The 104,976-nt window shown below is 31.6% G+C and overlaps 3 protein-coding genes across 20 annotated transcripts; 2 read left to right on the top strand and 1 right to left on the bottom strand.

Moving 5' to 3' along the window:
• Positions 1-8,486: 8,486 nt before the first annotated feature.
• On the top strand, positions 8,487-21,012 carry LOC143247065 (uncharacterized). Its single transcript, XM_076494462.1, has 6 exons — positions 8,487-8,831; positions 10,082-10,247; positions 15,209-15,354; positions 17,259-17,376; positions 19,832-19,890; positions 20,921-21,012. The coding sequence occupies exons 1-4, from the start codon at positions 8,748-8,750 to the stop codon at positions 17,334-17,336; spliced, it is 474 nt and encodes a 157-aa protein (XP_076350577.1). The 5' UTR covers positions 8,487-8,747; the 3' UTR covers positions 17,337-17,376; positions 19,832-19,890; positions 20,921-21,012.
• Positions 20,921-53,907, top strand: LOC143247064 (serine/threonine-protein kinase TBK1-like). 10 transcript variants are annotated; one of them, XM_076494454.1, is made up of 11 exons: positions 20,921-21,037; positions 21,328-21,440; positions 31,813-31,891; positions 35,235-35,364; positions 41,906-41,996; positions 42,147-42,237; positions 45,909-46,066; positions 47,309-47,419; positions 47,830-48,009; positions 49,216-49,500; positions 52,385-52,981. In XM_076494454.1, the coding sequence occupies exons 2-11, from the start codon at positions 21,382-21,384 to the stop codon at positions 52,488-52,490; spliced, it is 1,290 nt and encodes a 429-aa protein (XP_076350569.1). In that variant the 5' UTR covers positions 20,921-21,037; positions 21,328-21,381; the 3' UTR covers positions 52,491-52,981. The 10 variants fall into 10 exon arrangements, 8 of the variants coding, with proteins under 8 accessions (XP_076350569.1, XP_076350576.1, XP_076350575.1 ...); XM_076494461.1 differs by lacking the exon at positions 21,328-21,440 and having other exon boundaries at positions 20,991-21,037; positions 52,385-52,979; XM_076494460.1 differs by lacking the exons at positions 20,921-21,037; positions 21,328-21,440 and adding an exon at positions 22,401-22,548 and having other exon boundaries at positions 52,385-52,979.
• A 2,938-nt stretch (positions 53,908-56,845) lies between these two features.
• Positions 56,846-96,737, bottom strand: LOC143247066 (anoctamin-7-like). 9 transcript variants are annotated; one of them, XR_013026334.1, is made up of 11 exons: positions 96,685-96,737; positions 93,646-93,741; positions 85,917-86,065; positions 84,619-84,734; positions 81,281-81,336; positions 79,045-79,179; positions 78,432-78,600; positions 74,961-75,043; positions 68,458-68,618; positions 64,077-64,131; positions 59,196-59,334 (listed from the first exon to the last, which is right to left on the bottom strand). XR_013026334.1 is itself a non-coding variant. In XM_076494463.1 (6 exons), exons 2-6 carry the CDS (start codon positions 93,664-93,666, stop codon positions 79,054-79,056), a joined length of 468 nt encoding a protein of 155 aa, XP_076350578.1. In that variant the 5' UTR covers positions 93,667-93,741; positions 96,685-96,737; the 3' UTR covers positions 79,034-79,053. The 9 variants fall into 9 exon arrangements, 2 of the variants coding, with proteins under 2 accessions (XP_076350579.1, XP_076350578.1); XR_013026336.1 differs by having other exon boundaries at positions 68,482-68,618; XR_013026332.1 differs by lacking the exon at positions 59,196-59,334 and adding an exon at positions 59,557-59,654.
• Positions 96,738-104,976: the final 8,239 nt, after the last annotated feature.

Here is a 104,976-nt window from a genome sequence, read left to right as displayed (position 1 = left end):
CACAAGAACTGCAAGTAAATTAAACTATTTTGGCCCACAAAGAGCACTTCAAACTTCTGTGGTTTTCATATTCCCTCTACGGTATCCTTTTTTTCTTGCTGATGTTTTATTCAAAAAAGTTTGCAATGCAATTTACTTGGCAATAAATACCATTCAATAGTCCTTTATTATGCATAAAAAAAACCACCGTATGTTTTAAATCTGTGCATTAAATGTCATAACCAGATTCAAAGAAGTGACCCTCGTTTTTTTGGTGAGGAAACACAGGACTAGCCAAGGTAATCCTTGTTGTTTAGTAAAATGACACACAATAGATGATACACTACCGAATAGAGGGAAAGCAGCCATTCGGTAAAACCTTATCACCTGCTCTAACGGATTGGCAATCACTCTTATACTGCACCTCTGCTTAAAATATGTGGAATATTCTATTGTTTCTCACGGATACGAAACCGGTTTGCCAGATCTGAAGTCCAGAGTTGTATCACAGGAACAACCGTTTGAGTTTGTGCATCTATTTTATTATTTTAGTTATACACTTAATTGGACTTTAAAATATGTTATACAGTACTGTGTAAAAATTTTTGGGACAAAGTAAAAAAAGTAGATTTCAGGCTGCTTTCAAAGAACGGTGGAAGATATATCAGAGGTGAAACATCAAGATTTTATTATTATTCATATTTAATACAACATAAACTCAGTGGAAGTGTTTGAATTCAGCAGAAATTAATATTCTGTGTGCCTCCCATTTTGCTTTAATAACTGCAGACAGTCTCGCATTGTTGCAACATATTTAATCAAAGTGCCTTTTGGGATTTTACTCAAAATGTCTCTAATAAACTCCCATAAAGTTTCGTTGGATGTAACTTTTGATTTGGCAGCGAAGACCATTGCATTACTTGAATGATTCCAGCAGGTTCTTTCTTAGCTATGTAATTTATGCTTGGGTTAAATAAGTGTTTGAGATCATTATCTTCTTGGTAGTAGAATCCTTTACCTATAATGCGCAAACCACTGAGTATACTATGACGGATCGGTATTTGATGATACTTATAACATGCCTTTGATACAAATATATGGGAATTTTAAAGAATGATAAGTTTTTTTACCCTTGCTCATTCATTTGTGAACAAGGATCTGTGAAGCATTACCATAGTGTTGAAATGTACATTCTGTAATATAAAAATTAGCTACATGAAATGAAAAGAATAATAAAATATTCTTTCATCCTAAACTTTGCAAAGCATTGTATTTACTTAAAAAATATTCTGAGGTAACATCAATAATGATGTCTACAGTACCTCATTTGTTCGCGCGTTAGATTGTTCCAAATAGTTTCACGTTAGAACTTGCCGGCTGGATCGAGTCCGCCGCTGTTGGAGGTTCATGTTTCATTACAATTTTTTCTTAATTTCGCGCAAAGCTACAGGAGAGCTATCTGCGCTAGCCGTCCCTAACTTAGCAGTGTAAAACTAGAGGGAAGGCAGCTAGCCATCACCACCCACCGCCAACTCTTGAGCTACTCTTTTGTCAACGAATAGTGAGATTGACCGTCACACTATTACGTTCCCACAGCTAAAAGGACAAGCATGTTTGGGGTGACTGGGATGCAAACCCGCAACCTTCAGATTATGAGTCGCACGCCTTAACCCACTTGGCCATGGCCGGGCCCGTCCATCTTAGGGTCATCAACTTGATGTGATTTACTTGTAACTCAAGCAGTGGCGCCACGTCAATGTCAGGAAAAAAACTGTCGAGTCGTAAAGCACCAACATTCGAAGTCCTTTTGAACACCTCGTTAGGTTCACCACTAGGAGTCATAGATTGTAATGGTTTCTCAGCGGGTTCGCATTCAGGGTTGATAGTGTGATGATTCCTTTACATGATAAAATCGTCCTTTTTTTGGAAAACTGCTGGAGCACCCATTTTTCCGTGACCTGAAATAGTCTAGTCTTAACAATGTTCTTACGTTACAAGATTAATCTAGCTGGTAAAAGCTCGTAAGTAAAGCACTATAAGCAAGCATTTCACCTAGCTCGCGACAATTCATAAATAATCAAACAACACAAATTCGTTCAAGCCTTAAAAGAATCTTTACGATATTAAGTGTTCAGCATGCTCCTGTTAAAACCACCTTGCATAAAGAAAAGATTTTTGTGGTAATTGAGTCTCAGGTGTAGTTACAGTATTTTAAATGTTGGGTGTGCATGACGAATGCGTCATATCAAGTTAATTGTGAATTGTAACTCGAGTGATGTGTTTATATAAAGTTACTGGTGGTACGTAACATGGCGGTTAGTTATGTAAAGCTGCTATGGGAATCTAACATGACGGATGTATAATGTTACTGGGGAAATGTAACTTGACGGATGTGTTGTATAAAGTCACTGGGGAAATGCATACACATATGTCTTATAAAAAGTTACTGGGGAATGTAACTGACGGATGCGTTTTATAATAGTTAACGAGAGATGTAGAGCAAATGTATGACAGGTACATTAAAAAATGTAGCAATACGGGGGGGGGGATGTAGGGTAAATACATGACGGTTGCTTTAGCATTTTGATCATTTAAGTCCAGATGAAAACAACAATCATGGTTTGTAATGAAACAGGCCCTGCATGGCCAGTTGGTTAAGGCACTCGACTCGTAGTTCGAGGGTCGCGGGTTCGAATTCCGTCGTACGAAACATGCTCGCCCTTTTAGCTGTGTTCAAGCCAGATACAACAATTTATTGTTTTACTAATTTGTTTTAATTATTGAAATTAAAAGCAATAAAATTATTAAAATCTTGGTTTACTTCATAAGGATATAATGTTCTGAGTTTCAAAATATAGAAGTTCTCTCGTTGAAGTCTATTGGTGCCTTTAACAATTTCTGATACAGTTATCTTAACAAAGGTAAAAAAAGAGTTAATTCTAAAATATTTTAATTCTATGGAATTCATTAAATTATTTTAACTGGAGATCTATGTAAATATATATACTTATATATGTAACGGGTTTGAAGTTTGACCCACATATTCCATGTTGCATTTAGTAAAAGTTAATAAATAAATTACATTTTTATTTTACAAAATGAATTTGTGTAAGTAATAAGGTGAAAAGTGCTAAGAACAGGGGCCCGGCATGGCCTAGCGCGTAAGGCGTGCGACTCGTAATCCGAGGGTCGTGCCCGCGTCGCGCTAAACATGCTCGCCCTCCCAGCCGTGGGGGTGTATAATGTGACGGTCAATCCCACTATTCGTTGGTAAAGAGTAGCCCAAGAGTTGGCGGTGGGTGGTGATGACTAGCTGCCTTCCCTCTAGTCTTACACTGCTAAATTAGGGACGGCTAGCACAGATAGCCCTCGAGTAGCTTTGTGCGAAATTTCCAAACAAACAAAAAGCTAAGAACAGGACATGGGAAATATCTTTGTTGTTACATTTTATAATGTTTGCAGTAATATAATTAATATAATCAGTTCGCTAATTATAGTTTACGCAATTGTATTGCAAATTTTTATTTTTATGAGAACAGGTTTATCGAAAACTACATAAACTCAGATATGTTTGCTTTAACTTGCATTAGTATAAATAATCCTGAAATAAATGTTATTAACACTATTCATCCGGTAGAAATAGAACTTAAAATAATTGATAAGGATATCAATATAACTATTTTTGATAAAAGAAAATATTTTTCTTTTCCGATATATGGTTTACCTTCTTTAATAAGTAACGTATTTGTTTGTTTTTGAATTTCGCGCAAAATACACGAGAGTTATCTACTCTAGCCGTTCCTAACTTAGCAGTGTAAGACTAGAGGGAAGGCAGCTAGTCATCACTATCCACCGCTAACTCTTGAGCTGCTCTTTAACCAACGGATAGTGGAATTGATTGTAATATTATAACTCTCCCACGGCTGAAAGGGCGAGCAAGTTTCGTGCGACTGGGATTCGAACCCTAACCACCTAGCCATGCCGGGCCGCTAATAGTAATGTACCATATCCTTCTGTTATAAGTATTGTAACTTCACAGCTATTCAGATTTTGTAAAATTTATAATGAATTACAGTATTTTATTACTAATGTTGAAATATTTATACAAAAATTAATATGTAATGGATTTAATAAAGACATTATAAATAATTTATTTATTTTTCTTCTTATTTACTTTGGAAAGCAGTCATCTTCCCACAACTGTCTGCAGGTGGTGAAGGGTGGTATAGATGTGTAACGTTGTTGACCCCAGCACCCACATCTCGCTCTTTTAATCTCTATTTATGTTATTTTAATTTCTATTTCTATTCCTTTATTGTATTTCTTTATGTGAGAAAAGAGAGGTTAAGACTGACAGACCGTATATCCCTACTACAATATGGGTCCTACATTCTCAGTTGCCTCTAAAACTAGGATACATTTTATATCCCACATTATAGCCTCTACACAAATTCAAACTTCTGACTAATGTTAGTTTGTTTCAGCTAGTTGCTTTTTATTACAAACTAACATTAGTCAGAAGTTTGGATTTGATGTTTTTAACACACTCCCTCCTTTTGATTTTACTTAACTCTTCAGTATTAATATTATTTTATATATATTATCTTTTTATGTTTATCTTATTCTTATTTTAACTTGGGAGAGCAGTCACCTTCTCACAACTATCTGTAGGCAATGAAGGGTGATAGAGGTGTGGGACATCGTAGGCTTGAGTACCCACATCTCACTATCCTAATTTCTGAATTTTTAATCTTCTTATGTGAGACTAGCGAATTGGAGGTTAAGATGATTGATAGATGGTGTGTCCCCATCGCAAACTTCATCGTCCTTTCAGTTGTGGGGGCGTTATAATGTGATGATCAATCCCCCCTATTCATTGGTAAAAGAGTAGCCCAATTATTGGTGGTAGGTAGTGGTAACTAGCTGCCTTCTCTCTTGTCTCAATTACGGATGGCTAGTGCAGATAGCCCTCGTGTAGCCTTGCGCGAAATTCAAACACAAACAAACAAGCTAGCAAAAAGTCACATAGAAAAGAAGTGGTTCCTTATGTTACAAATAGAAATAACAGGGATAAAGACAAGCACGTATGTGCGCGCACGCAGACGCAAGAGTGTGTTTGTATATGTGTGACCATCATATCTTCAAGAAAAAAGAACCTAGAAATCTGAAACGTGGTCTCAGAGGGCGTGCACCTGGATATTATTATTTCCTTTATACACATGCGTGCGCGTACTTTTGTTAGACTATATTGATATGGGTCTGCAACCCGTTATTATCACATATGTTATCCATGTGCATCTTTTTATGAGGCAAACTAACAAATATTACATAGAAAAAGTGGTTCCTTGTATAACAACTTCTAATATATATATAAAAAAGCCAGTGCATTTTAATAATAATGCTTTCAACAACGTTTTTTATGCCATGTTAGGTAACAAAAAATGAAATAGGTTATATTTTTATATTAAAATTGGTTTATAATGCACACCCTGGCATAGTAAACTAGAATATTTCAATTTAATTACCTGAGTGAAGCAGGGCACTTTTGCTAATATACAATATAATGATGAATATGTGCAGGCTCAAGTTAATGGACAAAGAACATTTTATGTTTAACAAATGATGCACTGAATTGTTAATGATATAGATGATCTCACGTTCTAAGCAGAATGATTCATTACGTTTGATTCAATCTAATAGTGCATAATAATGAACATTATTTTTTTTGGAAATTAAGCACAAAGCTACAAAGCTCGGCAGATCGAAACCACCACGGGTATCGAAACCCGGTTTTTAGCATTGTAAGTCCGAAGACATACCGCTGAGCCACTGTGGGGCAATGAACATTAAGGCACTAGTAAACGTGTATTGTAAAAGTTTGTTTGCCTTTACGCGTGTGTGTATTATTTATCTTTCCCTACATATACAACACTGTTCAGCTGGTAACAATCTTGTTACCTAAATGACTCCTAAATGATAATCAAGAAAAGTCTTGTGAAATATTAACCCATCTTTATTTTACATATCATGTTGTTTATCCATGTCAGTTAGTTTTTATTTTTGTAGCTTTTGTCGACTAGAAACCTGAAATTTTGCACCTATACTAAGTGATCCTTGAGGGTGTGCACCTGGGTATTATTGCTTCTCTTATTCACGAGCGTGTGCACATATTTTTAATGATGCAAGCTAACGAAAAAAACACATCGAAAAGAAGTGGTTCCTTATATAACAGCTTCTAATACATAGACAAGTTTTTGTCGTATCTTAATTGAAATTGAGGGAACGGATTTCTTTCAGTCAGTATATCAATAAGAAATTATTCCGACCGGACGTGCGCATTTTCTGCTAATCTTTTTTTTGTTTGGTGCTTTTATCCATTCGAGCTTAACTATTTTTTCAAACGACATTACACGAAACCTATGAAGGATTAAATGGGAACATTTGCCATGCACTTGTCAGTGAATATCGCACGTAGATTATTTCCATAAATTTAGTTTTCGGCGTTTATTTTAGCATACACTGATTGCACATGAAATTCTTCCACCATTTTTGTACTTTTTACTATCTATTGTCGATTGTTAAAGTAAGTAGCAATTTGGGAAATGTAAACAAAGGATCGATATTGTTTTTATTAGAGACATGCGTTTTCTTTCACTATTGTAATTGGCGATGGGTGCTAAATTAGTGACGGCTGGCGCAGACAGCCCTTGTGTAGCTATGAGCAAAAATTAAAACCAAACCAAACTACTATCGTAATAGTGAACGCACCATGTGATTGAATAATGGCAGCGCACGTGATGTTTAGTTGTAGCTTTCAATAGCTACGACTTATGTATTAAAACTTGCTCCTTTTACTTCAGTACATTACGTTTTGTGTATGTAGTATTTATAGCTAAAATGGCTCAAGATTCAATTTCATAGCATTATATTTTCAAAACTTTTCTGGGAGGCATGGCTTCAGGCCCTTTAAGAAATAGTATGCTTTTTCATATGGTTAGTGTGCTTTGTGAACATCGGGTATCACATTATTTAGCTGTGGCAATGGTCTAAATACTCCAAAAGTGCTTCCTATGCCAATGCATCCTCATAACTATGATCACTTTGGGAGGGTGAATGTGAAACGCAAACATACTTGCGAATTACAAGGTGGAATTTTCAGATTTTCTTCGTTACAGAAAGCAGAAGTAAATCAAATATTTGAACCAGGTAAACACGAAAGTATTTTACGGTAGATATCGGCGACACCAAGCACCTACTTAGACAAGATGAAGTTTAAGAATTTCTGGTAAAATTTCGAACTCTACAAGAAACACCTTCAAATTTTGGCGGGGAATAACATTGTGATAGAACTCTGGATTTCGAAGCTAGCAAGACGGGTTCAAATCCATGTGATACTACTCTTTTTAAGCTGTAAGAGCATTATAAAAATTGCAGTCAATCCCTTAGCATTTATTATGACTTGTGCTGACTCGCTACCTTTTCACTGGACGGTATTTTAGGATTAAGGAAGGCAGCATATAGTCTTAGAACTTTTACCATAAATGCAAGTACTTTTCAGTTTAAGGAAGAAGTCGGTGATTAATGATCCCAATCGGCTCTTTTATATGTATATTTAATTGGAACTCGAAAGTTTAGTAAATGCAAACATATTTTATAAAATTACAATACATGTAACAATAACATTGAAAACTGTGCTAAATAATAAAGTTTGCTTATAGTAAAAACACATCGGTTTATCTGCTGTATCCATCGAGGGGAATCGAACACTTGATTTTAGCGTTATAAATCCGAAGATTTGCCTCTGTTCCAGCGGAGGACACAATTGAAGACAAAAACCTAGTACTTTCAAAATGCGTAAACCTTACTGATTTTCGATAACAAACATTTTTCATGTACGAAATGCAGAATACGCTATAAGCACTTTCAACAACAGATTAAACAAAAATCTAAAGGATTGTATTCACTCCTTGTTACGGCTCAATGGTATGTTTCTGGGCTTATAACACTAATAATTGGGTTTCGATATCGGCGACTGTCGCACCTCAGATAGCCCTTTTTGTTATTAACAGCAAAACAACTCTTTTTCAATACTGCATGATATTTTATTTACTTCTCGCAAAATTATTTTATTCGTCACTAAGAAAAAAACTTTCTCAATTTTACTTCCAAAGAATTTTATTATTATAAAACTAGACAAATTATCAGAGAAAAAAATTACAAGTTATGATTTACAAGTTGAAAGCTGGTAATGTATTAGAAGGCGATAAATATAAAGTTTGTAATGAAAATTGCGTTAATTGCAAACAGTTTTTTTTTCCCAAACATTCTTCTTAATTTGTCTACTTATGTTTCAAACTTAGTAGCGTGTAAAAATAACAGTTAAAGACCAATAAGATATATTGTTTTTGACAATTAGAGAGCGCTGCTGTTTATCAACCGGCACGTGATATGTAAATTATCAAAACAAGGAAAGAGTGTAATAAAAACATATGTGCTCTGTAAGGAACACATTTTATTTGTAAGAAGCAATGCAATTAAAAATATATAAAATCGAAAAAATGCTAGATTAAGCATTTTTTTTATTAAGTATAAGCGATTATAACAATCGAATATATTTAATGCTGGCTACTACAGTACAAAATAAACTTTTTAGTAACCGTGATTTCAATTTATTTTCATTGTGTTGTTGAAACAAGGCGTTGGTAAGGGTTAAAACTTTGACGTCGATAACACAACATTTAATTAACGTGTTACTCTTAATCTTATCGATGTCCTCTTCTCAAGATATTTCGGAATCGTCAACAGCCCAGGACGCTTTAAGTTTAAGCTGTTCGGCCAGATTTAGTAAAAGGGTAAACCAAATAAATTTAACTTATTTTTATAGTAAAAAACGGCTCGTTTGGGTTAAGAAAATATTTTACATACATATTTCTCTACAAGTGGGTTTTCTCGATATCACTGATTAACTTATTTTTCTTTTTAACTGTATTAAAATTTAGTTATACTGAAATTGAAACAATTTTCATGCACTATAATTAATTGGTATAGATAGTTTTACAAATTACATCTCCACTATTTAATAGTATACGTATAAATATATCTGTATATCCAAATGTCTTCTGTCAGTTGTTGTTTTTTTAATTTTTGTGAGGTGGGTGACGAGAGTTTTTAAGTTTAACCAATTGATCAAAAACATCATATCACCTATGCAAGAAAGCCAGTAATTTCTAGTTAGTTTATTCTTATATATGTATATTTGTATTTCATTCTTAATCCTCATAAATTATAAAAATTCATGTCAAAACATTAACTTGTTTTCTTAATACAAAGGTTATCTCTTTTTTTTTGTGTCATAATTAAACCTAAGTTGATTTATTAGTCTACATTAGACTAAATTCCTACTAAATTAGTAATTTAGAAAATGATGTATTCTAAACTAATTTGTGAAATGGTTGTATGGAAAAGGAAAATATGAGGTAAAAACTTTAGGTCAGATAAAGCTCAATTAAGACCAGTTGTTATTTCTAAGTGTGTATGTATCTTTCTTACATGTAAGTTATGATACTAGGTAATAATAAGCTGAGTCTTGCTTGTTTTTTTATTTTAAGTGACAATTTAAAAGAAATGGTAAAGAAGGTTAGTAGAGTAATTTAAAGAATATCCTCTGATAGATTGTTTAAGCAGAGTATCTGTGAAATGGGGAGCAACTAGCTATTAGAGAAACACTTGAAGAAATGTATTGGAGACTATACAATTTATTTATGCAGCTCAGTTGTAGAGGATGACATTTTGAAGGTCTTTCTTATGAGGCACTTGGCTAACTTTAGTATGAACACACAGATATTCATCAGAATTATGAAGTTTGAAGTATCACAGTCTCTAAAGTGATGGTATTAACTCTTGGAACATATATATGTAGCAATAAGTTTTTGAAATCTTTTAAATGCAGATTTATATTTAAGCAAATTTCAAACAATTCATTCTTCAGTGCTATCCGTTTTTTAAGAAAAATGTCATCACATGAAATATACTGTGATGTAAAATTAGACTACCATTAAGTTAGAAAATGTGTTTAGGTGTTCTAATTACATTTTCCTTTCAGTTTTCCTGTTTTGGAAGGTCATGCTCTGATTGGACCTTACTAGTTGTATCAATGGTGAATGTCTTCATTATAATTGGAATATCTGCTAAAGAGCTCCACTCATCATTACCACAGGGAACTTACGATCCCTGCTTTATCTTCAGTGTTGCAGTTTTGTTTGTAGCAGGTGAGCTACTTTGAAGTGTAATATATAAATATAGTAGTTTCTATATGTGATTGTATATAAACTTGCTATAAAAACTTCTTTTACCTGAAATTTGTTTCAGAGATTAATTTTTTTTTGCATACTAACATTTATCTCAAATGAGTACTTAAATTTTGTCAGGTTTATGACTCTTTCCTTTTTACATAGGACCATACCACACTTTGCTTTTTACTATCCCTTCTTCTTCTGAATCATCGACAACTTTACCATAGCTATGTACAGAAATACCACTTATTGTGTATTTTACACTTTATTTCAAATTATATTAGCAATTCCAATAGTTTTAGCCAACATACTCTATAAAGTGCTTTTCCAAATCTACAAAACATATATATCATGATTGTATTTCAAGTGTATTTCACTAAGTGTTCTCCCAACTTTTTGTGTTACAACAGATGTTTTTGTTTAATAAGTCTTCTTTGTAATTTTACTTTTGATGCATAAAAATTCAAGTTGATGATTCTGTGGTATTTCCATTCTTTGTATTTTATTTCATCTGTAGAGACATTTTGATAGCCTTCATAGATTTTCAGCCAATTTTTCTCTTTTTTTATAGCCCCTTGGCATATGCATTCCTGTACATGGTGAAGGGACCTTCCAGGGAAGGTTTTGTTCTTTCAGTTTACCTCCTTTGGGATCTAAACATCCACCTATTTGTTTGCTATGCATGGTGATCCATGAAGGGGAGGAGAGGATCCTGGTGGTTGAGGGATCCAACCATAACACATCACTTTGGCCTTGAATTCCTGTAGACAGGCAACCCAGGAGTGGCCCCCCTTGGGTCAATTGACTGGTCCACTTGACTTGTATCTAATTCTGGCATTTGGGTATAGTGCTCACAAAACCCTGGCTTTGCTGCAGTGTCCTTGTTTGGAATTTTAGTGCATCCCCTCGTAAGGTTCCATGGTGGGCACTGAAATATTCCCTTTTTTTATGGATCCTCAAAAATAAAAATAAAATAAAATAGTGAAAAACAGTCCATAGGTAAATGACCACGTATTAAAGATTCTGAGCAGCAATCTTCAACATCTGTAACACCTGTTGTACCACATTTCTTCATACTGCATTCTCTTTCAGACAAACCTTTGAAATTATGATTCAGACCAATGTCTTAATTTCCACATTTACATCACCATGTCCACTTGCCATATCAAGCCAGGTTATCTTAATTGCATGGCACAGCCATACATTCAAAACCCTCTTAGATGTTTCCAATGTCAGTGGTTTGGTCATTTGAAAACGTCATGTCGTGGTTCCTTGATGCATGCTCATTGCTGTGGCTGGGACCACAATTCCTATGAGTGTGAAACAGACCCATATCGCATCATTTGCAATGGCTCTCACCTGTCAAACTTTTGTTCTTGTCCTAAATAGTTGGAAGAAAAAGAGGTGCAGCATTTGAAAACAATTCATAACATTACTTACCCTGAGGCTTGAAAGTTGCTGTCCACCACTTTGTCGCAGATGTATGCACTACTATAGTGGGAGTGCAGACAGATCTCTCTGTGCCTGCAAATGAGTCGTTCTCAACCAAATGAAAAGTCTTTTGACTCCATGGTTAAAAAAGTTGATGAATCAACTTCAACACCCATCTCTGTCCCTAACATACATTTCAGCAAATCCCGAGATCCACTTTCTTTGGTTCCGGTACAGGCATTTCTTTGGGTACATCTTCTTCTCCCACCCCAAGATGCAAAATGATCATTTGTTCACGTCTTCAGTCACTGGATTCCTATTCCAACAGCATAGATCTGCCCAATCGATCCATGGAACTTGATGGACTTCCCTCGAATAAAGACAGTAAAAAAAAAGACATGGTTGTAAACAGAAGGGTTTGCCTATACATAAATAAAAATGGCCACCTTGATACAATGGAACTATCGAGGTGTACATTATAACCTGTATGACATCAAAACGCTGATTGTTTCCCACCAATCAATTACAGGAAACACTTCTGAAACCTTCCAATACAGTCACCTCTCAGCAGTTTTCTTTGTACAGAAATGACAGGCTGTGTGATGGATGAATGCATGGAGGAGTGGCACTGTTGGTTGATCAGCAGTGTCCTTGCCACTCAACACACCCTTGGAGGCTGTAGCCATGTGTGTTTCCTTTGGTTGTACCATCACTGTTTGTTCTCTCTACCTGTCACCTGGAGAGACCTATGATCAATCAGACCTTGATGATCTCATTGAACAATTGCTGTCTCCCTTTTTAATCCTGGGGGACTTTAATGGACATCATCCCCTCTGGGGAAGTGCTGATATTGATAAGAGGGGTCACTCTGTAAAGTGTATGCTCTCTGATCACAATCTTTCTCTTTTCAATACTGGTTTTCATACTTATTTTCATGCACCTATTCAGTCCTTTACTGTTATTGATCTCTCAGCTTGCTCCTCTTCACTATTCTCCTATTTTTCATGGAGGGTTGACAATAATCTACGAGGCAGTGATCATTTTCCTATAATTTTTAGAGAGACTGGCCATGGTCGATTCCACCTGACCTGAGTGCCACAATAGAAGCTGGATCAAGCAAACTGACCTTCTTTCACTGCTCTTGCAGAACTTGATCCTGCCATTGTCTGTAAGCCATCAATAGACGATTGTGTGGCAGCAGTAACTGACTGTATTATCCAAGTAGCTGCTCAATGTATTCCTAAAACTTTGACACATTTTCCACTATATTCTCGTTCATGGTGGAATCCTGCCTGGTACATGGCACGGAAGGCTCAAAAATGGGCATAGGATACTTTTTGTAGTATCCCACACTCTCGCACCACATCGCTTTCCAGCAGACCTGTGCATGTGCTCGGTGGGTAAGATATCAAAGCCTAAGGGAATGTTGGATTAAGTTCACAACTAGCATATTTTCTACCACCAGTTCCAAAGTAATATGGGACACGATTTGAAAGGACAGTGAGCAATATAATTCTGTTCTCATCTCAATCTTGCTCTCTGATGGCCAGGAAGTAGCTGATACCTGGAGCATCACTGATACTCTAGGTGAAAGCTTTTGCCAAGTATCTAGCACTTCTGCTTCTTCATCCACCTTCTTAGCCATCAAGACTCGGGCAGGATGATCACCTCTCTCCTTTCGAGCTGATTGTCTCTACAACTATAATCGTCCTTTTACACTGTTGGAACTCAGACTGGTCCTTCATTGGTCTGGCAGAAGATCAGTTGGGTCTGATGATGTACACTGTGCCATCTATCTCCTACTTCTCATGCTATTCTTCTGATTGTTTTTAACCGGATCTGGCAGGAGAATGTTTTTCCTGATGCCTTGTCCTCCCTTTCTCTAAGCCTGGAAAGGATCCCAAGATTCCTTCAAACTACTGTCCAGTTGCTTTGATGTGCTGTCTCTGTAAGGTCTTAGAGAGGATGGTCAATGTTCATCTTGTTTAGTTCCTTGAATCAAACATCCAATGTGGGTTCTGATGACAGTGCTCCACCATGCACTCACTATTATCAGGTTCTTAGTCATGTTTCAATGACTTTTTATATCCTTATAAGTTCTTTTCTTGGTTCCCTGTTACACTTTTCTGTACTTCACTCAGTTCTTTTTACATTTCAGAATTTCAAATTTCATGGGTGGCACAGCATAGATAGCTCATTGTGTATTTTGTCCTTAATACAAACAAACATATTTTCTTTTGACTCTCTTCAGTTGCAAGTTGTGATATGAATATGCACATCCACAAAAGAAACTTAGCTAACAATGTAAAATAATTTGTTAAAATTATTGTATAGTAGTATTAATTAAGCTAACATTAAAAAGTGAAAACAGATTTCACTCCATAGAATACAGATTCTAGAGACCCGCGTAAGTTATGTTTTTAAATAGAAGAAAACATGATTTGTTTGAAATAATTTAATACTGGCATAAATCTAGGATTGTATTTCTCACCAGTGTAAATTAGTTATATCAAACAAATCCACATTCATGGATTGTTTGCACAATGCACATTGAAGAAAATGTACTGTTTCTAATATTGTATAGTTGGATCAAAACAAGATGAGATGAAGAAATGTGTTGTTTGTTTTGTCCACACAGTGGGTGTAATATTGAGAGGCATAATGATGAGCCAGAAATGAAAAGTGTGTACCTTCAGTTTAAAATCCATATTAAATCATTCTTACAGTACCAGTTTTAGATAAATTATCAGATTAAATGTCCAGTCTTGCTTTTACACATATACACATTGATTAGACAAAGATTTGTATGCAGCTTTGAAAATGACCGACACTAGACATTAGTACCATTATGAAATACGTTACTTTAAAAGGGGAAACGGTTGTGATTTTGAATGGAGTTCTGGTAATTGTGGTCGTAAAACAGTTATATATCCATTATTTGTTAAATACATAACTTTTTCTTATGCTTTTAATGCTATTACTTCAACACCCAAGAGCTGAAGAGTATCTGTAGTCCATTCTTGTATTTGTATTCATCTATATGTACACTCTGAATAGAAATCAGTTGAAATATTTTGTATTACACTTGTACTGAAATACAGAATGTTATTTAGTAACTTTCTATGATTTTGTCTTTATCTAAAAAGAAATACAGCAAAATATATATGGAACCACTAATGCACATAGGTAGAAGAGCTTACATTATTTTTAATAGTTATTGCTGTTTTTTTTATAGATCTTACTACCTGTGATTGGTGTTTATAAGAGCATACATATTTTTTTTTCTAACAAATACAAATGGCTGTGTTTATTTTGGTCAACATTTATAAGATATTAAATATTTTTCTTATAGATATCACTTGTCATATGTTTGTTTTGATTGGTTTTTATAAGAGCATACAAGTTTTGTTCTAACAGATACTAGTGATTATGTGTTTATTTTGGTTAGCATTTATAAGATATTAAGTATGTAATCATATCCTAATTTTCATTTCTCAAATTTGAAGGGTTTGGATCTTGCTTCATAATACACGGAGTGTTGTGTCAGCGAGCTCACAGTGTCTACCTACATCTGGCTTCTGTTTTTCTAGCAGTATCTTACAGTATTGTTGATTATTATTTTAACGTAGAACATCGAGATAATTTTAAAATTGTAAGTATGATGTGTACATGTTTAAAACTTTAAAGTAGTAGATAAAGGGAGACAATAAGTATTGGATACATACATCCATTATTACCTGTATAAAAAATTATTTTGTAAATTTATTTCTTTTATATTTTATTTTGTATATTGAGTGAAATTATTCATATAATTAAATATTTAAATAAGGTACCAATTGCTTCTACTTAGTATATAAATGTGTAAAATATTTGCTGTATGATGTTTCAGTGAAGAAAATTAAAATTAATAAAAGTCCATGTGGTAACTGTCCACATTGATTCTTTACTACTAGGGTAATCTTTGGTGAGGTCACACAGAATCTTGTCGGTACTGACCCTTAACTACTAGGGTGGCTGTTAATAGGATCACACAGATGTCAAAGCATTTGTAGAAAAAGTATAATTTGCTAAATAACCAGTGTATTATTACTAAAATGATAATGAGTTATGAATAAATAAAAGCACATGGAGCAGATAGACTTGACCATAGTGGTTAACAGGTTAATGACATTTTCCAAATCCAGATGGTCCCATATAACTGTCATCTCTAACTAATGAAACATCTATAAAATTTATGGTAGAATAAATTAAAAGCATTATGTTAACTCATCATTAATATTCTAACTTGTTGCATATCACTTAGTAATCTTACACTTTTCAATTAGCTTGTGAATAGACTGTTCACACATTTTAAAACATATACATGAATTTCTTCCTGATTTTAAGACTCAGGACTGATATCTATATTTTGTATATATAGCAGTAAGTTTTATATTTCTTAATTAGTTTCATTTTATATATTCCTCTTTATATAAAAATAAGAAATGAAATATTTCTATATAAAATAAAAGCTAAAAGCTAGTTAGAACTACATAGTACATACATAAAAGTACATACTTTTGTGAACCTGACGATGACCGAAGAAGGTCGAAACGTTGTTCGCTCTTCTATGTAAAATATTTTCTCAACCCAAATGAGCCGTTTTTGCATATAAATTTCTCAACAAGTGGGTTTCTTGACATCACTGAAAGTACATACTGTTTATATCAAAGCACTGTTTAAGCTGTTTTCCAGCTTAAACAACATAAAAGTTAATACTGCCATAAAAGAAAGGTAATGTAAATAAAATTGCATACTTAATATAAATGTGAATCCATCTAATAATGTGATTGAAGAATATCTTTGCACATGTGTGGACAAATCAGTCACACCATCAAGTCAGTTCTCGACTGCTAGTATCAAAACTAAGAGGATTTGATGGTAGGAATATTTATAGATATATTGGTTACAAGTCAAAAGATGTAATTATTTTTATACAAATCACTAGTGTGCAATCACCTAAAGAAAGGATATTAAATTACTAGAAAGGACTTTATTTTCAAGCTAGCATAATGAGATGACACAAGCTTAAACATTTGAACTAGGCTCTAGTTGAGACAGTTTTATTTTTCTAACAGAATGATTACTGTATGTAATAAGTTGTTATTAAAAGTAGTTAAGGCTAGCACTGTAAAAACAGTTAAACTAGGAAAGATATGATTACCAAAGGATAAGAAATGGCTTTAAATTATTACATTTTTCTTGGCAATAGGTGTATAGGGATGAACTTGAAGGACAAAATAGTTCCTTGTTCTTCATAGAGCTATAGTATAATGTAATCTGTACTAGCACAGTCATGCTCACGTGAACTCAACAGTGTTGTTAACCCACTAATTTGTGGAGAATCTGGCCATTTGATGTTTTAAGAAATATCGTTATATGACAGATGACTACAGAATCAGAGAATTTTTAGCTGAGATCAAACTACTTGTTTGTTATTGAAAAAAAAGTTTTTGTTTGTCACTTTGCCAGTCAGTTTACCAATATATATATATGTCATTAACTTTTTTATTTCAGGCTAGAATGGTCATTGGTGTGGTTTTAGGAATGGTCAGTCTATATATAGCTATTCTGGTCACCACTAGGAACAGTTAGACAGAATTTGCAATAATTGGAGCTTCAAATGGACTGTTAGGTAAATTTGTTTGTTTTCTGCTTTTTGGATAACTAAGATCTTTAACTTTGTTTTTAACCATCATTAGTGAGTGGTATTTCCAGTATAACTTGTTTACTGTTGTTTGTATTGCTATTCACTCTAGAGTGAGTGATAGTGCTGGGATCAATTGTCTGTGAGTACACAAAATTCATCTTTCTTATGTTGAAACTAATATATAAATAGAGATGTATTTCATTGTAATAACGTGAAACAATGAGAACACTGTGTGAAACAAAACAAGGTTTTTGCAATGGTAGTTATTTGACTTAAGTAATGTACTTAAGTTTAGGTAGTACCTAAACCTATTTTGGAAACTTTTTAATAGAAATGGGAAAACTAGTTATTTTACTGTTTTTTTGTTATTTTTTTAACATTTTACAAAAATAAAAATCATAAACTAGCTCTTTGTGTATTATCCTTTGCAACAACTTACAAATTGGAAGACAATAAACATTTCCTTTTGGTGTTTCATGGTCATAAATGGACCTTTCATTACATTTATTAGATACAAAGAAGAGGATGAATTTTTTTTAAAACTCAATTCTGATTGAGAAGAAAAGTTCTAAAACTACACCCCCCCCCAAAAAAAAGAAGTGGAGATAGGAATTTATATGCAAAAACGGCTCGTTTGGGCTGAGAAAACTTACATAGAAGAGAACTCAGCCCCATATAAATTCTCAAAGTGGGTTTCTCGTCATCACTGAAGTGGAGATAGGGCCAATTATAGTCAACTGTGTTATTCTGTTAATTTTTGTAATTTAGCAAGAAATTTGTTCATCTTTCTGTAATGGTGGTAGTTTTATTCATCTTCTTTATGACATCTTATAGACTGCTAAATCTCTCTGTAGCTCTTGCATGACATCTTCACTTTGAGTCTTTGCACTCTCTTTTTTTTGTTCTTTGGATGATGGGTTCTTCACAGTTCAGAGCACACACTTCTCTGCTTCTACAAGATACAGCACAGGAGGAATTCCTGGTTACAGTGGGGAAGTTATTCTTGTCCCCTCTCATTTCTCCATTTATTTGCTAGAGCATTCCTTCCAACCTCAGTCAAGTCCAGCCTCCCTCCACTTCATTTTCAGGTTTTTGTTAAGCAGTTCATATGTCCTTCATCTCACTTTTCTTGCAGCACAAGATGTTCTAAGTCTTTAGGAATGTAGGCTTTTCTTTAGAAGCTCTCATTCCCATGATTTGGGCTCATATGTTTTCCCTTTGGTGTACACTTCTAGTTACTTGGAACTTTTTTATTGGATCCCTGGCTTGGTGGTTAGATAGAGACTAGAACACAGCAGGAGTGCTGCTTACTCTATCTCATATGGATTAACCTCTGTTCACAGACTCATCTTTAAAAGGTTGAGGTTTTTACCTCATCTTGTGGGAGATTTAAGTTCTCAGGTTGATTAAGGAGTTTTCTCTCCATATTGTGATTCTCAAGCCTTTGACAGTTCATTGAGCTTTGTTCCACTTCCTTCCTCTCCTACAGGAGGGCGAAGCGAGTGATTATGGTACATTCTGACATCTCCAGACAATATCAATTCCAGGTTTGTGTTCTCAAAGCAAACCCATTCACCAAGCTTTCTGCTTGGTTTCTATGTTGTGTGCCTAAACTGGCCCTTACACCTTTGCAATGTGGAATTCTAACTTAGTGTGAAAAGAGGTAAGACTGTATTGGAAGTTAATATATTTCATACACTGAAAATGTATTTCTGATAGGTACTTGCCTCCTTTCACACACTTCCTCCCCATGGCTGGTGTTCTTCCTTTAGAGCCTGCCAATTATCAAAAGTGAGGATTAACTGGGAATTACTAAGGCTGTGCCAATATATATGACATGATAGTATTGGTAGAGAGTAGTCACATGTTCAGAAACAGTGCAAAATTGATAGGGTTTATAAGCTGGTGTGCTGATCAGGAAAATAGTTTAGTAATGCTTAGAAGGTAGAAGAATAGCTTGGTGTGAGAGAAGATAAGCAACTAACAGAAATACAATTTTGGTGTAGGAAAAATGTTAATACCTAATTTTTAAAACTTCTTAATAAGACTTTTTGGCAGCCATTTCTTTATGTATCATATTCTTTTCCATTTTTCTTCCTTAATATCTGTGATGCCTTCTTGAGTCATAATTATTGTCATAAAACTTTGTTTTTTATTCTCTGTGCATAGGTTAATTAAATTTTAAACACTATTTTTGTTTTAAATTTCTCTATAAGACCATCTTGTGATTGGTTCTTCTAGCCCTTTATTATAAGACTTTTTATATTGATTCTTCAAACTGTGAAGTCTTCCTTTGTTTAGTTCTTCAACTGCTATGATATCTTGCAATTGGTCCATTTTTACTTCTTTGTTGTTTCAGTATTGTATATTTTCTGGTTCTGTTTTCTTTAATTACTTTTGTTTCATTTGATGCAGAAAAGATGTGCTTTTTTTTTTTCAGAAATGTACAAGAAACTGTGTTATTTTCTGATGCTATTAAAACTGGACCTTGAAGCAGGAGTAAGTTGTCACATGGTTAAAAATGAGCAATTAATAGCATACATGATGTAGAAGTTAAATTTTATAATGAGAACAAAAGTCAGTTTAATGAAATTTAAACAAGACCTGTGCATTCTTTGGGAACCAGTGTAATTTTTATACTTAAATGTACTGAATAAGCATATGTGCAGGGACATATTAACTAACAGGTATTCAAGGATTGAGCCTAGAGAGCAATAAATTGAGGGGTGGATCTTAGGGAAAGAAGTTCTTTTTAATTTGGGAAGGAAGAGATGCATTTAAAACTGGGCCTAGAGTGCCAATTAACTTTGTCCCAATATATGTGTAGATTTACTTTTATTAAATAAAATATATTTTATCTTTTCTTGAAACTAGCTCTTCAGATTTGACAAAGTTAATATATTCAGGTCAAATTTACCATCTTAGAAAACAGTAAAGATTTAGGTATTCAGAAATTACATATTACATAATAAATATATTTCCAGTTTTGTCAATTTAAATATATATTCTTATATAAATTGTTATGTGAAATCCCATTAACTCGTAGCAAATGACACTGGAAATACAATCTTACCATTTACTTCTAGGCTCATGGGACAGTGTAATTTCACGTGTATGGTTGTAGTAGTTAAGCTTAACTTTTTGAACTTTTCAGTAAATATGATATTACATTAAATTGTAAAGGTGTATGAATATCTTAGAAATGTGGTGAAATATTGTGTTTTATTTAATAGAGGCCTGTATTGTGGGAGAAGGTGTTATAAAATACAAAGCTCTGTAGTGTGGCAGTTAGAAGTGAAGTATTTAAATCAGTAATTGGTTATAATATGATTGGAAAACTTTATTTCAGGATCAAGAGAATTGTGTAGGTTTTATAATCATTGAAATAGTTACAATTTCCACACTTTTTGAGGTTCTGTAATGTTTGTATAATTGTTGTACATGCCAAATAAACATTTAAACACATCAGTCATTATAGACCATTTTTGAAAGTGTACATTTGGTGATGAAGTGATTTTTATTTGTTTAGATTCTCCTTGGAATTCTCAGTTTGACAAAAGACCTCGAAAATAAATTATATAATATTCTTCTTCTCACTGGGATCTTAGTTTATTCACTGGCCATATGTATCATTGGTAGTATTGCTGTAAGTATATAAATTCCTAAAATGGAACATCTTCTATGTAGGGTTGGTTGAGTATATTATATTAAAATGATTTTGAATATTCAAATTTGTAAGTTGTATGATAACCACAGATGATATAAAGTTACAGTGGAACATATTGTATCAGAACTGTTTCAAACATGTTTGGCATTTCATAAGTAGTATGATGCTACCAACTAATAGTTACATTTGGAAATGATATGTAATAGCTCTTTCAATGTAAAATATTCATACACTCAAATCATAAATATGTATTCATGTCATTGATTTAGAACTTCTAAGATGGGATGTCTGTTATACTTAATGCCAGTAGAAAATAATGAAATATGGATCAACTTGGTACACCAAGGTGGTCTCCAAAGAAACATATTGTTCCCAGGTTGCTGTAAGTAAAGTGTAGCATCTTGTAATAGATAAGAATCCCAAAACTAAAGGTCAGTAATAAAAGCTGTCCACATGCCCCAGGCAACAGTGTGCAACATAATAAATAAGGATCTCTGTATGAAAAAATGGCATAAATAACAAAGTACATTCAAGATTTATTGTTCAGTTGTTGCATATTTCAAGTAGTTGAAGATTTAAATGTATATTCATGCTATTCCATATGAATGCAGCTGGATGCAGCATGTATGGGTTATTGTGATTGGACTGTTGAAACAGATACTGGGAAGCTGTCATATTTGTATACTAGGTGTGTCATGGAAACCATGTAGGAAGGATTAGTGTACTTTGAACATGACAACTTTGTCAGAGTTTTTTGCAATGGAATCTATGCTGTAGGGCTGTTGACCAGGTGTTGTAACATAAAGTAAAGGCTTAGTAAAGCTCTAAAATAATTTTAATATAATGCACTCGGACTTTTCATATATATTATTATGTTACCTCTACATACACACTATTTTATGCTTCTAGGTATTATAGATAATAAAGTGAATAAAATGTATGCTTTAGTAGGTTGATGTTAATCAACAAGCAGGATTCATGGATTCATATATTGGTCTGATTATTGCTTGATAACTCGCAATGCATATCTTTGACAATTCCTGAGGTTATTTCTTACATGTTAAAGTTTCTTTAACTCATTATATGATTATCTTAAATAGTGCAACTACATTGGCTTTTTAATCTACAGCGATAGTAAATGCTTAAATATTTTTGTGCTCCTGACTTGTTATTAGGTGCCATATTTTGCTTACCACAGGTCTGATACAATTTGTGGAAATTGTTTTTCTGGGTAGTTATGATGCCCCAAGTTGATCTCATGTAATGGTTTAACTTGAGTATCTTTAATTTATATACTTGAAACCATTTCATAAAAGACCAAATTTTATAAGCTTAAGCTTGTTTAAAAGTAGTAGTTTACTTTTTATAAAGCACATGTTGTCAAAATTATATGAAAGTTTTTGTATTTGAAAGTTAAGAAGGAGTTAAAGGCTCTAGTTTTCCTGTTTATTGTATTGAGTTTTGTTCTTCCTGTCTGGGTTCCTTTTCAGGTAAGTTATTTTGTTTGTCTCAAAGCACTTACTGAAAATTTTAAACAATGGTTCAGTATTGAGCTCTTAGTCACTAGAGCTTATTTTATTCTGAACGACCTTGTAGCAGTGTTGAAGTTGATTAGTTCTGTTACTTATCCATTTTGATTTGAAGGCTAAACACACTTAAATTTGTGGATAGTTTGATTTTGAGATATTTTTCATTTTATTTCTCATAACCCATAAATGGAAGACTGCCATAAAATGACAGTTTGGATACATCAAAACCTATCTTTTAATTTTATAAATATTCTAAAATATTGTGAAGTTATGAAAGATAACCACTTTTTAACAAAACACTTTTCATACCTTCTATTTCTTTGAAAATAATGATAGTTAGTGGCAATATGTATTTTATCAAATTCTATATAACAGCTACAAAACTATCAACATGACTTTACAATCCTGTATTCTTTGATTTATGACACATTTCCATTTCAAGGTCTAGAAATTAGAATTTGAATGGATTTTTTCATCAACTGTAAATTTAATATGGAATTTTTTAGTCATCATCATTGTCAAAATAGTCAATAAAATTATTAAATTGTTATATACACACATATAAATAAAACGTAGCTGGTGTGGAGAATGTCATTTAACAAAATAATGTTATACTGTCTTTCCTTAATTTTCATATTGATTTTTAAAGGATGTAGCATAAATTATTTTTCCATTATGGATTTCTAAGAAAGAGATATAATAATTATAGTTATAAACACAGAAACTGAGAAAAATTTATCTTAAGATATAAAATAATGTCTTGAGTTTCTAAATAAATATGAAGGATTGAAATCAACACAAAAGTTTCTTCTGTTTAAGACTTGTATCAAAAAAATGAAAGAACACTAAATTATTATTGTAATGTGCTACAGAATCTTCTGCATAATGATGACATATAAAAGTAGACAAATATATAAAGAGAAGTTTTAGTTTTCTCAGAAGAGAATTGCATAATTTAATATTGTGGTTGGATTTTTGTCACTGTAAATATATAGAAACAATAATTAATAAGGAATGTTAACATTTTCTTATCCTGAAAATTATATTTCCAGTGACTACTTACTTCCTTTCACTCCAAGGATATTTCATTCTTGATTTGTCCTCTAAGCATTGCTAAAACTTTTTTTTTGCCCATTATACCCCATTAATTTAACACATGATTACCAGCTACCAATTCTACTGTGACATATACTCTAGCATAATTCTTGCTATTAAATTTAATAGCACTTACTGAAAAGGAACTTTTCACTGGGATAAATGAGGATAATCAGGAATTATCGTGTAAAAACCAAAAACATTGGCAAATCAGTAGGGAGGAAAGATGGGAAGAGGGTGACAAGGAAGTACCTACTGAAAGTAAATTTTGAGTATCAAAAAGTGTTAACTTCTGGAATGGTCTTACCTCCAGATACCTTTTCACACCAAAGCTAGGATCCCTTATTGCAAAGGTGCAGGGGTCAGTGAAAGTGCAACAAAACAAAATCAAGTAGAAAGTGACAGCACTGAAATAACAGTTGTGCAAAAATATGAATTGAATGCACAATTGTATGTTTTTTGCCCTGTAAAAAATATGCACGAGCAGTAACACAAAAAGGGTAGAATGGAATAGACTGGCATCTGTTTGTACTCAGGAAAGAGCCATACAGCTCTGAATCAGTATAGAGGTGCTGGAGAACATGATCTGAAGCATTACAACCTTCAAAAACATGAAAAATTTAGTGTGGAAGTAATAGGAACTTGAAGAAGTAAGTGCCAAAGATGTGGGGACATGTTGGATGATGACAGGTGCAGTCCATCCAGTGAAAACACCTTGTAAAAGATATTGTGATCAAAAACTGCAGTCCATCCAGGCAAAACCATACAATGGAAACACCTTGTATAAAATACTTTGATCAATAAGTGCGGTCCAAGTGTCTTGGATGTATATATGATTTGGCCAAGTGCAGACTGTCCAGGCAAAGACAATCTGGGGGTCCAAAGATTATATTATATGTGGTCCATCCAGGCAAAAAACATTCAGTGGAAGTGCCTTGCATAAGAATTTTGTGATCAACAAGTGTGGTCAGCCCAGGCAAAAACAGCTGGGAAAAGTGTCCTGAATGATGACTAGTATGTTATAGTGTCATCACTGTTTGATACCTCAGTGAGTATAAGAGTGGTAGCCTTTTTCTTGCCAAGTGGGTAAATATGATCTATAAATTTTATTTCTGTTTATTGTACAAAACCCACTCAGGAGGGAATATCTGCAGTCCACAACTCCAGCAACGAGATGGGGGGGATACATGTTGTGAAGTCCAGAGGAATGACACACCAGAAGACAGTTCAGTGGTTGTCTGTGATTCTCTATTTAAAAACAAAGTCTCGTTTGTAAGAATTTCAGATCAGTAGACATAGGCAAAAATTCCTATCTGCTTCAGACATGAAATCCACGAGTGATGGTATGGTATATATAAGACAGTGAAAAAAACCTTTAGAAATATATGCACACACACCACCAGAAAAGTGTCTGAATGGTGAGCATTATATAAAGTTAGTGCAAGCATAATATTAATCATACCTGACCAAGCAACACCTGCCACTAGGTGAGATCATGAAATATGATGTGCATCAACTAAAGAAAATAAGGAATCAAAAATATGTCAACTTGCCAGTCAAAGGTGAACAAATATGTGTAGAATTACCTTACGAGGAGGACAATACCCAACAAAGAAATATGCAGCTAGGCCGTACAAATAATATGCAACAAATACATTGAGAATCATCCACATAATAGCCTGAATGATCTCATCCAAATGTTGGCAGCTTCAAGCAGCAAAAAAACATAGTTAGATGATGAACTTGGTTCGAAGAAACATCATGCAGACAACAACACTCCTTCAACAAGTTGTACGAGTTGATGAACCAGCAGTGAGGATAACAGGCAACAGATCACAGGAAACAGAGGAATTCTAGGGAACAAATAAATGGAAACAAGAACCACGAGCCACCTAGGGAAAAAGAAACCAATCCAGATCCAAATGGCAGCAAAAGAGGGAATGTGAGGTAAGGAAATAGTAGAAAAGGCTAAAAGAAAACCCAGGGATGCAGAAGTCTTGGGAAGGAAAGCCTCACATAGAGAGAAGATAACATACGAGGAATGGTGAAGGATGTGGAAAACACAAATGGCAGAAGTATTGAAACAATGGTGACCATATGCCAGGAGAAAAAAGAAATAGGTGTAAAGAGAAAGATGATACAAAGAAAAGGTTGTAATGGGTACAAAAGAAGAAAAGAACAGATCTCAATCTGGGAGAAGAAAGGAATGTGGCAGACAGATCAACCAAAAGAAGCAGAAAGAAAGTGGAAAACCAGGGTGAGAAGGCTTACCAGAAATTGAAGAAATGGAAAGTATTTGACAGGAAAGGTCTATAACGATCAACAGTTAGCATGGACAAAAGGACAACAAGGTGGAGAACTGGGATAAATGAGGAACAGAAAGATTTGATGGGTGGAAGCCACAGCAGTTGGACCAAAACCTTTGAAACTGGGACAGTGATGGTCACGTGGTATGAGAAGAGAAAGATACTACATGAGGGATGAACCTCTAAGCTTAGGTTAGGAATTTGACAGGAAATACCATGTGTGAAATTGGACTTAGGTGACATTAGAAGGAACAAGGCCCAATCAAGGTGATTGGAAGAGAGACTCGCTGCAGGAAGAGCTAAAACGGAGGGAACCTTTTCTTAGCTGGTCAAAACAGAGCAACAAGCAAGATACAACAAGGAATAGTCTGAATAAAGGAAAAACTACTGGAGAGTAGTAGAGGGTACATATGTAAGGAAAGACTCTTCCAAGCCAGAATAAATGTACCTACTCTCAGAACAGAAGGGTGTGGAACCAAAGACTTAAAGGAAGGAGTTTTGACATTCCAATGAGCAGCAAACACATGTATATGGGATGTTCCAGTTGAGAACACTCCCACCAAAATATTTGTGGAAGAAGTGGCCTCTTCAGGGGAAGAATCTGGTTGGTTTGAGATTCACAGTCAACCACCAGATACATAACACTGGAAACATGGTGCACCAAGATTGTCATGTATTGTTTGTAGGTCCAATAAAGATAAAAAAGATCCAGAGTCTGAAAACACACAGTTGTTTGGTGATACAACTGACAACAGTGGGATAGACACAAAAATTTATAACTACTCACCCTCTCAAAAGAGGGATGAAATGATAAAGAGCATGACAACTGCCAAAAGTTTCAGGATATCTAAATAGAGAATAGCCTCTCTGACTGACCATCTATCAGAAATCACTCAGTAATTGAGAAAAACTCCATAACCTAACAAGAAAGTATCAGTAAACAAGTGAGACACCAGAGAAGTTGGAGGAAAGAAAATCCCCAACTATTTTAGAGAAGCATCCATTGAAGGGAACTTGTGAACTCAAATCAAGGGAATGGGAACTTCCAAAGAAAAGAAGGTATGGCTGTTGGAACTACTTGCTCTATATTCCCAAGCCAAAGTGGAGAAATCTGGAACTGACAAAGATGGGGAAGAAAAAATCCCAGTAGAATAAGATATTGAATAGGGTTAAGAATGAACCTCTACAACTAGATCAGAAAACCCCACTTGATAAGCTTCTTGAAGAATTAAGCAGGCATGATTAACTTACTGGACATGAAAAGAGGGCAACAGGAGCCAGTCATTCAAAGAAAGGAAAATCCAAAGATCCAATGAGTGAAAATGACAGACAAAAGAGTATATCACTCAACAAAACACATGGAGCTAGTAAAGACCAAGCAGGAGCACCCAGAACTGAAAGACTGTGGATGAATCAAAGTAACTGATGTGACTCTCAAGCAGTTGGAATATGAAGATAGCCATCCATCATGAGGATGTAGTTATCCATAGTCCCAATGACAGACTGAAATGAGAGGTAGGACTCTATGGTAAAATGAGGTAGCTCAGATATGAGTTCAACTGAGAATTTAAGATGGGAGTTGAGTGGAACCACTTGATGAACAACCCCTTTGTGTTATAGGTCTTGAACAGACCAGCAAGATGATTGGAAGAGGTACAATATACCAAGGAAGAGAAAAAGAGATATGGAAAGTGAATGTGAGGGGCAGAACTAAAGGCAAAAAATCCTCAGTTAGAACTCGTAGAACCCCTGAAACTGCCCTGAAGTGTGGCCAAAAAAGAAATCACAAACTAAACATATGTAGAGAAATCAATTATTACAAATGAACAACAAAATTTTGAAATTAGTAGAGTTTAGAAAGAACATAAAAATAATAAACCTGTGAAATTGTGAAACTGAACCTAAAACATAAAACAAGAAACAACACCTAAAGTACAAAACCACTAAAAGAACTTAGAAGATAAAAGACATAAATTTTGAACTTGGAAGTCCACTTGAACTAAGAAGTGGACATGAAAAAGAAAAGACAACCAGTTAACAGTAATGATATTTTTTTTATGTTAAATCTAATCATAAATTAGATGGGACTAGCAATAAAAAAAGGAACTTACAAACTTTAAATGTAAATTGAAACTAAGTAACTGAGATGGTAAAAGAAGTATAAAAAAACTAACTTGTCAAATACTGAACAGAGAAGACATGAAAGACTGAAATTATAGCATGAGGAAATTAGGTCAATCCACATATACTAACATAAATTTACTCAACGTGGGTACACTTACTAGGATTGAAGAACAGACATTGAAAAACTTACCATGGATCTCCTAGGAAGAAGAGCAAAACCTAACCCAGATCACATGGAAGCACAAAAACTGGAAGAAGGTACTGTAGATAGAAATTTCCACTCAGTAGTTTTCTAACTTCTTCCTCACAATAAAATTGTAAAGTGTAAGGAAGAAACCATCATTCAAAGATGAAAGGAGGTAAGGCTGTTTTAGAATAAGACAACTTTATGTTAAATCTTTAAAAAATATATTAAATGGCTTGCTTAGAAAGAAGAGAATGTATTATTAGAATATTTATTAATGGCCAAGGAAAAGTTATGCATAACAAAAAGAAAATATTATCTAGAGGATTAATATTTTCAATGTCATCATAATTATTATTGTTTATGTTTAGGAAAACTTATAAGGAAGTGTAAGGATAGTCCTATTTATGGAAGAAAGAGATAAAAATCTTTATACCATTGCAACAGAAGTGCCAGGGTGGTCATAATTTATCTATATTTAAATATAAATAAAGAAATAACCATTTAATTTATAGTTAAACCAGACATAGGAAATATTATAGTTATTTTGATAGTGAACAGTATGTAAGAAAAATATTCATAGTAATATCTGGAAAAACTATTTTGACTGCACAAAATTTATTATGAATTACAAATATACTTGTAATTGCTAAAGTTAGTAAAAGATAATTTCGCTTGTGATAAACATATATAGACAATATAATGGTTGATATTTACTGTAGTATTTTGTATAGTTACATTAAGTCAGTCGTTTCAAATATAGATACAGATAACTAGGAATTGGCAAGTACTTTCATTTTTGTCATAAAACATATGATTAAAATAACAGAAGAAAGTAGCAGATTTAGGATTTGATGAGCAAGTTTGTTGTGTAAGTTTTGATATTGAGCCCTTGTAAAATAACACTTCTTTACAAGAGAAATTTAATTAACAACATATTCTTACAACAAAGTCCAATAAGATTAATTTTTATTGACCTGTTAAATTTTTCCACCAAAAATTTCCATTTATTTGTGATAAAAGAGATGCTGTTATTGTCTCAAAATTAGTACTTAGTCTAGCAAATGTTTCTTGTGTTACCAAAAATAGTGGTTGAGTGATTGCCCAGAGAACTTTAAAACTATTAGATGCCATGTGATACTTTACTTGTTCTTTTCTTTAATATTAGAAATTTTATTTTTAGAGTATCTACATAATCAACATCCTTGTATTGAGTTTACAACTGAAGGAGAAAATGACTCATATTTGTCTTCTTTTTTTTAAGATACAGCTGTTAACAACTTTGAAAATATTTTAGAAATGGGAAAATGTCATAAATCAACATATACAAGGTTGTAAAGTTAGGTTGACAGTTTTATACCTGTTTAGTATTAATACAATTTGTTAAATATTTTACACAGCTCATCATATTGCTAGTGACTTTCCTTATTTTCATAAAGAAATAGAAAGTGTTAAAAATGGTTTTTATCTTTCATTACTTGACAAGCCTGGTGGTGCGGGAGCTCAACTCACAATCTGAGGGTGTCACAAGTTTGAATCCACACCACCAAACATGCTTCCTGTTTTAGCTATAGAGATGTTATAAAGTGATGGTCAATCCCACTATACATTGGCACAAGAGTTGATGATACATTGGCACAGATACCTTTTGAGTAGCTTTGTGCAAAACTTACAACAAACAATCATTACTTGACAAGAGTTTAGGATATTTTTTAAAGGGAAGTGCACACCTGTTTTAAAGTGAATTATGAGGTGCTCAAACTGTCATTTTATGTCAGTCTTCCATTATTGGGTAAAATCAGTTATGTACTGAGAGACAATAAATTTGAGTGTTATAGTTTGAAAATCAGAATTGAGGACATAAAATAATTAATGTTCAGTGCTCTTATATTAATACATTTGTTCTTGATGTAACCAAAATTATGTGTGGTCAACCACCCACAGTATTTAACAAGTGTATAAAAGAACACCTGAAGCCTAAGCTGGTAATTATGTAAATAATAATTAATAATGTAAATTCTAACGTCTAAGCCAAGAATGTTATGGAACTGCTGATAAAAGAACTTTGCACTAGTATGTAGTTCTCACAATAAACAGAATCTCAGACTAAAATAATGGTAGTTCAGAAACTTAAACCACTATATATTGTCAGCAGTAGAGATTCTTCTAAGGATGTAATCATATGTATTTTTTGAGAGAGTTTAACATTTACATTTCAAAATACACTTTCACTGAACTGAGTTACCAATTCATTAACAAACAATTGGAACAAAATGTATCAATACATGTAAATGATATTCTAAGAAAAATACCAAAGATTTATAATATTATTCATAAAATTAATTTAAAATCAACTGTAAAAATGAATATTAAAACTGGTAAATACAGATTTTTATTTCATCACTTAGCTATGAATCATATTAGAAACTAATACTTGTGTAACCTTTAAAATATATTTCAAATATCTAGACAACTGTTGTGGAAAGCAAACAACTTCTTGGTTTTAAATTTCATTAAAATTCAAGGTTAAATTCTTATAGAAATTTGGTTTTAATATCTACAGTTGGTACAACACAGGTAGCCCATTGTAGTTTTGCTTTAAAACTTTTACATGTCGAAATTTGTGTTATAAAATTTTTATAAGGGAATTTTTAGTTTGTAAGCAGACACTTATATATTTTGTTTTAAATTGATTAGGTATTTCTATGTTGTGTATGTGCTTATATTTAAGATAATGTATCTGTTGTACTTAATTTTCAAACTAGAAGAGAACATAGAGAAATCTAGTGTAAACTTAGAATGTGTGTAATGTGTTTTTAAGTCTTATAAGTTATTAGTTGTAGTATACCATTAAAAATTAAAGTGGGCTCATTAGTATATCTTTTACAAAAGTACAACAAAATGTGTGATGTCTCACTTCTATAAATAACTGTAAAGTACCAAATTTGATTTTTGGGAGATGGGGCTTAACACCTCATAAACAGGTAAATATTAATGAAATGCATGGGGCCTACAACGATCAGCACTGGCTATGGCAAGTATAGCAACTATATATAAAGACAGTAGTTGAGTTGGTCCTTAGGCAGGTACAAGTGGCCAACATGTAGGAAAATTTCATTCTCAGGTGACTAGGCAAAGACATAAAGTCTTATCATCTTGTATTTAAAAAATATCAATCTGTAAAAAGTTCCTGTTCAGTAAATAAATGTTTCCTAAAGATAAACTTAAAACAATATTTTATCTTTTTAATATTGAGAAGTGGTTTATGTGCATATGTGCAGTAGTGTTCTACCTCTAATCCTCTTTCCCTGGAAAGTACCCTGAAATACATGTTTGATACTTCATAATCAGTATTTTTACATTTTTCGAGTAAAAGCAAGTATTTCTGTTTTCCTGCATAGTGAAAATATCCTACAGAGTTTATATGCATCTGGCACTTCATTGGTTTTCCAGAGAGAACACTATGTATTCCTCTCCTGTTCTTTTGATAAATATATTTTCTCATTTTTCTTTAAGGTTATGTATTTTGAATGCCCACTTCAGGACAGTTGCTCTTACGAAGGTAGTGTTTTGGGTTACACGAGACTTGGAGCTGGTGAGTATAAGGAACAAGCTGTAAAGTTGCTTGTTATGTTTTCTGTAATTGTTTTTGTTTGTTGTTTTTAGTGGAATTCCCCTAAAGACTGTAAAGTGAAATATTGAATATGCAGCTAAATAAAATTAAGAAAAATTTGGTGTATAATTATTTCTTGAGCCCAATACTTATTATTAAATGTGAGTTCTCCATTTATGACTTACTAATTTGTTATTGTATTTACAATATTGTATTGTTATTACAAGAATCACAATTCACAAAATGGCATTTCTGTTACTCATGAACATATATCACTGACAGATAGGCATGGATTTCAAAAACATGAAGATTTGGAAGGAGCTTCTATTGTAACAAATTTGTTGATATCCCAGAAAATAAAGAAGATTGGAGGTTCTTATTTTATATTCTAACCTGTTAGCATTTATAGTTTGTGTATCTAATTGGTGGATACTCTGAAACCCATATATGGGAATAAAAAGTCATAAGGAGAAATCACAATGTAGAAGGTTACATGACATAGGGAAAAGAAGAGAAAGAATTTATTTAGATATTCCATATTGAAATTAAAATTTAGCTGATATCATAATTTGGATTATAGACTACAGTCTGATATCAAGTTTATTGAATACATTGCTGTTTAAAGTAGTTTTGAATGTAAATCTGTAAAAAGATTGTGATATATACTTTTAACAATTTCCACCTCTATCTAGAGTATTAAATCTCATTGAATTTTTTCAACTGTAATGTTATTTTGCATTTCTGTACTTCTTTTTGAAAGCTATATAATTATTTGATCTATTACTTACATGTTTTATATCAAAGTCAGAGTTATTTTATATTTCATACTGAAAGTCATAGTAAAACTGAATTTTGGTTAATTTATGTTCAAAGCCATATTAGTAATTTGGTTATACTAGTTGTATTTTGTAACTGTATCATTTACATTTAGTTTTATTTTATAACTGAATAAGCTGAATGTTCATCATGTTATGGTAAATAATGACTATTTTTTCCTCCCAAAATCATATTTAAGTAAATGTTTTATAAAAATTAACTATAATCTAGTAACAATATATGTATTGAAAATGACTATCTTATTTCTAATATTTAATGAAAACAACGTTTTTTACAGGTATTCAGTTATCTCAATTAAGTATAAAAAATGTTTTCATTAAATATTAGAAATAAGATAGTAACAATATATGTATTGAAATTGACAATCTTATTTCTAATATTTAATGAAAACAACGATTTTTATAGGTATTTAGTTATCTCAATTAAGTATTACTTTATTAGCATTTTGACTTCTGTATATTTTTATGTTCAAATGTTCTTCTTGATAAAGTTTTATAGGTTGATAAATGCAAAAAAAAAAGTTCTCAAAGACATTCCTACTTAGTTAACTGTGTAAACCTGCATGTGATTAATTGTAATGGTAAAGGCAATGAATTTTATTTTGAATTTTGGGGTCCTTTATTTGGACTGTTTTCCCAGTTTAGGCTTTGTTAGCCTGCTGAGCCAAAGAAGTGCACTTTAATTTCAGCATTTTTAAAATTGAAATGTATTGGGGGTAAATATGCAGGTTGTTATAGAATTGTAGCTGAGGGTTCTGACTGGACAAAATCTGATGATACTGCATCATTGTGTTTCTTTGCCAACCAAACAAATGTAATGGGAAATTCCAGCCAATGATTATGATTTTTGTGCACAAGCAATACCAGATGTGGAGCATGCTCATATCTGATTCCATTTTATTATTTATTATGATTTCTACCAACATAGTATCACATCTAATTATATGCCAAAAGTAGAGCATTGTTGGTTTTCTGCACATGTGACTGTAAGAAGTTTAAAAAGACAAACTTGCTTGTCCTAGAAGAAACTTCTTTTATTTTGTGCAAGTTCTGAGATGTTTCAATCAATAACTCAGCACCTGAGATATCAGCTTGACAAACATCTTTTCATCTTTATATAGTAGATGTTTCAGATTGAAATAGTAACAAATCATCTGAAATAGTTGTAAAGCTGAATGTTTCAGGTTGAAAGTTGCAGTAATGTGTTATATACACTAGTTGAATGGTTCAGGTTGATGGTCATAGTAACAAATCATCTACATGAGCTGTGTTTTATAAGTAAATGATTCAGGATGATTGTGACAGTAACATATCATCTATACCATTTGTATTTTATAACAATGTTTCAAGTCAGTGAGATATCCTCTGCACTAGTTTTATTTTCTAACAATATTTCTGATTGAAAGTAATAGATCTATAATATAATATATCTACATTAATTGTATTATATTAGGATGTCCAGAAATACATGTCGGAATTCTCACAGTGATATTTAGAAGCTGAATATTAAATAAATTATTGTTGGTTGGTTTAATCCAGCATTTATTACTTACAAGGTGTCTTAACTGTCCACTGTTTCAACTCTACTCAGAGTAAGTTTTGCAACCTTGCATGGACAAGGACTTTCGTATGAATTTTTTTATCTACAACTTCAAACTTGGATGACAAGCTACCACATCTATATGGAACATCAATCAGGCATTCAGCCATGGATCTGTTACTGAATGTACAGTTCACTGTTGGTTCCAAAGGTTTCAATATGGATATGAAAGTCTTGAAGACCATGAAGGTCATGGAAGGAAGCCATCCTTAGATGAAAACACATTGAGGGAAGCAGTTGAGACAGACCCTCACGCAACAGTATATGGGCTTGCAGAAAAGCTAGGCACAAGGAAATCAAGCACTGCCAACCACCTGAGTATAAATGGAAAGGCGAAAAAGTTGGATAAATGGGTCTCACATGAGCTGAATGAAGATCAATAAAATCGACATCATGAAACCTGTCAAGGATGATGTTCCAAAAATTGAATTAATTGGGAATTGAGGTTTTACCTCATCTGCCTAATTCCTTTCTTTTACAGATTTTCATTTTTTCAAGCACTTTGACAACTTTTTGAACAAGAAAGCTTTCAAAACCAGGCAGCTGCAGAAGAAGCTTTCAGGAAGTTCATTGACCATACAAACTCTGATTTCTACAGCAGGGGCATAAACAGCATCATTATATGTTTTTAACGGCATGTTGAAGCAAATGTTTTATACTGTTCCAAACTTCGCAGTTCAAAAATGACATATAACTGCACTTTTCAGGTTTGAATGTTACAGTACCATATCATTTACATTAGTTTAATTTTGTAACTGAACATTTCAGGTTGAAAGTCATAATAAACATATTGTATACATTAGTTGAATTATATAACTGTATGTTTCAGTTTGATAGTTACAGTAACATGTCATCTATATTAGTTGTATTTTGTAACTGAATGTTGCAGGTTGAAAGCCACAGTAAGATTCTGGTGATGGAACTGTGTACTGGTGGAAGTTTGTTTAATATTTTGGATGATCCTGCCAATAGTTATGGTCTAGAAGAAGAAGATTTTCTCCTTGTTCTCAACCATGCTAGTGAGTCTATTCATCAAAGCATATGTTGCATATTAAGTATTAACTGGTTGAATACCCATATGATGCTTGCTTCCTTTCAGAAGATTAGCTATTCTAATTCAGTGCTGCTCTCTATCTGCAAAAGTTTTCTTTATGCATGCCACAAGCCTTACAGTCCTTAATGACTCTTGTGCAACTCATCATGCATCACCTTTTAATAATAAAAGCATGACATACTTGTGTGATGCATGTGGCTCCTTCTACACTACCAATCAATCACTTCTTGTTTGGCAGTGTTTGTATTTGGATATGCTCTCTTGTTACTTTATTTCTGCATGTTTGATTTTGGTTTCCTCCCATAGTGGTAATTTTCAACTTGATTTATTCAGCTCAATTATTATATTCATTTTTATCAGTTCATTCAAGTCACTTTTTTACTGTTTGGTGTAAACTTCTTGTTCTATGAATTTGGAAGTTCATGTTACTACTTTGGGTTTATAGGTGATCTGATGATGGGTTTGTTTACTATATGCATCAGGAGATCAAGCATTATATGGTTTATCCTTTACCCCCAGCCATTTCCATGGCTCTCACTAACACTTCTGAGCCTTTTCTGTTTGATGAATAGTTTGTCCATCTTGTTCTGTTTCCAGAATTTGCTGATCAGTATCATACCTGTCTCATGGTATTTCTGAGATGACTAATTTAATCCTCAAGGAATTATATCTCAGACTTGTCATGTTTTTCTGTATCATTTAATTATTATTCACTTAATTCTTATTTTTTATTATCAGTTTTTCCTTCCTCTTCTGCCCCTGATATTTGGGTTCATACTGATCATTGAGTCATGCTGTTACTTGGGGTATTAAATGCTGTGCTCCCAGAAGAGTTTGACTTATTTTACCCTTTCCTTCCATTGGGCCATCTATCAATTTTTATACTGATATTTCTTATGTCTCTTGTAACCTGTATGAGGGTGGTGGCTTCTGTATTATGTGTCTTAATTTTACACACATGGTTGTTGGGTCATCAGAAGTTGTGATGGTATTTTGGCTTAGGTCTGTTAACTCTCAATTTTCTTAGGAATTTAAGTTGGGACCTCTTTCTAGTGTTTTTGTGTTTGATGCAGCCCCAGGAATTATTGGACCTTGAGTGTTGGTCCACCTACTTTCCACCCTTACCCATCTCTCCCTCTCTTCATTACTTTGCTATGCAATTAAAGCATTATCAGAACCCTATTAAGTGTAGTTCTTACATTCACGTATTCAACATATAAGTTAATGAGAGCTTAAACAAACAGTATAATTTACATAATCAGGTTTATTTCTCTAACTAACAAATAATTTTGGTGAAGAGCAAATATACACTTCGGTTTTGAAGAAAAAAGTTCACCTCCTGTGGTTCCTTATTTCCTCCCCTCTTTTTAAAGCTCCTGTGACTGACCAGCATTTGTCATAAGTGGTTCAGTTGTTGCCCTTGTATCAGGTGATCAAACCTGTTCCTCATCATTCCTGGGGTTTTTGTTCCCAAGACAACTGGGGATTGGCTGCCAGTAATTAATTGTTTTTGCTTCATACTCTTCATATCAATATCCAAGTTCCCCTTGAAGTTATATTTTCCTAGAGATAGGTGTTTTCTCTTGGGTTATGGATATTACCTATGAATGTCTCCTATACTTGCCTTATATGATGATACCATCTCTTTCTTGCCCTTTCTTTGGTTTTGCTTCAGCACCTCAGGTGTTTGGTTGAATGGTTCAGGCTTTTGCATGTCATTTTTGTACTCAGGGTCAGCAATGTTATTATTGGCTTGCTGGTTTCTTCTGAACTGTAATCAGTCACTTTTACTCGGCAGCTACTTTCTGTGGCAGCTCAGATGGGCTAGTTGGTCAACATGCAGTAGTCCTTCCTCTGACTCACTCACTACCTTGTCCAGTTGGGGGTCTTTTTTGACTCAAATATCTATCAAGTTTTGCCTTCTCCCTCATGACTTAGTTTGATGAAATTTTAGTTTACCATGCCCTCTTAGCTTTTTCACTTACTGCTCATGAGGTTCTGTTGCTATTGGAGATTTGGCCCTCAATGGCATGCCTTCAGGGGGCATTTCACAAATGACAGAACCTCTTTCTGCTTCCATTTCCTTTCCTCTTTCCATACCAGACAACCTGAATTGGCAGGTGTGTTGCCTCCTTTCCTGTTTCTCTATCTATGTGTTTTTATGGATACTTTCCTTCAGGCATGGGGAGTATAGTTCAATCACAACTATGTTTTGGACCAGTGGTCTGTGGATTTCAGTGCTTTGCATATTGCTGTTCTTGAACTTCTATTCATACACTGAGCATTCCGTAATTTTCTTGTTCTTGCCTGACATTGTCTGGGGATGATTCCTTCAGCTGTTTTTACAGTGATGGCACATTTAATCCATATTTTGATCATTAGATTTTACTGAGACCACACACATTATAGTTGTACATGTCCCATGCAGGGTGCTTTACATCTGGGTGTTAACGCCCTTAATTTTCAAGCTTCTTTGCCATCAGTGGGGCTTCTGCACATGGATGTCTTTGCTATAGGCCCTTAAACCAATTTCCCTCTATTTTGGTAATGGTAATTATCTAATGGCTCTAGCATTTGATACCATTAGCCTGAATTAATCACTCAGGTATCTTTATGTGTCTTATTCATATGGTTCCTTCATTGGGTGATTTCTTGTCCACTCCTATCTTTGTTGAGTCCTTATGATTGCTCCTTATTGATAAGATCATCCTTGGTTTCCAAGGTTATGTCAATTGCTTCTTTCTGAGTCTTCCTTCCTTATTTATCAGCCTTGATTGCATGTTCTATGTCCCAACCTTAATATTCTGTGTCTTCACATGTACCTTCTGTCAGGCCCTTTGTGATACTATTTGGTTTCACACATTGAGTTGCTTTCTTGTTAGCTAGCTTCATCCAACAGTTTTGCATCGTAGTGTAAACAGCAAGGGTCTTTTTCTGCTGATTGGCCTACCCTGGCTCATGTGTAAGAAATTCTCACTTAGCTCTTTGACTGTGGGTATTCTTTCTTGCATTCCAGATATCAGGTGATCTTTATCCCAATGCTTTAGTGTTTTTTACTTTCCCTGTTCTTTCCATGCTAATGGTTCCTTGCTAGTTCAGTGGTAAGTCTATGGGTTTACAATGCTAAAAGCAGGGTTTGATTTCCTGCAGTGGACTCAGCAGATAGCTTGATGTGGATTTGCTATAACAAAACACACACACACACACACACTCCATGCTAATGTGTCCAGCCTTTCCAGATTGGGTCATCCATGTTGTAAATCATTCCTTTACTTTACCCCCATTTGAACCACTTCCTAGTATTAAATGTTACTTTTTCCTGAACTTCATAATTCCTTTTCTTAGCTTGTGGACTTTGATGGTCAGATTTGTTTCCTATTACTATTTCACTTACCCTTCTCACAGTACCTGTCTTTTTATTTTTATCTGGTTCATTCCTACTCCCACATACCTCCTTTTCACCTATTTTTCTTTCTTCTATTTCCCATCTTTACCCTTCATTGGAGATTGGCTTAAGTGTCCAGTCAGAGATCTTTCTTCTTCTAAAGCCTGTTTTGCTATTTTCTGAGATACATGATCCTGACTCTTTTTCCCCTGGCAGTAATCATCTCTTTTTGATTTCACTCTCTTCCTTTACCAGTTAGGTCCAAATGACATACTCTTCCATATCATTCTTCCTCCTAGACATGTTCCACTTGTCCTTCTATCAAGTCCTACACCTTACTCTTTGTCATCCATTGCAGGAGATTCTGCATTGTGATATGTAGACTATTTCCTGTACATCTATCTCTTGCTGTCTACATTATGTCATGATTTCCTCCTTGTTGTGATTTCTTCTATTACCTGTGGATATTCTCCAGGCTTCAGCACAACTTTACTTTGTAAAGTTATTTCATCCTTCTTTTCCTTTCAGGGCCCTTATTTCACTGTGTTCACATGGTATATTTCACGTGGTAAATAGTGCCTGACCATGTAGTCTTTAAATCTGCATTGTAGGACATGTTAACTCGCTTCCTCCCATCCATAGCTCTGCATTTTCACTATTGAGATGGGGTGTTACACAAAATTGCTTCATAAACATGCTTATTCTAGGCCATAACATCCATGAACTTCATGGGCATAGGGGAAGAGGACATCTACCAATCCTTTCCATGTCTTGAGTGAATTACTCAGTATGGTTTACTTTTAAAAGTAATGTTTTGTGGTCACCTATAGCACTTTCAAATTATTGCATTCCTCCAGATTCTTATGCATTGTTACCCTCTTCCTTCAAGTGGAGTATAGCTTGTATTGCAAGCTCTCATCCTACCTTTGAGTGGAAGTAATTTCCCATTTTTGAGGTTTTGGATTAGAGTGAATTAATCACCATAAATCCTCACATGAGTTTGGGTTTTCTATCTTCCTCTCCCAATTGCTGCATCTATCTATGTCTTGGGTCATAGTGGTGGTGACATGGAATTGTTCCAGTTCTGTTCTTGACTATTTTTTGTTATCTTAATAAGGGAATGTTATTGCCTCTGGATGGTGCTGACCTATGGTTGGGGGAATTTATTTCAAGCTATGAACATTCTTTCAATATCGATGACAATTCCTAGATCGATAAGTTGGTGATGATCCTTGTGACATATGCAGAAATTGTTGCAGATCTTAAAGGTAAAGATGATATGATATGATCCTCATTCTATCTGCATGAGGTTTTTAATGTAGTTGACTTGCTGACTACAGTCTGCCTTCTCGACACTCTACACCTTACAATTTCCACTCTTATGTATTACACCCTTTATGCACAGGCAAAGGGCATATCTGGGTCAGATGTGGTGTGGTTCCCCTCCTTTAAAATTCAAATCTATTTCTTTCATTGTAAGGGGTATTATTCAGATGCTTGTGGAGATATTTCTGTTGTTCCCTCACACCAGTCCCTCTTCCTCCTCAATGTAGGATCATGCTAATCTTGTGAGAGGAGGTAAGTTGTATTGAAGTTATAATTATCTTATACTGAAAATGTATTTCTCACCCCTATTTTCCTGCATTTTTGTGGTGCTGACATCTTTCAAACTTCAAAGTAATATTTTAGTAGAGGGAGCCATATGCATCACATAAGCATGCCATGCTCCTGTTGGTTCAGAGATGGATGATGATTTGCATAAGCAGGGGAAAGCAGAGTGCTTGTAGCATGAGTAAAGATAAAGTACATCTATAGATGGAAGAACTGAAGGGTAATAGCTAATATTGTGAAAGGAGAAATGTACCTATTCGAAATACATTTTTAGTATAGGAAAATTAAAACTTTTTAAACATTAATTTGTGCAGATGATTATGACAGTCTTCTTTACCATGGTGTGAAACTTCCATGGCAGTAAAATTGTATATGGATTAAAGAGGTTATTTAGATATGTTGGTGCTTTGGTTGGTTAATTGGGTATGTTAGAAGCAACCACAATGAGCTGAATGGTCCATTGTATTTTTGCTCTTCTTGTTTTTATTTTTCTTTAATGTATTTTACTGGATTTTGCCATTGTTTTAAAGTGATCTTTTGGGTGAATTAACATAATGGAATATCTCATAACTTTATCGGTGTGAAGTAGCAGTTAGTTCGACATCATAAGCATATTTATGTGTGAAAGATATTTTTTCATAACACTGCCTTTCCTAGAAAAACTAATATTACACTAACTTTCATAGCAAGATGAATTGATACACTACTCTTCATTGTTAAACTGACCATTTCAATAACTACATAGTTAAATTTACAAAAATAATTGAAAGGTAAAGTATAAAAACTTAAAGGAAAAAATCAAGTTAAAATGGAATTATAAGTCATGAAAATTGTAATTGTTCAGGCTGATTTCCACAACGTGTCAGTTATCCACTATAAAATAAAACTATCAATTAACCATTTGTATTACTCTTTCAGTATTGAAATAAACTGTATTTTCTGTATCTGATAGTAATATTCATTGAAAACCATACTGGGAAGTAAAAAATAATGATTTAAACAAAAAATTGAGGAAAATTATATGTGTTTTCAGTAAGTATAAGCAAAACTAAGTGAATAAGAGACCAAAATCATAACAAAAAAATAAAACAAATTATTTAGATAACAGTATCCAAGATATGAAGAAGATATCTTTTCATAAATTATCTAAGTGCAATGTTGGCAATTTTGTAATGAGGCATATAAACATCCAGATGTGGTAGCATGCACAAGGGTTCGGAAGTTGTTTCAAGTACAGGTGGATATTCTTGCATGTTGCAGTAGAAATTGGTTTTAGTACCCTTGGGGTAAATCCAAATTTTTCAGTCAGTGGGCATTAAATGTTTATTTGGTTATATCTGAGATATGCAGCAAAATGGTTAAAGTACCTAAAGCCCTGTTGTTTCAAGCAAATACATTAATCAGTAAGCTAGGAAGTGCATGTCTATTTAAAGTGTTTCAGACTGTTTATTTGTGTATAATAATGTTTTATTTTTAATATTTCTTAAAATTAGTTTCGATTGTTCTATAGCTGCTGGAATGAAACACTTGCGAGACAACAATATAATACATCGTGACCTAAAGCCAGGTAACATAATGAAGTTCATAGCTGAGGATGGCAGGTGAGGTTAACATCTTTTATTATGTAACTTTCACTAAAAACCAGATAAGGTAGAGTTTGTAACACTGTTGAATACAATCAAAAATTGTATAATGGAATCTCACTTTCTTAATATTGTGGTAATAAGAATCCACAGTCACTATTTTTACAGATCCATCTATAAACTGACAGATTTTGGAGCTGCAAGAGAGTTGGATGATGACCAACAATTTATGTCTCTATATGGTACTGAAGAGTACTTAGTAAGTTTGATCTTTATTTTTGTATATTGTATCTATAAACTAGAACTAGCATATAAGTAGTGTAGAGGAAAGGCTGTAGTATTTTTCTAAATGATCATTGTTTAGTTATGTTACGTGTCAGTATTGTACTGAAGAGCATTTAGTAAGTTGGATTTTTATTTTTGTGTATATGCATCAGTATTGTTGAGAAAAACTGTAACATTTTCCTAAAAGACCACTTCATTTTTTTTTTAGGTTCTAAATTTTAAAAGCTGAGTTGTAATTTGTATAGTAATAAGAATCAGTTGTGAGGAGGACTGTCAACCTCTCTTGTCAAAATAAACAGTGGTTTTCAGAACATGTTTAAGATCTGAAATAAGCTTAAAAATATGTAGCATATTAATATATTTTCAAAGAAAGATTTTAAATTTAAAGTTAGCATTTTTGAAATTAAAAACAGAAAACTAATATCTGGCTTAATGGGTTTAATTAGGTTTAGTATTGCAAGCTGAATACTTAGCTTAGTACATAAACCAAGAGTATTCAAACTGAATGTCTAGCTTAGTCCACGAATGAAGGTTTTAGTTAGGGCTAGCATTTCACACTTAGTAGATGAATAGGATTACCAAACGTCTCATTGAAAATTGATTAACCCGAGTTTATAGTCTTATTTTTTTGGTCCCAATCAGAAACTGTAAAACCATTGAATAGTTTCAGTTTTTATGTAGCACACTGTGAGGATTACATAAACAATTTATCATTCTATACAACCACTTTAAATTTTATTTGAAGAATAAACTGACAAAGACTACACCTTTCTGTGTTCTCTCCCTCTGTGGTATGGTTTCTTAATCTAATCTGTCATTGGGCAGCTACAGAAATTGGAATTTGAAGACCTGTCTAGCTGCAATAAAAAAAACGAGAAAAGCAGTGTCTTTCTTTAGAGTAGATTTGAGACACCTGTGACCTGATTTTTATTATATTCATTAATTCTTTTAACTAGATAAGCTCTTAACAAATTTGGTTTGTCTATAATGTTAAAAGACAATACAATCAAAGTTAGATAATTTATCAAATGGTATAAATTGTGTTATTATCATTTAAACTGTTTCAGTATAACTTCATACTGAAAAAAAAGTCTCAGTTTTTTGCACTGTAAATCTTGCAAATTTATCAGGAGGTATAGTTAGGCTTAGTGTTTCAAACTGAATAACAAACTTAGTAAATGCACTAAAAGGTTAGATTAATATTAATATTTTAAATAGATACGTAGCTCAGCATATGCACAAAAGGCTGATTAAGCGTAACTTTGAAATTGAATGTCCTGTTAAGTATTTTTACTAGGCAGTATACATAAAATTAGTCTTTCAGTTCTAATACAATAGGGTTTTTCTTAAGCTTATTGATTCAGTTTAAAAGTCTTAATTTATGCACAGGCTGTTATTAGAATTATAAATTTTGTTTCTTCCCTGGCTTTTGGCATTTATAATCTTAATGTTAAATGATAGTAATTACATACTAGAGGACATGATTTAGTGTTTTGTCTGAATATGTAGTTCAGTAAATGTTGTACCAGATGACATACATATGTGTAATGTTTCACCTGAATACCTAGTTCAATATATGTACCTAAAGACATAGATATGTTTAGTCTTTCATCTGAATATTTAGTTCAGTGTTGGACCAGAAAACACAGATGTGTTTAGTGTTTCAAATGAATATCTAGTTTAGTACATTTACCAGGATAAATAATTATGTTTAGTATTTCCTTTGAATATCTAATTAAGTACTTGTTTTAAGTACTAAACTATGTTTAGTATTTCGTCTGAATATCTAGTATTCATATCTGTTGTATGAGAGGACAAAGATATGTTTAATGTTCAATTTGAATATCTATTTTAGTATGTATAGCAGAGGGGATAGGTAAGCTTAATGTTTCATTTAAATATCTAGTCTGGTAAATGTGATGGAAAGTTTAATTAGATTTTTCTTTTTCTTAGCAAAGGCAAAACAGTTCACAGAAAGGCTCTGAGGTTTTTTTTCTTTCTTTTTTTTCAAGTACAAAGTTTCAGTTCATAGTTCTGTCAACTTTTATCCAGTTTGATATCTATTTACAGTTTTGGACTTCAAAAATCAGTCTATAGATTGAAGTGTTTGACCATGTGTAAGTTCTGATAGATGAATTTACCTTAACCGTGCTGAAGGAATTTTAGTTTATGCATAGATCCTGATGGGTAATAAAATTGAATTGGATATGTGCACACCCCACACTTTCTGTTGCTGGAACAGAGAGATATAGTAATTAAAAAGGGGAAAAAAATGCTTATATAGTAATTTACTCTAACCCTGCATAAAAGAATTTCAGTTTGTGCATATGCTGGAATAGGTCCTGATTGGTAATAAAATTGACTCAGGTATGTGCACACCCTAAACTTTCTATTGCTGGCACAGAAAGATATACTGAATAAAAAGGAAAAAAATGGTCTTCTATAGTAATTTACTGTAATCCAGCTTAAAAGAATTTGAAATGCCATTGCTATTGAGGATTCCTTCTTGTTTTTATTTTGCTATTGCTTTGTACTTATTGTTGATATTAATATTTTATTTTTATTAATGCCCTGTATATTTTCATAAGGTAAGATAGTGGTTTAAATTCAATACTTAGTATAAATATATTTTATAATGTGGCTATAGGAGAAGATGAAAAACAAGAAAAGACAATCCAGAAATACTGTTCACCTCTCACAGGCCACATAGCTAGTATCTTGTGTTAATGTGAAAGTTTCTGTCTATGTACCATGACTTTGAACAACATTCCCACATGTACTGCACGAGTCTATGATTCCATCAGCATTAAACTACAGTCTTCCTAAATAGGAGGGTGACCCATCATCTATATGCAGTCACTCTTTTTCTTAGCACTATGTATTTCTTGTTAAGACTTTTGTGCTTGTTATTTTCTGGAAGTGTTATATTCCTCATCTTAATTTTCGTGATTTTGATGAACAAATAAAGAAAGTATAGATTTTTACATTCATTTCAGTTTCTCATTGTGGGAACATGTGTGGATGATAGACAGTTCATGTTTATTCCATGTACCTCTTCAGTGTTCTTCCCTACAGATTCGTCCCTCCCTTTGTTTTTGACTCATTTGAGAATGAGCTTCTGGTATGCACAAAATACTCTATATGATTAATGTGCACCAAAGATGTGTTGCCTTCTTGTTGGTGGAGGGCTAGAGTTTAATGCTGATTGCATCATAGATTGGCACAGTACCTTTTATTACCTGTAGGTAATGGTGGAAATTTCATTTGCTTGGTACATGCACCAAACCATTTTTGGTGGTGGTACATGAAATTGCCTATCTCTCTGTGGAGAGGTTGGTACTTTTATGAAATACATTTTCAGGTAAGGAAAATGTTAACTTTACAGTTATAATGTTCTCTCACTCATATGTTGTACCTCTGTAAACATTTTTTTTCTTATTTTTAATTTTCACACATAGGTAGTTTATAAGGTTATTTTTTTCATTTTCCTGAGGGGTTAATTTTGTAAAAGCTTGGTAAATTGTATTTATTAAGTTAAAGAAACAACCTTAACTTACTTGTTTGAAATATTTAGTGAAAAAAATATTTGTTAGCAATTTCTGTCTGTAAACTTTTTGAAATAAATGAACACCTTTTTACTTACAGCATCCTGATATGTATGAAAGAGCTGTTTTAAGAAAACCAGCTGGTAAGTCATTCAGAGCTACTGTTGACCTGTGGAGTATAGGAGTTACTCTCTACCATGTAGCTACAGGCTCGTTACCTTTCAGGCCATACGGAGGACGAAAGAACAAAGAAACAATGTAAAAGTTATTACTTAAAAACTGGAGTACCTGTTTATACATACTAATTATAATTATAACTGATTTAGGAGAAAAACTCATAAAATTGTAATAACATAAATAATATTTATGCTCCAAACTGGGAACTGGAATTGTAATTCAAGTTACTTTCCTTGTAATATAATTCAGTTTATCCTGTTGTACTAAAGCTGCTTTGTATGTATGTTAAAACTTCATAATTTGGTTGGTAACATTCAAGGTTAGCCTTGATTTCATATATAGAAACTGTAAAATTAAACTTTGCATCACTACCAGGTTGTTTTAAACATTTGGCAATTATATGTGTGAAGTGTAGGATTAAACTTGGTATAGATGATTGTGGGAAGAAGGATCAGGCCCATATCATGCAAGTAAGTACATGCATTTGTGAGAATCAAGAATAGACCACTGGCAAATGCATGCATTTGTAGGAATGAAACATACACCACTGGTAAATATGTGCCTTTGTAGGAATGAAACATACACCACTGGTAAATACGTGTATTTGTAGGAATGAAACATACACTACTTTTAAATACATGCATTTGTAGGAAGTAAACATATGTTACTGGAAAATGATTATTATTAAATGTGGAATTAATCATGTCTCATAAAAATACTTGTTTGAGTAGTGGAAATGAAACCTAAATAAGTAGTAAATACCTAAAATGTGACATATTTTGGTTTCTTCTTATAACACTATTTTAATGTAGTTGGGGGATGGCTTGTCATCAAGTGTCATTTCATTCTTCATTATTATGTATCATGTTACTTTTAAAGCTGTAGTATATTATTTCTCCACCTATCTTTTGGTCTTTGTTCTTTTCCTGTTGATCAATCACTGTATTGCTGTCTTCTGTCTGCATCTATTTTCCTCTTGTCTAGCAGTGTGGTTTATTCATCTCCAACATTTTTCCTGTCACAAGCTTCTATTCTCTATGTTTTCTAGTCATCTGTTTTTATTTACGGTCTTCTATTTCCTATAATATTTATTTCCATGCCTCTTAAACCTGTTTGTTATTTTGTCTTCATTCTTTTTTGTCAGTCTCTTAAGTTTCACTCCCATGTGTCATTGCATTAGTTCAGCATAGACACATTGCCATTTTTTTATCACCTAGGATATAGTGTTATGAAATGTTAAATGAAACCTGTGTCACTTCAGCAGTAGAAATCAAACCTAACTCAGTAAGAAGTATTTAATGATCTTTGAAATGTTTTGTGTAGGTACTACATTACTTCTGAAAAAGCTTCAGGTGTCATTTCAGGGGCTCAGCACTCTGAAAATGGACCAATTGAATGGAATAGAGATCTTCCAAAATCCTGTCTCTTGAGTCAGTAAGTCTTTTAAAAATTGTCCAGTGTATGCTAAAATCAATTTATTGGAAAGTTTAATGTCTTTGATAATAGTGAACTGGAATGTGACTGTTAGAAGGTGGCATGAAAGAGATGCATGGTGTTGAGTAAATAACTTCTTTGTTTTGTAAATTAAAGGAACATGGATTTGGAAAAAAAAATATTTTTGTGTCTATATCAAAAGTTGATTATAATTTTGGAAGTTCAGGCACTTAGAAGTACTCTTATCAAGTACTACTACTAACTTTGTTTTTCTATTGCTTTAAGTGAATGTTAATTATATGAAAATTATGAAATGTAATGATATAAACATGTATTTTACTAATAAGCAAGATAACAATTTATATCAAAATGTATTTTATTTGAATGATACAATATATTTAACCATTCAGAGGTTTATGTGAACTGATCACACTGCTTCTAGCTGGATTATTGGAATGTGATTCAGAAAAGATCTGGACTTTTGACAGATTCTTTAGTGAAGTCACCAAGATCTTGTCCAAAAAAGTGTTTCACATTTTTTATGTCAATGAAGGGAAGGAATTTTCTGTATACATGGATGGTAATAAAAGGTTAGTAATAAGTTCAGTCTTAACATTTCACAAATATACAGAGATTAAATATTTCTCAATATGTCTCTATTAAACAGAACTTTTTAAAAAATGCATACACACATATCATCTCTACTAACTTATCTGTAGATAGACGTACCAACTTTAAATGGTTACATTTGTTTGTTGATGAACATTCCTGTAACTGTGTTTGCCCGAATATAATGCACATCCAATTTTTTTACACATCAGTTGTATGATATGTATTGAATAGTTTCTAAATACAGTAAACAACTAGTGATGTATTAAATGTTTTTGGAAATCTTTCATTGAAACTTTTTTGTGTCAACTTTACAAAGTGTATTGAAAAGTTTATGCATGGTAATACACTGTGCTAATCATTTATCTTCATCAAGCTCTCAGTTGTTGCCAGAATTATCACTACCATCAGATTCACTTCATTGAATGTTTCCTTCATCTTCTTCTGATTCCTTCAGCATATCATCATCCATCCTATTCATTTTATCAGATATGCATAATTTTGTGAAACCTTTAATGATACTAATGATTTGCAGTAGTAGTTTCTAATAAAATACCTAACAATATTAAATGTGCACGAATATAATGCATACTCAAATTGTTTGGTGGTATATGGAGGAAAAAAGCATGCAGTGTGTTCAGGCAAATGCAGTATAATCATTTGTTGTGTACATATTGGTAGACATATCTGTTGTAATGACTGTTATGTGTACATTAGCAAATCTATAAAGTAACAAATAAATACAAGTATTTATTGTAGGTATCCAAGTGTAAATAATGGTTGTGTGTGTAATGTGGATAAAACATTTTTACACCAGATATGTTGGTCGGCAGTAGTGCTTCTCAAGAGTTGTTAGAGATAAGTCCTAATCTGGCTGTTCTGAAGCTTATGTTGAGTTTCCAGAGTTGTAGCTGTTTCCAATAAGCTGAGCATTTGTATTAGTATCAGTCCTACAGTTTAATATCTATCAAAACGTGTTCTTAGATACATGTATTGAACAACTGTAGGCCTATTGTACTGGCTGATATTTGTAAAAGTATATTTTGATGTCTTTACCTTTTACACAAATTTTGCCTTTTGAGGGCCAAAAGTTATTTTACATTTCAGTTTGCTTGATCTAAAGAGAAAATTGGCATACAGACAAGCATTCAACCTAAAAGTCAACTTCTTCTTTACCAAAACGACAGACTGGAGAAGCATGTGGACATTGATGTCCAACTGTCTGAATATCCTCAAACAACCTCCAGAAATCCCTTGCGCTTACTGCATCGTGACATTACGGAAGTTACAGCACAGACTGGTTTGGGGCAGCTGACAGCTCGTTTCCCAACCTTTCCAACGGCTTCTGTCAACCTAGAGCATGACGCTTCTTTGGCAAAGATCTGTTGTAGTGTTGCTCAGGCTGTACAAAGACTGGTAGAAAGATCAGATCGATGTTACACTTTTCTAACAAAATTTCCAAACATCTTAACGTAAGTTGATTTATTTAAAACCTTACACATTGTAATATAAGTTGGTTGTGCTTGAAATGATTTTTATTTTTAGCTAAAAACAACCACAGTGTTATGTGAAAATGTGCACATTAATTTATTAAACTGACAACTGGCTTGTTGGAAAACTTTACATAATTCTGTGAGGTTAAAAACAGAGCCTGTAAACGTTGTAATATGTTATTGTGCACCTTTTAACATTGTGGTATTTTTTGTAAATTTAACTTAAATACAAGTACTGTTTTTTATCATATTTATGACAGAAGTTATTGATATATATAAATTGTTTTATTTTCATGTGAATTTGTGTCTTTTTTAGTTTTACAGCTTTCTTTTATTTTTACAACAAACTCTTTACGAAAACGGTTTTTAATCAAGAAAAGTCGTAAAGACCCTCTTTTCTAAATGCTTTTTAGAGGAATAAGAAGAGTCTGAATATGATATACTTTTTGTGACAAAACAATTTTGACAACAGTAACAAAAAGTTCCAATATTCTATAACCTGAGCACTTTTGAAAGATAGATCATTCTTTATGTTTGCCCCTGAAGAAGAAAGGTTTACCTTTTGAAAGTAGTAAAGTTATAGGGTATCTTTTTTTATTTTAGTGTTCATTTGGTTGAACCAGCATGTTTTTCAGCAAATAGTTGTTACTCTGTTCAGACCTACTCCATGTGGTTATAATCCTTTTTTACTCTTTTGTATGGAACTCATTATCAGTTGCCCTTTGTGTTTCTGAGCTTTAAATGAATGAAAGATATTCAGGTTTGCTGTATTAGTTTCAACATTTTACTTGGCATACCAGTTTATTAAATAAGTAAATGTTAATATTTATGTTCAATAATCACTAGATTTTAGAACTTGAATAAGCAAACTTTTGACTACAATAATTTTCATCATCATACTCGAGTACATGTTTGATTTAAGACTACACTCTATAATTTGTATTAAAAAGTGTATTGGTTTAATGTTAAGGTTTTGTTGATATTTGTTTGATATATTCAGAGAAAGGGATGAGGTGAGTTAGACAAAGAATTGAGGGAGGCTACACTTTATTTTGTGGGCATACATACTGTTGTACTTAGGGAAATGAACTAACTTTACCAGTAAGCATTGTACATTGGGTTTAGGGGCAACAAGGGAGGCTGAAGCACATTTTTGGGTGGCTTCAGCCCCATCTTATCATCTCACCAAAAAGCCCCCTGCTAATGTAGCAGTAAGTCTACGGATTTACAATACTAAAATGAGGGGTTCAATTCCCCTCGGTGGGTTAAGCAGATAGCCCGATGTGGCTTTGCTATAATAAAAAAACACACACACACTCATCAAAGGATATGTTTATACAAAGTTTATGAGTTTAAAAGTTAAGAACATATATCTTAAATTTATATTGCCTTTCTAATCTAATACTAACCTTGTACATAAATCTATTTTATATTTTATTTGTCAGTGTATTTTTGTCTTTTCAGAAGGAACAACGTTTGAAAAAAAGATTAAATAATTAATTATTTTCTTCATAATTATGCTGACACTTTCTAGGTGAAACTAGTATAAAAGCAGTAGAATGGATTTGGGTGTTGATTGTACAACTTATGTACAAGAGAGATTTATGTGATGTAATATACTTAAATCTTTTAAAGTATTGTCTGCATATATTGTACTCATTCCTGTTGTGATTCTGTGTGTCACAGATGTTTTAGACAGAGGTTAATTATTCTGATTTTGAAGTTCTTATGACATGCTATTGTGCAAGGGACAGCTGGAGATGTGAGACTGGGCATCCTTTCTCCACAATCAACACAATAATATTGATGAGGTTGCACACAATCTTGAATAGATAAAAAAAAAACACCACAAACTAGAGTTCTCAGGCTGGACATCCTTTCTTCACAAACAACACAATCATATTGATTAGGTCACAGGTACAGAGTTTTCAAAAACAGCAGAATTTCATTACTGACTCAATATAATTAGCACAGTGACTTAAACAACTTTCACTTACATAAACACACACCAGTCATATGAAGTCAACAAACACTTCAAATTACCGTATTTTCCGGTTAATAAGCCGAATCGCTGAATAAGCCGAGGCCAATTTTCATCTCTGAAAATGAGGGTTTTTGCTTATTACCGCCCAATAAGCCGAAGCCATTTTTAAGAAGTGACAAGTTTCTTCAAAATGATTTCTTAGCCTCGTTTCAGCGTCAGCATGCATGTTGTGTGTGATCATTGGCATTCTGTAGAAAAGCAGAACGTGTCGTATTGAGACAGAAATGGAATCAATATGTCATTCGTTATTGGCTCCACTCACTGTAATTAGGTAACCAATGAAATTCCAGAAACAACGTTTCACTGTAGTCTTAACGTGCTTTGCTGATGGGACAAAATTACCGCCTATGGTAATTTTCAAAAGAAAAACATTTCCTAAGAAGAAGAAATTTCCGAAAGGAGTGATCGGCCAATAAGCCGACCCCCCAAAAATCAGGTCGAAAATTTAGGGCCAGAAATTCGGCTTATTAGGCGGAAAATACGGTAATACTGTCAGGAAACCTAAAAGTTTAAATTAATTACAAGTGATGATGAAAAGTTTGATGAAACTTCTTTACATGCCCGTGTAACTGCTCACAGTATTGTAAGTAGTGACACTGTTTTTTAGACAATTTTCATTTACATTTAAAATATTCTGAATAATAATCAGATATTTAAGAGTAATTAAAATGAATAATTAAACTACACTCAATGGGGTGAATTTGTGAAATTAGTGTAATTTAAACATCTTAAAGCTGTTAAAATGATGTACATGAAGTCAACAACTTTAGTTTCTAGGATTATTAATGAAAATGAAACAACATGTTTCTCTTATTTTAGAACTTTAATCAGTGAAGAAGCAAAACTGCTAGCAACAACACTTTCTCAAGTAGAAGAAACTGCTAATAATTTAGCTGTCATTTTTGCTGTCATTTTAGCACAATAAAAAAGTAATTTACAATTATTTCAAAATTTTTTATGGTGGTTATGAGGACGTTTAGATTGGCTGATCATTTAAAAGTTACAGCTTGTAAAATAACAGACAAAATAAACTTTTTACTGACAGCAAACATCATCTGATATTTATGAAGGAAGTTTAAAGAACTACATAAGTGAAATTTGAAAATTGTTTAAATGAAGTATTTTTAATCTTAACATGAAAAATCACTTTGCAATCATAACAGTCAACACTGACAACATATAATTAAAATATTTGTATGATTACTGTCAAATTTGTCATGACACAACTAGTACCTTCACAATCACAATTGGTATACTGCCATGGTTAAAAGTTCATGTCAAATACACAAGTCCATTGTGATAAAATTAATTACTAAGGTAAAAGTACACATTACCTCTAAAGTGTCAAAACTAGTCAAATCCCAGAGGTGGGTAATTTTTTCTGAATACCTTTTCCACAATTCAAGAAATATTACAGCTGAAAGTAAATAAAAACAAAGTGATAAAGTTTATCATCACTAAAGACAGAAATTGCAACAGAATGCAAATTACTCTTGAAACTGATATGGCTTATGATAATTTATTCAACTATTTTTGTTCACCAAAGTGTTAGTAATAACAAACTTTGTAAAGTGTTTTCTTTTTACCTTGAAAAGTCCCAAATTACAGACAAGATATCTCAAAGTAATAACTTGCTTTTGGAATTAATTTGAAGTGTTTGATGTGAAACTTCAGTTACAGAAGTTGAGCTATTGCAAAGTTGAGTCCTTTGTTAAGCACCTAGGAACAAACCAACCATAGAAATCAAAACATGTTTAGAAGACCTAGCCAGGAGACTTGTGATACTTTCTACAGAGAAGAAAAACAAGGAAACAACCAACAGAAAGAAGACAACTTAGATAATTTTATTGACATCCAACAGCCAAACTTCCCAGGTAAAATTACAAATTTATATTTTCCAGAAACACCTAAAAACAACATCTTAAATGATTTTTTCAAAGAATTTTCTATCAAAACCATCAACATAATTTCACAAAACAGAAAACTAAAAAACAACCTTACAAAAAGAGACATTAATTCCATTAAAAACCTAAAACAAGACAAAAAAATAAAAATTCTAAAAGCAGATAAAGGCAATGCTATAGTCATAATGAACACGAATGAATACATCCAAAAAATGAATAACATCCTATCAGACACGAACAAATTTAAACCAATACACACAAATCCATCAAAGACACACGAGACGCAACTGAACAAATTACTACTACAAATGAAAAAAGCCAACACAATTTCACAAACACTTTATTCCTACCTACGTAAAACCGACTCACGCACACCGCAAATATACGGCATCCCCAAACCTCATAAACCAGATTGTCCATTACGACCAATAATGTCCACATATGAATCGTTTAATTACAATCTTGGTAAATACATAGCATGGGCATTCTCCAAATATGTAACATCAGCCAGCTCATTCATCAAAGACTCTTTTAATTTCAAGTCTAATCTAAATCAACTTAATCATAAAGCCTTAATGGCCAGTTTCGATGTTATATCCCTCTTTACAGAAGTTCCAACCACTGAAGCCTGCAAGATAGCCTTAGAACTCTATATCCGAGACCCTAACCCAACTACAGAAATTCCCAGTAACCAGTTAGCAACCCTCATAGAATTCACCACCATAAAGACAAACTTCATGTTCAAGAACCAAAACTATATGCAAACAAATGGCCTAAGCATGGGCAAACCAGTGTGACCAGTTCTAGCCAATATTTTTATGACACAAGTTGAAACACAAGCAATTAACACAGCATTACATCCACCACTATACTGGTACAGATATGTAGATGACACGGTTGCGGGATTCAAATCTACAGAACACATACTTAATTTTTTCAATCACATTAACTCTATACATCCCAACATACACTTCACATGTGAACAGGAAGAAAGCAATCAAATATCATTTCTTAACCTCAAAATTACAAGAATTGACACACAATTCAAAGCAGAAATCCAACGAAAAATCACCCATACTGGACTATACATTCCTTGGGACTCGGGCACATGAAACAAAACAAAAACTCAACATACTAAGAAACCAAATAAACACAGCCATAAAACTATGCTCACCAGATAAAATTAATGATGAATTAGACAAAATAAAACAATACTTCATCAACATCAATAAGTTTCCTCCAGAAACCGTAGAAAACATTATACGCACACACCTAGACAGAAAGCAAAATCAACCAACTAAAGTAAATATATCTCATGAATCAAAAAACCACGAAACCATATACTGCTGTATACCATATATTCCTGACATCAGCAAACAATAACCAACATTTGGCAAAAATTAGTAACAAAATATGACATTCCAGTTAATACCAAATTTATTCAAAAACCAGGCACAAAACTGAGGTCTATACTATGTAAAAACTACACTGACAAACACCACACCAACATTATTTATAAAATACAATGTGATAACTGGCACGACTTCTATATAGGAGAAACAAGTAGAAAAATGGAAACCAGATTCAAAGAACATAAAAAAGTCACCTTCACACGTTTTCGAACACTGCAAGTCAAGTAAACACAACATAACCATAGAAAACACTCAAATACTAAATAAAGAAACAAACATAAACAAATGCAAAATTAAAGAAGCCTTACTTATACAACAACTTAAACCCAAAATAAACCAATATAAAGGAACGCCTTTATACCTATATTAATATAATAAAATAAATAAACTTATATATTCAAACATCTAATACCGCCTCTACTTTTGACACTCAGTTACACAACCCCTTTGAAACATGTGGTCAGCTTCCAGTCAGTTACCTCTTTCTTGTGAACCTGATGATGACCAAGAAGGTCGAAACATTGTTCGCTCTTCTATGTAAAATATTTTCTCAACCCAAACGAGCCGTTTTCCATATAAATTTGTCAACAAGTGGGTTTTCGACATCACTGAATGTTGGACGTTTTTATGTTGAAGTAACCCTTTTGCTATAGGCATCCATTACCACACATATCATGAGGATTTTCTTAGTGAGTTACTTTCCCAAAATTCAGGTCCTTTGTAAGGTCAGTTTTATGTTACTGGATATGGTAGCATGAGCTTACATACACCCTGTCATTGTAACTTCTACACTGTTATCCAGACACAGTTGAAAGATCAATATAATAAAAATAATAAATTTATATATGTACATGGTGTGGAAAAGAAAAGTGGCCCCCTTGAAAATGCTGTTAATTTGTTATATATTTTATTAGATAATAGAAAAATGTGTAAAATGCACTTCACAAGATCTGTTCCAATATGATATCAAATAAATTAACATTTTCAAGGGAGAGGCACTTTTTTGTCCTCCCCTTGTATATAAATGTATAATGTTATCAAATTTAAGCTATTTTATATGAGTTATAGTTTGTAGTTATTCTAGAATGAAAAAAGGCATTATTTATATTAATTTCCTAATTGTTTATAGTGGTCAAATCTATCAAGCCCATACAGAGTTTCATTAGTAAAAATAACAGACAAATCATTAAGTTTTTTTGTACAAAAATGTTTGATAATTATCTGGAGGTTATAAAAATTTTATATGTGAAATGTGAACATTTTCTGATGCATACAAGTATTTTTAATCTTAAAATCAAAATTACTATGCATGTTAGATAGTCAACATGCTAAAAGAAAATAGGCACAAGAAAAGCATTACTTAAAAAAGTCTTAAAACTAAATAACAAAAAATTTGATATTTTGTGTATGAAAGCTCTAACAGAGTCTGAAGAAGAGAATATTATTTATATAACTTTAACATGTAAATCTATATAATACTTACCCCAGAGTGACATAAAAACAGCAACAAATACAGCAGCATCATTGTCAAAAAGATGTGTAATTCTGACAAAAGTGCATGTCTGTCCTAGTTGTTCAGTTCCTATTTACATTCTTTTATGTCACACCGAGGACATAAAATTGTGTCTTTGTAGGACTCACAAACGTCCTTACTGTAAAAAAAAAATGCAATTTTGTTTTAAGTTTGTAAACACAGTACAGCTGAATATTTAAATCAATCACAATGCCACATAAAATAACTGATTAACTGAAATTATGTTTAAATCAATTTGTCACAAAAATTATTAAAAATATTTTAAGGTACATTAATGGTTCAAAACATATCAACCAATAAAAAATTAATGGTTCCAATTATTACTCTTTGCAATTATTCCAGCTACAAATGTCTTGTGTGAAAATAATTAATTAGTTAAACACTGATTAATTACTCCAGTGATTAAGCACTTACCACATTTCATCAATTACATATCTCTAAGTAACTGATTTATCTGAGGTATAATTTAGAAAATGATCAAACATGAGTTATAAAAATAATAAACTGTTTAATAACTCTTTTAACTTTTTTCTCCCTTTATTCATACCTGTGAGCATCACCCATTAAGGTGAAGAACCCATAGAGGAAACACAGCACTCCTACTGCTGAAGCTGGGATCAGCATGCAGGTATAAAATCCCAGCCAAGCAAAGTAGAGGCCTATTTTCACTCCAAAATATTCCCTGAAAAAAATTGAAAGGAACAAACAATGAAGTGATTCTTATCAAACAAAATATAGTGGATACAATAACTAATGAGGAACTCCAAAAAATCCATCCATAAGAACCTATTATTTTTATAAAGATTTGTCTCAATTTTAAACTCTGACTAGTATGAGAGCAAAGTGATTTTCATGCTAAAATTAATAAAATGTATATGTATTTAATATTACAGTTTCCAAATTTCATTTGCATAGTTTCTAGAATCTTCTAATTGAATATCAAGTTATTTTTGGTAAATATTTATATGTTATGCATTATTGTCTCTACCCTTACATTACATGAGCTTGGGCCATTTGTTTAACCTTGTAACCACACCAAAAAAAATATGAAAAATTTTTCCTTTCTAAAATCCCTGCAGAGCACAATAAAAGCTTATCATTATTTATCCTGACTATCATCAGGCTTGCATCAGTTAAATATGACAATTTCCTATATACTAAGCCTATGTAACAACCCAGGAATCGCCTTGTATACACTTAGTTCAAATCACAGCATAAAATTATGTAATACACACGATCTTCAAAAGTATATACATATATTGCAAATAAATTAATCTATTTCTTCATTCATATATTCTAATGTTACCTAATAAGTATTTTTTTTACTATTATAACAAACAAAATATGTGCATAAAAAATAACAAAAATCTAGTACTTAATTGTGAATGCTGTAATTTCTTTTGTTGTCAAAGACTTAAAGTATTGATAGATGCTAACCCAAATTTTCCATGGGGCTGTTTTTCATTTTTTTTCCCAAATTATTTATTAATTTCAAACACACAATTTAGAGCACAAACAATAATAAACACAAAGCATTCAATGTCTTATAATTATTACAATTTAACTGGTTTTCTAACTAAACATTGTGCATCAAAACAATTTCTTTAGCTGGTTAAACTAAACATAGTGAAAGCAGATTTGAATCTATGTTCAGAAAAACTTAAAAGCCATCCTGTGAACGAGATGACATTATACATAAAACAGAATATTAAATATTTATTTTCTAATGGTTATCAGTAATGTAACAGCAAATGTCAAAGACAGAAAGAGAGAGAATTATTTACATTTTTGAAAGACTGTATGTAAGAGAACAGAGCTTTATGGGATGGCTTGGTAACTATAACTTTATGTTATGTACAAGGAAAATCTGCAAGTCTGAAAGCTGTATTCAATTTCAGTCAATCAAATACAAGTGAAAAGATGTCTAAGTTTAGCAATTTTGAACAAACAAGTGCCATCACGTGATACAAAAAATGTAAACACTAAGACGTTACAAATTAAAATATTTTACTTTTGAAATTCAGAAATTAAAACTATATTATATAACAGAAACATCTGATTAACTACATGCTAATGCTATTAGATCTACATCTCTTTTGGTTATTACCACATCTTTATTGAATTTTATAGCTCAATAAAAATAATACAATAGCAATACAAGAGAATTCTCTCCCTCCTATCATGACTGAGTCTCCTTATATATAATTATTGTATTTAGAATGATCTCTTTCAAAACACAACTAGTATGAATAAAACTCCAACTAAACATGTCATACACATAGATGTTTTTTTGGTAATTTCAATCTTTAGGTAAAACTCAAAACTTTTACCAAGTGATTTTTTATATTAAATAAATAAATAAAAAGCATTATAACCCTTCAGGCTCAGCAATAAACACAATTCATATCCATTTCTACATCATCAAAAACATTCTAAATGCTGCTCCAACTACGTTTTTCACATACATTATCATCATATCACACATTTCATCTTTACTGTTAATTATACATTAAATATCTAAAAGTATTTTAAACTATGTTGGAGGAACTTAAAATAATATATCATTCATTTCCATAGTAGTCAGTTACTCAGTTAACTAGAATTAGAATAACTTGACTTTAAGGCTCTTGAATGATGTACAAACTACAAGGTCATTGTTAAAGATTTAACATTTTTCACAGACATGGAAAAAGTACCATTTTAACCTGTTCAAGAATATATGTATCTATTAATGTAATTATTTTCACATCATTATTTTAAACTTAAGCCTTACCCATTTCAAGATATTCACTAAAAAGACCCAATTCTTCTTGGTTTATTAAGTTGTAGTCACTCTCCCACTGAGTGGGTGCATGGTTTTCATGAGCACACTGACCCTTTTTATGCACTGACCACTTCTTGTAAACCCGTAACAGCCATCTAGATAAATACAAAAACATTTTTATCTAGTTTTAAAATAAAAACAGTTTTTGTTGTTGACATGAATGTATAAATAGTTTAATTTTACATACAATCTGACTTACTACATGTTTGACTGAACATTAATAAACTACAAATCTTGAACATACCAAAATCCCTTTTTGAAAAATGTTCTTACATGAAATTATTACAATAAATGTCTATTTTAACTAAAAAACTTACGGAACACCCATTTCCACCACGGCATTAATGAACTGCTTCCCTGCCACAATTATAGCTAACTGCAAAGAGAGTTCAAACAAACACCCTCCTGTTCCACACTAGAAAGAAATGTAGAAAAACAGTTTCAAAATTACTGTAGCAATACCACTTTAAAAAATATCTCAGAAAGGACACAAGACTGAAAAGTACAATAAGATATAAGTCAGTGAGTGAGAGCACTAATAACTTGCCCAGGATAAAATGGTCCAAAAAATGTTTCAAACCTCAAAATTTAAATAATGTGTGTGACTAACATGAAAAACTTTGCAGAGATTGATTCTTCATAGTTTAAGTTTCTCATGACAGGCTTAATCCCAGGAACTGACCTAACAATTATTCTATGCTTGTTATAGTATTACAGTGTATTCACATCGTTTGGCAGGCTTTAAGTAAACATAAATAGTTTTTTTGCACACCAAAGATTATATTTTTTATGGAGTATTTTTACTATAAATGTATCTGTGAATACTTACATATGTATAGATAAATAAATAGAGAATTTCTGTATACTAGTCTGAATGTTGATTTCCATGTTTAGATCAAAAATACTTTTCTTCGTCTCAAAAATTTCAAACGTTTTTGTGTAATATCTAAACCTAAATCCTTGTTACTGTTGTAACCCCTGAAGCAGTAATGAAGCAGCTACTCATGAACATTTTTTAAAATATTATTATTAGTTGTAGTTTTTTGTTTGTTTGTGTTTGTTTTTTTTTAATTTTGTGCAAAGCTACACAAGGGCTATCTGCACTAGCTGTCCCTAATTTAGCAGTGCAAGACTAGGGGGAAGGCAGCTCGTCATCACCATCCACAGCCAACTCTTTCACCAACAAATAGTGGGATTGACTGTATCCATTATAACGACCCCACGGCTGAAAGGGCGAGCATGTTTGGTGTGAAGGGGATTCAAACTCGCCACCCTCAATTTACGAGTCGAGTGCCTTAACCACCTGGCCATGCCAGGCCTATTATTATTAGTAGTAACAGTAGTACTTATTTTACTCAATCTAACCTAACTGATCTAAAGAGATTTCTATTTTTAAACAATAATTTCCCATGGCAATCAAGGTTAAATTGAAAGCAAAATATGGAATTTCATTTACAGGAAACATTGCAATATGATAAATCACTTGACAGATGAAAACCACGGCTTTCTATTGGTTTTTTAAGTAATACTGTACTGAGTGGCTTAAACACTTATTGGTAATTTCTAATAAAGAGGACATCACAAGTGGGTGTGGCAAGATAGATTTGATTTCATGTCTCTGGAACCAAGTAATATCAAACGCTATGAAAATTATAGTATGCCTTAGCCAAATTATATAATAATAAGTGATTTACATTAAATTTCATTTTCTACTTCTTGGAGGGGTGGTAAATAAATTAGAGAAGAAAAGGCCTAGAGAGAAAATGTTACAATTCTTACACTAGAAAATTCTAGTTTTTCTATTTTAAATATTGCCTTCTGAAAGTAAAATCTTTAAACTTGTATACTATTAAAATATGGATTATGAGCTATGTTTTCAGGGTTTATTTATCAGTATATCATAAAAAGAAAATACTTTCATCAATTTTTTGAATGTAACTCACTAAAACCTTGAGGCATGCACAGAAAAAGATGTCTGCAGAGAAAGGGTTAATAATGCTATTTTTCCCAGCCAACAGGAAGTGTACTTTGAATAAAAATCAAGATTTCATGTTTTTCTACCATGAATTTATGACTTCAGGTCCCAAATACCAGTGCAAATACAGGACTTCTTATAGTTATTTGGTTGATTGCTATTATGTTATTGAGCAAAACATTGTCTAACCAGGTTTCAGATTGAGCATATACAGATTGATAAGGTAGGTTATAGATTAATGTTGTCTGTGTAAAGTAGATTACCTCAAACAGTGCTGGTTAGTAAGGTCATATATTAAAATGCCATTCAAATGTAGTTTGTTAGAACAAGAAAGAAGTAATTTAGGTATGTTACTTTCTAATCTAAATTACATTTGTCTGTGTATAAATGAGTAATTATTACTGACCTTGGATCTTATCTAAGCCTAGATCTATACTACTGTTAGTAGCAATAAAACAATGCAGGTGTCCTAATGATACTCAGGCCTAAACACAGGTCTTAGCAACACTGAATGAGATGTGCAAATTGGAGATAGTTTTACAATGCTTTATGTTTAGTGTCATTTCTACAACATAGTTACAATGCTGGATACTTATAATTTCTTGGGATAAAATTTCAAAAAACCAAAAATTCTTTTGAATATGTCTAAGAGACAACTTAAAAAAAGAACATTGGAAAAGAAAATCACAAAAGTCCTTAATTATAGAACATATTTAGTTTTATTGATACAGTATAAAATCAAATCCTATTTGCAAATTTCAACTTAAACTAAGAACAAACAACGCAATTATTAGTAAAATATTCCCTTCAATGTTTCAGTTAGTTTTTTAACTTATTATTTAAATTCTTAAATCATAATATCCTTACGTATTTAGAAGTTAAGTTAATGGCCATTTTGGCCAACTGACCACCATTTTGCATACAATCTTCACATGACTATATCAACTTTAAAGACACTTTACAACATTCATGTTTCGATATTACCAGGAGATATAAATGAAAGTCTGAAAATGACAAATTGCCTTAATTATTTTGGTAGTGCAAAAGTAAATAAAAAGGTTGGATTTTATGAATAATAAACTGCAAACAACAACATCATGTTATTTATTATGACTTAAAGAACAGGAAAGTAGCAATTACATTCCAGATTTAGTTTCTTAAAAATTACAAGATTACTGGGAAATTAAAAGCCTCTAGAGGACTTATTTTCTAAAGTTATCTAAAAATAAAAGTTAACATTTTACTTAAACTGAAAATTGTTTCCAATAATATCCACCAACACTATAGCTAGAATCTCACATTGATAAAAGTGTAGGGGGCAGCGCAGGCATGATCCACACACAAAGCATTTGTATAGAACAGGAATGTACCAAGAGAAAAAATGGTACAAAAGTGTGGAAATTACACCCTACCTCTATAACAGATATACTCTTCACTTGGAGCTTTGTTCCTATATCAAAGGCAGAACAGAATATGAATAATCATGAGGTAGGCCACCCTTGACCAGACAGCCAAGATTCTACGACTCAGGGTTGAAATTAAGGGGTTGTAGTACCTATATCTCATATTGCTGGCTCAGACCACAATGTTATATATATATACTTTAGATACCAACCTGTAACCACAGAATGTTGCATTTGGCACCATCAAAATAACAACAAGAAAGTAAGCAACACTTAACAAGTCCAAAAGGTAACACTCGAGGCTAGGAATAATGGGATCCCATATGTCATACCCAACAAATGAACAGAACTTATCTGGTATGGAATTACGAACATTTGTTCTCAGTCTCTAACCAAGTGGATAAGGTGTATTCTACTTAACCCTGGAATTATGTGGAACCTGCACTCAACCAAGGACTTACAATGGAATTGCTTTGGTTTCAAAATTATGAATGATAACCAAAACTGGCACTGATCAAAGAGAAGGGTTTTGCGCTCCCCAACTAGATAACTGTATGCAAAATATGAACCAAATTTATGAGTAGGTTCCCAGGAAGGCTGGAGCCCTAGAAGGAGGACCCCTAACTTTGCCCTCTTCTCCAAGAGTGATTGAACACACTCAAAAACTTTGGTGGAAAAGCCTCTTGTCTGCCACAGATTCTCAAGCTCCACTAATACAGCCTGGGGTGCTAAAATGCACTGGGGAGTACTGAAAAACAGAGCTCTGGAAACTGTGCAATAGATGAATCAAGTTCCCTACATTTTTTTCAAAGCAAACCAATCACAATTTATTCAATATGAAGATTAGCAAAATCCTTTTTAGCTGTATTCATGAATGTCCATGAGTGGCAATCCATAACAAGATAATATCATCTGGTAGGTGCCTAAATGATCTTACAGGGCACCTCATTTTGACAGAACCTGTTGCATAATGGTGGTAGTAATTATAGTAAAAGTAGTTGCTAGTTTGAAGTCGAAAAGAGAAAGCATACTTGCCGCAGAAGCACTAGCCCCAGAATGGGATACCATGAAAATAAAGGGACCCTGAAAATAAAAAAAGAGTATATGATTGAGGAAAATACTCATTTCTGGTAAAAGCCTAGCAGATGTGGTAAAAAAAATATACAGGAAGTACTGGGACACCATCAGAAGAGGAATCGGCCAGATCATGTAAACAACAAGGTAGGAGAGTAATAGAAGTATTCCACATACCAGCCGACACAATGTCTTCAAAGAAAAACTGGACCGAGCAGCTAATGACACTGGATATTGAGAAATAGCTACAATGTCAACAGATGTTAAGTATGTTTTGGAATTATTATACAGTACTATGAATAAACTGTGCACAAAAAATTTTTTTAAATAACAGTTTAACAGCTGAACTTTTATATAACAAAAAAACTGACAATGTTATACATACTTCCTCTTGTCGATATCCAAACAATGAATTGTAATGTCCTGGATACCCAACAAACCTGTTGCATCAAAAGATAAATTTTAACATAAACAGCTTTCTTCACATGTAACATAAAGATAAAAATAAAATCTAAAAAAGTCAATTCTGTATTGATGAACTATTGACACTTTCTCCATTGTCCTTTTTCATTTTTAAGTCTCCTAAAATCTCAAAGGTAAAACCACAAGTTTGTGGGTAATTCAGCACAAAGCTACACAATGGGTTATCTGTACTCTGCCCACCACCAGTATCAAAACCTAGTTTCTACCAATGTAAGTTTGCAGACATACTGCTGTGTCATTGGGGTAAGAAGTATAAGTTTAGGACATTTTTAAAAAATAAAGAATTCTATGCCATTTCAACAAGTTATTATTAAAATTTCCATGACCATTTAATTCACTGTAAACACAATCAATGTAAAAAACATTTTAGCTTGTTATATTTAGACTTGTACATCAATAAATTATATTATTCAGCTAAAACATTAATTTTATCTGCAATACTTATAAATAAAGAGCCCTCATAATGCTAAGTTTATTTATAAATGAACAAAAAATAATGTGCTTCAATATTTGATTAGTTACCTATAATCTGAATTTGAAAGGGAATACCCTTTTTTATGGTGTTACAAGTTTGTTTTTATTGCTTAAGACATTTTTCTTACATATGAATTGTAATAATATCTTTGTATTAAAAACTAAAACAACAAAAGTAGAAAAAAATGAACACATAAAGGTAAAAACAACAGTTTAGCACATTGCTTCAACAACTTAAACATCTACTTCAACCTACACATACAGATATTAAAATGTTTCAAAAATCATGTTATATGTGATTTTTAAACACTTCTATGAACAGTAATAAGTTAGTCAACAAAACAACTTATGCAATGTAAAAAACTGATGAATAATAGTTGACAAACTTCAACAGGTACATCTTCAAAGCCAAACTATTTTCATAATCACTTTGAGTGCGATGTATTTCTATATACAATATTTCAGAACAGTATTAACTATTTTACAAAAAGAATATTAACATACAGAAAAAGGTTGACATAAATAAAAAATGTTTGATAAACTACCTTAACACTAATGACAACTAATTGATAATACTATTAAACTCATCATTTAACACATTTCATGTCAGAGGTTTTTAGAGCTCTTAGGTGAAACATTAAGTTCTATTCTTCAAATCAAATCTTTAGAGTATAAATATCTTTATGTCTGAAAGTGAATTATTTCTTTCTTATATATTTACAAAATTCATTATTTTCCATAGTTATAAATATCATTCTATGTCTGGCTCAGGTCCAGCTTTTAGGTTACTCTGCTGCTGTCACACGGAGCAAAGATATTTCTGCAACGTAGTTTTGAACAATTAGAAATACTATGGTCAAATATTTTTGTACTGAGGGAGAGGAAGTCATAATAAAATACAAATCATAGGAATTTAAGACAAATTTTCCATATTCTTCTTAATTTGTCCATGATCTAAATAAATGTTAAGCCTTATCTTAGCCTCCATCATTTTTTTGTTGTTGTTGTCAGAAGTAGGATACAAATGACTGTTCATCAAGACACTTGTGGTTTAGATACACTAGTTTCCATGAATTAGCAAACATTAACCACTTCTCAAGCCAAATCATTAGGAAACACAAGTTAATTTTAAATCAAAACGATTAACTTCATTCCATATTGTAACAGAAAAAAAGAGCTTTACATTCTAGTTTTACAGTGGAAATATTTTTATGGTAGTTTTTATACACATTTTTAGTAATCTTTGACAATTTTTAAATTTATAACATGCAGTACTCAAGCCAATTTATGTAATATCTTTACATAAGCTGGCTGCATTAACAAGAGATGTTTTATTATTTATTGTAACATGATTTTATCTCAAAATAAAATTCCATATTTTAAAATTTATTTTATTAGTCTTGAAGTTATAAAAAATTATGTTAAAACACACATATATCCTTAACATAAACTGCATGGGGTCAGTTTATTGGATGAATGCCATATTACAGATGGAATGTTCACTATATTTCTGAATTTATTATGCATATCTATACAAGATGTTGCAAGTTGTTAGTAGAATGTACAAGTCTGTTGTATGCTAAATATCAAATACACTGGAAAAGTATTTCTAATCAAGAAAGGATGACAATCTGAGTTACATATTAACATGTTAATGTTTATGTAAAGACTAAAAATACTATATCCATGGCACTGTTTGCATATTGTGCTTGAATTGCCTTTAGAGCCTCTAAAATGTATATTTACAAGTTTTACTTTTCAGTATCCCTGTACACTGTATATGATATTTACTGTTCTTCACCATGAACTGTCATTAAATCAAATACATAATACCAAATTAAAAGTTACAAATAATCATCTAACCTTAAAATTATCATAAATATATTTATATAAATACTATACAATGTTTCATGTATTTCTGCATATATATGTTAGCAATGTGAACAGTTTTCACTACTTTGATCACAAAACTATATGGTATTACAACTAAATATACTTTACTGTGTTTCGCACTGATCCACTAGTTTATTTAACAAAACACTCAGACTTGATCAATAATAAAACTAAGACTGGTAAAGTGTGCTGTTAGTGACGTTCAATATACTTATACATAATTACTTTCTAATGCTATTTAATTACATTCTGTACAAACAGAAAAGTTAATTAAAAATTTAGATAACATGCATAATGTGGCATAAATTAATTTTTACAGAAATAAGTTCTATTTTGAAAAGTGTGTATAATTTGGATTTATTCACCAATAAAATGTATATGTTTTTTCAAGATGTATAAATTATTCTGATAAACTTTGTATGACTGTTACAGTATTTATCTGGCACTAAAATAAATATGGATAAGGACTTTTGCAGTCAGATTCTGGTTAAATTTTGTTATTCAAAATGATGAACAAAACATACAAAATAACCTATGTTCATTTGGAATTGCCAAAATTAGAAACAAGTAAAAGTTACCCAATTCAGTAAGGAAGGTGGCTATTCTTCTATAAATCTAGAAAAGGTTAATAGTTAGTCAGTTGTTTCAGAAAGAACATCTACACTAGCCATCCCTAACTCCAAACTGATAAGGCTATGAAATGACCCCTATTGCCAATTTATTGGTTATTCTAATCAAATAACAGGATTTGACAATCACTTTTACAACATTCACATAATCCCAAGGTTGAAGGGCATTTTTGCTGCAACAGGATTAGAACCATAAACCCCCAGGTTCAGAGTTCAGCACACTGACCACTAGGCCTAGCATACAAATAATGAAACAATACAAAAATATTTCAGATATCAGTGTGATATGAATATGGTAATTTTATCCCTGGTTCAGTGCCATTCTCTTTTGATTTAATTTACTCTGGCTTGTAAGTTTTGGTGTTCAAATCAAGTTTTTCTAATCCAAATTTATACATGCCCAGCCCAAGGGTAAATGAACAAATACATAATCAACATACACTAATTCCTGTGCCTCGTATTTGACCACTCAAAGATGATGGGTGTGTTTATAAAAAAATTGAAAAATTATTTGGTTTGGTTTGTTTTGAGGTTTGCACAAAGTTACACAAAGGCTATCTGCACTTGAAGTCCTTAATTTAGCAGCGTAAGACTAGAGGGAAGGCAGTTAGTCATCACCATCACAGCCACACCTGAGGCTACTCTTTTACCAATGAATAGTGGGGATTGACTGTCATATTATAATGCCCCCATGGCTGAAATGGCCAAAACTGAAAAGTACTACTGAAGATCTTACAAAACAAATATATAGTAGTGTTACTTGCATCTGAACTTAAATACTGAGGTTTTGTCATTATTTTAATAATTTCTCTGGCACGCAAAATATAAAGATTTTCTTATGGTTATTTTGGTGCATTCATAAAAAAATTCCAAGCTACATTAATTTCATTCTTGAAAATACAAACATGAAAAAAACCATTACATTATTTACAGCTGAACAGAAAACAAGAAACAACCTTAAAAATTTACAAGTAATTACATATAACATTTCCTTTTAGTCATTAAGAAATCAAAGTAAAAAATAAATAAACAACAAAACTAATATGCTTACATGCCACTATAAACAGGTACTTGACACATATATATATATACACACACATACACTTATATACACTATAAACACGTATTTGATATATATGTATTCACACACATACACTTATATACACATATCACTATAAGCAGATATTTGATCCACATCATCTTGAATAAAGCCATAAAAAGTACATTTTACACAACTAGAAATAGGTGAATTTCATATCCCTAACTTTTCTTATTTAAGTGATCTACCAGGTTAAAGGTCATGATGCATACAAGGTTCAACAGTGCAGCTGTCACAGAGATACCATGCTGGTAAGTGTCCGATTGTCACTCAATGTGAAGTACAGAACAGTTTGAATGGATATTCTGTAAAAAATCACACCAACCACAGCAGCAATAGCAACTGTTACCTAAAGAACAAAACATAATTTGTTAAGTCTATAAAGAATCACTGCATAACACAGAATATATATGTAAATTTAAAATAGTTTTAGGGAACTTAAAAAAAAACACACTTTGCTGTAACAAACTATAACTGGAGTCTGGCAGTTAAAGTCCAGATTTCTTCACACAGTTGGAGGTTGTTTGTCCTTTTACGGAGTGGTTCACTAAGTCTTTACCTAGATTTTCTAGGCAGCAAATTGTTTTGTGGGATATGATAAAACAAAAACCATGAAACCTGCAACTGATCAAACAACTCTAAAGTTATGCTTTTCTGTGGCATCTTAACCCATTTTATAATTACTAAAAATGGGCAATTTCACAATTTTTTGTTTGTCAATGTTTGGGACCTGTACAAAAATATCTTTTTACCAGATACCATGTAAAGTGGTCAAAATATGGCTGAGTAAATGATCAACAAATACCTCTAAATTATGCTTTTTTCATATCTCTTCCTGTCCCCACCCCAAAAAAAAGAATTAAATTTGGGCAAATCTAGCTATTTTTGTTTGTCATTGTATTGAGCTCATGAATATTTACATTTGTGCCAGTTGTCTTCCAGACTTCTGTAAATATAACCACACAAGAGCCCAAAATATATATTTTTGGGTTGTTTGGCATATGACCCCTTAAAAAAGCCTAAATAAAAAAAAAAACAAAAAACTTACTGGACATACTGGACCAAAGTATGACCCTACCAAGTTTCAAGATAATCTGTCAAGATATGTAGGTATAGCAATCGACTGAAAAGGGTTTGGAAGAAGGTGAAACAACAGAAAAACTATATCTCTCTCATGATGATGAGGAACCCACGTGAAGTAAAAATGTATCTCAAGATGGCTAGCATGGCTATTAAAACTGTTTTTCTTAACCTGAAGGCCTGAGAGACCTAAGAAGGTGAAACATTGTTTTCTAATTTATTTTAATAAAAGTTTTAATACCCATACCAGCCATCTTGAAATACAGTACACTGTCACTGAAATAACTGTCTTGTATACTATACTGCAAAAAATTGGAAACTGGATTCACTGAAAATAATAAAAAATCCTCCCAAGTTTACAAAGTGCATCTTTTAAAAACAATTTTTCTTTAAACATAGAACCAAAAATCAATGACCATGAAGTTATAAAAGTCATCTTAATTTAAGAATACAGCCTTACTCTAAAACAGTACCACCTGTGGTACTAGGATATCTCTATTAAGCCTTTGAGAAATCTCTGATCATTTGGGAAAAAAAAAACCTTTAAAAGTAGACTCATTCTTGAAACACCACTGAAAACCTTTCTTGTAAATAGGCTGGACCACCAAAAGATTGATAATAAGCAAAATACATGATTGTTGAGACAAAGTTAAAATTTCCTTACTTAATCCTGTTATTTTTATTCATGTTATTGTTACACAAAACTACAGGAAAATCGACTGAGCATTTTCAACCACAACATAGACAGATATGCTATATGGAATGCCATGAATGTCCATGACTTACTTAAAAATTAATTATTTTTCAGTGAAAGATGCTTCATATGGTTATAAGTACATAACAGATGCAACGTTGTTCCGAGTGACTGCTTTCATATTGGACTCATGTTAAACAAGTCACAAAACCTTGATAAATAATTACTTCAAAAGACACAAATCTTTATTTAAAGGAATGTTTTAAACACACTTGTTTTATTTGAAAGGGCTGTTTTTCTACTGGAATAATTTTATACGTGCCTATTGGGGGTCGTGTCTCACTCTAAACACATATTTTCTCATTGTTGTGCATTAAAAAAGTCAACATAGCAGATAATTAAAAACTAGGTATTTAAAATTTACAAATAGGGATCACAAAAAAAATGTAAGCAAACAAAACTGTAGATCTATTGCTGACAGCTTAACTCAAGCCACAAATAACCATTTTGATTTCACTATAAAATTATTTCAAATGATATTTATTGTGTTACAGGACTCCACTGAGATTTCTGCAAGAAACTGACAGTACTTTTGAACTTACTTCCCCATCCTTAATTATGTCATGCTGTGAAATTTTCTAAGTCCTTCATTTTTAGCCATCAAAAAATCCAGTGTTTTACTTGTATGTGCATTAGTTGGAAACTACAGCTTGTGCATTTTCTAGTGTTTTTATTGGAAACAGACACAACAAAATTAGGGGATTCTGATGATAGATATTGTTATTCAAGCCACTGTTGTTCATCATTACTCAAATTTATTTCCCTGGCAATATTTCAACAGCTGTTTGACACTGGATGATTACCATAACAGATGTTACTATTCAATATCACATCGGTAATTCTTTCTACTGTTTTTGTACTTAGCAAAAGTCACAAGTACATATTCAGAATTTATTACCACTGCATAGATTACTCTTTCATATAGCTATTGTAGTTTTAAATAGGTAGTGATAGTAAAAGTTATTGATAATTAGCAATTTAGCAAAGTGTGCCACTGAAAGAATTATTTGTGTTGCCTTATTCTAACAAACACTTGTACACAGCAGGCTGTTGAAGAACAAACATATTTGTTATGTAAACCTATCAAAGTAAACATGTGACTGTGTATGTTTATGTTGCACTAACCTTTGTTGTATTATATTAAGAGAAACATTATTCAATTCTGATGAGGTTCCTTTGTTACTGTTCATCTTTTGTTACATAATAGTACAAGCCGATGGAAGCTACTCATTAAATTTGTGATCATACAATCTTTGCCTTCACAATGGTCCTTTGAGAACAATTTTACAGTTTGTATGTTACAGGGGTATACCAGTAAATATGTTTATTTTCTCTTGAACATTTGTCATTTATTTTTAATATGTGGTGGATGAGTGGAACATAAAGCAGAAGCAACAGTAAACTGTCAAAAAATATGTAACATTCAACTGAATTCACATGCACTTGTGAAGTTTAGAATGTATTCTCTATAAATAAATGTTAAAAAAAACATCTTAAGTAACAATATAATTAAAACTCATTCTAGATTGTCAGAGAAATAAAGAAACAACATGAATCAAAATGCAGAGACTGTATTGTCAAGCCTATAGCCAAAGGCTGTAACAAAGTAAATAAATACAGCTGCAAGTAATGTCTGTATTATTTTCTTAAGCTTATTATAAATCCCTCTATTAACTCCACGCCTACAGTACTTATCAATTTTAGTGGGGACAAAATAGTTTGTTTACTTTTTAAGAGTCCCGAGTTGTCAGCTTGAAAATACAATTTTTATATTTTGATTCAACTTTTCTGATGATCCATACACCCCTTCCCAAATTAATAATTTTTAATACACACATATTCCTGTATATAGATAAATTTCTCATTCCCACTGAATACCAAACACCATTACTGAGTCAAATTTACCTACTGAACCTGTTTCTAAACTTCACTGTTCTCAAAATTGGTTCTTCTTTAAATCTGAAATGTTCACATAGCTTTAGTGTACACACCTATATACTTCAAATTAATTCATAAATAAATACTCACAAGTAGTAACACCACAGATCAGGAAAATATGGTGCACGGTACATCTTAAGTAACAATATAATTAAAACTCATTCTAGATTGTCAGAAAAATAAAAAAACAACATGAATCAAAATGCAGAGACTGTATGGTTCGTTTACCTGTTACAGTGTACATCACAGAAGCATTTAGAAAAACACATCAGTAAAAAACTAAGTAATAAATTTTCATAACTCGTAAGAAATAAAGTTCAAACACATGCCCTCAGAAAAAGAACCAGAACTGATGAAAAACTGCTGTAATATTCCTTCTGAAGTTCAATTTACATTATTTTTGAAGGGGATAATAAAACCACAACTTAGGCATTGGAAAATCTAACTTGTTTGTTTGTTTTTTTTAAAAAAAGGGATAAAATAAATGTAATGAGCTTTAAATGATTTGCTTTGTTTTGAATTTCACACAAAGCTACACGAGGGCTATCTGCACTAGTCGTCCCTAATTTAGACTAGTCATCACCACCCACTGCAAACCCTTGGGCTACTCTTTTACGAACAAATAATGGGATTGACCATCACATTATAATTACGAGTCGAGTGCCTTAACCACCTGGCAGCCAGGCAGGGAACTTTAAATGAGAATATTTGAAACAAGCATAAGATCAAGATCTTTTAAACTTTTGTTATTCACATCTATTTTTTATACTCTGCTATCTTTTAAACTACATGTAATGAATTTACACTGAATTATTTTTAGAAAAGTGTTTTATCACCCTTTTAAAATTATACCTTTGAAGACCATTTATTCAAAATAACTGCATTTTTCAAGAAGAATAAGGCATTTTTTTAAGTTTAATAATTTTAAGAAAGAATTCATACAAAAGATACATAGCTTGTTAATTTTGTTTGATAGAGTATATTTAATTACAGTTTTGTTGTAAAACCAATACCAAACACTTTTACTGTCATCATAAAACTTATAATCTGATAATCAACTACAACACTGTAAAATCATCATCAACAGATAGATCTAGACTTGTATAAAAACAAGACAAATTGTGGGAACAACTGGACAAAAAGACAGATGTTTGTTTTGATGTTTATTATAAATTGATAACAGTGCTGTTCTTACCCCTGTAATAAAGTTTACTTTACTTTTCTTTACTGTTGATAATTTAAGCTAAATATTCTGGCCTTGGATGTTCCTGGTGATATAAAAACAAACCACATTATGATCAAGAGTTCAGGTAACACATCATATCTATGTGTTTAGAAATTTACATTTTTAAACATGTATTTTTGAGAAATGTTCTCAAAAGAATACATTTAGGGAACATTCAAACATTATTTTTATACGACAAAGTTTGAAAAGATGTTCAAGGGGAAATACTAGAGAGTAGCTGTAAATATCATACTGGAAACAAACAAACTTGTCCTGTGCACCCAATAGAGGCAGGTGTCACATCAAGAAGATCAAACTGCATATGTCACAACCTTTTACAGAGTTAAATTCAAAATTTTATTAAACTAGTTTATTATCGATGTATACAAGTAAACTTTGCATCACAATGTAATTACTGAATCAAATTTTAATAGTATTTAAATTCTTAGATTCTTCCTTTTTCTATAATTTACTTATCACCTCTCCAAGAATTGAATAATTTTATGTAAATTAGTTATTATAAAGTAGTTATTTTACAGCTTTCTATCTTATTCGTTCATGATGTCATACACTAGGAAATTAGAGTCATTTATCATGCACACCTATCACAGCTTCTCTTTTACAAGCTGCCAATAGTTCTCTCTGATGTTGTATATCCATAGACTTACCGCTACACTAGCAGGGGGCATTTAGTGTGGTAGTGCCATCAGTAAAGAACAAAAAAAAGATGCTGGTAAACAGTACATTTTATGTTTTTCATGAATATTCTTTATTTATTACTACAAAAGTAACTAAAATGAAAAAACAAGAAAGTTGTTAGGTTAGATTAGCTAAAATAATGAATAGTAATAAGAAATATTCTTCATATTGTTTAATGTAATTCTATAGGGTAACATGAGCTGAAGGTTCACCAAGTGATTTAAAACTTGTGAGGAAGGATTAATTGTTTGTTTGTTTTGAATTTCGCACAAAGCTACTCGAGAGCTATCTGTGCTAGCCGTCCTTAATTTAGCAGTGTGAGACAAGAAGGAAGGCAGCTAGTCATCACCACCGACCGCCAACTCTTGGGCTACTCTCTTACCAACGAATAGTGGGATTGACCGTCACATATGACGCCCCCATGGCTGAATGGGGCAAGCATGTTTGACGTGACGGGAATGCAAACCCGCAACCCTCAAAGGAAGGATTAATAGTTACACATGGTTCAAAAGTCAATAAAACTGTAAGATTAAGAAGAAACAGAAGATGTATATTGTCACAATTTGCTGTCATTTTAGCACAATAAAAAAGTAATTTACAATTATTTCAAAATTTTTTATGGTGGTTATGAGGACGTTTAGATTGGCTGATCATTTAAAAGTTACAGCTTGTAAAATAACAGACAAAATAAACTTTTTAATGACAGCAAACATCATCTGATATTTATGAAGGAAGTTTAAAGAACTACATAAGTGAAATTTGAAAATTGTTTAAATGAAGTATTTTTAATCTTAACATGAAAAATTACTTTGCAATCATAACAGTCAACACTGACAACATATAATTAAAATACTTGTATGATTACTGTCAAATTTGTCATGACACAACTAGTACTTTCACAACCACAATTGGTATACTGCCATGGTTAAAAGTTCATGTCAAATACACAAGTCCATTGTGATAAAATTAATTACTAAGGTAAAAGTACACATTACCTCTAAAGTGTCAAAACTAGTCATATCCCAGTGGTGGGTAATTTTTTCTGAATACCTTTTCCACAATTCAAGAAATATAACAGCTGAAAGTAAATAAAAACAAAGTGATAAAGTTTATCATCACGAAAGACAGAAATTGCAACAGAATGCAAATTACTCTTGAAACTGATTTGGCTTATGATAATTTATTCAACTATTTTTGTTCACCAAAGTGTTAGTAATAACAAACTTTGTAAAGTGTTTTCTTTTTACCTTGAAAAGTCCCAAATTACAGACAAGATATCTCCAAGTAATAACTTGCTTTTGGAATTAATTTGAAGTGTTTGATGTGAGACTTCAGTTATAGAAGTTGAGCTATTGCGAAGTTGAGTCCTTTGTTAAGCACCTAGGAACATTCCAACCATAGAAATCAAAACATGTTTAGAAGACCTAGCCAGGAGACTTGTGATACTTTCTACAGAGAAGAAAAAACAAGGAAACAACCAACAGAAAGAAGACAACTTAGATAATTTTATTGACATCCAACAGCCAAACTTCCCAGGTAAAATTACAAATTTATATTTTCCAGAAACACCTAAAAACAACATCTTAAACGATTTTTTCAAAGAATTTTCTCACAAAACCATCAACATAATTTCACAAAACAGAAAACTAAAAAACAACCTTACAAAAAAAGACATTGATTCCATTAAAAAACCTAAAACAAGACAAAAAATAAAAATTCTAAAAGCAGATAAAGGCAATGCTATAGTCATAATAAACACGAATGAATACATCCAAAAAATGAATAACATCCTATCAGACACGAACAAATTTAAACCAATACACACAAATCCAACAAAGACACACGAGACGCAACTGAACAAATTACTACTACAAATGAAAAAAGCCAACACAATTTCACAAACACTTTATTCCTACCTACGTAAAACTGACTCACGCACACCGCAAATATACGACACCCCAAACCTCATAAACCAGATTGTCCATTACGACCAATAATGTCCACATATGAATTGTTTAATTACAATCTTGGTAAATACATAGCATGCGCATTCTCCAAATATGTAACATCAGCCAGCTCATTCATCAAAGACTCTTTTTATTTCAAGTCTAATCTAAATCAACTTAATCATAAAGCCTTAATGGCCAGTTTCGATGTTATATCCCTCTTTACAGAAGTTCCAACCACTGAAGCCTGCAACATAGCCTTAGAACTCTATATCCGAGACCCTAACCCAACTATAGAAATTCCCAGTAACCAGTTAGCAACCCTCATAGAATTCACCATGATAAAGACAAACTTCATGTTCAACAACCAAAACTATATGCAAACAAATGGCCTAAGCATGGGCAACCCAGTGTCACCAGTTCTAGCCAATATTTGTATGACACAAGTTGAAACACAAGCAATTAACACAGCATTACATCCACCACTATACTGGTACAGATATGTAGATGACGTTGTTGTGGGATTCAAATCTACAGAACACATACTTAATTTTTTCAATCACATTAACTCTATACATCCCAACATACACTTCACATGTGAACAGGAAGAAAGCAATCAAATATCATTTCTTAACCTCAAAATTAGAAGAACTGACACACAATTCAAAGCAGAAATCCACCGAAAAATCACCCATACTGGACTATACATTCCTTGGGACTCAGCACATGAAACAAAACAAAAACTCAACATACTAAGAAACCAAATAAACACAGCCATAAAACTATGGTCACCAGATAAAATTAATGATGAAATAGACAAAATAAAACAATACTTCATCAACATCAATAAGTTTCCTCCACAAACCGTAGAAAACATTATACGCACACATCTAGACAGAAAGCAAAATCAACCAACTAATGTAAATATATCTCATGAATCAAAAAACCACGAAACCATATACTGCTGTATACCATATATTCCTGACATCAGCAAACAATAACCAACATTTGGCAAAAATTAGTAACAAAATATGACATTCCAGTTAATACCAAATTTATTCAAAAACCAGGCACAAAACTGAGGTCTATACTATGTAAAAACTACACTGACAAACACCACACCAACATTATTTATAAAATACAATGTGATAACTGGCACGACTTCTATATAGGAGAAACAAGTAGAAAAATGGAAACCAGATTCAAAGAACATAAAAAGTCACCTTCACACGTTTTCGAACACTGCAAGTCAAATAAACACAACATAACCATAGAAAACACTCAAATACTAAATAAAGAAACAAACATAAACAAATGCAAAATTAAAGAAGCCTTAATTATACAACAACTTAAACCCAAAATAAACCAATATAAAGGAATGCCTTTATACCTATATTAATATAATAAAATAAATAAACTTATATATTCAAACATCTAATACCGCCCTCTACATTTCGACACTCAGTTACACAACCCCTTTGAAACATGTGGTCAGCTTCCGGTCAGTTACCTCTTTCTTGTGAACCTGATGATGACCGAAGAAGGTCGAAACGTTGTTCGCTCTTTTATGTAAAATATTTTCTCAACCCAAACGAGCCGTTTTTGCACATAAATTTGTCAACAAGTGGGTTTCTCGACATCACTGAATGCTGGACGTTTTTATGTTGAAGTAACCCTTTTGCTATAGGCATCCATTACCACACATATCATGAGGATTTTCTTAGTGAGTTACTTTCCCAAAATTCAGGTCCTTTGTAAGGTCAGTTTTATGTTACTGGATATGGTAGCATGAGCTTACATACACCCTGTCATTGTAACTTCTACACTGTTATCCAGACACAGTTGAAAGATCAATATAATAAAAATAATAAATTTATATATGTACATGGTGTGGACAAGAAAAGTGGCCCCCTTGAAAATGCTGTTAATTTGTTATATATTTTATTAGATAATAGAAAAATGTGTAAAATGCACTTCACAAGATCTGTTCCAATATGATATCAAATAAATTAACATTTTCAAGGGAGAGGCACTTTTTTGTCTTCCCCTTGTATATAAATGTATATAATGTTATCAAATTTAAGCTATTTTAGATGAGTTATAGTTTGTAGTTATTCTAGAATGAAAAAAGGCATTATTTATATTAATTTCCTAATTGTTTATAGTGGTCAAATCTATCAAGCCCATACAGAGTTTCATTAGTAAAAATAACAGACAAAACATTAAGTTTTTTTTGTACAAAAATGTTTGATAATTATCTGGAGGTTATAAAAATTTTATATGTGAAATGTGAACATTTTCTGATGCATTCAAGTATTTTTAATCTTAAAATCAAAATTACTATGCATGTTAGATAGTCAACATGCTAAAAGAAAATAGGCACAAGAAAAGCATTACTGAAAAAAGTCTTAAAACTAAATAACAAAAAATTTGATATTTTATGTATGAAAGCTCTAACAGAGTCTGAAGAAGAGAATATTATTTATATAACTTTAACATGTAAATCTATATAATACTTACCCCAGAGTGACATAAAAACAGCAAAAAATACAGCAGCACCATTGTCAAAAAGATGTGTAATTCTGACAAAAGTTCATGTCTGTCCTAGTTGTTCAGTTCATATTTACATCCTTTTATGTCACACCGAGGACATAAAATTGTTTCTTTGTAGTACTCACAAACGTCCTTACTGTAAAAAAAAATGCAATTTTGTTTTAAGTTTATAGAATAAACACAGTACAGCTGAACATTTAAATCAATCATAATGCCACATAAAATAACTGATTAACTGAAATCAGTTTAAATCAATGTTTAAATCAATTTGTCACAAAAATTATTAAAAATATTTTAAGGTACATTAATGGTTCAAAAACGTATCAACCAATAAAAATTAATAGTTCCAATTATTACTCTTTGCAATTATTCCAGCTACAAATGTCTTGTGTGAAAATAATTAATTAGTTAAACACTGATTAATTAGTCCAGTGATTAATCACTTACCACATTTCATCAATTACATATCTCTAAGTAACTGATTTATCTAAGGTATAATTTAGAAAATGATCAAACATGAGTTATAAAAATAATAAACTGTTTGATAACTCTTTTAACTTTTTTCTCCCTTTATTCATACCTGTGAGCATCACCCATTAAGGTGAAGAACCCATAGAGGAAACACAGCACTCCTACTGCTGAAGCTGGGATCAGCATGCAGGTATAAAATCCCAGCCAAGCAAAGTAGAGGCCTATTTTCACTCCAAAATATTCCCTGAAAAAATTGAAAGGAACAAACAATGAAGTGATTCTTATCAAACAAAATATAGTGGATACAATAACTAATGAGGAACTCCAAAAAATCCATCCATAAGAACCTATTATTTTTATAAAGATTTGTCTCAATTTTAAACTCTGACTAGTATGAGAGCAAAGTGATTTTCATGCTAAAATTAATAAAATGTATATGTATTTAATATTACAGTTTCCAAATTTCATTTGCATAGCTTCTAGAATCTTCTAATTGAATATCAAGTTATTTTTGGTAAATATTTATATGTTATGCATTATTGTCTCTACCCTTACATTACATGAGCTTGGGCCATTTGTTTAACCTTGTAACCACACCAAAAAAAATATGAGATATTTTTCCTTTCTAAAATCCCTGCAGAGCACAATAAAAGCTTATCATTATTTATCCTGACTATCATCAGGCTTGCATCAGTTAAATATGACAACTTCCTATATACTAAGCCTATGTAACAACCCAGGAATCACCTTGTATACACTTAGTTCAAATCACAGCATAAAATTATGTAATACACATGATCTTCAAACGTATATACATATATTGCAAATAAATTAATCTATTTCTTCATTCATATATTCTAATGTTACCTAATAAGTATTTTTTTTACTATTATAACAAACAAAATATGTGCATAAAAAATAACAAAAATCTAGTACTTAATTGTGAATGCTGTAATTTCTTTTGTTGTCAAAGACTTAAAGTATTGATAGATGCTGACCCAAATTTTCCATGGGACTGTTTTTCATTTTTTTCCCAAATTATTTATTAATTTCAAACACACAATTTAGAGCACAAACAATAATAAACACAAAGCATTCAATGTCTTATAATTATTACAATTTAACTGGTTTTCTAACTAAACATTGTGCATCAAAACAATTTCCTTAGCTGGTTAAACTAAACATAGTGAAAGCAGATTTAAATCTATGTTCAGAAAAACTTAAAAGCCATCCTGTGAACGAGATGACATAATACATAAAACAGAATATTAAATATTTATTTTTTAATGGTTATCAATAATGTAACAGCAAATGTCAAAGACAAAAAGAGAGAGAATTATTTACATTTTTGAAAGACTGTATGTAAGAGAACAGAGCTTTATGGGATGGCTTGGTAACTATAACTTTATGTTATGTACAAGGAAAATCTGCAAGTCTGAAAAGATGTCTAAGTTTAGCAATTTTGAACAAACAAGTGCCATCACGTGATACAGAAATGTAAACACTAAGACGTTACAAATTAAAATATTTTACATTTGAAATTCAGAAATTAAAACTATATTATATAACAGAAACATCTGATTAACTACATACTAATGCTTTTAGATCTACATCTCTTTTGGTTATTACCACATCTTTATTGAATTTTATAGCTCAATAAAAATAATACAATAGCAATACAACAGAATTCTCTCCCTCCTATCATGACTGACTCTCCTTATATATAATTATTGTATTTTGAATGATCTCTTTCAAAACACAACTAGTATGAATAAAACTCCAACTGTGACTCTAAACATGTCATACACATATAAGATGTTTTTTTTGGTAATTTCAATCTTTAGGTAAAACTCAAAACTTTTACCAAGTGATTTTTTATATTAAATAAATAAATTCTGTCCAGAAAATTATTAACACTCACTTGATGCCATCAAGGGGTTGCTTTTTAAATATTGTTGAAAACGAAGCCCAGTTGTTTAATAACCATTTCCTGGGAGCTTTGTCATTCTGAAGAATGACATTCCCCCTAATCAAAATTAATCATCCCATCAAAATAAATTATCAACATAACCATTATTTTACTGATAGAGGAAGTGAAATATCTCCAAGTGTAATGACAACTAATAAAAATATGTTAAAGTGTACTTTACTGGAAAATAATATTAATAACAAACTACAGGAGCAACCCTATCACACAAATTCATCAGGTCATAAACCTGATATAACACACACTGGCTGTAGAAATAACAGTGAACAATACTTTTAACATATGAAAAATTGTACTTTCTCAATATTTTATCAACGTCAAGCACACTTGGAAAGAAGAAACCAATAAGTTAACTGACCTCATGTAAAGGAAAGGCAGCTTCGTAGACATTATCATTGATAAGCTTGGTTATTCCTGAAAAAATAGGAGAAAAACACAGTATAAATACATAAGGCATGAAATATTTAAATATAAAAATATTTAATAAAACAATGTAAACAGTGATTGCAATGACTTTTATTCATCACTATGTATCATATCTTATATTGGAACACACATATCATACGTAACAAACCCAAGCACACACGTCAAGTACTACAGGGTTGCCAGTGACTAAGTCTTTTTTAGTAGTTTAAGAATCCTATAACCATATTATTATTTACCAAATTTTCACTTTCTTATTAAAAATTATTTTTATTCTTTGCTTATTTATTCTCGTATCGTGACAGCTGAATTTACTAAAACATACAATTTGTTTAAGATAATTTTTCATATAATTTTTTTTTATCAACTAATTGGTATATTTTTTTCAACCTGTCTCCAAGTGTCACCTTTACTTTACTTAAATGAATAAGTACAGTTTTAAATACACACATATTCAGCCATTTCTAAAGTAAAATATTCCTAGCACCTTTTTGCATACATTCTCACCACTGGCTATATTATACTGGAAATAAGACGTTTACACAAGAACATAGAGAAATAGACATTTCTTGGAAAAACCACATGACGTTCCTGATGTCACTAAACTACCTTTATTTGTATATCACTCATTTGATTACACCACCATTTCCAATTTGTTACTGAAGAAAGGTCCACCTTTCAAAAGTGCTCAAATTATGGGGTTTTTATTCATTTCTATCAAGACATCTTGAACCAATATGTTTTTACAACATCTTGAATGAGTTGTACAATATATTGTCCAAATTAAAAAGCACACACACCTCCAATACTAATAGTGGGTTACAGTCTAAGAGCAGAATTAACTGACTTCTTTCCAAACTGTTTATTATCAAATGACTCTATGTATATTGTATCACAACACAAAACATCATGTTTTTACCTGTTACAATGCAAACTATACAGGACTGACCTAAACATTAGGGAAAGTTGCTTACTTTCTACATAAAATACAGAGTGGATCACAGCTGAAATTATTTAAATTAACTGTGCATTGGTTTCCACTTCTGTGTGATTGTATCAGGAATACACAGGGTTACAAAGATTTTATTTGTTTCGATTAAGACTTCTTGAACTCACGTTTTTCTAACATCATAATCATACTGTTCTCATAACATCTTTAGTTTTTCACCTATGTTCTGCTATGTCTTTATTCATCAGTTAATCTGTCAATATTACAACTTCCTAAGCTTTAGACAGGAGACAGTGGTTCTATGTACAGGCAGTAAAACCATAAAATTAAAAGAAGAGTATAGGGAGATGCTAAGTTGAAACTTTGAAGAAAATAGAAAACCTAGCATTCAAAGAGGAAAAAACATGTTTGTTTATTATATTTCATATTTTTCAGTTTCTCATTTCACTGCACATTGGTAATTTCATTTCTATTAGTATTACGGTTGAAAAAATAGTAGATAAAATATAAAGTTTTGCCAGAAAAATATCTTTGAAAAGAAGTATTTTTTTTACTTTATCGCATGGAAACTTTCACTCAGACTGATTCATTTTGGGCTTTGGAAATTCACAGACAGATCTTTATGAGAAATATTGATTACTTGTGTACAATACAGTTATGGCTATTAATTTTTATATTTATGAATATTATTCAGCACAATTAATTTTAGGACTAAAACTTAATCTAGTTGAAACTTATGAGATATTATCAAGTGTTAATAACCAAAGGTAGCCAACCAGTCAATCAGTACATTCTAATAATTATAGCTCCTTGTTTTCTGTGTATTAACTTATGAATATTAAACACTTCTTGTCAGTTTGCTATATAAAATTAGATTCATTAACTGTTCACATCATGTGATAAATAACAGAACTTTTAGTACACACTAACAGTCTTATATCAAACTACATTAAAAAATACAAGTCTCTAAATTTAAATTGTAAAGTTTAATATGACATAAAAGTTCAGATGGATATTCCATCTTGAGATTTTATATATACATGAGAAACTAAATCAGCAGCTGGTCAGTACAAGGTCAAAACAAAATATAATGATGATAAGTACAAATCATTATAACCCAAATGGTATTTTAAGACACAGATATTTAAATGTTAGCCCTAAAAATACACACTGTAACTTTTAATTAACAGATTTCTTAACATTATTTCTACTAAATATTTAAGGGCTATCTGTGCTAGATGTCCCTAATTTAGACTAGAAGGAAGGCAGCTAGTCATCACTGCCCACCATTAACTCTTGATCTACTCTTTTACCGATAATAGTGGGATTGACTGTTACACTATAATGCCTCCACAGTGAAAGGCAAGCATGTATGGTGTGACAGAAATTTAAATCTGCAACCCTCGGACTGTGATTCAAGTGCCCTGTCCATCTGACCATGCTGGACTAAATAATTTAAGGATATATCAGTAAATCAAAAAGTAAGCTATGCAAATTTCAGATTCTTACTTGTAATTATGTTTAGTTCATGTTTCTATCTTAATGTAAATTTTAGTAGCTTACTGTTCCTGTTAGTAAATCCTAACATGATATGGAAAAGTTACATCTTACAACGTTTGTTATGTTACTTTTAAAAATTTAGAAGCTAAAACTGATTGGCCAAAAAATAAAAGTGAACTAAAAACTAAATTTATTAACATAGACTCTCCATAAAAGTGTGTGATTCATTTTTGTGTACAACACGGTAGGCGGTTGTAGAACGAGCACTTTGAATCACTCACAGAAGAGGTCGCAGCAAAAGAGTAAACAATTTATGAAAGCTAATTTGTACTCAAAACTGAAATTTGTATCACCACTTGTATATGATGGTACTTTGTGTAAAACTTTTTTAAAAGTAAACATGATGAACTACATTTTAGAATAGTTGAAAGACTTACAGAAATTATTATAAAAGTCAATTTAAAAAGTTTGCTTTGTTTGGAAACTTTTTTTATACTTTTAGCACCTCTCAGAAAAAGCTACCTACATGCATATTAAGTATTATAAACTCATCACTAAATGTTATCATTTTGAAATACAAGGAAAAATATACAAGTATGATACATAAAAGAATTTCATATTTTATAAAAGTAATTGAAAAAATTCAGTTTTCTCTCCCAGATTATCTAATGACTCAGTTCATAATGAAGAAATTTATTTTCAAAAAGTATAAATTTAGCTTATGAATTTTTTTCAGTAATTCTGATGCACAGTAAATTATACAGAAAGGAAACTAAATACATATTATGTTAAAATATATTGTGATTTTTTTTTTTTTCACTTGCCAAATGCATAAGATTCTTCGTTATTAGAGAATCTCTTCCGTTTTAAAATAAATTCCACAATTTGGGAACGTTGGGCTGAATTAAAGAATTCTTCTTTCTTCTCTGGAACATCAAATCTTAAACAAGACCAGTAAAAATAACTTTTACACAAATATGTAAATATGAACAAATTATTTTTGAAATTACAAACCTCTTTCATCTGTTAGAACAACAAGTCACATTTACAAAGTAATTAACTATTAGAGTGCCTTAAGATGTATAACACATTAAATAATAATACGGATGTAGTGACATGACAATACTCTTTTCTTACTGGAAGCCTGTACTGGGCCAGTAAAGGATGTTATGATTTATGTTATTGATCTTATTCTGATGTGACATTACATGCACTATTATATAGATCTTACTTGTTAATCTAAAATGTTTAATATAGAAGCTGATGAACCATACAGGTTTAATAATAAATACAAATCCTTTGTTGAATCTAAAATCCTTTCTAACAAACTTTACAAATAAAAAAAGGATAATTTTGATTTATTTTAATGGTTACAAGATTGGTCATACTGACAAACCTCATACAGTTTGGGTAGAATAATACAAAATACAGTCTAGTTTTACTTACTAAAATGTTTTAAGTTTATTTATGATGTTTAAATTTCAATTTCAGATGATTTAAGTGTTTTTAATCTACATGATAATCACTTTGCACCCACAGGAGTCAATTTTCTGATTCCACATATTCACAGACTCTTGCAGTGAAAAAGACTTCATTATAAATTATGTTTTTCACAACAAATGATTTAATGATTATTCACAGTTGATGAATTTTTATAAAGATACACAAAACGTATTAGAAATTATTGTGGTGAAACTATAAAGATAAATTTGGGGTCACAAATTTGGCAGATTCAACCAAGCCCATAGTGAAAAGAAATGATCGTAATGGTTTGACTCACTATCTGTTGGTTATGGGTTCAAATCCCTGTTGTCCCCAAACATGTTCATACTTTTACCCATTGGGATGTTGTGACATTAAAATCCATTACACTCTTTGTTGATAAAAAGAGTAGTCCAAGAGTGGGTAGTAGGTGATACTAACTAGATGTCTTCCCTTTGGTATGTCACTGGTAAATTAGGGATGGCTAATGCAGTTAGTCCTTAAGTTGCTTTGGCCAAAATACAAAACTAACCACACATTAAAAAATATTAAAACACTCAATGTACAGAATATCACCTGACTAAAAATCACAAAGATTTATAGCAAATAAAATCCAAAAAGCCCAAACATGTGTACTTACAAGTATTCCCTAGCTCTTCTATATTCAGTTGTAAACTGTTGCCTCTTTGATGTTTTGGAGGCAAAGAGGTTTGAAATTGAATGGCAAACACCACTTATACCTCTTTTTAATTTTTTTTCATCACCCCTTGAATACTGAAACTCTGGTACCTGAAAGAAATACAAAAATAACATTTTTAAACTGGTGTATGAGTTTAGAAATGCTGAACTCCTCAAAAATACATGTGAAATGTATAACAAATTTATCACAACATAATTTATAACCAGTGGAAAATCTGTTGAAAAACTGATACTATTCTTCAAAAGAGAGAGAGAGAAAGGAAGGAAAATATAATATCACAATAATTTATGTTTGAAGCAGGATATACCCAGTTTGTCATTGAGAAAATATCTCACTGTCTCTGGCTCTCTAATTAGCTAAATTTATCAATTATCTGTAAGATCATATAGGATGAATCATACTTTAATCAATTATTTGTATCCTAGACTTTCTATTGGTTATAAATTTAATAGGACTTAGCCTCAGAAAAATGTATCAGCAACTTGTAAATTTGAGCAAGTTGAAGGCGGGTGTGGCAAGAAGTTCTTCCATCTTCATTGGTTGCTCTGTAGTTCCATATGATTGAAGGATATAAGATAAATATTTAAAAGATTAATGACATTTCACATAACATTTCATAGTTTAAGGGGGAAAGTTCAAAAGAAGTAATAACTGAAGAACAAATATTCAATTTCTCACACTGGAGTAATTTAAAATTGTTTTTAAATATTTTCTTATACTATTAAGAACTAAAAAGAATTTATAGATTAAAAGCTGCATTATCATCTATGATTTGTTGTCAAGTTTTTTCGTACATCATGGTAGTTAAGTAGTTTAATTATATTTTGAATGTAACTTAATAAAACGTCATGACACGTTAGTTTAACCAGCCCGTGTGCTAAGAGTTCATACATCCCAAGTGTCTTGTTTGGATCGTGAAAGGTATCAACCAATGTACTTATAGTTTTATTTAGACTGTACTCTGTCCTTAAATACAAAATGATTAGCAAGTGTACTGTAAGTGATTCCAGTGCCAGCGGTAAGCCAAAAAACTGCGAGAAAAGCCTTCTCAGTAACAACAAAACTGGAAACCATCAAGAAGTTTGACGAAAGCCAGAGACTTACTAAAAACTCCAAAGCATTTAAGTTCTCACCATCAACTACAGCAACTATCAAGAAAGAGAAAATTATCCAAAATGCTGAGTCTTCCACACCTGCACCTGTTAAGTTACTAAATTGGTATTGCCCGAAGATAATGGATAGCAAAGGCTGACTTGACAGATTAAGAAAAAAAAAGAGCATAATTTACACAGCCTACAGGTGGTAAGTGCTGACAAGGAAGCAACATCAATATGCCCACCAGTTTTAAAAGATATTATTGAACAAAGAAGATATATGACCCATCAGGTTTTCAACATTTGAGAGACTGATCTATATTGGAAGAAGATGCCAGACAGAACAGGTTTAAACAACAAAAACAATTTTTGAGGATTTGTTTACAACTTTTTCTGCCCTGCAGTAGAGAGATGTTTTTCTATGGAAAATGCTTCCCATAAATCACTAGTGGTTGATGACAAATCACAAAATCACCATAACAACCTAATTTACATATCAACAAACATTTCTGTGGAGTTTCTTCCTCCAAACACCACTTCTTTGATCCAACCTATAAATCAATACATCATAGCTTCTTTTAAAGCATATTACTTATGACAAATCTTCAGATAAATGATTAGAGGCAGTGGACAGCAACAGAAACACCTAGATCAGAAGTTTCTGGAAACCATTCAACATCAAGAACGTAAAGAGGTTACAACCTCCAATATGAATGCAGTTTGGAAAAAAAAACTGGCTAAAACGTGTGCACAATTTTCAACCTCTTGTTAAACAAAAATCACATCAGTTTGAATTTTAGTGGAATTGAAGAGCAACTCATCAATGACTTACTGAAATCATACTATAAACAAATGACCAATGAAGAACTGATAAAACACTGACAAAAATTGGCTGCTTATGAATAGAAAGACAACTAAGAACCAGAATAACAACTTGTTTTTAAAACAGAAAAAGCTGCCAAATTGATTTTTACTATTTTATCAAACTGTCAAAATCCAGACCAAAATTGTGATTGAACCCTTAATAATTGAACACAATGTTTAAAATGCCCTAATCTTGTATAAAGAACTTTACAGAGATAAAAAGTGAGCATGCTAGACAAACAGCATTGGCAGCATTCTTCAATCAGTCTACACCACTGCTTCCTAGCCACGATGATGTTGACACTCCCACTAGGTCCAGCATAGCCAGGTTGTTAAGGCACTCCACTCGTAATCGTAATCCGAGGGTCGCGAGTTCAAATCCCCATCATACCAAACATGCTCACTACTTCAGTGGTGGGGGCATTATAATGTGACAGCCAATCCCATTATCTGTTCATAAAAGAGTAGCCCAAGAGTTGGCAGTGGGTGATAACTAGCTGCCTTTCCTCTAGTCTTACACTACTAAACTTGGGACAGCTAGCACAGATAGCCCTCATGCAGCTTTGTTTAAAATTTAAAAAACAACAACATTTGATTATAGTAATAATTATACCATTACACCATTTTCTTTTAATTAAAATTTAAATATATCATTCATAAATAATTTCAATATATTTTACAAACTACAGGAATTAATACTCAATGTTAGATGTTTCTATGATAATATTTTCCATCAAAGTTATCACGGTTTTTAAACAGACAAATTCTTACAAGCTATGTATTTTTACTTAACAAATACAGGAAATAACTAAAGGAATTAATTTCACAAGTTTCAGATTAATATTTCTTCCAACTTCAATATTTTACACAATAAATCTTAGTAAGAAAGACTAAATCTTTGCATATTAGTTGTGTTTGTGAAAGTCATGATCAGAGTTCTAAACACTATCAAACATATCTGCCAGAATTCACTTTGGGAAAAGAAAAAAAAATCAAAGCATATTATTCTATATTAACAAATAACAGTTTGGTTAAACAACATTACAAGATTTCACAGACAGAGCTCATATGCTCACTCTAATGTTTCACAAATGATGTTTCCCCTATCACAAGGCAAACACCATATTTTTTCAACATTGTTAGAAATCCAATAATCTTTTTTGCCACCAATAACACGAGTAACAGTTTCACAAAATAATAAAACTTTTTTAAAATATTTCACACATCATGCAACAGATTTACTGTTATGCATTTGTTATGATGCCTACATTTCTTTCAATTTGATGCTTGTAGTGTATATTGTTGGATGTGTATCATGCAAGTCCCAGCTGTTTTCTAACTTTGTAGAAGATTCTTGAGAGTAAGAATCAACAATATTTGTTTTACAAAAATGATTACACATCTTTAAAAATGGTTTAACATTCAAGAATATCTCGTTAAACCACATAAATCGATGCACCAAAAGGCAGAACAATTTTTTTTATCACTACAATCAGTGTACACAAGCCACAGAAGCTATAATCATGATTAATGCTTATCAATCAGAAAACTATAGAATTTCATCAGGAATGTTTACAGATACTGAACATCACAACCTGTTTAACTTCAGTGAATTAAGTTATGGCATTAGTATATTTACAAGGACATTAAATATCTTTTGTGTGTGTCAATCTTGTTGACAAATGACAAATTTAATACATATCAACATTTAAATTAAAATTTCCAGTTGTTTGAAATTGTAATACATTATGTACGTAACATAATAAGTTGGAGACTGATCTGAGATAAATTACAATACATAACAATCAACAATATAATTTCTCTAAAATTAATTTTAAGGTAATAATAAATCACTGTTATATTGCAGCCACGATTAGCTTTACTTCTCTTTAATATCTTACTATATGATTAAAGCATGTTCTTTGCATGGTGTATTATTACAGTATTAACAGTAATTTTTGTTATAGTAAATGTATTTACCATCAGTGTTACATCTTGTTCTTAGTCATAATAATAATAATGATGTCAGCTTTCCAGCTACTTCTTATAGTTTGACTTTATTCATTACTTCCTGTACTTACACATTACATCAATAAAGATATAATCAAACACACATGTGCAGCCACAGTGAAGTAATGTTCTTGTTATCAGAGTGTTTTTATTTGAAACTATGTTCTGCAATAAAGAAATGGTTCTTGCATAAACTTTAAGTTATTTTTCTAATTTATTGAATCTTGAATGCACAAAGTGGAGAATTGTTTTATGGATTTTTGTGGTACCAGTACTAGTTAGTTTGTTCTATAAATCTATTTTTATTAGCAATAGTTTTGTCATGACATTTTAATCATAAAAATTAATTTATATTGCTAGTTTATTATATGGAATTAAGCCTATCCTAAATCACCTAAGCTAATTATTATCATGAGGTTTTACTGGAATTACAGCCAAGAATATCACTAACAAACAACAATACTCAACTGACAACAACAAAGAGATAACAAGCAAAAATGTAAAACCATATATTTAATGAGCAATATCTATTACTGAGTTAATTTTCATCTGTTTTCTGTGGACAGCTGCCCTGTATCAGATATTCAAATTAATTACATAATGGTCTTGACTTTGTTGTAGCCTTCTGTTAAAATATTGTATCACAACAATAGTTTTTATCACACCAACTCCACATTATACTATTGACATCCTCCTATCATCCCTTCCTTGTAAACAGTGATGATGTAACATTGAATAAGTTCCCACCAGTTGAATGTATTATGTTACACAGCAATTAGGGATGGTACAAGGAGTAACAGTGGTCTTTAGAATAATGTTGACTCTTTTTCTCATTATCATATATATATACCATATGTTTCAGCAAGAAAAAAACATGAAGTCAAGCTTATCATTTGAAACATTACTTTTCACCAAATTAGAGCAGTTTATTGGAAATCAGCTCCCCTCATCAGTAACCCCAGAAAAGGGCAAAGTAGAAAACTATACTCCTTGTAGTAGGGGACTGTAATTTATATGACTGAATTTTCCTTTATTCACCACAATACACCTACATTTGTAAACATATTTAAAGAATATAAGTGGTATTTAGCACTAGTTGCTTCAGAATGAATGAATGTCATTGCAGTAAAAAAAAAAAAAATAATGCTTAAGTGCAAATATAATGAGTTATCTCCTTAATCACACTTTATGAGAAAGATCTGCATGTTAACGCTCTAGTATGATGAGACAGATTTGAGTTACAGCACTGTACGTAAAATGATTAACTTTTACACATTTGGTTTATGGCAAATCAATAGTCCTTTGACAATATTAAATGTCATGAGTATACTTACAGAACAGACTCAAGAATGTTTGTCAAAGCCCTTTATGAAGAAGAATATTGATACGGAATGTTTTTAATGAAACACAGTTTAAATAATTTGGCAGTGCAACACAGCTGTGAAAGGATTTACTGAATATACTCGAGAAATACATCACAGTCCTCTGTGAGAAAAGATGTTTATACAGAATATTTAGAGAAGCAAAACAATTTAAAACCTTTAAAGAGCCATGAAAGAATTTGCAAGAATACATTCAAAAACAGTAACAAGCTTCAAAACCACATCCCAAACAAGTACAGAGCAAACTTAAAAATTTGGCTTAGGAAAATGTACCCTTCTACTCTAAAGATAATAAACAATGATAAGTTTTAAAGTATTCAGCCATACCACAAAATCAATGTCTAATTACATGCAAAAGATGCAGTAATGCTGGAATTAAAGCAATTCCATTCAATAACATATCCATTATGTCCTTTAATTCAGAACCAATAATCACCATAAACTAAGTTTTTGAAAGCCAATGTCCACACCTTCATCTGTTATTAATAAAAGCTTTCTACTTGTCAAAAAATAAATCATATACAAACAAACTTAGCATAGATGCTACATTAAGAGTTTTTATCTCAAATCTATCCATATCTTAAATCATGGCTTTATATTGTTTTACATAACTTAGGTGGCCAGTAGTTGTTGATTCAGCATTATAAAGGTTGTATTAAGTGTTGTAATAACAGTAAAGAAAAAAATGACAACATTTCAATTATTTGAAACACTTCTCAAATATATTAATATAATTATATTTATTTTTATACATTCTTGTTCTAAGGAAGACATTTATAGGCACTGATCTTTAAATTTTGCTTCCAAAATTTACATTAATCTCTAAAATGAAAGGACAGCAAGAAAGAACACTTTTTCTAACTTATGATTCATCAGAATTCACGTATATCAGTATTTTATGCTCTATCTGACGTGTAATATTTCAGTATTGATGTATACAAAATATCAAAGGAATAGTATAACAACACGATCATTTTCAAAATAATACAAGAATGTTATAATTATCATTTTAATCCAAACAAAAAATGCACAAATTTTGCCAAACATTTTGAAAATTATTTCAAACTGTCACTGCTATAGTTGTTATACAATCAGTAGTTAAGTTTTATAGCTGACAACTGTGTGCAAAAAATTGTGGAACAAATAAAACTCGTTAATATTTCATAAAAAGTAATTGATCCTGTTATGTATATGAAAAAAATTAGCAAACTATAATAGCTGTGATATATCTTTCACAATTCATAAGTTAGTACTGTTCCATTGACCTCTTCATTACACCTACATTTAACATTAAGATATCTCAGAAGCAGCAAAGACTGGGAATATAACCACTATGTGGAATTTCATGAAGAAATTTTTCATGTCACATTAAACTGTAAATTTTTCTTAATTAGTTTGTTATAGATTCCAAATTAAAAATATGTAAAAACAGGATTTTAAATCCATCTTTTGTATGTAACATTTCTGTGCCAACACTAACATTTTTTTAACACAAGGATTTATCAACTAGGATGGATGTGATGGTAGACAAAAAAAACCTATCCAAATATGTAATATTTCTTTTCTACAAAATGCAACGTTTAAGACATAACTGATTTCAACTCCCTTGATATGTTGCTTTAAAATTATCTCTTCACAAATGTCTGTAAATGCTCAGAATTTATTTGCATTTTACTTCACTAAATCCAAAAATGAGAAAATCAAAAGCTGTTCTCTTCTTAACACCCTTAGCAGCCTTTCAGTGTAATCACAAAATCAAATTAAAGAACTACTTCCAGTGGTGGATTTACAACATGTAGTGTCACACAGCTGTTGAACATCATTTAAGAAGGAACATCATACTGAGTTTTATGGTCATGCAAAGGAAACAAACTTACTTAACACATTCCACCAGACAAAAAGGGAAATCCATGAATTTACAAAGAAATAATTGTATAACAACTAAATACAGTAATAGTATAATAACTTTAGCTCTGATTAATAATATCAGTGATGCAATGTTTCGTTTGAAGATACTTTTTTATTCACATCATAAATATACTTAACTTGTGTAAATTAATTAATTTATTTAATATTTTTTAGTTCAAATTTGCATATAGTTGAAGACAATTTGAAGTAGAATATACAAAGTTGAAAAAGAATAATTACATAAATATTTGGTTATAATTAATATAGTACAAGTTTTCAACATAATTCTAAATACTGGTAAAACTTCCATCACATTTTTGTCAGTCTCATAAAAAGCTAACATATCTTTACAAATCAATGAGCAAATACTCCTTGTAAACTGTATAACAAGCTATCACTAAATCATCTTACCTCCTTCATCGGCATTTTCATCTTTATTATTTCAGCATATCGGGTTAAAACTTCCCATGGGGCACGAATTTTCACAAAGTTTACCCCAACTGAGTACTATTGAAACATAAAAAATAAGATGTAACCTTACTGAGGTTTTCTTATTATATATTTTCAATTCAAATGGTATTGTGAGTAAAAATATAAATAAATATATGGTTTAAAACATATTTCACACAATTCAAAAAGTTTGAAAATTTTAAGATAATAGTCCAAAAATATGTTTTTCAGTAATATAAATAACTTTTTTTCATATTTTAACACTCTTACCACGAGCTCAGTGAAATCAACTTGGTTTGTGGCCCCAAACTGACCTTTAGTTTTCATATTGTTACTTAATGTTTTATGTATCTTTGAAATTTCACAAGTTTTCAGTAAACATTACCAGATTTTTGTATACAAACACCAGAAAGAAATCAAAGTATTGACTGCTCCAAGTGGTTATTACATAAGACAAAAAATAATTTCCTTCATCTGAAAATTATCAAATTTCATTTGTGTAATCTCCAAAACTTCTTGAATAAATATCAAAAGTTTATCTCAGTAAAACTTCATATTCTATCTTCTATTTTCTCTACCCTAATTCTCTATGCATTTGTTCAGTTTGACACTCCTCATAAACACCATGATAAAAAAAGGAAACAAAATTATCATTATGTTCTTTCCATAATGACTGCAAATTGTAATAGGAAACTATAATTTTATCATAAGTAGCTTAAATATTGTAATAATATAATTTCTACTAAAATATTTTTGTTTTATTGCTCTTTGAACTGTGTCTAACTAATAATCCCACCACAAAAGTTGAAAATCCCATGACAAAGTGTATCATATATTACATGATCAAATAATGTAACTCATGAACTGCTCACAAGCATACCTTGTGAAGCATTTGTAGTACTATTGTTATTTTTCTTTATCTTACCTAATTAAACCTTCTTCAATTTAACAAGTATCTAATTTTTTACATTTTATTTACTTTCATTATAATGAAAAAAAATAGATGTGTAAAACAAAAAATTACAGTACTTCACTGGATCTTCAATTTTTTTGTTTTTGACAAAATTTAAGCCCAGTGTTTTGTATTAGTGGTATAAACAGGCTAAAAATTTTTGATTTGTTTAATTAATGCACTTACATACACAAAATAATAAAACATGGAAAACAAACAATCTCATACAACTATCACAATTTCTCTGGCTTTCCACCAATGAGATAAAATTTCAGCTAAGCTCATCAAAATATTTCACATGGAAATAACGTTTGAACTGGAGGGAAAATAAACAATTCTCTGTAGAAAAAAATGAAGTAATATAATATATAATTTGTTAGATTAAATCTTTGACTTTTTATTGCATATAAATAAATATAGTTTATGACATCAGAAAGAACTACTGGTAATTTGTGAAAGAAAGAATGTGAGAAGCAGGTGTGGTAAGTGGGTCTGATTTTCTTATTTATGGCTCTGTAAATTAATTATATTGAAAGCTTTAAAAATATGCTTTGCTTGAGCAATAACTATGTTACAACAAATAATTTCTACCACATCTTCTACTTTTAGGAGAAGAAAATAAATAAGAGAAGAGACAAGAACTAGATGGTAAATTACACAATTTTCATACTATGGGAGTTTGAGGATTTTTTTTAAAGTATTTACTTATAAAATGAAGAATTTAAAACTTATGTAATATTAATATTTTAATTATTAAACATCCTTTGATGTCATGTTTATTCATATACAATGATATTAAAGTGAGATAGTTACACTTTAAATATAACTGTGAAAATGTGACATAAGCCCTACGACCTATCCTCAGGATGAGGATTAACCAATTTACCACATGCTGTATTAAATTTATTTTTAACTAATTTTGAAACAGCCTATAAAAGGTCTCAAAAGGAGAAAAGTTAAATTCACTATTCACATCATGTAATTACTTTATTATTTAAAGTCAGCTCTGGCTCTATATTTTAATACATTAAAGAATTGATTAAATAAAATATGAATATCATGGTTCATACAGTAAAAGATGTTTCTAGTGTGGTTTCTACATCATTTTTTGTATATATGAGTATAATATTTGTTTGTTTTAGAGCAAAGCAACATTGAGCTATCTGCTGTGTCCACCATAGGGAATTCAACCCTGGATTTTAGTGTTATCACTAAACTTATCACTATCCCACCAGGGGAGCAAAAGCAAGAATGAGCAATATGTGATTTCTTTAATATACTTTTGTCAAATATTATTAAGTTAAAACCCGTTTTGTGGTAAAAATTCATTTCCACAGCAAACAGAGTATATAGAACTTAATATATTAATTTAAGCTAAACCTGTATCTTCTTAGCCCAATAAACCTTATAAAATATTACTAGGATTATAAGTAAAATTATTAATAAAAAACAGGTGTACCTAACTCTTCACATAATCATTGTAAATATTTTTGTGATACAGTATACTGTTTGATAGACCAGTGTATCAAGCTAGTTACATAATTTGTTGATCCATGCACAAAGCTATCTTTTATCTTAAGTAATTACTAAAAACAAATGTTATACTAATAATTATGCCACTAGCTTTAAATATTTCATGTGAATAAACTCTTGAAATGAATACTTTTTTTTCTAAGTACTGGTAGTTTGTTAAATATATAATGAACTATTTAAAGTTAACAACTAAAGAAAAGGAATATTTTTGTAATATAAATAAAAACAAGTCTGAAGAAAGACACATTAAAAACACCACAACAATGAAAGATACAGCAAAATAACAGCTTTGCAAATAAGCAAAAAACTTTGAAGACTTGCATTTATTACTTTAACTACATGATATGAAAATAAATCTTGTAACCAAACACAAAATGTTACTTTAATTAAATTTTAATTTTTTATAATAAATATTATATTTCGTACTTTATTTTCTTATGTAAAACAAACACCTGAACCATCTGTTAACAATTCATCATGAAATAACAGATATGTAATGAAAAAACAACATTTACTTGATGAACATGTTCCAGTTCAAGCCCTTCGTCCTCCAAATTGGCTTAAAAAACTCATCTGATATTCTCATGAGGACCACTGTCCTTCTCTGAAGATGGCTTGTAAACCAACACAAAGTCAGTTTGATGGTGTTCATCATCAAACAGAGAAGGTTCCTAGTTAATACAATTCCAAAATTTTGTAATTCTAATTAGGTTTTTATTTCATCCAAACAAAATCATTATTGGTTTGTCTGAATGTTTTGTTTCTTGTTCATAATGAAAATAATTTAATATATACATATACACTTGATCTTTATTCATCTATCAAAAATGAATCTGTATTTATAAAAAATTATTAATAGGCTTCTAAAGAGTACATAAACATATTTACTGAAATACCCTAGTGCCAGTTTGTAATTTCTGTACATGTAAAGCTCACGAGTTGCATAAATGAATAGGTTTTCTTACCACAGAACATGGGGAAACCTCCCCTAAACTTACTCCCACCCCAAAAAAATTCTTTCAAAATTTAAGGGTTTTATTTCTAAATGATAACTTTTGTAATAAAAAATAAGGGGCCCTTAAAACAGGACCATTTTAAACATACTTCTAAAAAAGATCTTTAGATATAAAACCAGACAATGTTTATAGACATAGTGTGTCTTTAGCACAGGAATCTTTTGCACCACAGAACTCACCAAATACAATTCTTCCCCTTGAAAAAAAGATTTTGAAAGAAAATCTTCTTTAAATGTTACAGAATAATTTATGATTTTGAAAAAAAAAAGCATTTAATTTCAGTGATTGATACAAAAAAATTACATTATGTACATTAAACCTGTAATATCAATTCCCTTGATAAAAAACAAGACATGTTATATACACAAACGGGCACAGTAAATATTTATATTATTAATAAATATACAAAATTTAATCATATCAAAATTACACTAGTGTTCTATATATATATGTATATAAAATGCTGGAAAGAATCAAGCCAACTTAAGGTGTATATAAGACATATTTATTCCACCATTCAATACCTCAATTATTGAACTACTTAATTCACATGATAGTTGTACATTAAAAACTGTTTATAAGATTTGATTTTTTTACATACACCATTAGAACTTTAAAATACAAGAAATTTGAATATTTGTTGATGTTTTTAAGTAAAAAATGTTAACAATGTAACTATTTTGTAATGATAAAACAGGAGAAGTGCTAATAAACATGCATTATGTAATAAATAATAAACAGATTCATAAACTCTTTTTAACTATTGAACAATGTAATGATACCTCTGTGGATTCCTCAATCTGAATATCACTTTCACTTGATGTTGATCTGATATCTTTAGCACTTTCATAAGTGCTTGACTCAGACTCTGAATCTAACAGAAATAATAATAATAAAAACAATTAAAGAATACACAGAAATGGTAATTTTTAATGTTGTTCACTGTTGAAATTAAAAAGTAAATTGTAAGGAAAATCTGGTTTTCTTATGTCCAAATGTTTTTTTACTTTTCAAATATTAACCTTTAAAATAAACAAACAAACACTACCTACACTAACCAGTCTTTTATATCTGCCAGGTTACGTTTTCAATGAGATAATGACAAACTGTAATTAGTGACCAATCAATCATAAAAAATGGCTCTAAATTAACTGTTTGTTGAATATAATCTCGTTAGCTGTAAATCTTTTTTTAGATATTTAAAAAAAATTCAGACTCAAAACAATTATAAATGTCATTTAACTACAGTGTCTCTACAAATATTTGATTTACCATTCGTCACTTGAGTTATACCAGTTTCAGAGAATTTCGCCACGAATGATTTAGCCTCGACAAGGGCAAATTGAGGGGTGAAATTCCCTAAAACTGGTATAATGTTTCAACAAGTGGTAAATGAAACAAGAGATCTTACTTCACATTTATTATTTTAAATCCCTCTGATAAATAATTCACAAGAATAAATTAAGAACATTAAGCATATTTTATGTACATATAAAACATTTTGTAGAATGGGCAAAAGCACATTTTTCTTTAGAAACAGTTGAAATGATGATATTAAATCAAAATTATTTTGATATATATAAAATGGCAAGAAAAACTTGTACCATTACAACACAGAAAACATGTTTCTTTTTCACTATTTATCTTGAAATATTTAATATTCTTATTCTGTACTTACCTGCTAAACTTCTTTGGCCTGTTTCCACATCAGGCTTTTCCCCACTCATTTTCTTAACGTTGAACAGCTAATCTGGATAACCAAATGTGACATTTACAGAAACTTTAAAAGACACTACACTTGCTAAATATAACCATATATCATTCAACCAAATCACATAAAGTTATTTAAGAATTATTAGATGTTTTAAAGACACAAATCTAGCATTGTAGAAGACAAATATTATCCAGATATTGAATCAATATCAACATGTACGTTCACAGACTGCAACAATGATTTGCATTTAACTTGATAAAACCATGTCAACTATCTTTATATAAAAAGCACTTTGATAAGAGACATCACATACATTAATGACACTTGTGTTAAGAGGTTTCATATAGGAATATTTAAAAAAATGTTTTTGATTTATTCTGTTAAAAAAGGTAGAGTAAATTTAACATCATATTTGTACAAATTATTATAATTTCAGAGATTAAAACTTCTTTTGTGTACAAAAGTTGTGCTATTTAAAAACAAACTAAAACTGATTCACTGTTCTTTTGTACCTAAGCTTTATGTAAATAAACTTTATTTTAACCCCAAGTTAATTCCAAAGAAAGTCCTACACCACAGTTATTCTTTTTCCAAAAGACATGAGGAAGCTTACATTACCCCCCAAAAAATACTCAACTCCACCTAAAGTTTTTGAAATTTCAAGGGATTTACATTTTGGAGATAAATTTTGTTTATTGCTAATTCAACTGTAGCATTTTAGACACTTGTAAAAAATAAAATGTTAGGGAGTGCAACAAAAACATGTTTAACAAACAGATTAATATGAATATCTACTTATTTACCACACAGTGATAACAATGATATTCACAACACAAAGAGTGATCACTTAACATTGTATTCAATATTCTAATGTCATAAATTATTATGTTATGCTATTACATTTTTAACTGATAGAATTTATTACATATTATTTGACATAAAATTTCTACTGAGAATTTATACTGATATGTACTGTTATTTGTTTGTTATGATTCATTACATTTTTATATTACATATGGTTTAGTTTATAATGTCGTGCAAAGTCACACAAAGGCTATTGATGCTAGCTTTCTCTAATTTAACAGTGAATGCAGCTAGTCATCACCACCCAAAGCCAACTCTTGTGCTACTCTTTTACCAGTGAATAGTGGGGGTGACTTTTATAACAAAATAACCTTAATTGAAAGGGTGAGCATGCTTGTTGGAATGGGGATTTGAACTCACAACCTTCAGATTGCAAGTGGAGTACCCTACCCATCTGACCATGTCAAACATATTATACATGAATTAGTATATATCACAAAAATTGTGCTATTACTGTTAGGGTATGTGAAACCTATTCTGTATGATTCCTCGAATTCATTAAGAATTCTCTGCTATGAACAAGTAGATCTAGACCTAATACGAACAAAATTTCCTTTCAACTGATGCTGTATGTGTTGTCCACTGTCTGATTTGGTTTAGCAATGTTTGATGTCCAACACAAAGTTTGGCCACATGCTATTTTGGAAATTTTTTAATGCAATCACAGACAAATTTATGCAGTTACTGTCTCTATAACATATTTTTGCCACAACTACTGCAAAAAAAAAAAAGAACTTGTGATATGTGAGAGGGATCTAGTACAATGTCTCTTCCATGGTTACTGACTCTCGCTTGAAAACAAACTAACTTTTGATGTTATATTTCTATCCATAAATAAAATTGCAAAAAAAATTTTGTGTTACTTTGATAAAGCATGAGATGCATACTTTGTGAAAAATTATAAGACTTGAATGAAGTAATCAAATGAAGACAACAACCAAAATTTATCTAATTTTGATAAATATTCTACAAATTGTTTGGACGATGTTTCATTCATGTACAACTGCTCCAAGTTTTTCTTTATATGAATTGAATCATCGTCTTTGTTTTGTTTTCAGACAAAACTTTTTTCCTACATTTTTATTTTCTAATCATCTTTAAAAATTTTTAGTCTCTTGTATTTGGCTGAAAAATGTGTTTGGCAATTGTTTTATTGAAATAGAACCATTTCTTTCTAATTTTGCATCGAAGTGTCAAATTTTTGCAACAGTGTAATTTCTAATCTTGAAAATACAAACTATAATTATCAAATTACATACCTCATTATATTTTTACTTTGAAACATAGTTTTAAGATGTCCTAAAAAGTATTAAAAAATAAATAAAATGGTAGACTATATAAAAATATATTTGGGTAAGATATCATCTGGTGAGACATTTTCCATTACCTTTTTGTAAAACTGCACATCCCATAAGGGCTGTTATAGATGACCTCAATTTTTTATTAGTCTGTGTACTGAAAGAGTAAGATAAAATATCTAAAACGTAAAAACTAGTTTTATTTATTAATTTAGTGTCTGTGTTGATTTAGAAATGTTTTTAATTAATAATTTCCATGATATAACAGCAAAATAGCTCAATTCAGAAACCATTAAGGTTAAAATCTAAACAGATATTTCCACTTCCATGAGACTTTATGCACTTGAGCCAAAGTTAAGTGATTCAATACTATATCATTAATTTAGGCTTAACTGAAAGAAAAAGAATAGTTCATAAAGCTGATTTATAGCAGCATGAAAAATTTTAACAAGATTTTGTTATTTACATTTTTTTAATTACATGATAAAGATTACTAAAACTTTTTCACTTGAAGTTGTAAACAAAAGTGAAGTAAAAATGAGATTTAATGAAATAATGTTACAAGTAGGTTTATTAGATCTGATGGTCAAGTTAGGTTACAAACAACATTAGAGTAAAATAATATTTAGCTACATGTGTTAAAACTATGAACACAAACTATTTAAATTATGCAATAAAGAAAGCTTGTTGAAGGAAAGGTGAGGGCACCTGGAGGCTCTTACAAAACTCAAACTGACCTGCTGTTGATGGATTAGACAAATGAGAAACAATGTGTTTCTAAGTTATGTGATTCCACAACTGTTTGTCACTTTAGGTTTAATTGTAAAAAAAATTTGTGTTTTGGGCTTACTTGTTCCATCACAATAAAGTCTGTTTACAGTTAAGCACAAAGCTGCAGATCAGACTATCTCTGGTCTGCCCAACACTGGTATCAAAACTTGATTTTTAGTGTTGTAAGTACACAGACTGGAAAGCGAATTATAAAAGTATTTATAGCTTATTTGATTTTGAGTTATATACAAATGCAAAGTAAAAATTACCAAAGACTTCAATAAACTCATGCATGTTTTTGTCAGAAACTACAAATATCTTTCCAACCAGACGGATGATGCTATAATACATTTCTACTGACATTTTTCAATTTTGGAAAGATATTTTATTAAAAATTATGCCTTACAGGATTTACCTTTGTCCTTCACATTCTTTGATTTTAGCATCACAATTAATGAATAGCAGGGAGAGACAACTAATCATGGATGGCTATTTATTCTAGAACTAGTTTTTTTGCAGGGTCAAATTATCACAATGCTTTTTAATATTAGATATGAAATGTAAACATTTTTTATGTAGAAAAAAACAGAAAAAATTAAGTTTTATATGATTTTCATAAATTTATACAGAAGTAATTAACTCATTAAACTCTTGCTCATTAAAATATAATATATAAGTAAATCCCAGTTGTCACTTTCACTTTGTGATGCTCATATTATGAGCAAATTTTAATTCAAGTTTCACTATTCTTACAAATTTGTTGAATGTGTACCAGAAAGTTTTATTTTCTCAATGTTTGTTTGTTTTCTTAATACAATAGTGGTGTTGAGTAAACAAGGCTCACAGAAAGAATGGAAGAAGACACTGTTTGTTTTGTTTTACAAAACTCAAACTCATCATAATTTTGACAAGTCAAGTGAAATTAATAAAAATAGAAAGGTTTAAACAAAACTGAACAAAAAACTTCAAAGTCAGAAAATTCCTTTGTGTTTGTAATTTAAAAATATGCTCATCATAACCTTCATAAAAATTGACTAGTTATATTAAAAATGATTGACATTATTACTTTTGATGATGACAAACGTCTATGTCTAATACTGAATACATCTTCTCTTTAATCTTCAGATAATTTTTATTATTTCAGGTCTTTATGTACATCTATCAGATCTGAGTTACATGTATAAACTGATCTTATAGGATGCCCAAACAATTGGGTTTCAGCCTTTAGTGTGATGTGTTAGGCTGATATTTATTTCTGCAAAATTTAAAGCAACACCTGGCACTGAACAAAGTTAACAAATTTTGCTGTTATGATGTACATCCAAATCTAAATCCAGGTTATACATTAGGCCAAAGTACTAACACTAGACATGTTTGGTTCTAATATTTGTCGTATGTCCAATGCACAGAAATGACTTTTTAAGATCTGGCCTATGCATGAGCCTAGAAGACCTATAGCATATAATACATTATGCAAAATTGTGACTTAATACAAATATTGCTATTTCTTTATTATCTTTATGGGCAAATTACGCGTACAGTAACAATTAGTATTAGTTTTATTTGAGAACCAGATAACTTGACGTACTTTTAGGCTTAGTAATCATATTCATAAAAGAAATTTTCCTTTAGTGTTTACCGATCCAGAATACTTCTAATATTTATAATTGAACACTTTGTCTCAACGATGAGTATATATGAATGCAACTTTTAAGCTCCGAATATCCAACAGTTACGGTCACATATACGTGTTTTTTTCTGAAGAATGCGATATCCTTGTTAAAAAGTAGTTTTAAAAATTATCGTGTATTTTCAATTCTGTATCAGACTGCTAAACAAATGCCAACACTAAAACAAACAGTTGAAAATAAAAGCAATAAAGTTAATAAACTTAAGAAACGATTTAATGCGAAAAAATACCTTAAAAATATTCTTTATACAAAATTTCCTTTACTGATTCTTTATTTTTGAATTGTAACGAATGCGCTTAAGGGACAAAGGAAGGCAACTGTGCAGGTTCTGCAGGAAGACATGCGCATTGCATATGACAGAAAATATGTCGTTCGCCTTTTTCTGCTTGTCATTATTAATATTTATTTTACAGCAGTAATATTGTTGTTTATCCGTTAAATAGCCATTAAAATTAAAATTTGCAAATAACAACTGCGTCAAATTCTATTTGTAGATAAAGATTGAAATTTTATCGTGACAACATATAAACTGTGTATGAGTTACCACATAAAATCCTTTAAAAAAATTAAACTTCGATAATTATGCACTGTACTTTTATATATGTTAAAACGGCTCGTTTGGGTTGAGAATTTTTTTATGTAAAGAAGCAAACAACATTTTGACCTTCCTTGGTCATCGTCAGAGTTACAAAGAAAAAAAGAAGTAACTTACATGTGTCAGCTGACCACATGTTTAGAAGCGGTGTTGAATTTCGCGAAAAATCTACTCGAGGGCTGTATGCACTACGAGAAAATGGAGCCGCTGCTAGTTGTTTATTTCCTTTTAAACATTAGTTATAAATCTGTAGTTTTCGTATACGTGTATTACCGACGAGTTGCTCTTGGTAACAACAGACGATAAGCCTAAAAGTACTGCTACCGCAACTCATTGGGTCGGTGATAAACTTACGGACTTCCAGCACTAAAATTTGGTTTTTAGATTCACCACGGTAAACAGTTTGGATAATTCATTTTACAACTTTGCAACGAGAATACAATAATAACACCTAAAATGATTTCAAGACAACAAGCACTATCATCGGAAATTTGAAATTGTCTCTTCTTTTTTCTTTGCACCCTAGTGGCACAGAAGTATGTCTGACAACTCGCACCGGTAGAAACCGGGTTTTGAATCATGTGGTGGGCAAAGCATAGATAGCCCGTTGTATAGCTTTGTGCTTACTTCTAAACAAACCAAACAAAAATATTTTGCCTTTAATAAACAGTAACACTTTTGTTTTGTGTTTCAACAGGAATACACGACTTGCTTCGTTTTTCAACGCATGACTGTTGTTTTCTCTTTAACAAGAATACATGACTTGTTTGGCAAGAAAAAAAAGAACATTTTATCCATAATTTACAACTACCGACTAAAACGAAGTAGAAACAAACACTCCAACATATCCTGAAAGAT

This window comes from Tachypleus tridentatus, chromosome 3 (genome assembly GCF_004210375.1).
Source record: "Tachypleus tridentatus isolate NWPU-2018 chromosome 3, ASM421037v1, whole genome shotgun sequence".
Classification (NCBI taxonomy): domain Eukaryota; kingdom Metazoa; phylum Arthropoda; class Merostomata; order Xiphosura; family Limulidae; genus Tachypleus; species Tachypleus tridentatus.
The sequence above is the reverse complement of the archived record's forward strand: the minus strand, read 5'-3'. Positions and strand labels throughout refer to the sequence as shown.

Coding starts and splice junctions, on each gene's coding strand:
- LOC143247065 (XM_076494462.1), top strand. CDS start 8,748: ATGTCCTCTTCTCAAGATATTTCGGAATCGTCAACAGCCCAGGACGCT. Junction 8,832..10,081: donor CGGCCAGATTTAGTAAAAGG/GTAAACCAAATA, acceptor TTTTCCTTTCAG/TTTTCCTGTTTTGGAAGGTC. Junction 10,248..15,208: donor TGCAGTTTTGTTTGTAGCAG/GTGAGCTACTTT, acceptor TCAAATTTGAAG/GGTTTGGATCTTGCTTCATA.
- LOC143247064 (XM_076494453.1), top strand. CDS start 31,721: ATGCATCTGGCACTTCATTGGTTTTCCAGAGAGAACACTATGTATTCC. Junction 41,997..42,146: donor TTCATAGCTGAGGATGGCAG/GTGAGGTTAACA, acceptor CTATTTTTACAG/ATCCATCTATAAACTGACAG. Junction 49,501..52,384: donor AAATTTCCAAACATCTTAAC/GTAAGTTGATTT, acceptor CTCTTATTTTAG/AACTTTAATCAGTGAAGAAG.
- LOC143247066 (XM_076494463.1), bottom strand. CDS start 93,666: ATGAAAATGCCGATGAAGGAG. Junction 86,066..93,645: donor TGAAAATGCCGATGAAGGAG/GTAAGATGATTT, acceptor TATTTCTTTCAG/GTACCAGAGTTTCAGTATTC. Junction 81,337..84,618: donor CGAAGAATCTTATGCATTTG/GCAAGTGAAAAA, acceptor CTATTTTTTCAG/GAATAACCAAGCTTATCAAT.